Raw genomic sequence first — 144,179 nt, forward strand, 5'->3', positions numbered from 1 at the left:
AGAAAAATAATTATCCGAGAGATAGAGGAGAGGAATTTGGCTCTTCTTATGGAGAACATAGAGTTGAAAATGATGCTAGAGATGGTTGAAGATGAGAAGAGGCACATGAAAATTTAGTTGCAGTATGTGTTAGAAGAACAAGTTGTTGAAAGTTCTACTATTGTGCTTGTAAGAGAAACCTCAAGAATGAAACTAGTATGTGGCCATCGTTCAAATAGTGGTTATGGACCATATGAGGAAGATGATGCATGTGCATTTTGAAAGTTTCTTCAAGAAGCGCACCATATTCTAGTTGATAGGAGTGGGTGGATAGAGCCATCTGCGATATCATTGTCATCATCATCAGAAGATGAAAATATGAATGGAAAGTTTAAGGAGGTAATTAGCATTTCAAGTACAATTCCTTTTGCTTATGTGCATGAAAACTCTTTTGCAGTGTTTGAGAAACATACTAAAGGCATAGGTATGAATATGCTTTCCAATATGGGTTATGAACGTGGAGGCCTCAGCATAAATGGCCAAGATATTACCAATCCAATCATGGTTGAGGAGAGACCGAAGTATCAGGGATTGGGATATGGTCGAAAGGAGTTTGGAGAATTCTCTAAATGACTTGAGGTACATCAACCATCTGAGGATGACATGTCACCACCCTATGAAAATGTTCATTAATCTCCCAAGCGAGATGAATGCTTGAAGGGACCTTGCATGGAATCATCCAATCAACTCCATCAAAGATACAACCCTAGAGCCGTATAATTCTCATGGGTGTTTTCCAATGCATGGTAATTTTGACTATTTGTGGAATAAGTACCCTTGCACTTTTTGTGTTGCATTTGACCATTTTATGGTTGTATGTAAGCAACGTATGACACTTTTTAAAAGAATGGATCAGATTCTAGGCATATAGCATAATGATTCTTTTTCACATGAGATGACAATTTACTCTACAAGCAAGAGAAAGTTCTTTTGTACCCATTGCAAGATGCATGGGCATGGCACTTAACGATGTTGGAAGTTACATCCAGAGATCCGTTCAAAGAAAGGAAAAGTGATTGTGCAACATAATGGAAGGGAAACAAGAGGTTGCAAAGAGGACTCACAAAAATCCTAAGCAACCTTCAAGGCAAAGATGGTGCAAAAAAAGAAACCATAAGCCTAGGATAGGCAAAGTTTGGGTAAAATTATTTTGTTAAAGTTGCTTTGAAAATTTTGTAATTACTTGTTGTTGTTTACCTGTTTAGGTACTTTTTTAAAGTGAAAAATCATGGTTGTTATGTTCAACAAGTATGTGTTTTCCATTTATGTATGTATTGGCTTGTTTACAAGTCCACATGTTCAAGGACTTTTGTGAATGTACAAGATTATTGTTCAAATATTGTCTACAAGTTTGTCATGTACTCACTAATTTAAGTATTCAATATGAAACATGTGTGAATATAATATTTTTTTCAAGATTGTACAAGATGACTATGTTTTGTAGGCAAGACCAATTGTATCATTGAAAATTTTGTAGCAGCATACTTTTTATGCACAAGCTCAGTTTGAAGACGTTAAAGCAAATTTATGTTTCTTATGAATTCCAAGATGGAGTCAAGTTTGTCTTCAACAGTTTAACTTCAATATGAAGTGCTTTTGAGCTATGTAAAGATGAGATTAAAGAGAATATTTAGATTCCACTCATCAGTATTTTGTTCCTGCATCAATGATAAGAATGTTGGCTCAATTATTAATAGGATAGTAGGTCTTCACAAAGAAGATAGGTGAAGTGCCTTGATTGGAGCTCGAAGGGAACCAATTGAAAAGTAAGCATTTTAGATTTAATTTTTGGTTGCTTTTGAGTTTCAGCCTCATTATATTGACTATGGAAGTAAACTTTTGGAGACCAAAAGTTTCAAGTGGGGAGGTGTGATCATGTGATCAAATTTTTGCTCAAAAATGAAAGTGCACACGAATACTTTAAATTGGTATCAAGTCAAAGTGCTCATCGTTTTGAATCCAACGACATTCATTTCACCTCAATCCGACACCATATGCTCAAGTTATCACGTGTTGACTGTTTGGCCCAATAACTAAAATTTAGGTAGGTTTGCTGAATGGGTAGTTGACTGGGTTGACCGTACGATGAGTCAATAGAGTGACTGTGTAGGGTACGAGCCAATGAAAGTTTTCCGAGTGCCATCCTCCATTTGTTTATTGTGGGTGCATTTGATTGGTTCGTGTTGGTTTTATGTGGACCAATAATTAGGTGCCACATGGCCTAATCATGGGCTGCGGCGTAGCACTCTGGGGTTAATTAAAATTTTGGTATGGGTTTGAATAAGGTCCGAGGGATTGGAACCCTCGGCCTCCCACAGCAAACAAAGCACTTCACCAATAGGCCACATGGTAGTTATTAACATGCCATAGACTGAACTATTATATAAAGTTTAAGTTTGATGCTTTTGGAGAGAAGGGTTGGGCTACCAGCCCCATCCCCCAGTCATATTTAGTGCCACATTCCCATGACACAATGGTGGAGAGGGGATCGAGAACTTTAGCTCGACTCCCAGTCATGACGCTAATCACATGACCCCAACGTTCACCAGAAGTCTCGAAGGTGGAGGAGCACTCGGTAATAGCCCTAGGTCTTGGGCATATGCTCTGCTAAGAGATGGTGTTGAAGGCACTTGCCGAGGCATTAAGGTAGGGGGCTAGCCCTAGGTACTATGGACCATGAACGTGACTTTGGCACCAACATTTAAGGGCCCGGTGGGAAGGGCGAGTGGTTAGCCTGACCCTTGTACCCATGGCACCCACATGACCATGTGTCCATGTTTTAAGGGTTAGGCCGACGGGGGCGGGTGTTAAGGCTTAGCCCACAGCTTTATGTGGCTTATGCAACCACATTTTTCGAACTTAAGGGTTATTGGAAAATTTAAAGTTCCAAAAAATTGTACTAGCAGAGGGAAAATTTGTCACTCGATTAGCAAAAAATTAGGGCAGATTTGTAGGATAGTTAGACTGTTGGTCCAATTTGTAGGACAGTTAATAGTAAAACTCATATGAGAGCTTGGGGAGTCATATATTTCTCCACTTTTGGCCAAATTGAACTCAGAAAGAGTCCACTTAGGGGTTTTTTGATTTTATAAATCCAATGGTGATCTCTAATTTTTTATTTGAGCACATCTAAGTAGCCTTTTTGTAGGTTTGAGACCAAGGGTGTATGGATCAATGAGGGTTTGGAAGTAGTTCTGGAAGGTGCTTGAGCATGGAGAAGGCCTTGTACAATTTATCTCACCTTCATAAGTCTACTGCAGTAATTGTTACTTGTAAGTTCAACTCAAGTTTATTTTTATCATTATTTTATGTTGAGGGACGTTTTTTTTATGTGCTTCAATGTAGAATTGAAGTGTTCACATTCTCATTTTAGCTCATTTCAGTTGGAGTATGGAATATTTGTAGGAGATGATATGTGTTGCTTCTGTATGTGAGATTTATTTGTAGGATAACATTACCTTTTAAGGGTAATTACACATGTTCCCATCAGTAAACATTTATGTACTTCCTTTTTCTACTGAATATATGAGTTGTCTAGCTATGTTGGCAGACTTGGAGGTGTAGCCCAAGAGGGGTGAACTCCATCAACAAATATTTTGTTATGATCTTCATTATGCCTGTATGACTTATGTGCTATTACGTTTCTTATGTTAATTTTACATGTGAATACTAACTCATGACTTGAAGAGACACTGGAAATACATGTTTTGTATCAAGACCCATTTTACCTTGCAAACCATCAAATCGGTCCTATTTTTATTTGGTTTGATTGTGGAGAAAAGGAAAGTGAACACCTCTTGAATTTTTTAGATCAATCAACCACTTAAAAATGAATCATTTACCACCTAAAATCAACATTTCCTTATCGAAACAACGGCATAACAAAACTTACCTCCAAGTGTGACACTTAGGATACACTTTGTGACGAGAGTGATAACACTATTGTGACAATGCACGAAACTTCAACAATGAGTCAAATACATGTGTATATGATAAATAGGACCCATTGGTACCAAATTTTCCTCTTTCAAGTAACCATAACTCCTCTTTTACAACTTGTGACACTTATGGTTCATTTTGTGACGTAAGTAACAGAACTAGTGAAGCAGTGCTCAAGAGTTTGGGAATGTGTCCAATGCATGTATTTACAATAGTGCAGGAGAATTCATCATAACTATCCTCCAAGAATGTACAAATGGATCCCTTTCATCGGATGCAACATTTCCCTAACCCAAAAGAGGGCACTTGTGATAGTAAGGAAACATGAAAGTGACACTTGCAAAAGATAAAGATATTAAAGGTGATACATACTATAGTAAATAATAAACAAAGGAGCCACATGTAGAAGTAAAGGCAAGCATAAATGATAGTTGCAAAAGTGAAAGCAACACTAATAAAAAACAAAGTTCACAAATGTGATAGTTGAGAAATCTCACTTGAGAGACAATATGATCGCAACCAACATTGAGGGAACTCTCAATATTTGTATTGCACACTAACTATCAAAAAGGCTTGTGCAATCATTTTCTACAGGAACTTTTTAATCATTACCCTCAAATATTGCGGAAGCACTGTCAGCAAGTATTTTACAGTGCTTGACTTTCTAAGGTGCATATTGACTGTCGATCTTGTTTGAAATAGATGTGCTTGTCAATGCATCGAAAGCTAGACATGTGTAAGAAATTGATTTTTATAGTTACAAATCATCAATGACTACGAAGTGACTATGACGAGTCAAATAATGATAGATCATAGGATCACAAGTAGGCTCCAAAATTCAAGGGTAAACAAAATATTGGAGGGTTTTTGTCACATCGAAAAAAATTGGAAACACATTGGTAGAACTCCAACTTCTCTATTTAGGTCTTACCTTTAAGTGAAAGGTCTCAGTCCTTCAAGAAGTATTGACTCACCATGTGGATTGATATGGATTTGCCATTTATCCTAGTTAATGATATAGTCTCTTCTATTCCTTGCTCAACTTCAAACACATCAACATAAGACTACCAAGATTTTAAATGCATTCCATGGTGTTTCTCTGCTACTAGCAAGGCTAGACAGTACCTCGATGGAGTCACCTCAAGGAGACACATGCATCACTTCACTGCTAGCAGGCCTGTTTGGTACCCCAATGAAGTTGGTTGCTTCACCTCTCTGTGCAAGAAGCCTTTCTCTTCTTCACCCTTTATTTTATTTTCTTAAAGATATGACTAAAGAATTTATTTAATATTTGTAACACGAGTGCAAGAGGGATCCTAACTTATTGATAGTAGAAAAGGTTGCTCCTTTTCCAAGGGATTTGAAAGATAACCGAAGTTATATACTCGTTTTAAAGTTTTTCTCCTTTTCCTTCTCTAGTCAATTGACTCGACATGTCGAATCACTATTTAAGTATAATACTGAGTCAGAATGAAGATACCTAATAGAGATATAGGCTTCAAATTTCAACAAAATCCTTTTCATCTAGAATAAATCATATTTTCAGTTCAAACATCATCGACTTTAAAGATATGTAAACCCGAGATAGAGAAGAGGATAACATATGAACCAAGCATTGTTCATCATCCCAAGCCTTTCTTCTGACCCAAGAAAGAGAATTTTCATGCAGAGTCGTATTAAATAGAGGCAAGAAAGACAAGACAAGGAATATCAGGAAAACAAAAGCGAAAGCAAAGCAAAAGTTGGACTGCAAAGCAACATGGTAGACAAAAAAGCAAACAAACCAAATGCAAGGAATAATGCAAGGTAAAATTCAAAGGCATGGAATGAAACTAGAGATATAATGCACCTAAACCTACTCCTAACATAACGGGTTAGAAGGTCAGGGCTAAGTGTAATGGAATTTCTAATGTAGCCACTGTAACTTCTCCTGACCTAGAACCACAAAGATACAAGCAAGTAAAAGAAATATAAGGAATTGTGCAAGAGTAATGATAACAAATTGAAAAGCTTACACAATCAATTGAAGGTCTTGCTTACCAATAGAAAGATGTGACATACTAACTGGTTTGACCTAGTTTGTAACTTTACCTCATTGATTGAAATATCGATCATACACACATTGAGGGTTGCTCACAAAAATACATTCATTCATGTTTTGAGTTTTTGCAAACATCAGGAAAGATCGAAACATATTATTTGTGATGGAGCTTGTTGTTGGGAAACTAATTTTTCATTCTTATTATCACTTTTTAACATCTATTTCATCCATTTCCACCATTCTTTTATCACATCATTTATCATAATTTATCATATAATTCCATTTTATAATTATTTATGCTCTTGTGGATAAGTAATATTGGTTCTACTTTATTTTTAGCAAACTGAATATTATTATGTATGATTTTGCCAATTATGGTTTATTAGTGAATTTCTTATAACATCACTCATGATTTTAGCCTCCAAGATCTCTTCCATATTGCAAATTTGATCTTCAACTCATAGTCAAATATTCCAACTCAGAAATTTGTTGGGATAAAAAGTGATAGTTTTGTGTTGGACTTTTCGAGCAAATGAAGCTGAATCTTGAAAAATTCGAGACAATATTTTTGTGCAAAACATACCAAATTAGTCTTTGTATGAACATTTTTCCAAAATTCAGTCTACATTGAGAGAAACACATGGTTCTTTGAAGGTGATTTTCTCAAATTTGTTGTTGTGGCCATTTTCCAAATTCTTCCAATTGCAATACCAGATTCGACTAGTTCCAACTGAATTATGATGGAGAGATATTTCAGATGTTATCTTGTTTATTGAAATTTTATAATCAATCCAAAATTGTAAAGGGAAGTCACTTTTTAATCAATTTAGTTGTAATTTCCATTTTCTCTCTGTGTATTTAAATGAAAAAAACGATAACAGAAAAAAGATGAATAATTGTTGAATTTGTGGCAAAGCTAAGAACTTCATTCTGGTGTAATTATTTCTTTGAGATATTTTAATGAAGGAAGCTATCTATTGAGTTTTGCATCTATTATTTGTAATCTGATCAAAATTATTTTTCAAGGCAGAACTAACAGTTGGGCAGTTGGGCCGACTACCTTGGACACGGTTTTGCCTTGAACATATAAGTAGTTTAGTTGTGCGTTTGTTTCTTGGAATTTAAATTGTTGAAAATTTCCTTTTTTTAAAGTAATTTGTTGGCTGCCACATTTTCCAGATTTTTTGTTTCCTGCATTTTCTATATTTCTATTAATATACTGCTCTAGTTTAGCCTTTGAATTATGTTGGGTGCAATAAGTTAAATTTCCAATTCAGCAAGGTGTGGTTTAATTTAGTATTGATTGAAGTCATGTGATTAGTATAAATTCTTTTCTTGTCATTTACTTTCTTCTTTTTAAATTTAACATTGTTATTCAAAGCTTACATTTTATTTCTTGTTTAATGAGCTTCATAGTGTAGAACACATTCATCTAGAACTAGTGTTTTTTTTTTTTTTATCAAGTAAGAGTAGGACCTTCTATTAAACTTAGCCAAATATACAAAATTTACAAGAAGCCACACCCGCTCTGTGAGAGTTCAACAGTCAGCAGGGCAGGCCGAACCAAACCATTCACCCAAAACCAAGAGAAACCTAAACAGGAAAATCGGGGAGAACCGCCAAACAATTAAGGCACAAGGCCATCTGGTAGTGCTGTCGTGCAACAAATGAGCCTAGAATTCCTTGGAGGACTAGTCCATCAAACTGGAGGTCACAAAAGGCCACAAATGACTCGCCGTGGGTCCACAAGAGGTCCCACCACAAGCCAAGCTTAAAACTGTCAAACGGACTCGACGGAAATTAAAAGCATAACACTCTAATATTTTTTTGGGTCCGACCAACTAGCACAAACAAATCGCCACCGTTGATCAACTAACTAAGATCCAATGGTCTTCATGAATATCAGAAGGACAAGAAGCGAGAGAGTTAACTGCCCGATGAGGGTGGTTTTTTCTCTCCTCGCTCCGCTACATGTTTCACGAAGAGTGGAATCAGAGCCAAACTCATAAAAACTAGAAACCATTTAGACCCCACCCTATATACCGCTTGTGGTATTGGAACGATTGATTTGCAGAAAAAACAAACACATCCTTTCGCCATGTGTTGTCCTTCAATTCCATCCAACGGGCAGTTATTGAGCCAATCTTGTCCACCTAGATTCTCTATCAAACACCACCTGAGCCATATGAAGAAGGACACTTCATCCTGTGGAGCATGATTGTTCAGAGGTATTTGTTTCAGTTGGATGTATACCCCAAGAAGTTTGTACACCCCTCCATGCGGGGGGGACTTGTCCCCCCGGCTGGGGGGTCCGGGGGCCAGCGGTCCCCCGACGGGGGCTTGGGGGCAGCGCCCCCAAAGCTAAAAACAAATGTAAAATTGCCTTGTAAAAGTATAGTAATTTCTAGTCAATCTGGGCCGTTCATTAGGCGGATGATCTGACGGTAGAACTTATGTTTAGTTTAGGGTTTTTTGCCCTAGAAGGCAACCCCTCTCTTTGTATGAGGGTATTGTATTTGAGATGTGTATTCTGTGAGCGAGAAATAGAGACGTGAGACTGTGAGAGAAAACAGAGGATATCACAACGGATTTGCTGTAGGTTGTGTCTCTTCATTTTGCTGGATAATAGAAAGGAAGGATTGGCTGTTCGGGGTGGACGTAGCCCAAACTGGGTGAACCACGTATATCTGTGTCTCTCTTGTTTTGTGCGTTTTCTGTGTTTATATTTCTGCAATATTTTGTGTGTTCCATTGCTCTGTAATATATAATTTTCTAACAACTGGTATTAGAGTCGAAGGTCTATTTGGCTGGTAAACTCGCAAGAAAGAAGGGTTCCTGGTTCGAGTGGGAGCAATGTCGGAAGATGGTAAGTTTAGGGTCGAGAAATTTAACGACCAAAACTTCTCGCTATTGAAGATGCAGATGGAAGATTATCTGTATCAGAAAGATCTATACCTACCATTGGGCGGAAAAACAAAGATGCCGACGGGTATGAAAGACGACGAATGGAACCTTCTCGATAGAAAGGCACTTGGAACAATACGGTTGTGCCTTTCTGCATCAGTCGCCTTCAACATTTCGAAGGAAACCACGACAGAGGGTTTGATGCAGACGTTGTCGAAACTATATGAAAAACCCTCGGCCTCAAACAAGGTATTTCTTTGAAACGGTTATTTAATATGAATATGTCGGAAGGTGGATCTGTTGCAAACCATTTAAATGATTTTAATACAGTTACAAGTCAGTTAAGTTCTGTAGGGGTAAACTTTGATGATGAAGTTAGAGCTCTGTTATTCTTGTGCTCATTACCAGAAAGTTGGAATGGTTTGGTAATGGCCATTAGTAACTCCGTTTCTGGATCTAGTACTTTAAAGTTTGATGATGTTGTCGGTGCTATCCTTAGCGAGGAAATGCGACGGAAAAGCTCTGGTGAGACATCGAGAAATGGTTTGAGTGCAGAGTCTAGAGGAAGAAAAATGGAAAGAGGAAAGAGCTTAGGATATCGCAGTAAATCAAGGAAAGGCAGATCCAAGTCCAGATCGGGGATAGTGTGTTGGAAATGTGGAAAGAAAGGACACCTAAAGAAAGACTGTAGATCTCGGAAGGGAAAAGAAGGAGATGCACAACAAGAAAACAATCATGAAGCAAATGTGACAGGTGAGGTGTTACAAGATGCTTTGATTCTTTCTTTCGAAAATATTACTGATTCCTGGGTGGTAGATTCAGGGGCTTCATTCCATGCCACACCTGATAAGAAATACTTTCATGACTATGTTCAAGGAGATTTTGGACAAGTTCGTCTGGGTGATGATAAACCCTGTAAAATCATTGGAATGGGTAAGGTTCTTGTAAAACAACAGAATGGAAACCAATGGCTATTAAAGGAGGTAAGGCATGTTCCAGATCTAAAGAAAAATCTGATTTCAACAGGGCAGTTAGGCGGTGAAGGTTGTGTGACAAATTTCACAGATAAAGCTTGGAAGGTCACCAAAGGAGCCCTGGTAATAGCAAAAGGCGAAAAGGTTGGTACATTGTATTTATGCAATGGTATTTCTAACTCTGTTAATGCTTTAACTTCCAAAGAAGCAGATGCAGCATTATGGCATCATAGGCTCGGACACATGAGTGAAAAGGGGATGAAGATTCTTCACTCAAGCAATTTGTTGCCGGGTTTGAAGAATGTTGATTTGGACTTCTGTGAGAATTGCATTTATGGAAAACAGAAGAGAGTCAGATTTCTCGGAGTTGGGAAAGAAAAGAAGAATGAAAAATTAGAGCTTGTGCATACAGATGTATGGGGACCTGCTCAGGTATCATCTCTCGGTGGCTCTCGTTATTATGTTACTTTTATTGATGATGCAACTAGAAAAACTTGGATTTATTGTATTAAGAATAAATATGATGTATTTGATACTTTCAAGAAATGGAAAGCTTTGGTTGAGATTGAGACAGGAAAGAAATTGAAGTGTCTTAGATCAGACAATGGAGGTGAATATTGCAGCAAAGAGTTTGATAGGTACTGTTCAGAGCATGGAATTCGCAAAGAGAAGACAGTTCCAAGAACACCACAAGAAAATGGTGTATCAGAAAGGATGAACAGAACAATCATGGAGCGTGCAAGGTGCATGAGATTGCATGCAGGATTGCCTTTACAGTTTTGGGCAGATGTTGTAGATACTGTTGTTTATCTAATAAACAAAGGGCCTTCAAGTTCCTTGGATGGTGGTGTTCCAGAGGAAGCATGGATAGGTAAAAAGGTAAACTACTCCTTTTTAAAGCCTTTTGGTTGTGAGGCCTTTGTCCATATTGATAAAGAAAATAGAACAAAGCTTGAGGCAAATTCAAAGAAATGTACCTTTATTGGATATGGTGTTAATGATTTTGGTTATCGCTTATATGATTATGAAAATCACAAAATCATTAGGAGCAGAGATGTAATATTCAATGAAAAGGTCTTGTATAAGAATCAGTTGCAGGAAAAGAAACAAGAAAAAGAAAACAAGGAATACGCGGTTCTTGATGAAATCACTGAAAAGGTAATGGTGCCTGAAAATAATAATAATCAACAACAACAACCACCACAGCAGCAACATGCATCCCAAACACCTGAAAGTGGTGTTAGAAGATCTACCAGGATAAGTAGACCCCCTAAACGATACTCTCCTTCATTATATTATTTATTGTTGACTGATTCTGGTGAACCCGAATGTTATGAAGAAGCAATGCAGGTTGAAAGCAGGAAGAAGTGGGAGGTAGCCATGGAAGAAGAGATGGACTCCTTAATGCATAACCAGACTTGGGATTTAGTCAGGTTTCCTGCAGGAAAAACTACATTGAAGAATAAATGGGTTTACAAGCTGAAGGAAGAAGATGGAGGAAAACAGAGGTACAAAGCTAGACTTGTGGTGAAGGGGTTTGCACAGAAGAAAGGTATTGATTTTGATGAAATATTTTCTCCTGTTGTCAAAATGACTTCAATCAGAACTATTTTAAGTCTTGTAGTAGCTGAAGATTTGCATCTTGAGCAGTTAGATGTAAAGACAGCCTTTCTCCATGGAGATTTGGAGGAAGAGATATATATGCAGTAGCCACAAGGATATGAGGTGAAAGGGAAGGAGAAACTAGTGTGCAGGTTGAAGAAGAGCTTGTATGGCTTAAAACAAGCTCCAAGGCAGTGGTATCTAAAATTTGACAAGTTTATGTCTGAACAAGGTTATACTAGATGTCACTCTGATCATTGTGTTTATCTGAAAAAGAAAAATGATGGCAGCTATATTATATTTTTATTGTATGTGGATGACATGCTTGTTGCAGGATCTGACATGCAGGAAATAAATGTACTCAAAAGAAAATTGGCAAATTCATTTGCAATGAAGGATTTGGGAGCTGCAAAACAAATCCTTGGTATGAGAATAACTAGAGACAGGAAAAATCGCAAATTAACATTGTCTCAGAATGAGTACATACAAAAGGTGTTGAAAAGATTTAATATGCAAAATGCAAAACCAGTTAGTACACCTTTTGCTAGCCATTTCAAACTTAGCAAGGAAATGTGCCCAAAGACCCAAGAAGACATGGATTATATGTCTAAAGTTCCATATGCATCAGCAGTTGGAAGCTTAATGTATGCAATGGTCTGCACAAGGCCTGATATTGCACATGTAGTGGGAGTTGTAAGCAGGTACATGAACAATCCAAGAAAGGAACATTGGATGGCATGAAATGGATTCTCAGATATTTGAAAGGTACCACAAATCAAGCATTATGCTTTGGTGGTTCAAACATTTCTCTACATGGATATGTTGATGCAGATATGGCAGGTGACAGAGATAATAGGAGGAGCACTACAAGATATGTATTTATTGTTGGAGGAACTGCTATCAGTTGGGTTTCAAAAATCCAAAGTGTTGTTGCACTTTCAACAACAGAAGCAGAGTATGTTGCTGCTACAGAGGTTAGTAAAGAAATGATTTGGTTATAAAGGTTTATGGGTGAATTGGGTAAGGAGCATGATATGGGCACGTTATACAGTGATAGTCAAAGTGCCATTCATCTTGCAAAGAACTCAGCATTTCATTCTAGAACTAAACACATATAGCTCAAGTACCATTTCATACGATCAGTGTTGGAAGATGGAGAGTTGAAGTTGGAAAAGATACACACTAGCCACAATCCTGCAGATATGCTAACAAAAGTTGTAACCAGGGAGAAACTGAGAATATGCTTAGTTTCAATTGGTCTTCAAGGATGACAATGAAGATGAGAAACAGCCAGGTCCAAAGAGGAGTCATTGTCCAGCAAATGAAGTAGCGATGGAGTTTCTACAATCATTCTCCAAGTGGGAGATTGTTGTGTGTGGAGCATGATTGTTCAGAGGTCTTTGTTTCAGCCGGATGTATACCCCAGGAATTTTGTACACCCCTCCACGCGGGGGGGACTTGTCCCCTGGCTGGGGGGTCCGGGGGCCAGCGGTCCCCCTGCGGGGGCTCGGGGACAGCGCCCCCGAAGCTAAAAACAAATGTAAAATTGCCTTGTAAAAGTATAGTAATTTCTAGTCAATTTGGGCCGTTCATTAGGCGGATGATCTGACGGTAGAACTTATGTTTAGTTTAGGGTTTTTTGCCCTAGAAGGCAACCCCTCTCTTTGTATGAGGGTATTGTATTTGAGATGTGTATTCTGTGAGCGAGAAATAGAGAGGTGAGACTGTGAGAGAAAACATAGGATATTACAGCGGATTTGCTATAGGTTGTGTCTCTTCATTTTGCTGGATAATAGAAAGGAAGGATTGGCTGTTCGGGGTGGACGTAGCCCAAACTGGGTGAACCACGTATATCTGTGTCTCTCTTGTTTTATGCGTTTTCTGTGTTTATATTTCTGCAATATTTTGTGTGTTCCATTGCTCCGTAATATATAATTTTCTAACACTTTCATCATTCAATCAACAGGATTCCAGATTTTGGAAAATAGTTGAACCAAGGCGGGTTAGACTGTATGGGCTTCTCCATCCTCCCGCCAGTCTTCTGGGTCCCTTTGATCCATCCTGTTAGTCCATAGTTCCATATCCTGGGTTCCTGACAGAGATAGTCCTCCCGTAACTTGCCTTGGGGTAATGAATCCCAAGCATACCTAGAATCCCTGTCCCTATTGGTGACTCCTTCATTCGCCAATCTATCCACTAACATATTAGCTTTCCTTTTCACATGAGCAAATATGATAGTTTTAAGGGTTCGTAGGTGAGAGTAGATGTGGTAAAAAACCTGCAAAAGCTTCCAGTGCTTCGACACTTTATTTGGAGAGGTTCCATTGCTAATTTTCTTAGTCGCTCTAATAATTAATTCTGAATCCGCTTCAATTATAACATTGTGTGAACTTGAATCCACTAAGATTTCCAAGCATTGCTTTAATACCATGAGCTTAGCCATGCTATTAGTGGCCTTCCCCAAGTGGCCATGGAAGATTTTCTGTATTTGTCCCTGATCATCTCTTATGGCACCCCCAAATCCTACTAATCCTGGGTTGCCCTTAGTTGCTCCATCAATATTAACCTTTAAGAAACCATAAGGAGGGGGCTTCCAAATGTTAACACCTTTGTTTATTAGGCTCACTGCCTTTATTATTCCCAGAGGACTGATAGACTGGAGACCCAAGTGAAGTATAATTCTCTCCTCTTGGGGCAGAGGAGGATCTTTAGGAAGGGTCCTCAACAAGCTTCTTACTGTGTCTTTGAGCTGCCTTAGAATTTGCTCAATTATGTGTTGGGGCATGCTTGTTTTGTTTTTGAAGATCCGACTATTGCGCTCTTTCCACACATTCCAGATGACAAAACCTGGAACCAGAATCTAGGCTTTATTAACTATCTCATTCCCTGAGAAGTTTTTCCTCCAGTTCTTCAGAGTGTTGGATATGCTGAGACTATCTCTATTAGTTTGTCTAAAAATGGAGGCCACCCAGTCCCACATCTTTGAAGTGAAAGGACAGAGGTTGAGAAGGTGTTAAATCGTCTCGACATGAGCGCCACATAGGTAACATTTGGAAGGACCAATGAAGCCTTTCTTAAGGAGATTCTCCCAAGTTAAGATCTTCCTTTGATGCACTAGCCAGATGAATAACTTTATTTTCATCCAATGTGGACTTTGCCAAAGTTTCTTCCAGACTTGATCAGGATTCACAAAGTTAAATCCTGTGACTTCCTGTTTAGCCTCTTTGAGGTTAAAGTTACCTTCGGTGTTCTTTCCCCATCTTAATTGATCCGTTGAGGAAGAAACTAGAATCCTTCTATGCTCTAGCTCCTGGGTGAGAGCTTCTGCCTTGGTCTTTAGCGGGTTTTCATCACTGTATCCTAGATCCTTCCACTTCCTCCATTTTCCATTATTCCTTCCCTGGTCCCATAAGTCTTTTACCAAAACCATACCTTTGTTATTTGTGTCAGTTTTGAGAGCTGCAAGTTCATCCCTATAAAGGTTGGGTTCCTATTGCTAGTTGTCCTCCCAAAATTGAGAAAGGTCCCCTGCTCAAATTTCCCAAAAACAATGTTGTTGAAAAATAATTTTATTATCACAGGTAAGGTTCCAAATATGGGAGCCCCTGATTTGCCCTGACATTCTAATGTGATCTTTCTCCTGCCAGTACTTGGTATACTTTTGTTGCCAAAGCTTTGCCCAGGGGGCATTCAGTTCCTTAATCCATCTCCACCAAAGCTTGGCTCCCAAAACTCTGCTGAGGGTCTCAGGATCATGAAGCCCCAATCCACCATGGCTCTTGGGCTTGCAGAGCTTGTCCCAGGCTACTAAAGCCCACTTCTTTTTCTCTTCCCCTTTGCCCAACAGAAAGTCTCTTTGTATGCTTCTTATATGCTGCTTAATACCTTTCGGAGTAGGAAGAGATGAAAACATGAAAATGAGAATGGCCTGCAAGACCGTCTGTGTAAGCACAAGGCGTCCTGCCAAATTTAGTGACCTACATGTCCATTTTCTGACCTTGTCCTAAAGTTTATTTAATATTGGCTCCCACACTTTCTTGCTTAGAGGTTTTTCAGTAAGAGGAATGCCAAGATATTTGGAAGGTAGTTGTTCCCTTTAAAATCCAAGAATTCTGGTAATGTTTCTCTGAATAGAAATATTAGTTAAAGAAAAAAACTTTGGACTTGTTAAGGCTTACCTCTGTGCCTGCTTCCATAGCAAAGTCATTTAAGATGTTTTTGATTGCTCTGGCTTCCCTGACTGTGGGTATGCTCTGCAACATTATATCATCCACAAATTGTTCATGAGTGTTTGCCTCTCCATCCGTGGTAAGTTTGATACCCTAAATTCATCCTTCAGCATTTTCATTTTGATCGCTCTACCTAGCCCTTCCATCATGGGGATGAAGAGGAATGGTGAGAGCAGATCTACTTGTCTGAGCCCTTTGGAGGGTGTGAAGGTCCTTGATGGAGATACATTAAGCAGTATGGAAAAACTGGTCGTGGTAACTAATGCCATGACCCATCTTACCCAATTCTGGTCAAAACCATAGGCTTTTAGAATTACTCTTATGTAAGACCAACTCAATTTGTCATAGGCTTTCGCCAGGTCCAACTGAATGATCATACCAGCTTGTTTGTTGCTTTTGAGAGAGTGTAGCACCTCATGAGGTTGGATGATATTGTTGAGGATTTGTCTTCCCTCCACATAGCCTATTTTCTCCTCTGAAATGAGAGAGGGTAGAAGTGGTTTGAGTCGATTGGCTATCACTTTGGAGATAATTTTATACATCACATTACATAAGGCTATGGGCCGAAAACCATCCGGAGTCATGGCATTTTCCTACTTTGGGATAAGAGCTATGAAGGATGCATTTAGAGCCTTCAGTACCTTTTTGGATCTTCTTAAGTCTTCCACAACCTCGAGGATATCATGTTTGATAGTTTCCCAACAGGCTTTGAAGAAGTCTACATTGAATCCATCCGGGCCTGGTGCTTTTCCATTCTGCATTTCATTAATCACTTCACTGACCTCCTCTTCCGATACTGGCCTATTGAGATTGTGGTTGTCCTCTCTGGTAACCATCTGAGGGATATACTGAGTGAACTGGTCAGTGAACCTAGATCTGTTCTCCAGTGGCTCCTTTGCAATATTGCAGAAGTGTTCTACAAGGACCAATTCCATATCATTGTGAGAGACAAGCTCAATACCTTGAGAATATTTGATCTTTGTGATTCTATTGTGTGCCCTGTGAGCCATAGTGGATTTATGGAAGAATTTTGTGTTTCTTTCTCCCTCTCTAATCCATTGTATCCTTGATTTCTGCCTCCAAAAAATTTCTTCTTGTAAGCATCGATCCTCCCATTCTTCCTACAGAGAGTCAGTTAGTTTTTGCCGCTCTTCAGTGAAGCCATTTGTGATGTTGATCTGATTGATCTCCTGGAGCTTTTGTTCATTTTCTCTTTTGGCTTTGAAGATATCTCCAAATTCCTTTTTGTTCCAAGCTTTAAGACAAGATTTGATATGTTTAAGTTTCTGCTAGAGCATGTACATTTTTGTGCCCTGAATATTCAACTCCTCTCTCCACCATTTATCAATGTTATTAGTGAATTTAGGGTGTGAGAGCCAGGCATTTTCAAACCTGAAAGGTCTGTTTCTCGGTGTGCCCATAAAGGTGGCTTCCAGCTGTATAGGCCAGTGATCCGATCCTCCAAAGGGCAGAATGGAGGCTGTCATGGCGGGTCCTGTGAGAAGGAGGTCCTCTGAAATAATAAATCTATCAAGTTTGGAAGAAACTTGAGAAGCCCCTCCCCTTTTGTTGTTCCAAGTGAAGGTTCCATTAATTGTTTCAGTATCCACTAGACCCATGTTCATAATGAAGTTCTGGAAGGCCATGGAGTCTCTACCTAGCTGTCTAGTGCCTCCTTTTTTTTTGAAAGAGATCTTATCATATTGAAATCTCCTGCAATGATCCAGGGCAAAATGGGATGTCTTGCTCTTAGATCCTCCAGGGAGGTGAGAAGCTTGAGTTTGTCTACTTGCTTTTGAGGTCCTGTTGAAGCCCTGAAAATCGGGTCGACAACAAGGGGGATACCTGCCCGGTCCGGACCTTGGTTGGCAGCTCCTTATCCGTTTGGTATAGCGGGTCCGACTGGGGATAATGGGACGAGTTTCCCAATCTAAGGGTGTGTGTGTGCAGAATTGGATGTTGCTGATCTAAGAATACTTAAAGCTGATCTAATTCAAACTTTTAAACTAACTCTATGCTATTGTAATCTAATGAAAAACAACACATCTAATCTATGCTAACCCGGGGTGTATTTCTTCTATTATGCAATCTAAAGAGATTTCAAATAATAACTGGTAATAAAGATCATTCAGCTATTATAAGAACAGAAATCAATTAAGATGAACCATTTTACATAAAAAGTTAGGCAAAACAGTTGTGAACAGTATATCTCATAATAAGTTATTCATATATCAGGCATAAATAAATGGCTCCACCATGCAAAAGTGCCAAATGGTAACTCACACATTCATGCAATAACATATAAACAACTAAAAACTGTATATCACTTTAAGAATATAAGCAGAAATGGTCAAGAGATAAAAGTACCATTTATGACTGATCCTACTCATAAACTTCAAGCAACAATGATTTATCTCTACTTGTTCTAATATCTACTAAGAGTACAGAAGTGCAACATCAGTAGTAGACATTAAAATGAAAACATTAATAAACCTCGATCCATCCATTCATCAAAACCTCCTCTGAGGGTGCAGAAGTGCATGTTCTGAGGACAAGTTTTTGACAAATTTCTGGACCCTTCTCTAAATGCATGAGAAGGGTTAAAATACTACCTCCTAATTCTAATAATAGTTTATTTACAAAATTTAGGATGCGGTTTTCAAATGACCGTCCTTTTTCTAATCTAATTTTTTAAGAAAAAACAACATTCTAAATAAAGCTACTTCTGAATCTGATCTTTAAAGCTGCAAGTGTTCATCATGGGCTTGAGGATAGTCGGCTGGCTGACTTCTGCTTTGAGCTGGGCTGAGAAAATAGAATCTATGAGAGCTGGCACCACTTTCTCGGCTGCATTTACGATACATTTCACCGTCATCCACTGACTATGCGGCTTCACCAAGTATGCCCAGTAACACTCCCAATTTAACCTGTTTAGTGCTTGGATCGCTTTTCCCTTTTCCTGCGCCTTCTGCTTCCATTCTGCTTCCAGTCGTAGTTTATTTGGTAGATACCCCGGGGTGGTCTCTGCGATTAAATTTGCTCTGTGCAAATTCTCATTTACACAGTCGATAAGAATGCTTGCTTGCGTGGCCGCTGTTTCCGCTGCTTGTTCCGCCTCCCTGATCTGATCGTCCCACTTGTTGAAGAGAAGCTCTTTATGATTCTCGTTTATTCTGGGTGCACTTGCTCTTTTTCCCTCGTCTTCATCCTGCCAAGCCAAGTACTCCGTCACTCGTTTGTCAATCTGATCATAGTCAGCTCGCAAGTCTACCACTTGATTGGTGATTTTATCACTCAGTTCGCAATAATGACTCCACTGTGATATCTTCCGTCCCAACTCTTCCTGTTGCTACAGTAGTTGTTCATTTAAGCCAATAGACTCTGAAATAAATTCTGTAAGCTTAGGCTCATCTTTATGCATTTCTTGTAAAATTTGTAATTGTTTTCCTTTCTCATCTAGACTTCTTTGATAGCCTATCTGCATCTACTGAAAGTCTTCCTGCAACTTCTCGAGTTGTTTGTGAACTTCAATATTAGCATTGGCTTGTTGCAATTGTCATTGTAGTAGCTGTATTTGATCTTCTTGTTCTTTCAACAGTTGCTGAACTTCCGATGCCTTGTCAATAGTTGCAAAAGCATATGCTCCTGCGATCTGAGACAATTTAGTGAGATTTTCAGTTGGGTTATTGTTGGGGTCTTTCCATAAGACGTCCAATTGTTCAGCATCTTATGACAGTGTATTTTCTAGTTTTCTTTTCTTTCTCTGTCTTCTTACAACTACTTTATGTTGGGGACTATAGAACATGTCCAGTGGGGGAATTTCTTCTACATTAAGTAGAAGCTCAGAAGATGGAGCGATAGGAATGTGCTCCGTTTCTATGACACTGTTGACTATGGTCGAAACCACTTCTTGGGCTACCTGTGTATTGATCACAGGTGTTCTTGGGGCTTGCCCTTCAAGACTGATCAGCTCGTTGAAGGTTTCCCATTCTTTGTCTAATTCTGTCGTGACGGGTGGTGCTTCAATGACGAGAGGGGGGACATCTCTTGGTGGGGAGGCGATAACCTGCTGTTGCGACATTGCACTTGACTGAGCCGTGTCCTTAGTTGTTTCTTCGTTCTTTCCTTGGTCGCTTCCATACCCTTTAGAATGTTCAGGTACTCCTTGCGCAGTGTTAGATTTAGATATGGAAGTGCTTGAGTTCCCACTGAGGCTAACACTTGGAGTTGGTTCTCTGGCAGACAGTCACAGCTTTTCTAGAGGAACACTGGCTAGTCTTCTTTCCCTGTATACCATGAATCTTTGGAGGTCATCTGGAGACAATTTCAACTGATCTTCCCGCAAAATTTTGTGGAGTGAGATTTTATTCTGAAATAAATCGTCAAATAAATCCTTCTTTCCAACGAATACTTTTATCTTGACGTTCATTGTGAAATCTTGGGCAACTTCATTTGGGTCAAATGGCATTGCCGGGAATTTAAATAATTGTAGACATGTCACATTCTCCACTTCGGTGAAGGCGTGACCTATATCGAACAAGGAAAAGGTGCCACAAGCTATAGGAAACTAAGGCCATATGGCCTTCTTTTTGTCTTTTAGGTCTTTAGTTAGGCCGCCTTCTGAACAGGTTTGATATGCAATTTCTCGAGCCAGCAGTTTGTCAGAAATATACAAGGGTAGGACATGAGGAGGGACGGTGCTTCCAAATACTCTAATATAGGTGAACCATTCTTCCCCGAACCATCTTGCGATGGGGATGATATCTATCTGTGCCTCAGGTGAGCACCTCGGGGGGTCTTCATCATACATCACTCTATACAAGGGCAAGATAAGCCCGTGACAAATCTGGTAGAAATGTGGAATGAATTGTGAATCCCATAATATCTTATGATAAACATGGATGGGTAATGGGTCCTGGGTTGTCCATTTCCAACCCATAATGGGAAATTTAGACACATAACAAATAGAATCCATAACATATGCGGATAGATAAAAAGGAGGATAGATCCTTTGAGACAAGGATCTTTTAGACCGATAATTGATAATAGCCGTGTATAAATTATCAGAAAAGATCTTGGCCCCATCCATAATATTGGCATTTGTGGCAGCATCTATTAATGGTAACCATTCAGATGAAAACTTATTGATATCTGGCATCCCAAATAATCTACAAATCATGGCCGCAACAAAACAATACTGAGAGGTGAGGGAACCAGTGCTGTACATACCGTTTTTGTCTTTCTTGAGCGTTTCCTCTTTTCTGGACCAATCTTTGGTGGTCTCTGATAGGTTTGGGTTCTCCACCACAAATTTCTTAATGAATTGTGCATTGTAAGTCGCCTGCAGTTCAGGAAGATGATACATAAGCTTTAAATCTTGTGCAGCGAATGATCCGATGAGCCCATGTCCTTGAATCTTGAATTGTCTATTGTTCATCTCTGCATTGTCAAGTATCCACTTGATCATATCCATATATGGTAGAATTTTGGGCCTTGCTGCTATCCGATGAAGAAATGAGCATGCTAGCTCTTCTAAGGACGCTTCGGAATAGCGTTGTGAGCTCGCGACAGCAGTAACCTTCATTATTCTGGGATTCTCTTCTTCAAGCAGTCTGTACATGCTTTCCCACGTCAATATCCCTGCATCTCTGTTACAGGTTGTCTGTATACAAAGGCGCCATTTCCTTCGTCTTTTCCTTCGCCTCAGAGCCCTGAGCTTTATTTTTCTTTCCCATTTCTTCCTGCGTATGGCTTTGAATCGTATTTCGTTCTCCGTTCCTGCATCTCACAAGTGAAATGGAAATGACTGATCAAGAAAGGTGATGGGAGAGTTTTAAATGCAGCAGATATATCAAATATGCCACCTTACGTGAAGTAATTCTTTACAAAAGCACGCGTCTACATTTCATTTAATAGCTGACAACTAATTCCTTTACTATCATTAAAAGCGCATGATCTTGAGTCAGATGATGGAAAGTGGCTTTTCTTGAATAGCGTGCCCGAATAATTCGTGATGAAGTGATTTTATGATTTGCTTACGCAACATCGCAGATCGCGCAAACACACGAATATAACATCGCAGCATTGGTCTGGCTTAATATCGCAACCATCATTTTATCGCGATATCGCAACATCGCAGATCGCAAAAGTTTTATGCTTGCCAAATCTTGTCAACACATTTTCTGCGATATGCGATCTTGCGATCGGTGTTATCGCAGATCGGTAAATCTTGAAGTTTTTCCCTTATGAGTATTACTTTATTGCGATGCGATATATTGCTTAGCATGAGATTCTTGTACATACCGAGATTATACTCAAATGGAAGTGTTTTCCTATCACTTTATGTAACGCCGCTTTAAAGATTTTTTCCTTATCATAGACTTAGGTTTTAAAATATTCAAAAGATCTTCCTAAGCTTACGATGGTAACCTTATTTTGAAGAAAGGAAACTCTTTCTTTTCCTAAATTTTTTACTAAGGGTCCCCATTCATTTAGTATTTTGGACAACACTTAAATGAAAAAGGGGGGTTGTTGCTGGCCACAACAGGTCCATAAACATTTGTAATCGTGTATATCTCCTTATCCCCTATAGGTTGACATATCAAGGAGAGAAGCATCCAGGATTCCAAATTTCTGTGGATCCCACAAAGTGAGGATCCCCCCCGCCGAGTTATTTTCCTTAACCTCTAAATACTCATATTTGAATAACCACTTATTATGAATATTTCTTATCTTATCCATCGAACATTTTGTCTCCTGAATAAAAACCATGTCTGGTTTTTCTTCTTTCATTCTGTTACTAAGATTTCTTTGTTTCCTTCTATTCCCTATGCCTCTAATGTTCCAGGTTGTGAGCTTCATTAAGAAAGGTTAGTAAAGGAATAATTGGTAAGATATTTCATCTTACCTAATTTGATCGATGGTTTTCCACATTCGTTCAGTAGTTAATTTTGTCTCTTTCTTCCTCTTTTCCTACCTGAGTTCTTTGGAGATTGTGCCTATGTATTCTCCATCATCTTGACCCCACTTGGCTCATGGCTTTCATGATTTCTTTAACTCCATATCCCTTCACTTGTGACATCCATAGAAAGATTTTTTGTACTCTGTCATAGTCCTCTTTTAGCAGGGAGTGCAATCCTATGTTATTTCCTTGTTCAATAAATTTCTCTAGATCTAAATTTTCCCTATCCAGAATCTCCTGTAGCTCATGGTCCTCTGTTCCCACTTCACTTGGAGTCATCTCCTGGTCCCTACTGATCTCCATCAAGCTTGGTAGATCATCCTTTTTCTGGTTGTTTACTGTGATATCCTCCATGTCATCTACCTTATCCTACTCCTTTGTTACGTTCTCCATGTCCTGGACTGTTTCCTTGTTCCCCTCTTCTTCCTCTAAGATCTTGAAGCTATTGTGTCTTGTATGTCTGTCCTCATTTACCTTCTTGTGTGGACGCTTTCCCCCTTTCCCTTTGCTCCCGACCTTGGTGAAACCCTCGTGATCTCTCTCCACAGTGGTTTTCTGGTTACCTTCCCTATTGATTGTGGGGTAGTCTCTATATAGATGCCCATGTTCATGGCATTTGCAGCACCTAAATGGTATGTGCTCATAGTCCACAGTCTGCACCCATTCTTCATCATATACTTCTAAAATTATCGCTTCCGAAAGGGCTCTAGATAGATCCATTTCCACACATATTCGGGCAAAGGAGGTATACCTTCCTTTCAGAGTTGCCTCTGAGATCTTTAGAAAATGCCCTAGCTTGTTGCCTATGGTTTTCAAAGATTCTGGTAGCCAATAATCTAGAGGAAGGGAGTATATTCTGATCCAAACCGGTACTGATGTGAACGTTTCACGTTCTAGGACAAAGCTCATCATCCATGGCCGAATGTAGAGTCCTGCCGCAGCATAGAAATAGGGCCCCCCTTCAAACACTCTATCTTTGTCCTTTAGGCTTGTGAACACTACTGTGAAAAAGCCCTTAGAACCCAGATGCAAATGTATTTCTCCCTTTGGCTTACAATGGATCCTTATTCGGACATGTAATGCCCTCTCCATCGGCCATAACCCCATGAACTTGCATATGATTGCATATTCCATCATATGATCCCTATGTGCTTGTATCGCTAGGTCGCTCAATACGACCTGGGGAATAATGCCTGACTTGGGTTTGCAGACCCTAGTTGTCCTTATGGAACCTAGTCTTTCACTATTGCCTCCATTATCCGTTTCTTTGCTAGTTTCCTATTGATTCCCTTCTTGATCCTGATATCTGCTTCTTCCAGATGTCCCCTAACTTCGTGCTTCTGAAATCTTCTCCAGAGGTTTTTTGAAATGCTTCTTTCCCGCGTCCTTACTTCCTTCTGTGACTGCTCGACTATAGGAGGGAGTAGCACTCCCCTCTATACTCCCTACCATGGTACCCTAAATCCAAAACCCTATCTTCAACTCCAACCCTAGCTTCTCCCTTCAACTTCCTCTTCGCCTCTTCTCAAGACTTGGATGTATTAAATCAAGAACCATCTAGAACTAGTGTTAGTTATTGGTAGTTTTTTGCATATATTTTGTAGACTCATTTGAAACAAAAATACTTTCCTCAGGTTGATAATTAATGTCAAGGTGATTAGATAAATAAATTTATCCATCAAACAATAACTATTACTTCAAAACGAGATCTCTAGCCCCAAAACCCCCAAAAAACATACCCAAAAACAAAAAGTGTGTATGTCAAAACGATGTTTTTTTTAAGGTAAATTTTCAACATTTTTCTAAATGGAAATAAAAGCAAATTTTATTTTTTGCAAAAAAGATGAAAAAAACACCCTCAAAACAAAAAGCCTTGATGTGGGAACAAAACAAATCAGGTTACAATTTTGAAACTTTTTAGCAATGGAATTAAAGATAAAATATCAAGACTTTGAAAAACCTTAAAATCCCAAGAATTGTCGTACATGATGTTAAAGATAAAATATCATGTCTCAAAGCCTTATAATTCCAAATATTTCCATCCATATTGTTAAAGATAAAATATCTTGACTCTAAAAAACCCTAAAATTGTAATTTTTTTCAACCAAAACATTAAATATAAAATATCATAACTCATAAAAACCTTAAGATTTTGACAAAATTTCAACCATGGAATTAAAAACCTTAAGTTTTTAACATATTTCAACCATGAAATTATGGACAAATTATATGACTAAAACTATTTTTAAAAATGAACACATAATTGAAAGATTCATTATTCCAAGATTAATTTTTATTTTAAAGGCTAATAGTATAACTCTTCAAATCTTAGCCTAAGACAACTTATCCCATTGCAAAAAAAAAACTAAAAAAAAAACCATCAAAATGAAGTGTCCCTTTTTAATGAGGCATTAAAATTTCAACATTTTTAAAACTATCTTATACCAAATGATAACAATAAGCAATATCATGGAAATATCATTGTATAATTTAAAAATTTAACATTAATTTGCAATACTTTTTTACTTTTAATCAAAATATCAACTTTGGTAGATTGAATATAAAATAAATTATTTTTGTAATTCATTGTTTCATTGTGGATATTCTAAACAAATGGATTCTTCATAATTAAAACATATAATCCAACAAACACAGAAACGACTCATAACTTCATGTAAGATCATATGGAAGTCAAAATATGTACTTCAATTTACCATGCAAACATCATTTACATGAAATGTCTTCGACATTTATTCAAAATCACTTATAGGTTCTGGCACACAATCAAAATCTACATCTTCAAATGAATGACTGGATGTAGATGAAGATGACCCATATTCTTCTCTTTCATCAAATAGTGCCCCATCTAAGTCAACATCCATGCCCACCATTTCAGGTTTCAAAAGTCCTCTAGATCTATGACTAGATTCAACATACTCTCATCTCAACATTGTTTCTTCTGGTAGAAACTTCTTGAAAATCTCTATGGTCCTAAAGTGAAGAGTTCCTTTCTTTGTTAAATTGAATTCATAAACAAGTATGTCAACATCCTTCAATTTTAAGAGCTCTGTGCGGCAACGATTTATGTTTCTACCCTTTCTTTTTCTCTTTCTACCAATTTGTTTATCAATTACCATCTCTAGTTTGTACACACCATTGTATGGGTGGGTATTTGCGGAATAGCAATGTACTTCAATAATTGTAATATCTTCATTTTATTTAATGACATTTATAACCTTGGAAATCCAAAATGGATATCTATGTGGATCTCCATATGCTAACACAACTATCATCCAACCCTCTTTAACATATTGCACATAACTCCTATAAAGGTCTTTGATGGCTTCACGTTGTGCATGTGATCTTCTAGAACCAAAAGATATTTCTCTTTCCTCTACCTAGGAAGAATTAATAAGACCTTGATATTGTTGTTGTTCAACAATGTCTCTTTCCTCATGTTTATTTGGAATTTTTTGTGGCCAAATAAATGGAGTCTTCAAAAGTATATCTTCATTTCTTGATCTTGAAATGATATCACTTTGATTATTGAAAAAAGACTCCCACCAAACTGAATCAGCAACAACAAAATACGCATATGTATCTCTAATAGATATGTTAATTTCTTCCAAGCATTCAAAATAATTTATCTCTCTCTTATGCCTTCATGCATTATGGAGTTCAACAAATGATTGTAATAACAATATCTTTGATTCAAATATTGAATGATCTGGAATGAACTTCAAATATGCTAAACCTCATGATGACCCCAATTCTGCAGTAGTTGAATACTTATTGCCCCATATAAGTGTTTTCATATCAATCTTTTTGATACGAAATTGATGTTAGAAGCTAATGTCATTAACTTTTTAAATGTATTTCTCCTCACCATGAAATCCCATAATAAACCTTCGCATGTCAATAGTTTCTTCCAACACATGAAAAGAAGGCTTTGGAATGTGTGATTTCTTAATACATTAATTAATGATGGAAGGCTCCCAACATTCTTCCTCCTCAATGTTGTTGAAAAAAGACTGAACATATGATCAATATGGTCATGAGTGTGTCCAACAAGAAGGAAACCAACCATTACATTTTGTAAAAACTCCCAATTCAACAAACATGTTTAGATATCCAAAAAAAAACTTGATTTTTGTTTTCACGACTTGCGTTGTCTAATTGCATATACAAAACTTCAAGAATATTACCAGACCAATGATAAACCACATCATGGATTATGTTTATGGTTACATTTGCATCATTATGAATATTTAGAATTGTGAAGTAAACCCTTGGCAACATCTTCCCATTAAAGACCATACAACCAACTAAGTGAAACAGAATAAAATTTTCCTCCTGTAAATATTTTGGTGTGCAAACAAAATATGGTAGAAGTGTTTTCTTTTGGTCCATACCATCTATTATCAAGCCTAAATATTTGTTTGGATTATCATAACACTTCTCTCGATGCTTATACAATTTTTTCCTTTTACTTGTTTGTTGATTGCAATGCTCTTGAAGTGCTTTAACAATGGAATCCGCACATAGAATAAAAGAAACCTATTAATAAATATATTTTCATAGTTTATAACTATCCAATTTTTAAAAATAATGTTATTAATGCATACCTCTTTCTGCCCCTTTACATTTATCCATTTTTTATTTAAGAGAAACACATGTACTGTAAACCCCCATCCTTGTCTTCTTAGGAGTATGAACATTGTTGAATTCGTTCTTCCATATCCTTGTAGGATATGAATATGTAATAAAATTACCATCTCCTTTAACATCTTCTACATATTCTTTGTATAAGTTGTATATTTCTCGTCTTGAGAAATTATTTGGAATATGTATTTTTTCTGTATTTGGCATACACTCTCCATGATTTGAAAAGAAGTCTTTCATCCATGACATTGCGGTATTTGCTAATGGCCCAAACTCACGTGGCATATTTTTCCAATCTTGCTTGGATTATTGAAAAATAAAAATTACCAATTGAATGCAACATTTTGAAAGCCTTTCTACATAGCAATACATTCCCAATATGATAATCATAACCTGCTAGTGTAGATTGCATGCAACCCACTAAATATTATTTTTTCACGCTTTTATTCATTGACCAAAATATTTTCCTTTTTTCCAAAGAAAACTTGAAATCCATATGTTTCAAGCAATCATTTCGACAACATTCACTTGAAATTGGATCATTGATATGACTTCTTCTTGTGAGATATTATGTCCTAATCCTTGTATAACTGAAATATTTTGGATTGATATGAAAAAGTCTACTTCTACTCCTAGATACAATATTTTCTTGAAATGTCTCCATCATTCATTATCCTCTGCAAAAGCATTTTCATCATCATTAGGAGGAATATTATCCTCACTATGATCATTCTGAACATAGTTTGGAAATTCATCACCATCATTGCCTAGAAAATATTCATTACCATCCTCACTTGAAGGAAATTCTTCACTACTATCATCTGTACTTTGGAAACCCTCACTCAGACAAAATTCTTCACCATCTTCATCTGTGCTTTTGAAATCCTCCCTTGGAGGATTCAGTTCGTCATCACCATGAATTCCTTCGAAACATTCACTTAGAGAAAATGCATCATTCACATCTATGCCTCTAAAATTATCATTTGCAAGAATCTCTTCATCCTCCCCTTCATAATTGGTGATCTTATAATCCTTAGGAACAGGACTAAGTGGAAAATATGACTCTCCATTTATAGTCAAATTATAATTTGTAGGAAATTCTTCATCCTCCCCTTCATCAGTGGTGCTGTCATAATCCTTAGGATTAGTACTAAGTGGAAAATTTGAATTTATATTTAATGGAAATTATTCATCCTCCCCATCATCAGTGGTTCTCTCATAATCCTTAGGATTAGGACTAAGTGGAAAACTTAAATCTCTATTTTCTAGAAATTCTTCATCCTCCCCCTCCCCTTCCTACGGGGTGCTCTCATAATCCTTATGATTAGGACTAAGTGGAAAATTTGACTCTGGAAATTCTTCATTCTCCCCCCCCCCCCCCCCCCCCCCCATTCATTAGTGGCACTCTCATAGTCCTTAGGATTAAGATTAAGTGGAAAATTTGACTCTCTATTTACTAGAAATTATTCATCTTGCCCTTCGTCCATATTGCTCTCATAATCCTTAGGATCAATACTAAGTGGAAAAATTGACTCTCTATTTACAAGAAATTCTTTTTGTTGCCCTTCATCAATGTTTCTCTCATAATCCTTAGGATTACGACCAAGTGGAAAATTTGACACTCTATTCATAGTGAAATAATTCTTGTTATATTCATCAACATGAATAGAGTTGCTATGTGACGAAGATGTTGATGCTGCTAAAAGAAAGACTTCAGTATCAGAAGAATCCATAAATTTCAAACAGAAAATGTTGAATGATACAAATGCACTCTCTCCCAATGATACAAACACACTCTCTCCCAATGACAATTTATAGCTTAGAGATTGAAAAATTACATCTAAAGTTTCCTCCAATTTGTTTGTCAAAAAAATTCCTTTCAAAGCCCCCCCCCAAAAACTTTTGCCGAAAACTTTCCCTCCAAATATTTCATTTGAAATATTTCCCTCCAAAATTTTCATCTAAACTTTATTTGAAAACATTTTACTAAACTTTTGGTCTTGATAAATTTCGCCCTACTTTCTATTCAAATATCCACAGAAATTTCCCTTTAATGAATTCCTTTGAAATTAAAATAATTTTTTTATTTAAATTATTTAATCCCACGTTCGAGAAATGCTAAAGCAATCCCACAATCTTCGCTATATAATAACATTCATTGTTTCTATTCATCACATCGCATCAAGACTTCGGGGTTTTGTTAAAAATCTTACAACAATTTTGTGTTGGAAATAACACTGAGGGGGGGGGGGGGGGGTGAATCAGTATTATCAAGTCAAATAATTTTTCATTTCCAAACTTAGATATACGCTACTTCAGATATGGAAACCAACATATACACGCAACTGTGACTGCAACAACTAGTGTATAACCAGTAAACTTAAGATTTAATTAATCCATTTGATCTTTAATCAGAGCATCAGAACTTTCATTAACCATAAGAATAGTAAACAGGTGCAGTAAACAGAACAGATCATCACACATATGAACACAAGATATAAGGTGGAAACCCAATGTGGGTGAAAACCACCTACTACAATGCTTCTCTATCTTCTTTTAATAAGAAACTTCTTTTTACAATATTTTTGTATTGGTGCAGTCTTATACCAGTACACAGGCTTCTACCTGCAGAAGGCTACAACCTTCTCTCGTTCTCTAGCTTCTCGTGGAAGGGATCTGAAACCCCTTAGCTCTTGTACTAGTTGATGTACTAGTACGTAGGTGCTGACCTACAGAAGACTACAACATTCTCTTTTCTTCCAGGGACCGCATTTCATAAATTTTCATACTGGATCCATAAGTAACATCAATCAAACATCAAATATATCTGCATCAACCAATCCCCTTTGCACCAACCAAAACTGAATCAAACAATCACTTCTCTGAATGTTGTAACCAAAATACAGTAATAGTAACCAGACACCAATCCTAAACCTAGAATACTGCAGCAATAAACAGAAGTAGCTAAAACATATTTTATGAGATGTATGCTACTTCAAGATGAAGAACCTATGTGCATACGCTTCTGTATTACGGCAAACTAGAATATACATTGTTTTGAATTACTAAACCAGCGTGTATACGTGCCCTTGCTATGCCAAACCTGCGTACAGATCTATAAAAGACAATTTTCCCTTTTCAAATATTCAGACATCAGTTATACCCAAATTATCAGATTTATAGATCAAGTCATACACAAAATGTAACAGATCAAAATCACACAAAGATACTACTATTCAAGCCTTAAGATCTTGACCCATCAATAGAACTTATCCTTCTTCTAGCGCTCAGGTTCCTCCTTGATTTAGATCCAGCTATGCACCATAACCTAATGACCAGTATTCTAGATCTTGCTCTTCATAAGATATTCAATCCTTCAGTGACTGCCTTTGCCTAATGATCTCCTTCCCCTTTTATAGTCTTAGGCCTTGCTCAATACCATGGTCCAAAACCACTTAGAACCAATACCTGGGTCCAAATACCTGGGTTCAACACTTCGGACGCAATACCATGGTCCAAAACCATAGGTCCAAATACCGGGGACTAAATACCATGGACTAAAAATAAGTTTTCCCACATGTACGCACTTTTCCTTGCAAGAAAGTGCGTGCATATGCATACGCGCCTTTTGATTGGTGATCTCGCATGTATACGCGGCTTGGTTAAGAGGAAACTGTATATATCTCTTTTTCCTTCATTCTGAGAGCCTGAACTGTGATCTGTCATCTGAGTGAGTTGCGATCAAGGACAACACCTGTGTCATAGTGCCAAACCTGTGTCATAATGCCAACAATCTCCCCCTTTGGACTTGATGGCAACCCCAAGTCACTCTCCCCCTTTGTCATCAAGGGCAAAGGGTTATGCTCCCCCTGAGTACATGCTGAAATCTCTGCTCTGCAGTGCTATCCATGCTCCCCCTGATTGTAGGCAGGGTCTGTAAAAGGATGTTATACAAGAAGGAACATGACTCTATACATCATAAATGACCTCCTATCACCAAAGACTCATACATACATCCATCTCCCAACCAAGTGGGGATATACCAATATTGACTCATCCACCCAACCAAGTGGGGATACACCAAAATTTTACACATGATAAGACAAAAACATTACATCATCCATCCTAGGCATAGTGGGGAAACAAGATAGGTTGTTACATGACCTTGATAATAAGAGAAATATATGACATAGAGACCAAATATCTAAGACAATACTATGATATTTATCAGCAACTATCATCAGCAACATTTGTTAATCATCATCCAGACCAACAACCATGATCTCCCTCTGCACCTGTTCCACCTGAATAAAAAACAATTGAAGTAGTACCAAGATCTTCTAAGATAATGCCAATAATGCGTTATTAGAAGTAAATGCTCCCCCTAAACCTGTGCCAGATTGTCCCATATCAGACTCTTTTAATCCTCAGTCTGGCCCACTGATTTTCTTTAAACCAACATATACATGACTGTACCTACAGAACCAAGCGTATGTATGTGGATGCTCTTCATGAAACTCGCGTACACCCACTTTTCTTTGAAACAGATAAGTGTCAACAACAAGATGATGCATCAATTACTCCCATCTTCTGTCTAAGGTATTCAAATGTCTCCCTGGGCAGTGGTATGGTGAATATATCAACAACCTGTTCCTTGGAGGGAACATACTCCAATTTGACCTTTTGTTCAAGCACTTGTTCCTGGAGAAAATGATATTTGATAGGTATGTGCTTGGTCTTTGAATGCATGACTAGATTCTTTGAAATAATGATTGTACTTGTATTATCATATAAAATGGAGATAGGTGGAGTATAAGTGATTTGAAAGTCTTGCAATGTTTACATCATCCAAAGGAGTTGTGTGCGGCAAGATGCAACAGCCACATATTCTGCTTCAGCTGTAGATAATGCAATTGAACTTTGTTTCTTGCTGAACCAAGATACTAATCTGAAACCCATAAAGAATGCACCACCACTAGTGTTTTTTCTGTCATCCACGTTTCCTACCTAATCTACATTTGTGTATGCATGAAGTGTGAGATCTGTATCTCTAGGATACCATGAGCCATATTTTTGTGTTCCTTGAAGATATTTGAAAATCCTTTTAACCACCTGAAGGTGTGCTTCTTTTGGATTTGCCTGGAATCTTCCAACTATTCCTACTGCATGCATGATGTCTGGTCAGGTACCTGTCAGATAGAGCAGACTACCAATCATGGATCTATATGATGTACTGCTATTGATTCATCATTTGTGTTGAGGCCACATCATATTACCATAGGGGTACATACTGGTTTCAAATCTTCCCAGCCATATTTCTTCAAGATCTACTTGAGGTACTTGGTTTGTGATAGAAAGATACCGTCTTTGTTTTGTTGGACTTGTAAGCCAACAAAATATGTGAGCTCACCAAGTAGGGACATTTCAAATTCATTCTGCATCACCAAGGCAAAGTTTTGACTCATGGCTTCTTCATTGCTACCAAAGATGATATCATCAACATACACAAAAAGTATTAGCAATTTATCATTGTCAATTTTTATATATAGATTGCTATCTGTTGATCCTTTTGAAAAACCTTGTTGATGGAGGTATTTATCCAGACGATAATACCAAGCCCTTGGAGCCTGTTTAAGACCATAGAGAGCCTTTCTGAGTCTGCATACAATTTTTGGATCATTTCCAAGGATGAATCCATTTGGTTGCTCAATATACACTTCTTCTTTTAAGTCTCCATTTAGAAAGGCGGATTTCACATCCATTTGATATACTTTGAACTTCTGAAAGCTAGACAGAGCAAGGAACATTCTTATGGCTTCAAGTCTAGCAACCGGTGCAAAATTTTCTTCAAAGTCTATACCTTCGTGTTGAACATACCCTTTACAAACAAGTCTGGCCTTGTTTCTAAGAACATCTCCATTTTCGTTCAGCTTGTTTTTGAATATCCATTTGGTCCCTATGACATTCTTATCATTAGGTCTAGGAACCAATTCCAAAGTGTTATTCTTTTCAATCTGCTCAAGTTCTTCATTCATGGCCTTGACCCAGCGTTCATCTTTGCATGCTTCACTTACATTTCGTGGTTCAACGGAGGAGAGCAATGTTAGATAGCTTGAAGCTTCTATTATAGTTCTTCTTGTTTGAACATTTGCCTCTTTCTGCCCCAAAATTTGAGTCTCTGGATGATTCTTCTATACGTACCTGGATGGAGTCTTTTCTTCTACCCTTATCTGTTCTTCTGGTGCCTCATAGGTTTCTTCTTCATCATTAGTTTGATTTGAAGTTGAAGGATAGTCCTCTTCATCTTCAAAATCTTCAGTTTTTATCTGCTTTGGATTGTCACCTGCTTCATCAACCACTACATCAATACTTTCAACAATTTTTCCAAGTATTTTATTGTAACACTTATATCCTTTACTTCGAGAAGAGTAACTAAGGAGAATGCCTTCATCTGCTCTAGGTTCAAACTTGCCAAGATTTTCATCAGTCCTTTTGATGTAACATTTGCTTCCAAAAACTTTGAAGTATTTTACCGTAGGGGTCTTACCATACCAAAGTTCATGAGGAGTTTGAGTGTTTTTTACCGGAATGTTTGTTTTGTTGAGAATAGTAACGGTAGTAAATGCTGCTTCACTCTAGAAGGTTGCGGGAGTTCCAGATTCATCAAGCATGGCACGAGCCATTTGTTGAACCGTTTTGTTCATCCTTTCTACTACTCCATTTTGCTGAGGAGTTCTTGCAGTAGAGAATTCCCTTCTTATTCCATGTTCTTCACAAAAGTCAAAAAATTCATCCAAGGTAAATTCCCCTCCTCGATCAAACCTGAGGCATTTGATTCTGCAATCTGATTCATTTCCAATCAAGGCTTTGAAAGCTTTGAACTTTTCGAAAACTTCATATTTATGCTTCAGAAGTCCTATCCAACACATCCTGGAAAAGTCGTCAACGAACAATATAAAGTATTATTCTCCTCAAGGTGAATTTTTCCTTGATGGACCACATAAATCAGTATGGACAAGTTCAAGTGGCTTACTAGCTGATCCTTCCTTCTCAGGGAAATTAGTTCTGGTTTGCTTACCAAACTGACATGATTTGCATATTGTATTGTCTAGAATTCTGATGTCAGGGTGATCACGAACTGCCTTATATTTGCATGCTTTCCTTATCTGAGAGAAGCTTAGATGCCCCAATCTTCTATGCCATAGCCAGTGTTCATCATTCTTGCTTAGATAGCATTGTTTTTGTCCTCCCTTGAGTATGTATAGATTATTTGGAGTTCTTATGCCTTTGATCACTGTTTCTCCTGTATCAAGCTCACGAAAATTACATCCATTTGATCGGAATATTACCTCATTTCCTTGATCACACATTTGGCTAACACTTAATAGATTATGCTTTAAGCCATCAACATACATAACATTTCCAGCTTTGACTTTTTCTTTCAAAAGAACAGAACCTTTACCTTTTATGAGAGTAGGGGTGTCATTTCCAAATGAGACCTTCCTTTCCTTTTCTAAGGCACTATATGACTGAAGTTTTCTTTATCACGTGTCATATGTTTTGAGCATCCACTGTCGATGTACCATTGATTTTCTTGTCCTTTTGCATATAAGGCTATACCACATCTTTCTGGTTGCGGTTCTTTCTTTCTGCTTGTTTTGGGACCTAATGAAGGTTACTCCTTGTGAGATGTTTTCCAAAACTTACTCCTACATTCAGAATCTTCATGACCAAAGTTGTTACAAATAGAGCATTCTATTTCATTTTCAAGAGCAGAAAAGTTATTGTAAGTCCTCTTCATGATCCCAGTCACGCTCCTTTGATTTCGTGCTTCTCAAGTCATGATGGTCTTGTAGGCAACACATTGAGCAACTTTGTGTCCAAAGTTATGACATGAAAAACATTGGCCATTAAAGAAGTTCCTGTGATTATCAAATCTACTGTCTAGGTGATTTTAGTTTCCATAGATATTCATTCTTGAGGCAAATTGAGAATGATTTACCTGCGGTTGGTTGTAGTTTTTGTTCATCCTTGAAGTAGATTGACCCTGATTTACTTGGTGATCTCTGTTCATCCTTGAAGTAGATTGACCCTGATTTACTTGGTGATCTCTGTTCATCCTTGAAGTAGATTGACCCTGATTTACTTGGTGATCTTTGTTCATCCTTGAAGTAGATTGACCCTGATTTACCTAGTGATCTGCTTTATGCCTTTGCTGATGATTGTCAACCTATTCACTTCTCCTTGTTGCCTCAAGATAACTTTTGGAGGTGGATGGCTTCTGTGCTTGAGATTCTTCTTCAGTATATCCAATACCTGTCTTAATTAGAGGAGATCATTGTACTTTGATAATCTCATCTAAAGTTTCAGATCCTTTAGCTAATCTAAGATTAAGAGCTTTTGTTTTCTCAATATCTTTTCTAAGTCCCACAATTTCACATTCTAACTTTTCATTATGTTTTTCTCATTCAGCAAGTTGGAATGTCAGAGTATCTATGATCATACTCTTTTCTTCTAAACAGATTTTAAGTTTAGAAATTTCTTCATAGAGATCATCTTCATCTATAACATCCAAGAAATCATCGTCTTCAAAAGCCATCAAAAGTCTATAATCATTACCATGTTCGTCTTCATCACTATTTGAAAGCCCATCGCTGTCTTCATGTGTATAATAGCTCTTCCTACTTACATTTTGTTTTCTGTTCCATTTAGCTAGTTCCTTACCTTTATCAAGCTTATCTTTATGAGGACATTTGGCTGCATAGTGACCGACTCTCCCACAAGCAAAGCATTTGAAAGGTAGCTTGCCTCTGAATCTTCCAGAGCCTCGTTGAAGGTTCTTGACAAAGTTTGATTCTTCCTCTCCTTCTGACGTATTTTCTAACTCATTGTATTCTCCTTTTGAAGTTTTTAATGCGGCTTCTCTGATGTCTAATGGACCCCCTTTTCTCATTTCGAAAGCAGTTAGGATTCTGTGTAGCTATGACATGGTAATACTCTGAAGATTTTGCTTTTCTTCTATGGCAAAAACTTTTGATTCAAACTTAGAAGACAAAGAGCTTAAAACCTTTTCAACTAAAGTAACTTCTTTTATCTCTTCACCCAAGTTTTTCATGTGATTAACAATCTCATCTATACATAAGAAATAATTAGCCACACTTTCATCATTGTGCATTCTGAGAGTTTCATATTGAATTCTGAGATATTTTAGTTTTGCACATTTTACCTGGTCGTCTCCTTCATATCTTAGAATGATCTTGTCCCATATCTCTTTGGTGGTTTTGTGCTGCATAACCTTGACAAATTATGATTGAGATAGACTCCCCAATAGAGTATTGACAGCCTTTGCATTTGTTTCATACTGCTTTTTACCAGCTGTATCTGTAGGAGTTGCTGATGGGAATGTGTATCCTCCTTCCACGATATCCCAAACTTCTACACCAAGAGATTGAAGATAGGTTGTGGTTCTTACCTTCCAATAGGCGAAGTTGCTCCCATCAAAGATTGGTGGCGTGATGGGTGCCTCCCTTTCGTAGTTGCTCATGATGATAGATCTTTCTTCAAGCGATCAAGCTTATTTTGAAGGACCTGCTCTGATACCAATTGTTGGAAATAATACTGAGAGGGGGGGGGTGAATCAGTATTATCAACTCAAATAATATTTCATTTCCAAACTTACATATATGCTACTTCAGATATGGAAACCAGCATATACACGCAACTATGACTATAGAAACTAGCGTATAACCTGTAAACTTAAGATTTAATTAATCCATTTGATATTTAATCAGTGCATCAGAAATTTCATTAACCATAAGAAGTAAACAGGTGCAGTAAACAGAACAGATCATCACACATATGAACACAAGATATAAGGTGGAAACCCAATGTGGGTGAAAACCACCTGTTGTAATGCTTCTCTATCTTCTTTTAATAAGAAACTTCATTTTACAATATTTCTGTACTGGTGCAGTCTTATACCAATACGTAGGCTTCTACCTACAGAAGGCTACAACCTTCTCTCCTTCTCCAACTTCTCCTAGAAGGGAGCTACAACCCCTTAGCTCTTGTATTAGCTGATGTACTAGTACGTAGGTGCTAACCTACAAAAGGCTACAACCTTCTCTTTTCTTCCAAGGACCACGTTTCATAAATTTTCATATTGGATCCATAAGTAACATCAATCAAACATCAAATATATCTGCATCAACCAATCCCCTTTGCACCAACCAAAACTGAATCAAACAATCACTTCTCTGAATGTTATAACCAAAATACAGTAATAGTAACTAGACACCAATCCTAAACCCAGAATACTGCAACAATAAACAGAAGTAGCTAAAACATATTTTACAAGACGTACGCTAATTCAAGATGAAGAACATGCATGCATACACTTCTATATTACAGCAAACCAGTGTATACGCTGTTTTGAATTACTGAACCAGCGTGTATACGCACCCTTGCTGTGCCGAACCTGCGTATAGATCTACAAAAGACAATTTTCCCTTTTCAAATATTCAGACATCAGTTACACCCAGATTATCGGATTTATAGATCAAGTCATGCGCCAAATGTAGCAGATCAAAATCACACAAAGATACTAATATTCAAACCTTAAGATCTTAACCCATCAATAGAACTTATCCTTCTTATAGCACTCAGGTTCCTCCTTGATTCAGATCCAGCTATGCACCATAACCCAATGACCATTATTCTAGATCTTAATTTTCATAAGATATTCAATCCTTCATTGAATGCCTTTGCCTAATGATCTCCTTCCCCTTTTATAGTCTTAGGCCTTGCTCAATACCATGGTCCAAAACCACTTAGAACCAATACCTGGGTTCAACACTTCGGACACGATACCATGGTCCAAAACCATAGGTCCAAATACTAGGGACTAAATACCATGGACTAAAAACAAGTTTTCCCTCATGTATGCACTTTTCCTTGCAAGAAAGAGCATGCATACGCATACACGCCTTTTGATCGGTGATCCCGTGTGTATACGTGGCTTGGTTAAGAGGAAGCTGTGTATATCTCTTCTTCCTTCATTCTGAGAGCCTGAACTGTGATCTGTCATCTGAGTGAGTTTCCATCAAGGACAACACCTGTGTCATAGTGCCAAACCTGTGTCATAATGCCAACATTTTGTGGAGGAGTTGCATTGTCATCGATAACACTTTGAACAAGAGTTTTTTGCATCTCAAAGGTTATTTTTCCTTATATTTTGACCATTTAAAGAGGAATTTGGAGAAAATAAGTTGTTTTATGGTTTTTATGCTCGAAAACTATATTTTTTTACTATTTTTCATTTTTTTCGAAGATTTTTTTGCAATATCATATTTTACAGGAAAACTCACATAAAAAACTTTGTTTTTTTATATATTTTTATCATGAATAAGATGGGAAAAAAACTCAAATTTGTAGGATTTGAGGAGAAAAAAATGAAAATTTATATATTTTTAAGGCTTTGAAATGAAAAAACTGGTGTTTAATTTATTTTTGGATTTTTTTTTTTAATTTGTCTTGGGGAATCTGAATTCGTTGATTCGAAGTTTATGAAATTTTTTAAACAAGGTAGATCTAGGTGTAAATCCCACTGAGTTCAATGGTTTATAACAAGGAAAATAGGTCCTAAACCCCTAGAGGTTCACTAGTAATTACATGTCACGTGGGCCACTGAGTTCCTCAACGAAAAAAAATAAAAGACATAAATAAATAAATAAAGAAGAAGAAGGAAAAATATATTCCCTTAAAGAAAGTTACATTTATTGATTTTTTTTCAAAAATGAAAATAATGCAAAACAAAAAAACATATATTTTTAAGGCTTTGAAATGAAAAAACTGGTGTTTAATTTATTTTTGGATTTTTTTTTTTAATTTGTCTTGGGGAATCTGAATTCGTTGATTCAAAGTTTATGAAATTTTTTAAACAAGGTAGATCTAGGTGTAAATCCCATTGAGTTCATTGGTTTAGAACAAGGAAAATAGGTCCTAAACCCCTAGAGGTTCACTAGTAATTACATGTTAGGTGGGTCACTGAGTTCCTCAATGAAAAAAAATAAAATACATAAATAAATAAATAAAGAAGAAGGAAAAATATATTCCCTTAAAAAAAGTTACATTTATTGATTTTTTTTCAAAAATGAAAATAATGCAAAACAAAAAAACACACACACAGATATATATATATATATATATATAGAGAGAGAGAGAGAGAGAGAGAGAGAGAGAGAGATAATTTGTTTTTTTTAAAACAATATATAACTTTTTTTTTAAACTAATTTTTTTCTTTTTTTTTTTAAATTTAAATTTAATTTAATTTTTTAAAATCTTGGGGGCCAAGGGTCATGGGATGGCCTGCCTGAGCTTGATAGGCTTACCCGTGGGACTTCGGCTCCCCATTCGGTTGAGGGGTCAATTCCGGGAATCGACCCCTCGACCCAACGAGGGAACGAAGGTCCGCGGGCGAGCCTGCATGGACCCAACAAGGGGCTGAAGGCCCACGATAGGGCAGGCTTGCACAAGCCCAGCAAGCCCGCCCACAGGTTGAAGGCCCCAAATTTTTTGAAAAAAAGAATTATTTTTTGTTAAAAAGTTTTTTTTTAAAATTTAAATTGATATTTTTTTTAATATAAATAAATTATAAATATTTTGTTTTAAAATAAAAATGGTTTTTTAATTAAAATAATAATAATAATTTTTATTGTTTTATTTTTAAATTTAAATTAGTGTTGTTTTTAAATTTATATTGTTTGAAAAAAATTATATTGTTAAAATAAAAATAAAAAAATCTTTAATTAAGATATGTGTCATTTTAATTAACTAATGTATCTATATCTATATCTATATCTATATCTATATCTATATCTATATCTATATCTATATCTATATCTATATCTATATCTATATCTATATCTATATATATATATATATATATATATATATATATATATATATATATATATATATATATATATATATCAGGAAGATGGTATTAAAGAAAGTCTCTGTGAATGTTTCTAGACCAAGGGCAATAATTACACCATCTAAAGTTATAGTTGGATGCTCTATGAATACTTTTGAACATAATTGAACTAAGAAACATCATAAAAGTCAAGCAACTAGCCCGTCAAATATATTCAAGATTATTTCAGAATGGAGGAATGTACGAGAAATAAATAAAACAAATTTTACATGGCATGTTAAAGATAGTGAAAACGATGAAGGTATACATATCTATCTATATTGTGGTATGATTAACTATGGTGAACCATATGAGGTGATGGGCAGAGTACGAGACATGTTTGGTGCTGAATGCATACACTATTTATGTTCTTACAAAATTGTCCCTGACACATGAAAAGGTTAGATATTGTCTCTCAAAGGTCAAGTATGACATATATGAATAATCTACAAAGTTGTGTGAAGAAATCACCACCAACATTGCAAATAACATTGTAAGTATGCTTATTTATATTTATGTGTTATGCATTATTGTAAGTTAATTTTTTTATAAATTATTGATAATTGACATATTATACTTTGTTTAATAGGATTTTGCTGAGAGTTTTTCAATGATGTTGGAGGGTATTTATAATATAGAGTCAAATATTATGAATGTGATGAGTAGTTTCCAAATAGAGATAGAAGAAAAAGGAGAAAGAAGCAAAGAGAAATAACTCGTGACTGCAATAGTACATACACTAAGTCATCAAAGAATCATTAAGGTGGCTCAATCTAGTAAAGGTAAACATGTTGCTTTTGTAGATGTGGAAGATGAAGCTGAAGCTAAAAAATATGTTACCATTTGTGAGGAGGAGATTAGAATTGTCATTCAAAAGGAGAAAAGAAATAAAATGGCAAAAAGAAAAATGGCCATGGATGTCTCTCTTCCAGTTGATGATGAGGATATTGTTGGCATTATGATACAGGTGTTGTCCTTGATGGAAAATCACTCAAAGGTATGATACAGGTGTTTTCCTTGGTGGAAACTCACTCAGATGACAGATCATAATGCAGCAGGTCAAGAGAAAGGTATATGCAGGTTCACATCGATGAAAGTGCATATACACGCAGGTTAGCAGAACAAAAAGCGCATATATGTACATACACAGGTTCACAGAAGGAAAGTTGCATACATGTTGGAAAACTAAGTTTTGGTCCGTGTTATTGGTCCATGGTATTTGGTCCGAAGTATTGACCCTAGGTATTGGTCCAAGGTATTGGTCCTACATGGTTTTGGACCATGGTATTGAGAGAGGCCTAAACCTGTATAAGGAGAAGATCATTAGGCCAAGAGGTGAAAGTGTGTAAGTGATGAATATCTGATGAAGTGTGAGATCTGGTATGCTGGTTATGGGTTTGTGATGCTTGGCTCGATCTGAATCAAGGAGGCTCCTATGCGGTTGATAAAGGTTGATGGACCGAGATCTTGAAGATGAAAATGCATTATCATTATATGGTATGATCATGAATAGATCTGAATACTGATGCATGTTTTATCCTTTATATCTTGTGGTCTGGGTATATCTGAAGTTGGAAATTGCAACGAAGGTATAAGTAATTATTTTTAGATCTGTATGCGGGTTCTCTCTAGTGAAAGTGCGTATACATGCTCGTTTGACACAATCAAATATCGTATACATTATGACATTTGATATTTCAGGTTGTTGTTGGCTCTAGTGGTTGTTGTAGAGTTCTGGGCTCTGGTCTGTGTTCTGGTGACTGTGTTTTGATGATAGCGTTTCAGTGATTCAGTTGGTGGGTGATTCAAAATTAATGATTGTATTGTAGTAGTGATTGCTTTGTATCTATGGATCCAGTCTGAAAATTTATGAAACATGGTCCCTGTAAGAAAAGAGAAGGTTGTAGCCTTCTGTAGGTCAGCACCTATGTACTAGTACAAAAGCTAGGGGGTTGTAGATCCCTTCCAGGAGAAGCTGGAGAACGAGAGAAGGTTGTAGCCTTCTGCAGGTAGAATCTTGCATACTAGTATATAACTGCACCAGTACAAAAATATTGTAAAAAGAAGTTTCTTATTAAAATAAGATAGAGACGAATTGCAGCAGGTGGTTTTCACTCACATTGGGTTTCCACCTTATATCATGGTGTTCATGTGTGCTTCTTATGTGTGATGATCTGTTCTGTTTTTACTGCACCTGTTTACTGTTCATATGGTTAATAATGTTCTGATGCACTCATTGAAGATCAACTAACTGAATCATAAGTTTACTGGATATACACTAGTTGCATTAAACAAAGTTGTGTATATACATGGGTATCCTTAACTGAAGTAGCGTATATGAATCTGAGTATGAAAATGAAAATGTGTTTGATTTGATAATATTGATTCAACCCCCCCCCCCCGCCCCCCTCTCAGTATTATTTCCAACAATTGGTATCAGAGCAAGTCCTTCAGAAGAAGCTTGATCGCTTGAAGGAAGATCCATTAGGATGAGTAATCACGAAAGAGAGGGATCCATTAGACCACCAATCTTCGAAGGGAGCAATTTTGTCTACTGGAAGATAACAACTACAACATATTTACAATCGCATGGGACAGATGTTTGGGGAATCGTGGAAGGAGGATATACATATTGATGAGCCCCAAAAATGTACAATTATTTGGGCTCATTCAACCTCCTAATTTGGCTTAGTCTACCATTCTCATTTGTTTATTGCATGTTTTTGATTATTTTTATGTTAATAGAGTGAATTTGGTTAGTCACTATGCCAACAAGTCTAATGGGTGCTTTGTGTAGCCTTTTTGGTCAACTTGGAGATAAAATTGAAGGTCTTAATGAGCACTTGGCAGCCAAATTCGTGGGAGAACAAGCTAGAGGATTTGTAGGAAGGTGTCCCCCTCATTTATGGGCCCTTACCTCGAATTCTCCACCATCAGCTCAGAGTTCAAGGGCCACCGAATCAATCAGCTCAAGGGCAGCCAAGCAAGTCAAGTTGGACTGCTGATTAACTACAAGTCTTGGGCAGCCAAGTCCCTAACTTTTAGGAGGACTGTTGGGTCCTCAAATTGTATAAATAAGAAGGCTTGGGGCCTCATTTTGGTTAGCTAGGGGGTAGTCATTTTGTAACTAGTTAGTCATTTCGTTTTAGCCATTAGTCAGCTAGTTTGTAGTTCGATTTTTATGCAATAGAGTAGCTTTGCTTTCAGCTCATGTTCAAGCTCTCCTTGTGGACAGTTTTGATGTAACTTTTCATTTCTTGATTAATAAAGATGGATCCAGCTTTGCACCAGCTCTAAATCGTTCTTGGGAGGCTGTAGTTCTTGGGGTTGGGCCCATCTCAAGCGTCCAGTACCTCCCTTGTTTATCTTTATGTGTTTGTTGCGTTCTTGAAATAAAATCTTCTCTTTAGACTTAATTCGTGCTTTGTTACTTAGGTTTCTTTTGATGGTTCAAGTAGCTTTTCATGTTTATAATAGATTGGTAGGAGTTTGTTATGCATGTAGACCTTTTGGCATGTTCTTGCTCACGTGATATATATGGTTCTCTTTGCAAGCAAAGCTGCTGTTTATTCATTTCATTGATAGTTGGATTGAGTTAGCTAGGACTTGGTTTGTTTGCAAGAATTCATTGATTTGTTTGAATAAGCATTGTGCAGGGAATCTTCATCACCCCCTCGTTCATTTGAGCCTCGTTCAGATCAGCTCCTCCATCACCAAGTCTATTCCCTCATCTCCCATCTTCTCTTTTGCCAAGTAACCTTACCTTCTTCCCCATTGTTGTCTCAACCACCTTCAAGCCAAGTCAGCTTTCCACATCACCTCACCACTCCATCCATCAGTTCCTAGGTCACTTCAGACCCCCATCCTACCTCCATAACCATCCATGCATCTTCCATCAACCATCCATCCTCAAACATCCCATTTCAGAACATCCTGTAGAAGAATTGCAGACCTTCCTGTAGAAACCCCTGCGTTTCCTGTAGAATCCCCTGCAGACATCCTGTAGGAGGCCACTCACTCGGTTGCTGAGCCTCTGAACGTGAGGAACCTCTATGGACTGATGCTAAGGATCTCTGGGGACCTCTCCTAGCCTCCCCAACCTTTCCCACGCTTTCCTTCCTTCCGCATCACATCTGCACAACCAAACCCTAATAAGCACAAAATCACAATCACTCCATCCACTTAAAAAAAAAATACAAAAACATGTCTTTTAAGATTCAAGTAGATTAGATTCATGCATTTTCACTTATTAGAAGTAATGGCATCATTGGTAGAAGTTTCCTTCACATTCTTTGCATCATAGAGGTTAGACTAGTTAAATTAGGGTTTCCTAGGGTTTCCATGTTTTGATTTGCTTTCAGTTCATTTTTGCCAAGTAGATTAGTCTTCTTTGAGCTAGCTTTCATCCATCATTTAACAATTTTCTTCTGAGAGCCTATAGAAGTTGGCTTGAGCCCTAGCGGACTTGTGCCAGCTGACCAAGTGACAGCTGCGACAAGAGCTAGTACCTGTGCATACATCACCGTCGCTTCCAAGTTTGTACGAACTACCGGGTTGATAAAATTAAGAGACAGGAAGCCCCAGGAGTTGTAGCATTATTGCTACAATACTGGAGCTCACCACATATCCATCAGCAACTCCTACAGATACAGCAGAAAGAAAGCAATATGAACTCAAAGCTAAGGTTCTTACTATCTTATTAGGAAGTTTGTCACAATTAGAATTTGTCAAGGTCATGCAGTTCAAATCAGCCAAATAAATATGGGACAAAATCATTCTAAGCTATGAAGGAGATGATCAGGTAAAATTTGCTAAGCTTCAAACTCTCAGAATACGGTATGAAACTCTTAAGATGCATAGTAATGAAAGCATATCTAATTACCTCCTACGTATATATGAGATTGTCAATTGTATGAGAAATCTGGTTGAAGAAATTAAGGAAGTTTCTTAGTTGAGAAAGTTTTGATATCCTTGTCTGCTAAATTTGAATCTAAAGTATCTGCCATAGAAGAAAAGTAGGATCTACAGAAAATCACTATGACGCAGCTTCACGGAATCTTAACTGCTTTTGAGATGAGAAAAGGAGGACCATCAGATATGAGAGAAGCCGCATTCGAAGTATCAGCAAATGGAAAGGAAAAACTCAATGAATTAGGATACATTTTAGAAGAAGAAGATGAGGTAAATTTTGTCAAGAATCTTGAACGAGGATCTGGAAGGTTCAAAGGTAAGCTACCTTTCAAATGCTTTTCATGTAGTAGAGTTGGTCACTACGCTGCTAGATGCCCTCGTAACAAAGGAAAGATGTCTGAAGAAGGTAATAGAAGTTATTATACTCATGATAAAATTAATGACTTATCCAATAGTGATGAAGACGTTAGACTTCTCATGGCATATGAAAATAAGGAAGTAGAAACAGAAAAATACCAGATTTAAAGAACAACCGGAGATAGTAACCAGAGTAAGGGAGCAGTTGTAGGATGTAGTAAAAGATCAGAGCATAACAATTCAGAGACTTGAATCTAAGATCCTCTCTCTAAAATAAGATCTTAAAGAATCAAAGAAGTAGAATAAAGAAGCTCTTGATGAACAAGAACATGAAGTGCTCGAATTAAGGCAACAAGTGGAAGAAGGAAGAAAAGTTGAAGAAAACATAAGGAAGCATTATCTGGAAAAGGAAGAACAACATCAGGTTGAGGAGAATATCTTAAAAGGTAAATTAGAAGAAAAGGATAAACTGTTACGATTTCAAGACAGTACTATGATTTTGGATGATATTCTTAGTAGTCAAAGATCCCCTGCTATCAAAACTGGTCTTGGTTTTTATGAAACTGTCGAAGATTAATCTAGATCACAAGGTGAGGAAAGGAATTTTAATGCAAAATATGAAATGATCAACGAAGAGATAAGTGGTCAACCCCAGCAACAATCAAGGAAATAAATTCTTCAAAGAAGATCTTTTCCTCCTATGGAAGTGATAGTCGGTGATTTCCTCAAATGAATAATGTTGAATGTTATGTATGTCATAACTTTGGACATATTAAAGCTAGATGCAAAAGCAAAATGGGTCAATATCATCATGATCCAGGTACTTCAAGGGATATTTTTTTGCTTGCAATATGTTTGGTCACAAATCCATTGACTGCTATAGGAGGAATATGAAATATGTAAGATGTTATGCATGTAACAAGTTTGGACATAAAGCAAGGGAATGCAGGAACAAAATTCGAACTCCAAAGCAAGAGGATCATACATCATCATAATTCCAAATATTGAAAAAGACAGAATTAGAGACAGAAGGATGTGGCATAACTCAGTTAGCTGACATAATAGACATAAGGGAAACTGAAAGTGTAGACCTTCAGTATTCCAATTTGCATATGCAGATATTATGAAGATAATTCATGTATATACGCGAGTTATAAGCTGCATAGTCGCGTATATGGATCTCTGAAGAAAAAGTAGCAAAACATACTCAGGAAATGATTTGGTCATGGTATATGATGATTAACATAGACGCAGGGGGAGAATATGCTTCGAATAATGCATTGTTGGCATTATGGTTAGAAGTCCTTGGTGATGATGCTTATTGACACATCTTGGTACTGATTGTTGATTGACGAAGAGAATGAATTGCAGGTTACAGGTCTGGATGCTAGTGACAGATGCTTATGGTATAGATCATATGGTGTATGATAGTTTCTGATAACTATCATGGTCGTGTTTAGGTCCTTGGTCTTTGGGAGTCATATGATGTATTTTGTTACCCAACTATGCATGGGATGGATGATGTAATGTTTCTTGTTTTTGAGTCATGTATAAACATTTGGTATATCCCCACTTGGTTGGGTGGATGAGTACAAATGGTGTATTCCCACTTAGTTGGGAGATTGATGTATATATAGATTCATGTTATGTGTTTGTAGACCTTACATGTGCTCAGAGGGAGCATGGAAGGATTGGTGCATCTTGGCATATACAAAGGGGGAGCTCAATCAGAGATTTCAGCAGGTACTCAGGGGGAGTATGTACAGCAGAAGATATACCAAGGGAGAGAACTTCTTGGTCTACCCTTTTCCCTTGATGTCAAAGGGGGAGAGTGACTTGGTGTGGTGGTTGCCATCAAGTCCAAAGGGGGATATTGTTGGCATTATGATACAGGTGTTGTCCTTGATGGCAACTCACTCAGAGGTATGATATAGGTGTTGTCCTTAGTGGCAAATCACTCAGATGACAGATCATAGTGCAGCAGGTCAAGATAAAGGTATACGCAGGTTCACCTCGATGAAAGTGTGTATACACGTGGGTTAGCAGAACAAAAAGCGCATATACGTACATACGTAGGTTCATAGAACGAAAGTCATGTACATGTTTGAAAACTAAGTTTTGGTCCGTGGTATTTGGTCTGTGGTATTTGGTCCATGGTATTGGTCCATGGTATTTGGTCTGAAGTGTTGACCTCAGGTACTGGGTCCAAGGTATTGGTCCTACATGGTTTTGGACCATGGTATTGAGAGAGGCCTAAACCTATATAAGGAGAAGATAATTAGGCCAAGAGGTCCAAGTGTGTAAGTGATGAATATCTGATGAAGTGTGAGATCTAGTATGCTAGTTATGGGTTTGTGATGCTTGGCTCGATCTGAATCAAGGAGGCTCCTATGCGGTTGATAAAGGTTGATGGACCAATATCTTGAAGACTAAAATGCATTATCATTATATGGTATGATCATGAATAGATTTGAATACTGACACATGTTTATCCTTTATATCTTGTGGTCTGGGTATATCTGAAGTTGGAAATTGCAGCGAAGGTATAAGTAATTATTTTTAGATCTGTATGCGGGTTCTATCTGGTGAAAGTTCATATACACACTGGTTTGACATAGTCAAATAGTGTATACATTATGAGATTTGATATTCTAGGTTGTTGCTGGTTCTAATGATTGAGTTTTGGGCTCTGGTCTGTGTTCTAGTGACTGTGTTTTGATAACAGGGTTTCAGTGATTCAGTTGTTGGGTGATTCAAAATTAATGATTGTATTGTAGTAGTGATTTCTTTGTATCTATGGATCCAGACTGAAAATTTATGAAACGTGGTCTCTGGAAGAAAAGAGAAGGTTGTAGCCTTCTGTAGGTCAGCACCTATGTACTAGTACATCCGCTAGTACAAAAGCTAGGGGGTTGTAGCTCCCTCCCAGGAGAAGCTGGAGAACGAAAGAAGGTTGTAGCCTTCTGCAGGCAAAAGCATGCGTACTGGTATAAGACTGCACCAGTACATAAATATTGTAAAAATAAGTTTCTTATTAAAAGAAGCTAGAGACGAATTGCAGCAGGTGGCTTTCACTCACATTGGGTTTCCACCTTATATCATGGTGTTCATGTGTGCTTCTTATGTATGATGATCTATTCTATTTTTACTACACCTGTTTACTATTCATATGGTTAATAATGTTCTGATGCACTCATTGAAGATCAACTAACTGAATCATAAGTTTACTGGATATACGCTAGTTGCATTAGACACAGTTGTGTATATACGTAGGTATCCTTAACTGAAGTAGCGTATATGAATCTGAGTATGAAAATGAAAAAGTGTTTGATTTGCTAATACTGATTCAACCACCCCCCCCCCCCCCCCTCAGTATTATTTCCAATAGATATTGTTTATCTAGAAGAAAATATGTTAATCGGTAACAAAAAGAAATCAAAAGTTGCTCAATCTGTAAAAATCATGGGCAACAATGAAGATCAGAGTGAAATCTCTAAAGGAAGTAGGCAAGTCACAACACCAAGTGCTAATTTAGAGGATGGCATTATTAAAACAAAACAAAATGTCATTCAAGATCACTTGGTGAAGAATAAATTATTTAATGGTGGCAAAACATTCCAGCTTAGTGTCATCCAATTCTATAGGCCAAATGAAGGACAATCTGAATATCAAATTAGAAAGGCACATCACCTACATGTCCATAAGTTGAAAACATTGTTAAGGTATAATCCATATGCACATGTGGTGGATTATGTGGTTCTTTTTTTATCCAAATAAAGTTCCCAACAAAGAGGATTTGAGAGGACACAATGTTTTGAATAAAAAAATGATGTAATTGGAGGGAACCATTCAGTAGAGGCTAGAAGACAATTGATCAAGGAATATGCAAATAACTCTCTTTTTGAAACTAAGATGCATAAATTATTGCCATGGGATCATAATACAAAGAATTAATACAGAATGTCTAGGAATTTCATCCAAATGGTCAGATTTATTCATAATGAATTTGAAGAAAAATGTGGTGGGGATAAGATAAAATTCAATCTAAGCTTTCAGAAGGAATGTTATATGGAAATAGGTTATCAAATTGAGGATAAAATCAATTAAAAAGGTGGAAAAGTAAATTCATATTTATTCAGAGGCATGGATAACATTTTCAAGTTGGAATTTATAACTGGGGAGATATGGGACTTGATTGATGAGATTTTCAACATGTGGGAGTCTAAATATTGCCATAAAAAATTAAAAGGTTAAAAAGTCTCAACCCATAATATGTAACAACAGTAAGATAGGTCCTAAAATCAAGCAACTTCCAGATGATATGGCTATCACACCTTGGAGAATAATGTAAGGAGTGAAGAATGACAAACTAATCAAATCAATACTATATCATGTGAAGTTAGGTGAATTATCAATGGACGAAATGTGTTAAAAATTTAAAAAGTATGTTTGTTGAATTATTTCTACTTTTTCTTGGATTATAATTTTATTTTAAATATAAGATATTACTATTGGTGGTATTTGTTATACATATCACTATATTAATCATTTTTACTTTATTTATTTAGTCATAACATTTATATGAAAATACAAGAATATATAGTTAAAATGTTGAATGAAGAGAGTTGGGATGATGTTGTACACAACTACCCAGAATCAAGTTCTACAGCAACACTTAAATATTTTTATCTTGCATTCAAAAAGGTATGTTGATTTATACAGTAACTTTATTCATATGTAAATTATTTTTATTTTATCACTTATACATATACTTGTTTATTTCATTAAAGATGTCAAAGGACGCATATGGAGTACCAAATACTTTAAGTTTTAGGGTCCTATAATATAGGAATCTTAGTCATGATAGTCTTGTATCCAGGGTCAAATTTGTAAATATTAGTCATGATGACCTGACTATTATTGTTTAATGAGGTCTAGGTTTAGATTAAGTGCCATGTAAAGGTTTCTACTTTGCTAAGAGTCCAATGTCTAAATTCATGTGTTTTCCTTACTAAAAGGTAATCATAGGAAGTCTTTTGTCACCTTGAAAAGATTACAAAAATCATGTTATATAAATCCTTAGTTATTATGAGTTAGTCACCATCCTTAGTCATTATAGGTGGTTTACCTAACGCTAGAGGCTATGCCTACATCAATACAATCATGAGATGATTTAGGCACATATTTGGAGGCTTTTGGAGTCATTTTGAATGTCATTTCAATGACAACTCATGATCTCAGCGGGAAATAACGTTCTAAAGGATAATCATTCCCTTTTCCCAAGGCACTGTGTTTTTAGAAGGCATTGTGCATTTCATGATTCCCTATTCTTATCACAATCAACACAATCATTTCCACTCCAGGTCATTCTGCATGTCTATTTGAACCTTCATCTCCATTCCACAACACTCAACTCTTTAACATTTCATCATAGGCTCTGGTTTGCTCGATTTGTTTGCTGCGAAAGGTAGGAAAGGGCATTGCAAATTCACACTGTACTTCTACTCTCGCATGTCGATGGTCAAACCTTCCTCGCAGGTGCAAATACATGTCTATATTTGTTTCTCAATTTTGAATTAACTCTTACATTACACGTATAATCTAGGAGAAACCATAAAAATCCTGCAAGAATGATAAATTAACCATCGTTTCTCTTCTGAAAGAGCTGTGTTTTTTCTTTTGTGTTGTGTTTTATCCTAATTCATTGTGATTCCACACAGTGTATTATATTTCTCATTTATTGTTGTCATTTCACTTTTTCTCTAAGTGAACCTTTACGTACAATAGGTGTCTTGGGTTTAAAACTAAATCAAATTTTCTTCCCTTAAGTGCCTATGCTTGAAATTGTTTGAAAAGTCAATTACCTTCAATGTTTTGTTTCTGGTTTTTGCACTGTGACTGTCTCTTTTAAATTCTCTATCAACAGTTGTGAAATTACAAGTCCTGTAGGGTTTCCTTGAGAATTTTTGCATTGTTTAAGTTTTGTGAAATTTCTTGTTGTCCCTTAAGGAATCATCAGAGGTTTTTAGTATCACAACACCTCCATTAATACACAAAACCAATTGCACATAACCCTAAAACTATTCATTGTTGCAAAATAAATATCATGTCAACTCTAGAAAACAAGAAGCACAAGAGAGGTGCCATTGTGCAATTTGAGCCACAAGATGTCACAACCATCAATGCAGATCCATCCATCAGAATGGCTTTTGAGCAAGTAGGGTGTATGAGGTTTTGTGAAAGGGTTCAGGGGTATCATCTATAGGTGACAAAGGAGTTTGCTAGGCATTTTGATGGTTTGCAATAAAATGTGGGAACACTAACTTTTCCAGTCTTTTCTCAATCAATAGTTGAGGCTACTGAGATCCCTTTGAATGGACAAGAGTGTTTCAAAGGTATGGGGTTTAATTTGGCTGATTTCAAAGAATTTCTCAAACGAAAATACTGGAAAGGATATGGTTATATTTTTCTAAGAAGCCATCTACAATACCATCATAGTAAACTATTGGAAGTGATTCAAAGTTACTTCACATGTGAAGGGAGGTTCAATAAAGTGTTTCACTATCACATTAGGATCTTAATGCATTTTACTAGCAAGAAGCCTTTGAATATTCCTTATTTTTTTTAGGAGTCTATGTAAGATGGCAATTAGAATTCAAGAAAAAGGAAATCACATGGAAGCCAATTTATTTCATTTTTCATTAACTAAAAGCTCTAGCATGACTCATGAAGAAAAGGAAGAAATGCAACGTGATATATCAAAATTACGATACCAAGTGAAACAAATTTCACTCTCACAAAAACTAGAGAAGCTAAGATGGATGGTTTAAAGGAAGGTGTGGAAGCTAAAACGAATGGCGTTGAAGCTAAGATAAATGGAATGGAAGATAATATGGATGGCATGGAAGCTAAGATGGATGGTTTAGAAGTAAACATTGAATATTTGAAGAAAGACATAGAAGGTTTGAAAGGAGGTTTGGCAAAGTTGCTATAATAAATGCTTCCTAATGGTGAAAAGGTAGTAGAGGAAACTCATAATGAGAATAAAAGAAATGTTAGTCATGATTTCATAGACTCTAACATTGGATTGAAGACCCACCATGTTCCAAATATCGATATGCGGAAGTTTGATGGCAAGGATCCCATAACATGGATACTACAGATGGAGCAATATTTCAATCTCCATAATGTGCAAAACACACAAAAGGTACGCATTGCAACTTTATATTTGGAACCCAATCACTTTGTATGGTATCAATGGCTTTTCTCTCGTAAAAAAATTGTCACTTGGGCAATTTTTATGGATGAAATGATTGCACATTATGAGGACACAAAAAGAAACACGTTTTTAGCCAATTTATAAATCTAAAACAAAAGGGTTCAATGGAGGAGCACATTGAGGACTTCCAAAAATTGAATATAAGGGTAAAATATATTCCAGAGGATCATAGGATTGATGCTTTCCTTTGGGAACTTGATTCATTGGAGAAGGTATGATAACATTGAACATGAGGTTCGGCCTTGGGAACCCAATTCATTAGAGAAGGCATTCAGGTTGGCAAGAAAAATTGAAAGCAAAATTATGGCAACACAAAACCCTACCAATCACAACTAAAAATATAGAATTATTGTTTCTCGTGGCCTTCCACAAACTACAAGGTTGAAACCACAACAATTGGAATAAAAACGAGAAAAAGGGCTTTGTTAAAGTTGTGATAGAAAATACACTAAAGGTCATAAGTTGGCTGAGAAGAAATTATTTTACATATATTTTGAAGAGGAAGAAGAAAAGGAACAAGAAACATCAAAAGAAGAGGATACACTCTAGGAACAAACCCTAGAGAAAGAAGAAATGAATCCAACCATATCTTGTAATGAATTGGCCATAATTACCACTCCTCAAACTATCAAGATAGAAGGACATATCAAGAATAAAAAGGTAATAGTGTTGATTGATTCAAGCAGTACCCATAATTTTATTCATTGTAAGACAACGAAGGAATTGAATTGCTTCCTATACCCAGCACCAGAGTGTCAAGTGATGGTTGCAAATGGAGGAACCATAAATTTCTCTGGAAAGTTCCATATTATCAAGCTATCCATGGGAGAATATGTGTTGAATAGTCCAATGCTTTCCATTCCAATGGGCGGTGTTGATGTTGTACTAGGAGTCCAATGGCTACAATCTTTGGGTATGATAGATTTTAATTTTAAAGAACTTTTCTTGAATTTTTTTTAGAAGGAAATGAATTAGAATTAAGGGGTATCATAGGGAAACCAAGAAAGTTAATCATCTATAACGACATGACAAATCTTCTAAAGAAAGAACAACGTGGCGTAATTGCACAATTATGTTCGCTAGAGGTCCCCACATCGAAATCATCTATTTCCCCAGATCTCCAAAAATTCTTGGACAATCATTCCAAGTTATTTAAGACCCCCAAATTTCTCCCACCTATTCATGATCATGATCATGCTATTCATTTGATTCCAAGAAGTGTTCCTCCAAACATCAGGCCTTAAATATATTCCTGTGCCCAAAAGAGTGAAACTGAACATATGGTTGCAAAAATGCTAGAGGCTAGTATGATTCAACCTAGTTAAAGTTCATACTATGCTCCAGTGATATTAGTGCACAAGAAGGATGGATCATAGCGCATATGTCTTGATTACAGGGAGCTCAACAAGCCCACTATTAAAGATAAATTTCCCATTTATGTCATTGATGAATTATTGGATGAATTGCATGGGGAAATTTACTTCACCAAGTTGGACCTTTGTTCAGGATATCATCAAATCATAATGAATACTGAAGAAATTCTGAAAACAACATTTAGAACTCATGACTGTCATTATGAATTTTTGGTCATGCATTTTGGCCTTACTAATGCACCTTCTACATTTCAAGGTTTGATGAATTCCATTTTCAAACCCTTCCTTAGAAAATTTATGTTATTATTTTTTGATAATATACTAATCTATAACAAGTCTTGGAAGGATCATGTTCAACATGTTGATAGAGTGCTCAAACTATTGGAGGAGAAACAGTTATATGCAAAAATATCCAAATATTTCTTTGGATTACAAGAGGTGGAATATTTGGGTCATATTGCATCTCATGAACGTGTTAAGGTATACCCTAGAAAAATTAAAGCCATTATGGAATGGAAAATCCCCACATCAATAAAGATTTTGTGAGGATTTATCGAGTTGAGACGGTATTATCACAAGTTTGTTCGGAATTATGGGAGAATAAAAGCACCTCTAAAAACATTACTGAAAAAATATGCATTTTCTTTGTTATGAAACCAGATCACAAAAAGATAGAAAATATAGATCAACGCCTTAGAAATAAGCCTCTTTGAGGGGGCAACCTCCTTTACATTACACAAATGAACAATTCTTAGATGAATTAAATGACAAGGCCTCCTTTCTATATATAGGAGTCTAAGGGATCATAATATAATCAGAGCTGACATAACAATAATAATGTAAGGTTACAATAATAACAATAGTGGGCTTATATGGGGCATAATAATAATAATATGGGGACTACATGGGCACAAAAATATAATAAGGGGGTTTCACTAATAACAATAAGGGGTTACACTAGTAGTATAGGGACCTAACAAACCCCTCTCCTTCAAAAAGTGTTGTCCTCAATGCTTGAGTAGTTCTTTATGCTTCTGTATAAAATTCTTGTCCTCCCATGTGGAATCTTTAGTGGGTAAGTTCTTCCACCTGATGGGATACTCTGAAATTGATTGATTTCATAGCTGTCAGGTTCTTATTTCTGTGACTGCTCCAGGTTCCAATATGATTTTTCCTTCCTCAAGTTCTGGCAATATTGTTTGAACTGGTAACTTCTCAAACTTTTGCATGAGTGGTCACATTGTTATCGGGAAATCTAGTGTCCACTTAGAGCTGCTAGTCCCACTAAGACTGGTAGTTGTCCTAGAAACAAACAAACTAAAACTACTTTCGTTTTCCTTTATGATAAGTAGATAAGAGTGGAATGAAGGACACCAACTTCAGTCTTGCGCTTGGTTCCTTACTCGGTTCCTCTCCCTTCTAACAGATCCTTGTCGCTTCTCTTTCGTCTACCTAGCTTCAAAGAGCACCTGTGGAATCAAAGCAGCATAATACTATCGAAGAACAGAGATCTACAATCATAAACAATATAGGACCAGATGTATATTGACCACACAAATGCATATATCATCAAACATACAAGAATGTGGAGGAAAACTTGAATAGCTTTATTAATATCAAAGAATAACAACGAGGATTACAACCAATTGTTCTGACCCAGCATCATCCTCCAGCATGAAAGCTCTTCTTTCACCTCATGAAAATCTTAGATCACCCAACATTATGATGTTCCAACAAGAAACCAATAGCACTTCCTTACAAGATACAAAATTCCAGCCTCCGGATCTCTGGGATGAGGGATCCATATATAGATGTTTGCAGGGGGGTGAGTCAGCTGCTAGGTTTGTGATTAGTGTCCTCTCTTTGATAGTTCTTGATTCCACTTGGAGATTGATGATCTCTTACTCATCCCTGTGTGAATTCAGAGAGGCAAGTGTCATAGGAGAAGTTTCTAGAAGATTCCATGTCGATCCACTTTGCAAACTGTCTCTGCCATTTTTCCACTCTCGCTCATTGCACCCTACAGAAGGGCTACTCAGTATGCATCGCACCTTTTACTCTAGGTAGGTGGGATGCATCACACCTTCTACACTGGGCAGTCTGTATGGTCCAGGGTTGACCAGTTCTGAGTAGTTGTCTGTGGAGAACTTCTGGGAGATGATGTAATTAGTTGACCTTGTTCCTTTAGGGTATTAAACAACACTTTTAGGGACTTAGGAGCCCTTGGTTTATGGACATGTATGATTGGGGTTGCAGTGCCCAAAAATGTCTGTAATGGTTGCCCCCTAAAGCATGAGGCCGTTAATCTTTTGATGTCGGGCGAAATGCTTTATCATGAGGATCCGAAGTTTTTTCGAGCTGGAAGGCGACCTATAATAAGATACAATACAATACATTATATTCGTAATATTTTCATGATCTGGCTGAGGCAGGAATTCCCATGCTTAGCTTTATAAATTCATTTTCATGTACATAATACAGACGACTGTCTGTGTGCAGACTGATGATTCTGGTAGAGCCATCATCCCTTGATTCGGATGATAATGATGTACATTTGATGTCTTTATTTTCCTAAATATATCGTAGCCCAAATGGATGAAACTAGATCCAGGGTCTTCAAACTCGTCCAATCCTTACTCGGAGTACAAGTCGATCCACGTGAAAAATGTTCTGGAGTTGAACATGGAAAGACATCGCCTGATTACCAGCCAATGATGTAAGTTGTTAACAGGCACGAGAGGAATCACCGATAATGATGATGACCCTCAAGGTACGACAGTACAATTCATGTGGTGTGAAAAAGGGACTTGGCGTCGAACACCATGTAAAATATTTCGGTCGAAGGCCATTGATGTAAACCTATTGCCGGAAGTGAGAAACTTGCCATTGAGGCATGCAAGCTTCAAAGTACTGAAAGGGTTGTTCTTAGGTCAACTTCTTTGCTAATGAGCTGATGTCAACAAGAAGTGACCCTTCGTAGGAGGGCCTTAATGAATCCCATGTCTATGACACGGAACGGAGCAAATGATTTGTTGGAGGTGAAAATGATCTGATGATAAAGTTCAGGGTGGCGGTCATGTGAATGTATTGCAGCGGATGAGACACAAGTGAATTCTCTGAGCGACTTCTCTTGAACATACCAGCGACACTGACATGGATTGGTAGCGTTAACCCCAAATATGGATGGTGCGGTGGACCAATAGTGATATGACTGGTGAACGGAACAACCCAACCTGACTCGGATGCGGAGTGAAAGTGTCATGTTCAAGAGCGACCTTGCTACCAACAAAGTTTCTTCAAGTTTTCTTCCCATTTTTTCCCCAGTCATTGCTGACTAGTACCTCTTTATTTTTGTCAAGCTTGAGGAGGATAACATATGCTTGTTCTAAAATTTTCCCTTCGGGAAAACCCGTCGCTATATTTTAACGAGCCTAGCGACAGTGAAACTCGTTCTTGTCTGTATGGACAAGTTTTTCACTATTCGGTTTTAACGAGTTTAACGACAAAGATAACTCGGTCCTTTTCATTTTTAGAGAGTCTGAAAATGGACGTAAAGGAAACTCCAATAATCATTTTTCGTCATATAATCCCTTAAGTCTGAAAAAGTATAAAATAATATGAAAGGGATGAATTTTCGGTAATTTTAACGAGCCGAACAAAACAAGCGCTCGATCTTTTTGTGTAATAATCCCTCAGGTCCAAAAAGATTAAAATCTAGAGGAGGGATAACACTTCCGGTCGCTTTAACGAGCTGGAGAGGCCAATCGCTCGACAATCTTTTCATATTTTACGAGTCAGGTGAAAAGAGCTTAAAGGAGACTCATTTTTTTAGGAACGAGTGATAATTTCGGGTAGCAGCTGATTCCAGGTAAGGTTTGGAATTTTCCAATCACGGCAGTGTCACAAGGATGGCTAACTATATCACTTTTTGCAGCTGTTCCTCAAAAGGGGTAAACAATCAAATGGGGGGTGAATGATCGGCCAAAACAGAATGGAGTTGATGATGAGAACACGACCAAGGCATAAAAGCTAATTATAATGCATTCACAATGGTTATTTACCGGAAATCGGTTCATTTTTTAATGAGCTTAAACTCTGGGAGAAACATTTGCTCATTTCTTATGTTTAATTTTTAAAGAGCTTGAACTCCACATAAAAATGGCTTGTTCTAGTCATATGATAAGGATGTCTCATTGATAGATGCTATTTTTTATGGAGCTTGCACCTTTCAAAGCTTTGCCCCGGATCCTTTCGTTATGCAAGCTAGGAGTGACCAATCCTACGAGTTTAAAGGGGTAGAGGACCTACAAATTTTAAAAATAAATGATCACTCTTCACTTGCATGCAAAAAGGTTTGCATGCCCCCAGGTATAGTGAAAAATTTCCAGGTTACTATATAGAAGTTCTTGCATTTGCGAGATAGTTTCCATCCACACCGCAGACAGAAACACTCCCTGGCTTAGTCCATCTAGACAAGGGTGGTTCTAAATCCCAACCTCCTAACCTTGATGAAGGAACCTTATTCCAGTCTAATCCCATTTTCCTTAACGGACGGGTGTGTCAGACTAGTCATTTTCTTCCGCAGGAACCTACTCTATACCTAGAGTTTTCCTACCAGAGCAGGCCAGGGTGCATGCCCCTGGGGATTCAGTCATGTCCTCCCGAATCACTCGCGCTCATCAGGTGGACGGAATGGAGATTGATGAGACATTATTTGCGTGAAAAGACCATTTATGGATGGTATTTGACTATTTGCTATGTGTGAGCCGGGGAACAACAGCTGGTCTATGAGCTTGACCATTCTGCCTTCATGTAGAAAACACATTACTCTAAGAGTGAGGAGATGATGGCTCCAATGCAATAAATATAGTCACGCCTAAGGAGTAGATTATAAACTAGTGGTCCTTGGACTACCATTACGTTCATGTGAACGGTTTTCCTTCTCAATGTTATCGGCACATTGGGAAGGATCCCTAACGGTTGACTGGTTCCTATGTCAAAGCCTATCAGATTTCTCATCTCAAGCAGAAGCGATGGCAAACCAAGCGCTTTCCAAGTAGTCGAGGAAAGGATACTCACAGAAGCCCCTTCATCTATGATAGTACTGGCCATGACCATTCTGTATATTTGTTCAATGATTCGGAATGGTACACTAGCCGGTAAACGAGGTCTGCCTAGAAGATTCCAGTCGAAGGAAACGACTAGGTTGCTCGGAGGTGGGACCAAATAAACGGCTAGGTATGACTCTAACGAGCTTCCTTCCTACGGTAAAGGAATGGGGAGATTGCCCCTATGTTCATCTGAGTCTGTGTTTACGAAAAGAATTTGAACGGTGTTATTCTCATTCTCTTCGTTGACTGTATCATCCAAAGACGGACCTTCTGAAGGCAAGACCGGGTCGACCACCGCCTCGACCTTTTGACTTTCGTCTGGTGTGGATTCAGAGGGCTTATCTTTAATGATAGATGCTTCGACTGACCACAATGACGTGTCAGTTGGATTTTCAACTAGTGATGGACTCGGCAAGAGTTTTTTGTATCCAGGAGGGAGCCGTAATGGTGAAACCGGACGGTCATCTAAAACTCTTTTAGCTTCATCTAGGAAGGGACAACGGTGGACGACGTGATCGCCTTCACACAGCTTACAAGGAAATTTACATTTCCTTTTCTATCTAGATACTTCGCTTTCACTAGTTGACGGTGTACTTTCAACATGATCATCAGAGGTTGACGACACCGGATTGTGCAAACGAGGAGACCAGTCCCTTAAGATCCGAGGGATGCAAGGACAATCTTGGTGATAGTGGTCTCGTTTGCAAACGACACATGGAGGTTTAGGCTTAGATGGTGCAGTGTGTGGATTTTCACTAGACGGTGCATGGTTGTCCCCTTTCGCTTTTGGCTCCTTTTTCTTCTTTTCCTTCTTCTCCTTCCGCTTCTTCTTCTTCTCAGTCACTTGATCTTTAGCTTTACCAGCTTCATCAAGCGAAGAAGAAGGAGGGGAGGGAGAAACGGACGAAGTGGAAGGTTGGGGCGTAACTCTAGCATCATCTAGTTGCTGACTTGATTTTTCAGGAATCACGGTGTTCTAAACGACAGAGGTCGAGAAGAGCCATACGAGCAAGCCGATTGTCAATCCTGGAAGTGACAATGTGGCCATATGGGGTGCACCAACATCTCCCCAAGAGGAGAAGGGACTAGGATTTCCTCCAAGGGGAAATCCTTGGTTGGTGGACTCCATTTTTCTCAACCTAAGACCAACGCGGGAAAGGTGATGTTATTCCGATTAAAATAAATTTTAGACACTTTGACAAAACTTGTTTTTTCAATTTTTAAGAGTCGAGAAAAAACAAAAGATGACTCTAGTCGCCTTCAATTTTTAATGAGCTTGAAGTGACAAGTGCTCAGATGGACCTTTTCCTTTAAGGAGTCTAAAAAGGAACAAAAGAGACTGCTCTGGAAATCTAGACAGACGGATTACCAAACCAATCGCAAAACTGCAGAATACTTTTTACAGTACGGTAGTCAATCTTCCCGAATGTTGTGTTCAGTTTATTGCGATCGATAAGGCAGCAGACACAGCTTCCTATGGATAGAGGATATAGCCTATTATGGTCTCCCAATATATACTCGACGATACGTGGGAGCACAAGTCCGTACTGGCACTTGTCGTCTCAAAGAGGAGGAATCACCCAACCAACAATGAGAGCGATAGTTACCAGGCTTTACGACGCCAGAATATGTCTCTAGCCTAGACTTCTAGATGTTGTGCGTTAGGTTCCAAAGCATTTTTAGGTTCATTAAATTTATTTTACAGTTGATCTTTCTTAAGAAATTTGCCTTTCAATTTCACCGCATGATGTAGATATACAATTCCTAAAATTCAATATAAGATGATAAACAATCGTTTGATCTTCTTTTTGCAATGAAAATCCTAGCTACTAGAGAAAGAGAGATGACATTCTTTCAACATAGAGCATAGAGCACACACTAGATGCACTGTCCTAAATCAAACCAACAAGCAGTCTAAATGCAAATGCACATGCATGTATTTGTTTTCAGCCTTCTTAATGTGTTACTGACAAGAAGAAAGCTAAGTACAAATATGAATTATCTTTTCAAAGCGACAGTACTAACAAGTTTTTCTTCAAAAACGAAAGGACGATAATGGCGACACTTTGCTATTTTGAATTAAAAACTGCTTTCGACACTTGAAAAACTACTAATTCAGATCAAATACAAGAGTAACTATATAATAAACCATCAAGAACAATAGAATTCTTTTCTTTGACTGAAAATGACACTTACGACACTTCCAAACCAAGAAACGATAGTTCGGTTATGCTACTACTTAGTAAAAGAGAACTGAAAATGGCAGAAAATACACAAAAACATTCACAGTTCTTTGCACAATAGAGGCTGGAATTTTGTATCTTGTAAGGAAGTGTTGTTGGTTTCTTGTTGGAACATCATAGTGTTGGGTGATCTAAGCTTTTCATGAGGTGAAAGAAGGGCTTTCATGCTGGAGGATGACGCTGGGTCAGAACAATTGGTTGTAATCCTCTTTGCTATTCTTTGATATTAATAAAGCTATTCAAGTTTTCCTCCACATTCTTGTATATTTGATGATATATGCATTTGTGTGGTCAATATATATCTAGTCCTATATTGTTTATGATTGTAGATCTTTGTTCTTCGATAGTATTATGCTGCTTTGATTCCACAGGTCCTCTTTGAAGCTGGGTAGACGAAAGAGAAGCAGCAAGGATCTATCAGAAGGGAGAGGAACCGAGCAAGGAAGCAAGCGCAAGACTGAGGTTGGTGTCCTTCATTCCACTCTTATCTACTTATCATAAAGGAAAATTAAAGTAGTTTTAGTTTGTTTGTTTCTAGGACAGCTACCAGTCTTAGTGGGACTAGTAGCTCCGAGTGGACACTAGATTTCCCGATAAAAAAATGGCGACTCCGCTGGGGAAATCTACATTAAAATATAGCGACGGGTTTGCCCGAAGGGAAAACTGTAGAACAAGCATATGTTATCCTTCTCAAGCTTGAGAAAAATAAAGAGGTATTGGTCAGCAATGACTGGGGAAAAATTGGGAAGAAAACTTGAAGAAACTTTGTTGTTAGCAAGGTCGCTCTTGAACATGACACTTTCACTCCGCATCCGAGTCGGGTTGGGTTGTTCCGTTCACCGATCATATCACCATTGGTCCACCACACCATCCATATTTGGGGTAACACTACCAATCCATGTGTTAACACTCGGGTTGTTCCCTTTGACTCCCAAGGGAATATGGCCGAGGTAACCACTAACCAATCTTTTGGCCACAGGTCCTAGCCTACTTGTAACCAGAGAGGGCTCTCTCTTTCTGATTTAACTTTGTTTTGATGATGTTTTAGGTTAGCTATGATGCACAAGGTTTTGTTTTAAATTTGCTGGATGATGATTTCAGTCAGAACAGGTATATTTTACAGGGTGATCTAGTCCATTGGTCATGGAGTCCATGATGTTTAATTGCTTGATATGTCTGTCTTGAAACACCGGTGATGCTATAGAGCTAGATAAGTGTCTATGGAACAATTCTTTAAATCTGTAATTGGATGGGATGGAAGCAGGGCGTGAAAGGCAACTAAGGATCTTTCAGTAAGCTGATATGGGGAACAGTGGGAACATTACTTAGGAGCATTGAAGAATTCCTTAATAACATTCATATTTATAGAACCAATACGAACATGAGCAATTAAGAATTCATGTACATGATTAATTCTGAAGAAATCGTATTCAACAATGGAGATTGAGCACAGGGTTAATCAAACATTTCCTATACTATTCTTTTTCTCTATTGTTAGACTAGTGAAACATGCATATGATTTAAGCAGACATAAGAAGACAAAACATAGTTTAGGAAAACTTATTGTTCCATTAGACAGCACAAGAATTCTGTAACAGCACGCAGAGCATCATTGAGACATCAAGCATTCAGGAGATAATGAACTTTTCCAGCCTTTTGCATTAGATCATCTGAAAATATACAATATATTGTCTCAGAGAGAAAATCACCAACCCCAAATACGTTGCAAGGGGAGGTATATATACAAAATTTAGATACAGAAATATCTAGCTGATGAATTAATGGCTCATAAATACTGTGCCAACTCCTGGAGAATTGCAGCTGAGAGAATAAATGCTGTAATAACTGCTTAGTGTATCAACTGTCCAAAATTGTCAGAGAATTTTGACTTTGTGACCCAATGAGTCGGCTGGAGCCGTTTTTCCCAAAATCTACGCGTTTCCTTTGTCTTGGCTTGCTGTCATGGTATTTACGCTGAGTCACTTCTTTTATCCGCCTTGCTTGCTGTCCTGATTCTGTTTTTGACTTTGGTTGAGCTGAAGCTGACTAGGACAGGCCATACCGAGATTACTGAGGCAAAATTTGCAGCATTGCCTGCCACCAATCTTCCTTGGACAGTTGGTGTCTTCGTATCTTTATCAAGGTTTCATCTACCTTTGTATACCTGTAAAAATTTGGTGGGACCTCAAATAAGTGATTAATCTCATGCTCAATGTAGAATAGATTTTCAAGCTTGTCATAGAGGCTCTGCCCTGATGGAGGTCCTATTTCTTTAGAGGTACTAGCGGATGCTGTGATTTGATTTTCAATAAAATTTGTCATCCTAGTGGCATATTGCTCACAGCTGAGCAGTCTTCCTGTGCCGATAAATAGGCTGGGCAATCCTTTGTCTTGAAATGCTCCCATTTTAAGCTTGTATTCATCCACCTCATCCTGCATTTCATGGCATTTTCTCTCCACAGTTTGCACAAAGTTTCTGAGGGTCAGCACCTTTTTAACTGTGAGGACAACATATGTTCTGTTGATAATGTTCAGGGCTGCCATCTCCTCCTTGGTCTGATTGTTGAGAAAATGTATCATCCTGTTGGCCTGCTCAGGCCTATTCCCTAGTGATGTTCTGGCCTTCTGGCTTTCAACTTGTGCTTGGCCTATTAATTCCATCTTTTCATGCACTGTTTTGATTGACTTCCACTGTCTGGTAAGGGAGTGGTCAATCCGGGCCCATAGGATCCTTTTTATTTCAACTAGAGTCTTCTCTAAACTCAGCTTCTTTTCCAAGGCATTTATTTTGTCTTTTAGGGCCTTAATCTCTCTGGTCTGCTCTGCTACTGTCATCTTGGATTTGTCATACTTAGCTTCGAGCTCTGCCAATTTCTCCTTGGCTTGTTTGATCTCTGTCGCCTGAAGCTCCAGCTCTTTGATAACTTTTGTCAATTCATCCATGTTTAAGCTAGACTTAGGAACTGTTGTTGTTGCTACTGCCGCATCTGTTGTTGGTGTAGCCGTTGCAGGGGTCGCTGCTGCCTTTGTAGTTGTGGCAGTGGTTGGGGCAGTCTGAGGAGGTTGGGAGGTTGATTCTCCCTGTTTGTCTTGGAGTGCCCTTTCTAGCTCCCTTTCCAAATCAATCACTTTTTGGTTCAACTGCATTATTAGATCTAATTGATCCTCAGATTCCTTTTCTTTTTGCAATTCTGCTGTTTGAGGGTGCTCAGTAGGAAGAAATTTCAGTCTCTTCTTCAATGCAGCAATATCATCCTCTTTCTTTTTCATAAGGGCCCTCACACCCTTAGGATCCTTAGGATCATATCCTAAGTCCACAATGATTTCCTCCAGTGTTTTCATCCTATTGTCCTTGGCCGTGGAGGACATTCTCTCCAAATCTAGCTGAGTGTTGGTGTTCTTCAGAGATTATTTTAATTCATGGGCCATTGTGGCCCTGTCTACCAGTGTGGCATAGACCATTTCCCCTGTTTGCTTATGCAGCTCTATCTGATCCATGGGGTGAATGTCTTTTGCCATGACTTCTAACTTTGTTTTGACAAAATCTGCAGCTGAGTGAGGCTGCGGTATCTTGGGTTTAAAATAGCTAAGGATTATCTTTTCCTCTTGGATATCATATACTGACATCAGCCTCTCTTGTTTAGTCGGTGTTGCCTTGAGAAATTTTTTGTATACCTGCACTCTTAACATCTCATTTTGTGCCTTAATTTCTTTGAAGGAGGCCTTGGTGCTGGATGGCTTCTTGCTCTGCTGAGTGGAGGAGGACACCTCCATGCCAAGCTGTACTCCTTGCTCTTGTTGAAAAGAGCTTGTGGCTGTCTGCTGGCTGTCTTCTCTTTCTTTCCTTGGGCTCTCAAGGATCTCCTCGCTGATTTCTTCTATGACCGGAGAATCAACCCTTTGTCTTTTGGCTTCAGGTTTCTGAGCGGATCCACTAGCAGGTGTGGACTCCTCTCGGTCGCGTTTCTTTCCCCTTTCCTCATGTGCAGGGTCTGTAAGGCAGGCACTGTTGGTGCCTCTGTTTGCGGTGGAGGAGTTTGCTCTTGCTGCTGCCCAATTGAGGAGGCAGGCTTTTCTGTCACTACTTCTTTTCCTGCACCCATTATTCCCTTGCCTTTTTCTATACCTGATGCTGATGTAGATGGCCCTTGGGTGACTGGTGCGATTGCAGCAGTGGAGGTACCTTCTCCAATTGGATGCGGCTGTTTGAAAGTTACATGCTGCACAAAATCTAAGTCAAGAGTTTTTTCTAAATCCTTGACATTTCTTTCCATTATTTCTTCTTGAGTTAATTCCTCAATTAATGTGCCTTGCAACCATTCATCTTTGTTGGAATACTGCTCAATTTGTGGAATTTTACAGTGCTCATACCCTAGCAGCCTGTATTTGACTATTCTAGCACTGATGAAGCCTTCGGGTCATAAGGGACCCACCAGAAGCTTCTCTTTAGTTTGTATTTATCTCTGAGAATTTGGTCAGCCTCTTGCCAGCCCTCTTTCTTATTCATGATAAAGGGGCCCATATGGTCTCTGAACTTGAGATGGGCTTTCTTCTTGGCACTATGAAAGTGGGTGAGGTCAGAGTTAATGAGTTGCCTATAGTATTCCAAGGCGAACATTCTCATCAGTACATATCTTGGGAGCCTATATGGACAGAGCTCACAGCCATAGATTCTGATGACTGTATGGTGTTGGTATAGGTACCAATCACCTATTTTATAGTTCTTGGATAGCTGCAAAGTTTTCTGGATTTCAAATGACAGTCTGGGAGGAGGGGATCTCATCAATAGGCAAGAGACCGGGTAAACAAATTGGTCAATAAATTCACAGTAAGAATATGGTGAATCTTGGACTTGGTGGAAAACTGATGACCAGAAGATAACAGACCTCCTCTCTCCCATAGAATCCAGTTTCTTGATGGGGCATTGAAAAACCTCAGACTGATAATACATGAACAAGTGGTAGATATATGATGAATATTTGAACACACCCTCCCTATCCACTTTCAAGAGCTGGTCATGTATTTTGTTGGCTATAAACTTGGAAAAGTTATATTTGTAAGCAGGAGGCTGGCCTGGGCTGTAAGAAGCTAATAATACCAACACTGTCTCATCAATGTGCTCACTGGTTTTGTAGCCCAACACATAGGAGATCATGTGAACTAGGAGCTTGCCCACATCAGTGAAATGGGCATACAAGAAAGGAGGTGGCCCTGTAGGCTGGCGGTCTGCCCTCATGAATGTCTTGGTGACCTTCTCAATGTCAGCAGTGCAAAGTTTGGTGCCTGCATCCAGTAAATAGTTCATGGAGAAGGGAAACAGCAGCTGAGTTTGCTTGAATTTGAGCATTTGGTTGATGGAGTCAGGATTGATGTGGAAGAGTATGCTCCCAGATGGAGACTTGACAGTTCTCTGAGTTGGATCATAATTCTCAGCACATAAGCGGATGATTTCTGGAAAAATATTAACAGATGGAAGGAAATAGTAAGGCAGATTGGACTCCCATATCCCATATGTGTCATTTTTGCTCAAATAGCTGTCTCTCAATTGGCGAAAGGTCTGTAAATGGTTCCTCTCAGCCACAAGGTCTTGAATGAGGTAATCTCTATCAGCAAGAGGCATGGCCTCAAGCTCCTTGTTTGGTGGATTCATAGGAGTGACACTGAGAGCTGATGGTGTAGCCATTGGAAAGCTTTCAGGTGTTTGACTATAGAGTGTGGCTTCTTGGTGTAACAGTTTGAATATGATAGCTTGTAAGGCTTTAGAGGTGAGGTGGCAGACTAAATGCAGATGGGGCCAGATTTGCCTTTTGGAAGGAGCAACTTGGAGGAGTAGACTTAACTCTGGTTTCTTCTGGTGAATTCTCAGGAATTATGGACAGTGAGGGCAAATTGCAGAGGAGAGCAGGATTATAATCTGGTGAAATGAAGTCTTTAAATCATACACTCGGCAAAAGGGAACAATGCCGGGAAGGCGTGAGAGTTTAGCGTGTGTTTAAGCCCAAAACAACTGTGTAATAGTGAAACTTGAATACAGGGTGCTTTAGATCTTTGAAGGCTACTCATTAACAGGTGAACATTATTAATTTAGGAGTTCTTTAGGCAATTTCAGTGGAAAATTTGCAGAGAATGGGAAGAACACGGCAAACGGGTTGGTTTTGGCAAAATACCTGGATAAATTAGCGCCGAGAGCTGCCGGGTTGATCGACGGGCGAAGAATGTTGTTGAATTTGCAGGTGGCGGCGTCCAAATCGTTTGAATTCGAAATATGGAGGCAGTTTGGCATAAACGAGCAGAACAACGCTCTCAAATTTTCAATGAAAATGACCCAAAACGGTCCATTTCCGTGCTTTTAATGATAAATTTGGCGCATATGGCTTTTTGGCGCTTTCCTGCGATGACGTCAACATGATGTCATCAGCGGGCCCCGGGTACGGACGGTGACATGGATGCTGACAGGGATGCCAGCGTGGCGGGACACGGTGGAGGCATGCGGCGGTGGCAAGACAACGTGGAGGGTGACGTGGCGCAGTGGCGGGGGCCTCGGGCGTGACATCACAGTGACGAGGGGCTGACATAATGGGGGGTGGCGGTTTGCGGGAGGCGGTTTCCGGTTTCCCCGCACCGCCTTTGGGGGAAGGTGGTTTCGGGGAGGAGGGCTCCGAACAACCCCGACTGCCGACACGTGGCCTGTGTACGGAGGCAAAACCGCCCGCTCCCCGTAGGTTAAAGGTCGGCACATCCACTGCCCAGATTACCCGCCCACCGTTGGATCAGGCGCGGCGGGAGATCGACGGTTGGCGGGCGCTCCGACGCGGCGTGCAAGTTTGTGGCGGGACCCGCCCGATATTTAATTAATATTGAATGGCGCGGGCTCAAAAACTTTAGCTTTGGTGGGTTTTATGGGGTTCAAATGGATAAGGGTTAATGCGACGGGGTTTCATAAAAATATTTAAACATTGGGTTTTTGTCTTTAAGGGGTTTCCATTTTGCAAGGGTTTTTTAGGTGAATGGGGGTTTAGTTATAGGTTATTAATCTTAACCAGGGGTTAGATTAATTCCAGGGTAAGGGTTGACTATAGTCCCAGATGGACTAATGTCTCCCATGACAATGTTACTTAGCTATAATGCTAAGGGGGGGGAATATTTACATATTTTTTGGGTTTTTGCATAAAAATGCTATAATAGTAGGGGGAGGGGGCACTTAGGGAGCTATATAGTAAGTTTATAAATTAATATGGATTTGGGATGTGAAAGAGGAACAGAGAGCTAAGTTTAAGGAGTAAACTTAGATTTAGAAGCAGATGAGAGTGAGAGATGATTTTACACAAGAAATGTGGCTTCTTTTTGGAGAAGAAGGTCACAACTTGACATGAATTTCACAAATGAGAAATGCAAGGAGAATTGTTTAGGCAGATTCTACAGTCCTCTAGGGGATGTTAGTAAGAAAGCTTTTGAAGGGAATGAGGGATGTTAGACATGCTTGATGGTTTTCCACATAGATCATTGTTCTTGCCTTTCTCCTATTGGTGAGACCAAATATGATTTTCCATATATCATGTGTTTAGATCTTGTTTCTGCAACCTCCAACTGCCTACCCTGCCTAATATGCCTAACATTCTTTCTTCTCTTTGATGGGTGCACTTAGTCTTGCAAATCCTGATAAGCCTCTTTTCCTTTTGGTACCCTCCTATCTAAATCTACCCTTATGTCTTCCAAGGGCCCAGATTAAGAAGTTGGGCTCCTTCCTTTCTCTATCCAACTATTCATCTGCCAAGCTTGAACTGTTTGAGCAGGTACTCTCTCTCTAGTCTAGAACAGGCAATTTAAAACGTGGCATGGCCCAGCTTGAACTGTTGGACCATCCATCAAGATAGCAATGGCATTTTGGTTAGCCACTTCCATGGTCTTTATTTGGGGTTAATTTCATTTATTTTTCTTTTGACCAGTTCATTTTCTTGCCTTTTAATTATTCTTTTAAGGCATACCCTCTTTACATTTTTTAACTGTCTGTTTTTTTAACAAAAATGGAACCTTTGTATCATGGAAGATGAACATTTTTCGCACTTCCACTGTCAATCATGAAAACTGAAAACCTATTGGTATAGGAGGCTATCAGTGGCTCCACTTGGGGATGGCTTTTCGAGGTGAAAAGTCAAGAACAGCAGGTCAGATGGCCTTATTTGTCCATTCTTGCTGCAGTCTGAATTTTCCTTTTGTTGGAGACCATTGATCTGAATTCCAGACATTTGTATGAAATATCCTGCAAGCTGATTTGCTGTGAAATCACAGCTCTGTTTTTTGCCTGTTTCTCTGAGTTTTCCTCATCACCTTGATAGTTCCCAAGTGTTTTCTCTTGCTTTCCAATGATAGGACCAAAACATATATCAAAAAATGGTGCAGCACCCTGATCTTTCTCAAAATCTGCTCCACTTGGTGCTTTATTTATCTGCTGTAAATGAAAATACTGAAAATACAAATATTTATGTAGAAGATATGACTGTGCAGTGTTTCATCAAAGGAGGTCAAAATAATGCTTGAGCATCCTCCCATTGACTGGGCCTTCCTCAGTGTTTGAGCCATCCAAACTCTTTAGAAAATAGGTGTTATTACCTTGTACAGCATAAATGACATAAGGTCCCTTCCATAAGAAATCAAATTTACCATGTTTTCCTTTGTCCTCCCTCCTGGAATCCCATCTCAGCACTTTGTTTCCTATAAATAAGTCTTCAGCTTTGGTTCTTTTGTCAAATACTCTTTTGAGCTTTTCTTGCAGTACTTGGGTTCTTTGATAGACTTCCTATCTTGTTTGTTGTAGGTGAATTGTCTGATTGATTCTTCTTTGAATGTGTTAGGGTCCCACCCTAACCCCCTTATTTATGTCATGGGATCACGTCATAGTCAAGAGTCAATTAAGCCCATATTAATATTTGTAAGTGGTTAACCCGCAATTAATGACGGGACCACAGTTAGTTGCAAATGGGCCGTAGTATTAGATAGATGGTATTAATAAAACCCACGGTATTGGCCCGTGGTATTGCATGTATGAGTCATATATAAAGGATAGAGACTCCCTGCGAGGAGCATTGTGTCTTATTTTTGTAGTCGAGCTCTGCTCTATTGGAGGTTGCCCCCTCGAAGAGGCAAGTGAACATTACTCTCTGAATAATAAAATCATTGCTATTCTGTGTTCTGGGTATCTTTTCTTCGCATATTCTGTATTTGGGTATCATTTTGCAGGTTAAGAGCATAACAAGTAGTATCAGAGCACTTTCCAGGGCCGATGGGATCTCCAATTCTTAGCAAAAAAAAAAAATTATTTTTATTTTTTTTTCGGCTAGAGACGTGTTCCGGTGCCTTTAAACCACGGGATTTATCGTTGAGCGCATAAACCTGCGGATTTGGGGAGGCATGCATGCAGGAAATACAAGAGGTGGTCACGTCTGTTGGACTCCCTTGTAACCCCTATGGGTACCCCTTCGAGTAGTAGCGCATTCGACAGAACCGCGCACGAACTATCTTCCACATACCCTTTGGGTATATCGGAAGCCCCCTAGGCTCCCTTGAAATCTCACCATAGATAAACCATCAGCCGTCTTGTGGCTACAGTACACCGAGAACAACACTCGGAAAGATTACTCGCCCGCACGATAGGGAAGTCAGGTTGTACGGCTAAGGGTACGGTCGATCATCCTTAGTTAGAGCCCTGAAACATTGGGTCGAGTACTACTGCCAGACCCTTATGTATATTGCGATCTGTAGCACCTGACACTCCTCACGACCATAGTTTCCTTTTCTATCGGGGGATCACACATCATCTATTCCCGATCCGCATGTGCAAAGAGGTGCAGCAGCAGCAGACATCAGTCCCGCAGATCCATCAGATCCGCCGCAACAGTTGTTTCGCCATTTAGATCTCTCAGAGCCACCAGATCGGAGTTGTTGTGAAGGATTCCTATACCGGGGTATACTTTTCGCAGGACTTTTGGCAGCATTGACATTTTGAGGATTTGGCGACTGCAGTATTGATCAGGAAGGAGTAAAACTCCGTTAGGAGTTTTCAAAAAAAAAAAAAAAAGTCTGAGATCTTCCGGGGTGCTTATTGGTGATCTAGCCCATCAAAATCAGGACGACGAGCTGAGCAAGGTGGTACCATTCAATTTATTAGTAAAAATTTTAAGGCGGTCCCAATTTTTCATCAGGTTGGTGTATGGTAGAAACTAGAGCTCAAGCGATGGCCAATGAAAGGATGGAAAAACTGGAAGAAACTGTGAACTCCATCCAAACTGAGATTCATGGACTAAGTCTCCAGATACAGCAATTACTCCCGAAGGGCAAGGAGCAAGCCCACGAGGAGGCGTATAATGGACATGAATACAATGAGGGTGAGTCTAGCCACTCTCCTCACGTCTGGCACACCCATCCACCACCCAGTTAGCGACCTCCCAAGTTGGATGTGCATAAATTTGACAGTTCTCACCCGTCCGCATGGCTAGCACAAATGGAGCAGTATTTCAAATTGAATCATATCCCAGAGGATGCGACTAAGCTTATGCTGGGGAGCATGTACTTGGACAATGAACGGTGGCAATGGCGGGAATGGCATCAGCATTGCAATGGACCTTTTAGGACTTGGACTCAATTTACCAAAGCTCTTCGAGATCGCTTTGAACAGGAAGACTCTTTTTTGGGTCATCTCACTAAGCTCCGACAAACTGGTACAGTGGATGAATATATTACCGCTTTTTAAGCCTTAGCCTTCTGCACTAGGGGTCTCACAGATGAGTTCTACATGGAATGTTTTATCAGTGGTCTTAAAGAAGCCATCAAAGCTCAAGTTCTACTTCACCACCCTCCCACATGGACGGAGGCTTGCCAGGTAGCTCGTAAGGTGGAACATGCATTAGCAGCCCAATACAGTCGCCCAAATTTCCCCGCTAAAGGTCGTCCCCCACAGGCTCACAACACGACTCAAACACTTAAGGTCCAAAAGGTGTCACCTGCGGAAATGGCCGAAAGAAGGAAGCAAGGACTATGTTACTACTGTGATGAAAAATACTCCCCAGGTCATAAATGCAAGGAGCCCAAATTTTTTCAAATAGATGCCACTGACTACAGCTCAACAGAGGAAGATCCACCACTTGAGGAACATGAGGCGCTAGAAGAAGACAACCCAAAGGAGAATGTCTCTGACGAACCAGTCATTTCACTGCATGCGTTGGTAGGGATTTCTTCCCCTCAAACTCTCAAAATCCGGGGTTTTCTTAAACATCGCCCAGTAGTAGTCTTGATTGATAGTGGAAGTACCCATAATTTCATCCATCAAAAAATCGCAGAAGCAACGCATTGTTTTGTACGAGCAGTTTCTAACTTCCAAGTCCAAATTGCGGATGGGGGCACAATGAAATGTGAAGGCCGCTGTGAAAATGTCAAACTTCAAATGGGGGATTATCAGTTGAAAACCCACATGTTTGCCATACACATGGGGGGTTGCGACATTGTCCTCGGTGCTGAATGGCTCCGCACTCTTGGGCCAATCACAATGGATTTCCAGGAGTTATATATGAGCTTTAAGCAGAACAACTCCACGCATACCCTTCGTGGACTCCAGGCAGGAGCCCCTCTATCATCAGCTCGCATAGGATGGAAAAATTGTTAAAAAAGGGCCATCATGGAGTAGTAGCTCAATTTAATGCCATCCAGGTAGTCAAAACCATGTCTCTGCCAATTCATCATGAGATGCAATAGATTTTAAATAACCATCGGACGGTCTTTGACAAGCTTCATGAGCTTCCACCCTCGCGAGGGGAACATGATCATAGCATCACCTTGGTTCCAGGGGCCCAACCCCCAAATGTGCAGCCATACAGATATCCATTCACCCAAAAGAATGAAATAGAAAAAATCATCAAGGAACTGTTGGAAGCAGGTGTCATTCGTCCCATCATTAGTCCTTATTCATCCCCAGTAGTCATGGTGCTCAAGAAAGATGGGGAGTGGCGGATGTGTCCCGACTTTAGGGCCCTCAATAAGTTGACAGTTAAAGATAAATTTCCCATCCCAGTGGTTGACGATTTGCTGGACGAACTCAATGGGGCTCAATTCTTCACTAAGTTGGATCTTCGCTCAGGCTACCACCAAATTCGCATGAAGGAAGTCGACATTCCCAAGACGGCTTTCAAAACTCATGAAGGCCATTATGAGTTCCTGGTCATGCCATTTGGTCTTTGTAATGCCCCCTCTACTTTTCAGAGCCTTATGAATCACATTCTCAAACCATATCTCAGAAAATTTGTCCTTGTCTTCTTCGATGACATCCTCATCTATAGTGGCACTTGGGCGGCACATCTTCAACATGTAGATATACTCTTGCAACTGCTCCGCAAGCATAAATTATTTGTCAAGATGTCCAAGTGTTCGTTTGGCATGGAAGAAGTTGAGTATTTGGGCCACATTGTGGGGCGTGAAGGTGTCAAGGTGGACCCCAAAAAGATCTAGGCAATGCAAGAATGGCCTCAACCTAAGACCTTGAAGAGCTTGAGAGGATTTTTGGGTCTCACAGGCTATTATCGTAAATTTGTCCGCAACTATGGCCGCATAGCGAAGCCCCTCACTCAACTCCTAAAGAAAAATTCCTTCTTCTGGAACGAGGAAGCACAACAGGCATTTACCACTCTCAAAAACGCCATGTGTTCCACTCCAGTCTTAGCACTACCTGACTTCACCAAATCCTTTGTCATTGAATGTGATGCTTCGGGTACAGGTATTGGGGCGGTCTTAATGCAGGAAGGGCGACCGTTGGCCTTCACAAGCCAACAACTTAGTGGGAGGAATCTGGGCCAATCTACCTACGAGAAGGAAATGATGGCCATCTTACATGCAGTCGAGACCTGGCGACCTTACTTATTGGGGCGACGTTTCCAAATCTGCACAGATCATCATAGTCTTAAATATTTTTTGGAGCAACGCCTATCCTCCCCACAACAAAATAAATGGTTAGCCAAAATGTTGGGATATGATTATGAGATCATTTACAAGAAAGGGAAAGACAATAGTGTAGCAGATGCATTATCTCGCCAATTTGAGGAGGAAAGTACTCTTCTCGCAATTTCCCTCCCCATTCCAGACTGGATTGAAGAGGCTCGCAAGGAATGGTTTTCACACCCCGGGCTCTCCCAACTCATTTCTCAATTGCAGGTAGATCCTAATTCCACCAAGGGCTACTCGTGGCAGAATGATATTCTTCGCTACAAGGACAGAGTCGTAATCTCACCAACATTCACCCTCAAAAGTCGCATTTTGGCAGAATTGCACTCATCTCCCATTGCAAGACATTCGGGCTTTCAGAAGACGTATGCTCGCACCAGAAGATCATTTTTTTGGACAGGCATGAAAAATGACATCCTTACCTTCGTAGCATAATTTGATTTCTGTCAACGCCACAAAGGGGAAACCGTCAACACACCAGGCACATTGCAACCATTGCCCATTCTGGCATCAATTTGGATGGAGGTTTCTATGGATTTCATTACAGGTCTTCCAAAGTCAGGGAACAAGTCAGTCATCATGGTGGTTGTGGACCGACTGTCGAAGTATGCTCATTTCTGCACCCTACCCCACCCGTTTACACCAACTTTGGTTGCTCAATCTTTCATGGATCAGATCTTCAAATTGCATGGCATGCCCACTTCTATTGTGTCCAACCGCGACCCGATCTTCACCAGTAATTTTTGGCAGGAACTCTTCAGAATACAAGGAACTCAACTCAAACTCAGTACTTCATATCATCCGCAAACAGATGGTCAAACCGAAGCCGTCAACAAATGTCTAGAAACCTACCTTAGGTGTTTCACTTCAGAAAAGCAACACCTTTGGGTACAGTGGTTACCTCTGGCTGAATGGTGGTATAACACCAACTATCATGCCACCACCAAAATGACTCCCTATGAAGCAGTATATGGTCAACTTCCGCCTTCCCCTACTTCTTATCTCAAGGGGTGCTCCAAAGTACAAGCAGTGGATCAACTCCTACAACACCGCACAACCATGCTCGCCCATCTTAGAGAGAATCTTCATCAAGCTCAGAACCACATGAAGCAACAGGTCGACCAGCATCGCTCAGAGCACCAATTTCAAGAAGGGGATCGGGTCTTTTTGAGGCTGCAACCATATAAGCAAACATCACTCAAAGACAAGGGTTGTCAAAAGCTCTCTCCAAAATTCTACGGACCATACCAAGTACTTCAGCGCATTGGAGAAGTGGCTTACAAGTTGGCTTTGCCACCTACGGCAAAAATCCATCCAGTTTTCCATGTATCGTGCCTCAAGAAAGTGATTGGGAACAATTGCAGAGTTCAAACCAGTCTACCTGAATTTGACGAAGAAGGGTCAATCTGGCTTCAACCCGAACAGGTTCTAGACACGCGAGACAAGCACCTGCGCGGCCGCATGATTAAGGAAGTCCTCGTCAAATGGAAAGGCACCTCTCCGGAAGATGCAACTTGGGAACCAGCCACTATTCTTCAGCAGTTTCCGCAGCTTCAGCCTTGAGGACAAGGCTAGTCTTAAGGGGGAGGGCATGTTAGGGTCCCACCCTAACCCCCTTATTTATGTCATGGGATCACGTCATAGTCAAGGGTCAATAAAGCCATATTAATATTTGTAAGTGGTTAACCCGCAATTAATGACGGGACCACAGTTAGTTGCAAATGGGCCGTAGTATTAGATAGATGGTATTAATAAAACCCACGGTATTGGCCCGTGGTATTGCATGTATGAGTCATATATAAAGGATAGAGACTCCCCGCGAGGAGCATTGTGTCTTATTTTTGTAGTCGAGCTCTACTCTATTGGAGGTTGCCCCCTCGAAGAGGCAAGTGAACATTACTCTTTGAATAATAAAATCATTGCTATTCTGTGTTTTGGGTATCTTTTCTTCGCATATTCTATATTTGGGTATCATTTTACAGGTTAAGAGCATAACAGAATGTCATTTGGCTCAGCTTTTATTTCCTGTAGTAACTTGATTACAAGGATCCCCAAAGATGAAGGAAATCTTGCTTCCATTCCATAAACTAGTTCATATGCACTTGTGCCAATGGATCTCTTGGTGGTCAGTCTGTCTGCCCACAGTGCATTCACCAACTTCTTATGCCAATTCTTTTTGTTCTCCTCCAAGACCTTGTTGATGATGTTGATAAGACTTTTGTTCGAAGACTCAGCCAGACCGTTGCCTTGAGGATAATGGGCAGTGGAATGTCCCAAGGTCATATGATATTTGCGGCAAAAGTTGATCATTTTTTTGGACTTGAAAGCAGCGGCATTGTCTGTGATAATTTTGTCTGGACAGCCAAACCTGGACAAGATGTTGGTTTCTAGAAATTGTATAATAATGGAGTCATTGGCCTGCCTACAAGGGATGGCTTCTATCCATTTGGTAAAATAGTCTGTAGCAGTCAGAATCCACCTATGCTGGCCAGAGGATGGAGGGTGAATTTCACCAATAAAGTCTAAACCCCATTGCTAGAATGGTCTCTCAGTTGAAACAGGTTTGAGTGGTAAAGGCAGTAGCTTTCTCTTGCCTTCAAAAATTTGGCATTTGTGACAAGACATTACAAATTTTCTCACATCAGTAAACAAGGAAGGCCAATAAAATCCAACCCTTAGGATTTTATCAGTTGTGGACTTCCAGTATAAGTGTCCTCCACAGTCACCTGCATGAAATTCTTTGAGGACATTGTCAGTTTCATCCAATGTTAGGCAATTAAGTAAGATTCCTTCGTGATTTCTCCAAAACAAAACATTGTCTATGATACAAAACTTTGATGCTTTCATTTTCAAGAACCTTTTCTTGGTTCTGGACAACCCTGGAGGAGCTTGCAGGTTTAACAATACAAAACATATATCAGCATACCAGGGAGATTGCATAAAGGCTTGGTTGATCTGTGGAGTCGCCATCTCCTATTCGTTGTCCAGTTCATTAATATCAAGGGCTTGGAAATTGGTTTCAGTCATCAGCTTGGCTAGACCTTGTCCTTTTATTAGTTTGGTAGGCTTGATTTCGATGTCATATTCTAAGATATTGGAAATCCATTTGCCCCTTTTGCCTTCAATTCCTTCTTGGGTTAGAATGTCCTTGACCACTGCATTAGGGACATAGGCAATTATATGAGAGTACAGGATATAGATTCTAAAGTCTTTGATGGCTTTTACCAATGCATAGGCTTGCTTTTCCATGATCTGATATTTCAAGGGAGCATCTCTAAGGGCCCTACTGAAAAATGCAATGGGTTTTTCACATCCTTGGTCATCTTTTTGTAATAGAACAACAACAATTGTATGCTCGGATGAAAAAGAAAAAATGATGAAATCTCTATCAAACCTAGGGCTTGTTAGGACTGGTGTGTTTGTCAATGCTCTTTTGATATCCTCAAAGGCATGTTTAGCTTCTATGGTCCATTTGACCTTGGAATCCTTCTTCAACATATTGTTCAACAGTCTTATGAGCTCAGCCAAATTAGGGATGAATCTTCTCAAGAAATTAATCTTACCTAAAAAACCTTGCAGCTCTTTGATATTTCTTGGATGGGGAACCTGAAGGATAGCTTGAATTCTGTCCGGATCAATCCTAATACCATCTCTTGAGATTATGTGCCCTAAGAGTTTACCTTCCTCCAGGCCGAACAATGATTTCTTTGGATTCAAAGATATGCCATATTTTCTGCAAATTAAGAAAATTTGCCTCAAATGTCCTAAGTGTTCTTGATCTGATTTTGAAAAGCTGGTAAGATCATCGAGATAAACAACTAGGAAATCATGGAGTTCTTTGGCAAAGGCAATATCCATTTCTCTTCGGAATGTGGCCCCTGCATTTTTAAGCCCAAAAGGCATTTTGACATATTTGAAAGTTCCCCAAGGTGTTGTAAATGCAGTTTTGTCTTGATCATCCGGGTGTACTAAAATCTGATTGAATCCAAAGAATCCATCTAATAATGAGATCCTAGAGGCTCCCACTAACCTTTGTAGGATATGATCCATTTTTGGTAAGGGGTAATGGTCTTTGAGAGAGACTTTGTTCAAATTCCTTAGGTCAACACACAGTCTGATCTCTCCCGTATTTTTCCTAGTAGGCACTAGGTTTGAAATCCACTCTGAGAACCTAATTGGAGCAATGATTCCTGCTTCATACATATGTTTAACTTCTTTTTCGATGAGGGGAAGGAGGACCGGATTCACTCTCCTGAGCTTCTGTTTAAAAGGTTTTTGGTTTTCTTTCAACGATATTGTGTGTTGGATGACTGTGGTATCATAGGACTTGAGGTCCTCGTAACTCCAAGCGAAAATATCTTGGAATTCTTTGAACAGTTCAATGTATTTCAACTTCTGATCAGCTGGTAATGCCTTGGATAATTTTATAATTTTAGGATTGTCTGTGGTTCCAATGTTACAGTCTTCAATTTCAGCATTTAGAGGTTGCATTGTTGGTTTTCTTGAGATATCATTTGAATCAAACAAGTCCTCTAAAGGGGTTAAACCTGTGGGCAGAAAATTGTCCTTTAGATCAATTACTTCGGCCTCTGTTTCAGTTGTTTCATCAAAATCTGTTTGCTTCAGCTCCTGTACATTTTCGTTGTTAAAGGTGGTAGTATGCAAAACCAGATTTGTTGTTTCAGCTGATACATTTTGTGTAATTGTGTATGCCTGTGGTTGATCATCTCTAGTGCTAGTATCAATGTTTATGCCGGAAACTTCTTCCTTTAAAGTGAGGAAGTTATTTATCTGTGTGTCACTCTCGAAGACTTGCCAATTCTTGATGTTATCCGGGACTGCAGGTTTGTCAAGCGGAAAGAGTCGATTGTGCGGACACAACCAACCTCCCTAGGAGCCTAAGACTCTCTAGTGACAAACAAGACAAACAAGAGAAATCCTTCTCTAAACATGCATTTACTATATAAGAAATCAAGTGTTTAGATCCTACTTGTAATCCAACGCTGTTGTAGCAGTCCAACTCCACTAATCCGGATAAGCTCCTCCTTCACTTTGAAACCTGCATCCACTAACAATCAAACGATTAAATAGCACTTGATAATCTCATAAAATAAAACATATTTAACACATAGACCAAGGAGTACATGAAACAACTCATAAATAACAAGTTATTGAGAAGAATGGACTCATTTGCATTAATAGGTAACAAAAGGAACAAATACAACCTGAGCCTTGGTGTTGTGCAAGTCCCTCCCAGGGTCCATCAAGAGTTCTCCTTTACTTTGACAAAGCTCACCCACTTCCAAATAGAACAAGCAAAGATTGCAATCTCTCCTCACAAGCTTCTAAATGGGAGTCCTAATTCCTGCAGCATCTACCCTTAGAAATGTATAGCTTCCAACCTCTCCTCCTTCTGGCCCAATGCCTGTATTTATAGTGCTCAAGAGGAAGTTAATCAGGTCCACCATCAATGGGATAATCCCCTCTTTGGATGGGATAGCTCCCTTATTGATTGGATAAGTTCCTCTTTGGTAGGAGTGCATGAACCATCTGGAGGCGCTCAATACACGTCGAACAACCTTCTAGAATGCTCTAGAAATGACCACAAGTAACTTTTTAAAGATGAAACTTGCGCATTTTAACCTTTACAGGGGGACGCACCTGCCCCTTTACATACAGAGCGTCCAAAGACGCAGCTTTTGTGAACATTGGGTGCGTACCCGCAGGTAAGGTTGAGAGAACCTGCGTACCCAGAGATAAATACATTTATAAAGACTTTCTCTCTTTTTGGAGTTTGACATGGAGAGCAGAGGCATAAGACTTGCCTAAGAGGATAGCATGACTGTTGATAGAGCCATACTAACTGTAAATAGTCATGGTGACATTTTTTAGTGTAACAGATTGCCCCCTAAAGTGCGAAGCCTGTAATAGATTAGGGTTTTGTATTATCTAGGAAGGGTGAAGCGCTTTATCATTTCAAGGATTATCTCGTGGAGAGCCTGGTCAGAACCTGCAATTTTCAACACAAAATACATGTATAAGATTATATCATCACTGAGGTAGGCATTCCCATACTCAGATCAAAACTTTAACTAACAGACTAACTACTCTGATATAGGAATGATCTCGCAGTACATCATAATCATAGAATTTTGTAGACACAGTATGGGCGCAGCCATCTGTTTATGATTAGTCTACTTAGATAATGAATACAAAACTCCTCGCAGCCTGGATGGTGGAAACTAGATCCAGGGTCTTCATTTCTACTTCCCGAATTGGTACGATTCTAGCCATGCGAATAAATGAGTTGATGTCGAACATGGTAGAAACCACTTGATTACCAGTCGATGATGAAAACTGTTAACAAGCGTGAGAGAGACCACCAGTAATGTCAATGGTTCTCAAAGTACCCAGTACAATCCATGAGATGTGACTGAATGAGTTGATGTCGAACATTTCACGGAATCCTTCGATCGGAAGTCAATGATGTAAACTGACGTCAAAGGCGAGAAACCTGCCATTGATGCATGCAGACTTCAAGGTACTGACGATTTCTAAGTCATCTCTCTAGATAATGTGCTGATGTCGATAGAAAGTGACCCGTTGCAGGCAAGCCCACAACACGAAATCATTGTTCAAGTTGAAGAAATGTTGCTGTAAGGACTGACTCAGGGATGGTCAAATGGATGACAATTATTTTGCAGATGAAAGTTTTGCTTGCAGACCTCTTGAACACATAACGACACGACAGATGGCTTGGTGATGAATAACTCAAAGTTAATCCCCGGAACCCGGCTGAAGACTTTCAAAGTGGTTTGATCAACTGTGAGGTAAAAGATTTCCCAACCCAAGTGAATGAAAAGTGTCGTGTCCAAGAGTGGTAATAAAGTTTCTTCTGAGACAAAAGATAACAAATAGGCTCATTCTTCTCTCTTTTCCCCCACCATTTCTGGCAAGTACCTCTTTATTTTTAACAAGCTTGAGGAGGATAACATATGCTTGATTATAAGCTCATCCTTCGGATGAGTCCAACCTAGTTTTGATTCGAACCCTAGGAAGGAGTGGTTTGTTCCTGTTTTTAATTGAACAGGTCCTTTACTATGAAATGTTTAACGAGCCCAGTATAGGAGAAACTCGGCGTTTTTCAATTTTAGAGAGTCTGAAAAACTTAAGAAGACTCCAAGTTGAACTTTTTCGTAGATTTGTGTCCCTCAAGCCCGAAAAAGTATAAAATAATACCTGGGGGAACCGCTTGATCTTGCGACCAAGGAGTACTTTCATAATTAGTGCCACTGACCTAAAAAGTAAAAAGCGATCAAAGACACGTCGTTTTATTTCCGTATCGATTTTGAAACGACAAAAACCCGGCAATCTTTTCCTGATTTTACGGTCAGAAAAGAGCTATAAGGGGACCATCTTTTAATTCCGTTTTAACGAGTGTAAAAGAAACGCTCGGCAATCTTTTCATATTTTAGGAGTCAGAAAAGGGCTTAAAAGATGACTCTTATATTTTGGTTCATGAAAAATGACAATTTTCCCTCTAAATCCCTTTGTCCTGCACAAAAACGACACATTACTCATACCTGTTTAAGATAGGTAAAAATACATTGAAAAATATCCTTCCATGGTGAAAAATGAACAAACCTAGCATTCATTCATCCAAAAAACCTATAAAAAGACTTTTTACCATGTCATTTTTACCATTTTACTGTTGAGGTTGAAAAAAGGGCTTTTGGCAAGAAACTTCCCGTGGTCGCTGCGGAGAATCCGACCGTCAAAATCGAACGCCGTCTCTTCCAGGTATTTCACAACATCCTCCTCTTCAATTTTATCCGATTAAAAGTTTGTTTTAGGTTTTAGTTTTGCTTTTTGGGGGGTTTTGGGTTTCAAAGTTCGCTCTGCAGGGTATGCAGGTGCCCTTAGGGTGACCTGCGTCCCCCGACTTTTTCCCACACAAGAAAAAGGTCGGGGGACGCAGCCCGCCTTCAGGCCAGCTGCGTCTCGACGCTCTGTGTTCTAAACGCTGGGTGCGTCCCCCGCGAAAGGCGGAATTTGAAACCCCAAACTCCACAAACAACCATTTGAATTTTCCCAAATCAATTCTAATCTTTGTTTCTTGGTGTGTAGGGCACTCACCATGTTGGATTGGAGAGAAAGAGAGCACGAGGACGTTGATTTAGCCGCAATTGAACATCAACCTTCCATTGATGCCCTAAAAGCATGCGGACTATATAAATACTGGGCCATACCTGGCATGAGGGCTCAGGTGAGATTCTTGGAATGGCTGGTTGAGAGATGGAACATTCATGAGCAATGCTTTTACATTGGAGGGCACCAGCTCGAGATAGAGCCCTCTGACATATACTTTCTCACTGGCTTGCCAAATAGAGCCGAGCAACTCAATCTAGCCGGGACTAGGCCGGGTAGCCAATCCCTTGCTAGTCTCCGGGCAGATTGGTGCACACCCAATGCACACCATGCGAAAGGCGTAGAAAACAAACACATCTCTCTGCGTGAACTCAAGGTTATAGCTTTCACGGTTACCAGAATTTGCGGTGCAGCCGCTTTACATATTGCCACCGGGTCCCAAATGCGGATGGCAATTGACTGTTTCCAAGGCACCATTTTCAACTGGTGTGATGCTGTGTCGGCCAATATGAAGGGCCAACTGAAGACCTTTGGATATGGGCCTCTAGTTGTGAGCTTTGCCTTAGAGAGAGTTCCGATGCTGATCCCTCAGCAACTCACTGTTGATATCTTGGGTCCTCGGGAGCCAAAGCTGATACGATGGGTTACGGTGATGGCCCGGCATCCTGACGAGGGCGTGGCGGTTGTTCGATTCTCTGATAGTTATTTTCACTGGTTAGAGGACCAGGTTTTTTCGATCCAGGACTTTCCGTATGCTGGAGTAGATTTTCGAGGTGATCCGGACATGGTTCTTCCACAGGGAGAACAATGGGATGACAGAGGTACTTTATTTTTCACAAGTTTTCAAATTATGTTTTTTTTTTGTTTTTTATATATATCGTCTCAAAACTGACAGTAAAAATTTTCAAAATGCAGATGTTGGTCCACAGTGCCCAGCCAACCTCCGGCCTTTTGAGAGGAGACATCCAGTTGCACCGGTACCGGCCCCACAGGACGCGGCTGCAGAGTCACTAGCTGAGTTGGAGCAGGATCTAGAGCGTCTGACGGTGGATATACCTGAGACTACCATAGATGATATTCCTATCAGACTTCAGCGCTATGTAGTCGCAGTCCCTGGACCGTTTAGGAGGTTTTTGTGTAAGGTAGCCCGTGCAGTGGTGTCGTATAGGGAGCACCACCAGTGATTGACTAGTCACTTTTGTAGACACATATGACATTTTTGGCTTTTTGTACTTATCATTTTTGCCGATCATAAGGTGTTTTTCAACCTATGATCGAAGACGATGTATATTTTTTGACACACTCCTATCTATATATATATCACTATTACCGGCTTATCTTGTTTAACATATGTGATGAAATGTTTTTAAATTTACTTGCATGATTATCGTAAATGTCTGTCCAACATTCGAGAAGCAATTTCATCTGCTAATGTATTTAAAGACCTCGGAATATGCTGATATTCAATGTAATCAAATTCACGTTCCAAGAGACGCACTCTCAAAAACAACCTTAATAACACAGGATTTCTAATGGCATATACTCTATTAAGTTGTAATAAAACAAGTTCAGAATCTAACCTCACTATCAAATGTCGAATTCCAAATGAAATAGATTCGGATAATAATTCAACCACTGCACTGTATTCTGCAATGTTGTTTGTTGTTTGACCGAGGCTTACCCCATGCATAGAAACTAACTCGTCAGAGGGCGAATAGATAACCCAAGCTGCGGAAGAGATATTCCGTGTACTACGACAAGCACCATCAGCAAATCCGATGTATGTTTGGAGAGGCGTCGACATCTGCAATATCAAGAGTAAAACCAAGATAAGCCAGAATAACGACGAAAAAACACACTCTCTAAGCTAAGCACACTGACTAACTAACAAACATACTAGCTGAAAGAAAACCTAACCTAACTAAAAATTCTCCATACCCACCATTTAAGCATAATACCTCTTTAGGTAAAGTCCATTTCTGGGTTTACCCAAAGAGTCCCCATCAAAATCTACCAGCTCATAAGCCCCTTTTGCTAGCTTTCGCTTTACAATGTAGGGTCCATGCCACATAGGAACGAATTTTCCAGCACCTAGCTTATCGTTAGCTTGATCATATAATAACACTAGGTCTCCTTCCGAAAAACTTCGAGGAGTCACATTTCTATCATACTGAGCTTTCATTCGCTTCGCGTGAGTTTCGATTGCCAATGCAGCGTCACGTCAAGTCTCATCTAATTTGGCTAAGTACAATAAACGTTTCTCCTCTTCGGAAGTAGCTGGAAGTAATTCGACAGCCATTTGAAGTGATGGGATTTCGCATTCAATGGGTAACACAGCTTCCAAGCCATAAACTAGCTGGAAAGGAGTGAACCCTGTTGAAGTTTTCACTGAGGTTCGGTATGCCCATAGCGCTGAAAATAACATGTTGTGCCAATTCGACCGATGAATACCAATGGTTCGTCGGATCATGATAACCAGAACTTTGTTGATAGACTCAACCAAACCGTTGGCTTGCGGATAATAAGGAGTAGAGCTATCGTGGCGCAAACCAAGCTGGCTTGTGAGCTCAGTCATCATGATGTTTCGAAAATGGCTCCCATGGTCAGTAATGATTGCTTGTGGGACACCAAACCTAGTTATAATATGATTGAATACAAAAACTGCAGCTGTTTTGCCGCTTGCGTCGAATGTAGGCATCGCCTCGGCCCATTTAGTAAAATAATCAACCGCGAGGATGATATACGCATGCCCCCCAGCCGAGTGAGGGTTACAAGTAATAAAATCGATACCCCATTTGGCGAATGGACCAACGGCAATTATAGGGTGGAGAGGAGCAGGTGGTGCACGCATCTTGCGATCAAACACTTGACAGTTGTGGCACTTCCGGACTGCAATGATACAATCTTTGAACATGGAGGGCCAGAAGTAGCCAGCGCACAACACCTTCTGAGTTGTGGCATACCCAGACATATGACCGCCACATGCTCCAGAGTGACAGTCATTCAAAACCCTCTTAGCCTCTTTGTGAGTTAAAAAACGTCGAAAAACTAAGTCTGCCCCCCGGCGATAAAGTGTATCTCCAATAATTTTGTATTGTTGGGATTGAAACCGAATTTTTCGACGTTCCGCCTTTGAAGCTTCAAGCCGAAAGGTTTGGGTTTGGAGATAGATGATTATATCCCCGTACCACGGATCTAAAGTACTGATAAGAAACAAAGATTCATCCGCGATGGACTCCTCTGCCACAGTTTCTGTGTCAGCACGCGGGAAATCACACATCAATTCCGCAAAAACTAAGGATTTCTTAGACTTGGACTTCTCGAACTCCAAGTCGAACTCTTGCAGGATAACGATCCATTTAGAGTACTTGCCCCCTAGCAGTTGTTTTGTCAAAATATAAATCATAGGGTTGCAATCCGAAATAACTGTAGTTTTACGGAGAAGAATGTAGTGACGAAAACGCTGGACAGTTTGAACGGCTGCCAGGGCCAATTTCTTCACATGCGAATATTTTAGCTCAGTGGGGTTTAAAGTCCTACTAAGATAATATATCACATGTTCCGCTCCGAATTCATCTTCTTGAACTAACACCATTCCAATGGTGGAATGCGAAGCTGCGAGGTATAAGAAGTAGTCCTGGTTGTAGTTGGGAGGATGCAACAACGGTGCATGGGTCAACGCGTGTTTAAGTGCATCAAAAGATTGTTGGGCAATCTCATCCCATAAGAATTGAGCGTTCTGTTTCAACAACCGTGTAAAACCTTTAGTGACCTCGGCGTAGTTTGGAATGAATCGGCGTAAAAAGTTTGCTTTCCCTTGCAAACTTTGGAGTTGGCGCAAACTCGAAGGAGGAGGCAATTTGATGATAGCTTCGACCTTCAAGGGATCGACGCGAATGCTGGCTTTTGAAACAACAAATCCCAGCAATCGACCCGTCTCTATACAGAACACACACTTGTGGGGATTCAACCGAATTCGATAATGCCTACACCTCATAAAGATTGCTCGTAAGTGGACAAGGTGATCAGCTCAGTGTAAAGAATGAGCAGGCAAATCATTGAGATACGGTTGCACAATGTGCTTGATGTCATGAAATGCGTAAGACATCGCCCGTTGAAAAGTGGCCCCGGCGTTCTTAAGCCCAAAAGGTAATTTGCAATAAGCAAATGTCCCCCATGGACAAATGAATGTCGTTTTTGGTTGGTCGGCAGGTAGAATATTGATTTGATTATAGCCCGAAAAACCATCCATAAAGGAAAACATTTCGCTTCCGGCACAATCATCAATAATTTGATCGATATAAGGCGTAGGATAGTTGTCTTTTGGACAAGCTCGATTTATATCCCTATAGTCGATACAGATTCTTATTGTTCCTTGTTTCTTGTTGACCAAAACAATATTCGATACCCAATCCGTTAACGGGATCGGATAAATGAAACATGCTTTCAACAGCTTTTTGACTTCTGCTTTAATCGCAGCCGCTTTCCGAGGGTGAATCTGACGCAACCGTTGCTGGACGGGTTTAGCATCCGGGTAGGTCTTTATTTCATGAACAACAATGGCAGGGTCGATTCCCGGCATTTCCTCGTAAGACCAGGCAAACACATCGCGGAATTCTTGGAATAGGGCCTTGTAAGTTTGGATTTCATCTTTTGTACATGCGGCACCTATATGAATGTTTTCCTCAATTCCGGGCTTCACTGAAATATCAATGGGAATAGTGCGAGAAATATTCCCTAAATTCAACTCTGAATCAGAATGTTTCGTTGGATTCTGAGCGTCTTTGACATATTCAGCGGTAAAGATAGATGAAAAATCATTTTCAAAAGCATCATCCTTAGGTAAAAATGAAGATCTGTGATGGAGATCTTCCCATGGTAGATCGTCTACACTCAGGATTTCGCGAAGTTGTTCGTCAGATAACACGACTTCGGGAAACGCTATCCGTTCTAAGGTTGAGGTGAAAAGTGATTCTTCACTGACCACATTCATTTGGTCGATTTGGGTTGAACGCGAGTCGGTAAAAGACACGACGGCTTCATAAGCAATTTCATATGGACTCAAAGGCATAGCATCACCGAATGAGTCTATCTCAGATTCAGATGGGACAATCTAAGGATCATCATAAATAATGTTTTCTGATGTAATCATATGAATTGATGCAAATGAAGGATCTACGCTGATTGGAGGGAGAGGAAAAGTTCCTAGTAAACCGGAATCTTTAACTAAACCTACGCCAATGTCCCTATAAGGGATTGTCGTTTTACCGACATACTGGATACTCTCTGAAGAGGCTGGGTCGGATGAAAAGTATGTCAGCTGATCAATAGTCACGATCTTACCGTTATATGGAAACTTAATTACTCTGAAGACCGATGAAACGACCGCTGTCATAGCATATGACCAACTTCGACCCAAAAGAAGGTTGTAGTTTAGAGGGACATCAACCACCTCCACATCCAGACTAACGGTTTTACCTTCTACCCCTATAGGCAATTCCTGTAGAATACCAAACGGACGGAACCCACGGACATCAAAGGCCTTAAGGATGGTGGGGGATTGGTTCAACGAAGGAGAACCAAGAGATCTCCAACATTGAATCGACATAATACACGTAGAGGCTCCCTCATCAATCACAGTCCGATGAATAGGCCTGTTTTTACTATCACTAGAATTTGGAAAGCCATTTGATGGGGGAGACGCGGTGTACTATTTTCTAGATCGAAGATTATCAGGTTTGGGTCCTGAACATCAACAGCTCCGATAGCCGACAAAAGTAATTTTCGTTGTGCTGGGCATGATTGCAGCACTTCTAAAGCCGACATTGCTGAGGGTGAAACAGCTAAGTCCTCAACGATGTTGTAATTCTGGGCTGCTCTCGCATGTGGATTGAAAGCAGACCTTCGAAGTACACCCTTGGCGGGCGGTTTAATTACTAAGTCCGGGTTAGGTTTTTCGATCTGTAGTGGATCGGAACCAGGAGTTGAGGTTGATGGGTTAGAGTGAGAAGATTATGCTTCCTTACCATCAACAGGATTCTTACTACCATAATCTTGCGATCGAGTCGCAATCCTCACATGAGACATCATCAAAATGGGTTCTTCACTGGCATTCGAGGAAGAACCTATCATCTTATTCTCCTGCTCCGGAAATGGATTTTTTAACACAGCGGGAGTGGGAGAACCTTTGACTATTTTCACAACCTCGGCCCGATGAGGGCAATCTCTCGTAAAATGATCCTCTTCACAAATAAGACAAGGATATCGAGGTTTGCGCTTTTCGTCATTGGTTTCCGACTTTTCCGTTTTCTCCTTTGGAGCCTTGTCTGCTTTAGCCTTCTTCTTTCCTTTCTTCTTTCCACCGTTTTTTCATTTGGCCGTAGATGACTCTACAGCGTGAATATCGGCGGTAAGTTCAGGAGAAGACTCTCCTCTCGGGGAATCAGGCAAAGTGATTATAGGAGTAGTTGAAGCCTTGGAAGACTTCTTCTTGCTCTTTTTATTCACGATACCAATCATACCATCAGCGGCATGAGATCCCGAAGGAGCAGCAGCGATTTGATTCGATTTTGGAAGATCTGGAATCTTCTCGTGTAACGTACCCGACTGAGTATAAACTAAGTCAAGGTATTGCGCCTGAGCAATGACTTGCTCCTCAGTAACTACTCCGGCCTTAGCTACATCTTCAGTAATCTTCGGTAATAATGATTTAACAAACCATTCAGCTAAGATTTGGTCCGGGATAAAAACTTTCACTAACCTTCTTCGACGTCTCCACTCATGAATGTGATCAGAAATATACGTGGACGTCGATTGTTTTAGTGAAGTTAATAACTCCGTACCGTTATCGTATCTGACCGGCAACTGAAAGTGAGTTAGGAACGAGGTAGCTAACTGGCTAAAATTGTAAAAAGAGGCCCGTGGTAACTCAATGTACCACTTGGCCGCGAGACCAATGAGTGTACGCTGGAAAAGACGTAAGCGGATCGAATCATCCGAGATAGAATTTGAAGCACACCAGAGGTGGTAAGTCATCACATGATTGGACGGATCCTCTCCAGACTTACCTTCGAACTTGGGTATATCACTGGGCAACTTATTTGGCATTGGCGGCCAGAACTAAAGATATTGAATTGGATCATTCGTCAGGCGCGTCAAATCTGGTAAATCCAAAGTTGCGATAAATGGTAACTGCCGGTTAGGATCTCTAAAACTCTGGGTCACAAGACCAGTCCCAAGAGGAGGATATCCAGGATAACTAGGAACAGGAGTCGCATTTGGGATATTATATCCTCCTGGAAAACCAGGATTAACCGGACCGTACTGGGGTTGTTGAGGTTGTTGATAAGTGTACCCAGGATACGGTTGATACTGGTAAACTGGCTGTTGGACAGCTTGCCCAGGTTGGTACTGTCCCTGGTACGGTTGGTGAACAAATTGAGGTTGAGTAGTGACAACCGTACTTATACCAGGCTGACATGTAGGCATCTGGACCGTGGTTTGAATCGTAGATCCAGACAACGGTAAAGATGTCTGAGGAGTGGTTACAGAGACGGTAGAAACCGGAGCCGTCGATACTCCAGAATTAAGTATGGTAGATGTGGCGGTAGTTGCAGCAGCCGTTTGAGATGGAGTACTAGGTGCAATTGGCGGCTGAGTAACTACCGAAGTTAGTGAAGTTTGAACATTTGACTGGACAAGTTGTGGTTGCTGGGGTGGACCAGAAACTACGGGTTGTCCAGCTTGAGGTACCAACTGCATACTTGGCTGCAACACCTGTTGACCCTGTGATGGATCCCACACTAACATTCCGGGGTATTGACCCGTAACAGGTTGAGGATACTGAGATCCATAACCGGATTGAGGATAGGATTGATAATTGTAAGGTGCAGTTCCCATACTTGGAACATATGACTGACCTTGAGGCGGTTGATAACCTTGACTCGAGTATTGACCTTGAGGTTGATAACCTTGAGGTAAATACGGATACTGGGGTTGACCTTGACCTTGAGGTTGGTACCCTTGAGGTTGATACCCTTGGGGTTGATACCCTTGGGGTTGCCATCCTTGAGGTTGATATTGATACTGAGGTTGACCCTGGGTTACATATTGAGGCTGGGGTTGACCTTGAGGCATGTATTGCACCATAGGTGCATACTGACCTTGAGGTTGTGTCACACGGAATTGGTCAAGGGTGCGGACACGACTAACCTTCCTAGAAGTCTAAGACATTCTAATGACAAACAAGACAAAATGGAGTGATCTTTCTCTAAATACACCTTTTACAACATGAAAACTACAAGTGTTTAGGCTTACCTTATTCCAAAACGCTGTTGTTGTAGTTTGTCCTTGCCAATCCGGATGAGCTCCTCCTTCAAGTCAATTCCTGCAACCACAAACAATCAAACAATTACCAAGCACTTGTATTTCATATAATAAAACATATATTCAACATGCAGACCAAGGAACACATGAAATAACTCATTAACACAAGCTATTGAGAAAAATAAACCAGTTTGTATTAAATACGAAACAAAGAAACTCTTACAACCTGGCCTTGGTGTTGTGCAAGTTCCTCCCAGGGTCCATCAAGGGTTTTCCTCTACTTTGACAAAGCTCACCCTCTTCCAAGTAAATCAAGTAAAGACAATCTCTCCTCACAAAGGCTCTAATGGAAGACCTAAATCCTGCAGCATTTACCCAAAGAAAATGTATAGCTCCAACCTCCTCTCCCTCTGGCTCAATGTCTTTATTTATAGTTCTGTAAAGAGGTTATTCAGGTCCACTATCAATGGGATCATCCCCCTCTTTGGGTGGTATAGCTCCCTTATTGATGGGATAAGTTCCCTCTTAATAGAGATACATGAACCAACTGGAGGCGCATCCATTTCATCAAACCGACCTCTAGAATGTTCTAGAAGTAACCACAAGTAACTTTTTCAAGATAAAACTCACGCATTTTGCCTTTTACAGAAGGACGCACCTGTCCTTTAACATACAGAGCGTCCATGGACGCAGCTTTTGTGAACATGGTCAGCGTCTTCGCAGGTAAGGCTAGAGAGAACCTGCGACCCCAGAGATAAACATAGTTTTTACAAGACTTTCTCTCTTCTTTGAGTTTGAGATGGATAACAGAGGCATAAACTTGCCTAAGAGGGTAGCATGACTGTTGATTTGAGCCATAATAACTGTAAGTAGTCAAGGTGACATTTTTTAGTGTAACAGGTTGCCCCCCAGACATGATTTGTGTACCTTGAGGTTGCCCCCCAGGCATTAACTGAGGCTGCCCCCCAGGCGGTAATTGGCCACCTTGAGGTTGGGAAACGGGAACTGAACCTGACATCATTTAAATGTCTCCTATACCCAATGGTATATTACCACTGTTTCCAGCTAATAACCCATGATCAACGGGTTGAGGAGATGCCCCCGCAAAGGTACCAGAAAGTGATTGATACCCGGTGGGAACAGAAGGACCGCCGTGTAAGAAAGATTTAGGACTTTGAGTAAACACGGACGACTGACCAGACATATTTACAGGAGTATAAATACCTCCAGGTGGAAAAGGAGTACGAGGTGTAGAAAAACCTACCCCCGAGTTGTCTAAATAATTGGTTAACGAAAGGTACCAAGTAGTACTTCTAGGAGGACTGTAAAAGATGGATTCACGCTCCCTTAGATCAATAGTAAGTTGATCTTCAAGGTTAGAGACGCCTATTTCTTCCTCTGGGGCAAGTTCTTCGATAGCAATCAAACCAGTAGGAAGATTTTCGGTGATAACTCTTTCTATTCTCGGTGAATCTGGAACACTAGAAGTCGGAGTAACAGGTTCGGATATTTCAGGTTCTTCGCCTGTATCACTAGCAGACGAAAAACTACCAACAAGCTCGGAAACTGTAACAGCTTCGGGATTATAACCTGTCTCTAGACTTTGGTAATCTGGATGGGCTACCAAGGAATATTCTCCTTCTTCAGGTGAACCTACTCTACTGCCACTAGGAGGAGTTACAAGGACCTTCAACCCTTCGTACTAACCCGGAACGTCTTCAGGAGATCCACCCCGCGATCTACGGAGTTTCCTCAACAAATCTGTTCCGGTAACAATCTCAGGTGACTTGCCCCGAAGTCTACGGGACTGTCTCGGTAATTCCGCCACAGTTAAAAACTTTAACTACTACACATGAAAACAAAGTAAAATTTCAAATCAAACCACCTAAAGTCTCTAAAGAACCAAACAAATTTGAATCACACGCCTAAAGAATCTAGGGCGTCAAACCAAGCACAAACAATAGCCTTCCAGACCGAAAGCGCTAGTTGGTGATGAAACCCAACATCGCCGGGTTCAGTACAGAAGTGGCGGGTGGAACAGTTACCCCGGCAACCTGCTTAATGAATAGACCGGCACAAGTTCCTCCACTTTAACCGTCTCGAGTGAAGTGAACCCCCCGGAAAATCCAAGTGAGTCTAGCCGACGTCTGCTCCAGGTACAGTGGGATCTTCCCTCCACCGTCACCTCGGTAGAATCCTAAAGATAATGGTCATTAAGGTTACCAACCGCAACAAATGCACCTGGGGGAACAGTCTACACTCCGACAGCACGCAAGGGCAGAGTATAAAGCTCAATCCCCCTTGCTGGCTCCTTGACAATAATCCAAGGTTTATCGACAAGTGACCCCTGGCTCCTCGACAATGGTTAATCCGAGGTTTACCGTTTGTAATACGTGCGTGTCTGGTGTCGTTCCCAACGAGGGGGGATTGATCCCCTCACTGGTTCAGACACGAGCTCGTGCTTCTCCTTTAAGAGGAGCTTTCCTAGAGTACAAATGAGACAATTGGATTTATTCTATCACAAGATAAGCTACTTGTTTGGTTTTGTTGTCTTGGAGAGTTAATTACTCACCTACTCCAAGACACTAGCCTGATCTAAATTGGTGTTTCAGAGCCCTAGTAAATAAAAGTTACTACGTTGATTTTACTTTAAGCGTTAATTTTATGGTTTTTCTTAAAGACAAAAGGTAGCGGAAGTGAAACCAATGGTGTGTAGACTCGACTCAAACCACTACAAAGATGCACCTAAGATGATTTACGCTACTTTTCCTTTTTTCAATGAAATTCCTAACTAAGAGAGTTGAGAGATGCAAATTTTATAGAAAACAACTTTCTTAGTAAAGACAATCAAAGAAACAATTCTCTTTATCTTTCCAAGCATACAAACATGACCACTCTTTACGTGCACGAAAAACTCTTTTTCTTTCAAAACTTTTCAAAGCTACTTGAAACAAAACTTTTCAAAGGAGATGTTTTTGTATTTTCTCTTTTTAATAAAGCATATAAATCTATTTTAACAAAAATCAATCTTAAAAGCTATAAAATCTATGAAAACTTCACTCACAAGCAAATCAAAAAGAAATTTATTCTAAGCAAACCTAATGAGGCAAAAGCCTACAAAGATGATTCTAAGTTGTTTTACTTGACCAAAATCAAATCAAGGACCAGCTAATGCAGAATCAAAAGACTAGTCAAAACAAAACTCAAATCTTCTTGTTCTTTTTGTAAAATGGAATTCAATACTCAATCAACAAGCACTTCGAAATTTGCCAAAGAGACAACTCAATGGTAAGTTGCTCTCACAGGTAGACTTTATGACAGGTCTGACTTCTAAGAATGCTGACAAAACCAGAGAGATCTAAGGCTTGACAACTTCTACTGCCAAAGTCACTACAAGACCTACTCAAAAATCAAACCCTAGGGCTTAAACTTCTATGAAATCCACTAAAACACTCAATGCTATCGAAACAAGTTCAGGTGAAGATCTTTAACAAGAGACTAATGAATTTGGGCAGTAAAAACTGAGAAAAAGCAAAATCTAAGAGAAAAAATGCAAAAAATGGAATTTTTTCAAATTTTAGCAGGGGACGCAGGCAACCCGTTAAAACAGGTGCGGGCCCGCTCTGTGCACACATCGACAGTGCGTCCAGGGACACACTGTGCAATACTCAGAGGGTGCGTCCTACTGGAAAATTCAAGAAAAACTAAAATGAATCTAACCCTAAGCTAACCCGCCCAAAAACAAAGTCACAGAGCCAAAAACCAGAAAAATAAACCAATTTTCTCAGAGCAAAGTTCATACAAAGGAAAAGACTTTCACATCAATGGAGTCCCCAGTGGAGTCGCCAATTTGTCAGGCGGAAAGAGTCGATTGTGCGGACACAACCAACCTCCCTAGGAGCCTAAGACTCTCTAGTGACAAACAAGACAAACAAGAGCAATCCTTCTCTAAACATGCATTTACTATATAAGAAATCAAGTGTTTAGATCCTACCTGTAATCCAACGCTGTTGTAGCAGTCCAGCTCCACTGATTCGGATAAGCTCCTCCTTCACTTTGAAACCTGCATCCACTAACAATCAAACGATTAAATAGCACTTGATAATCTCATAAAATAAAACATATTTAACACATAGACCAAGGAGTACATGAAACAACTCATAAATAACAAGTTATTGAGAAGAATGGACTCATTTGCATTAATAGGTAACAAAAGGAACAAATACAACCTAAGCCTTGGTGTTGTGCAAGTCCCTCCCAGGGTCCATCAAGAGTTCTCCTTTACTTTCACAAAGCTCACCCACTTCCAAATAGAACAAGCAAAGATGGCAATCTCTCCTCACAAGCTTCTAAATGGGAGTCCTAATTCCTGCAGCATCTACCCTTAGAAATGTATAGCTTCCAACCTCTCCTCCTTCTGGCCCAATGCCTGTATTTATAGTGCTCAAGAGGAAGTTAATCAGGTCCACCATCAATGGGATAATCCCCTCTTTGGATGGGATAGCTCCCTTATTGATGGGATAAGTTCCTCTTTGGTAGGAGTGCATGAACCATCTGGAGGCGCTCAATACACGTCAAACAACCTTCTAGAATGCTCTAGAAATGACCACAAGTAGCTTTTTAAAAATGAAACTTGCGCATTTTAACCTTTACAGGGGGACGCACCTGCCCCTTTACATACAGAGCGTCCAAAGACGTAGCATTTGTGAACATTGGGTGCGTACCCGCAGGTAAGGTTGAGAGAACCTGCGTACCCAGAGATAAATACATTTATAAAGACTTTCTCTCTTTTTGGAGTTTGACATGGAGAGCAGAGGCATAAGACTTGCCTAAGAGGATAGCATGACTGTTGATAGAGCCATACTAACTGTAAATAGTCATGGTGACATTTTTTAGTGTAACAAGGTCTATGTTTGATTTCAGCAGTAAAAGTGTGATTGGGTTTGAATGGTAGCTTGCAAGTGCTGGCAAAGGTTGCCAGGCTATGAGCATGTAGATTGAGCTCTCTAGAAATTTTAGTTAACTGGGATTCTGAGAAGGTATCAAGTACTTGCATAGCTGCTTCTTTATAAGCTCTTAACATTAGATCATTTGTGATAAAGTTTCCTTTTATTTGTTGTATGATCAAATTTGAATCTCCTAAGATTGAAACTTTGGTTGCACCTAAATTTTTTATGAGTTTGAGACCTAGCAGAAGGGCTTCATACTCAGCCATATTATTTGTTCATCGAAAATTTAGCCGATATGCATGACCTTCAGCTCTATAATTCTGCATATTGTGGATCCAGACTCCTGCTCCAGCTCCTAACTTGTTTACAGAGCCATCAAATTCTAAGTACCACAAGGTTTCATGATCAAGATTTGGATTGAGATCTTTAGAAAGTTGGATCATGGGCAGATTGGTTTCTTGCAAATTACTTGATACATCATGCTCCTTTGTTATATCAGTTATACCTAAAGTGCTTTGGTCTTGGGAGGCCGATTGTTCATTCAATTCCTCTGCCTCCGCTGCCATTAATAGTTCAGAATAAGCCTTGCTGCAGATGTCAGCATTGTAGAGAATAAATGAATCCACGTCAGAGTGTATTGAATAGATTGGGAAGTTTTGGGGCTTCTCTTGACTGCTTACCACATATTTCATTAATTTTTCGCGGTATAATCTCTTTGGTTGTCCAAAGACTGAAATGGTAGCATAGGACATGTCTAATTGCAAATATCCTTGGAGTTTGGCCCCCCAGGATCTGGACAAGAGCATACCATACTTAGGAGGTATGTCAGCTACTACTACATCCATCAAAATTGTTTTGGTTAGGTATTGGACCAGGGAGACACATAAATCTTTAATCAAGCCTAAGCACCTGGCTTGGCTTGAATAAAATGAGAATAGATCTTTATAAGGTCTTGTGATGTCTAAGTCGAGTTTTTCCATTACAGATTTGGGCATTAAGTTGTGTGAGGCCCCGGAATCAAACATTGCATTGTGTAGAACCTTATCATGAATGTTTAAATTGACATAGAAGGGTGGAACCCCTCCATTTTCTGTTTTTCCGTTAATCTCAGGACCAAACAGTAACTCAGGTTGATCATCTAGGATATTCACAGCGTCTTTATTGTCTGATATTTGGAGTGACCTATTAATCTGCTGTCTGTACACTTGATGTTTGGCCAATTCAGAAAGAGGGACCGATATCTTTATCTTACTTATTTCTGTTTCCAAGTTAAAGGGTTTTTCCATTTGAATTTTGGCATTAAGTGCATCAGATTTTTCCTTTTTAGCTGGGTTTTCAGTAGTCCTTTCTTCATGGTTGGTATGATTTTGAGTGAAATTGGTACCATATTTATTTTCAAGGATGGTATTTGACCTTACCTTTAAAGGATGGGGTGGGGCTGGCTGGTTTTCAGAGGGCTGTTGTTATGAGATATCCTCCACAGTGACTTCTGTGGTATGTGGGTTTGAGTTGCCAGCGGATTCTGGAAGAACAGTCTTGTCATTCGTCTTTTTTGGCTGCTTACTGTCCTTTGGTTTAAGAGGTTTAGGTACATCCATAGTTCTACTCCTTAGTTTATACTGTTTATGTACCTCATATACTCCTACATCATAACCTTCCCTAAAATCAAAAGATTCTCCTGACTTAGTTTGAAATCGATTGCAATTATAATCCTCTTGATCTTCTTGTGTTAAAAAGACCTGATGTTCACTGTCTAAACCCATTAGGTTGATGTGAGGCTCCTCAGTTGGTTCGCTAGATGTTGAGGCCTCAGCATAATTTTCTTGGAAAGGAGGTCTAATGTGCTGGTCAAGATCAGTCCTTCCAACATTTGGATTTTGATTCTTTCTAAAATTTGGATTTCTAGCAGTGCTTGGTTGACCTTCCCATGATGATTTTATTTCTATGGTTTCTACCCTGTCCCCAAGTCTGTCCATACCTTTGATGATTGCATCTAGCTTTTGCTCAAATGCTGAGGGTTCTTCCTTAAAAGTGGTTCTTCTTTCAGCTCTTTCCCGATTTCTTTTGGCAATCAGATTTGCCTCTACACTTACAGCTATGTTTTGCATGTCTGCCAGGGTCACAGGGGCTCTTTCCCTTAGTTGATATGCCATATCAGCATCAAACCCATCCGGAAATTTGATTAAGGCTAAATCAGGTGGAGGCCTAAGATTTTGAGGAATGGCATCATAAACAGTGTTGAATCTGGTGCAATAATCTAGGACAGTTTCTTGTGGGCCTCTCCTTATGGTGTCATACTCAGATAAAATGTGTAGAGGGTTATTTTTCTTTTCCCATCTGTTCAGGAAGGATTGATAAAGAGCGCCCGAATTAGCTATGGAATTTGCGGCAAGTGCTCTGAACCAAGTTCTTACTTCACCTGTTAGACTTTGGACAAAAATTTTCATTCTCACATCATCATCGTCTATTTCATAATTTTCAAAGTAATCTTGCATCTTCTTGGTATGTTGTAAGGAAATGTATGTACTGGTTCCATCAAAATAAGTGATCTTACTTTGGTAGTCCTGAGGCATAGCCCCAGGATTACCAGGTAGCTGCAGGGGGGCATAACAATTTGCCATATTTGCAGGGATCAATGGGACAACAGGTAGAAGGGGAGCAACTGGAACAACAGGGACAACAATAGCAGTTTGTGTATTGGGTGGAGGTGTGAATAGTATGTTTTGGGAAGTGGATAAGGAAGAGGGGGAAGACTGGGTTATGTGAGGATGAACCGATGGTTTAGCAGGGGTTGGGATATAACTTTGCTGAACTGCCTCAGGGCTGGAATCAGCAAATTCTTCTGGTTCCTTTTGGTTCCTAAGAGTCTTGGGAATCAAATTAGGATTATCGAAAACAGGTGGAGGATTTGGGTCAGGATTTGACCTGGTATGCCTAGTTCTCTTTTTAGGAGCCAGCTTCCGAACTTGTTTTTGGTATTTTTAAGAATATTTTCAGAATTGTCAAGGAACTGCTCAAATTTTGGAACCGCTATCTAAAGCAGACAGCAGTTGAAAAATTCGTTCTGTCCCCAGTGGAGTCGCCAATTATGTTAACACTCAGGTTGTTCCCTTTGACTCCCAAGGGAATACGGCCGAGGTAACCACTAACCAATCTTTTGGCCACAGGTCCTAGCCTACCTGTAACCAGAGAGGGCTCTCTCTTTCTGATTTAACTTTGTTTTGATGATGTTTTAGGCTAGCTATGATGCACAAGGTTTTGTTTTAAATTTGTTGAATGATGATTTCAGTCAGAACAGGTATATTTTACAGGGTGATCTAGTCTATTGGGCATGGAGTCCATGATGTTTAATTGCTTGATATGTCTGTCTTGAAACACCGGTGATGCTATAGAGCCAGATAAGTGTCTATGGAACAATTCTTTAAATCTGTAATTGGATGGGATGGAATCAGGGCGTGAAAGGAAACTAAGGATCTTTCAGTAAGCTGATATGGGGAACAGTGGGAACATTACTTAGGAGCATTGAAGAATTCTTGAATAACATTCATATTTATAGAACCAATACGAACATGAGCAATTAAGAATTCATGTCCATGATTAATTCTGAAGAAAACGTATTCAACAACGGAGATTGAGCACAGGGTGTAATCAAACATTTCCTATACTATTCTTTTTCTCTATTGTTAGACTAGTGAAACATGCATATGATTTAAGCAGACATAAGAAGACAAAACATAGTTTAGGAAAACTTATTGTTCCATTAGACAGCACAGGAATTCTGTAACAGCACGCAGAGCATCATTGAGACATCAAGCATTCAAGAGATAATGAACTTTTCCAGCCTTTTGCATTAGATCATCTGAAAATATACAATATATTGTCTCAGAGAGAAAATCACCAACCCAAAATACGTTGCAAGGGGAGGTATATATAAAAAATTTAGATACAGAAATATCTAGCTGATGAATTAATGGCTCATAAATACTGTGCCAACTCCTGGAGAATTGCAGCTGAGAGAATAAATGTTGTAATAACTGCTTAGTGTATTAGCTGTCCAAAATTGTCAGAGAATTTTGACTTTGTGACCCATTGAGTCGGCTGGAGCTGTTTTGCCCAAAATCTACGTGTTTCCTTTGGCTTGGCTTGCTGTCATGGTATTTACGCTGAGTCACTTCTTTTATCCACCTTGCTTGCTGTCCTGATTCTGTTTTTGACTTTGGTTGAGTTGAAGCTGACTAGGACAGGCCATACTGAGATTACCGAGGCAAAATTTGTAGCATTGCCTGCCACCAATCTTCCTTGGGCAGTTGGTGTCTTCGTATCTTTTTCAAGGTTTCATCTGCCTCTCTATACCTGTAAAAATTTGGTGGGACCTCAAATAAGTGATTAATCTCATGCTCAATGTAGAATAGATTTTCAAGCTTGTCACAGAGGCTCTGCCCTGATGGAGGTCCTGTTTCTTCAGAGGTACTGGCGGATGCTGTGATTTGATTTTCAATAAAATTTGTCATCCTAGTGGCATATTGCTCACAGGTGAGTAGTCTTCATGTGCCGGTCAATAGGCTGGGCAATCCTTTTTCTTAGAATGCTCCCATTTTAAGCTTGTATTCATCCACCTCAGCCTGCATTTCATGACATTTTCTCTCCACAGTTTGCACAAAGTTTCTGAGGGTCAGCACCTTTTTAACTGTGAGGACAGCATCTGTTCTGTTGATAATGTTCAGGGCGGCCAGCTCCTCCTTGGTCTGATTGTTGAGAAAATGTATCATCCTGTTGGCCTGCTCAGGCCTATTCCCTAGTGCTGTTCTGGCCTTCTGGATTTCAACTTGTGCTTGGCCTATTAATTCCATCTGTTCATGCACTGTTTTGATTGACTTCCACTGTCTGGTAAGGGAGTGGACAATCCGGGCCCATAGGATCCTTTTTATTTCAGCCAGAGTCTTCTCTAAACTCATCTTCTTTTCCAAGGCCTTTATTTTGTCTTTTAGGGCCTTAATCTCTCTGGTCTGCTCTGCTACTGTCATCTTGGATTTGTCATACTTAGCTTCGAGCTCTGCCAATTTCTCCTTGGCTTGTTTGATCTCTGTCCCCTGAAGCTCCAGCTCTTTGATAACTTTTGTCAATTCATTCATGTTTAAGCTGGACGCAGGAGCTGTTGTTGTTGCTACTGTCACATCTGTTGTTGCTGTAGCCATTGCAGGGGTCACTGCTGCCTCTGTAGTTGTGGCAGTGGTTGGGGAAGTTTGAGGAGGTTGGGAGGTTGATTCTCCCTGTTTGTCTTGGAGTGCCCTTTATAGCTCCCTTTCCAGATCAATCACTTTTTGGTTCAGCTGCATTATTAGATCCAATTGATCCTCAGATTCCTTTTCTTTTTGCAATTCTGCTGTTTGAGGGTGCTCAGTAGGAAGCAATTTCAGTCTCTTCTTCAATGCAGCAATATCATCCTCTTTCTTTTTCATAAGGGCCCTCACACCCTTAGGATCCTTAGGATCATGTCCTAAGTCCACAATGATGTCCTCCAGTGTTTTGATCCTGTTGTCCTTGGCTGTGGAGGACATTCTCTCCAAATCTAGCTGAGTGTTGGTGTCTTCAGAGATTCTTTTAATTCATGGGCCATTGTGGCCCTATCTACCAGTGTGGCATAGACCATTTCCCCTATTTGCTTATGCAACTCTATCTGATCCATGGGGTGAATGTCTTTTGCCATGACTTCTAACTTTGTTTTGACAAAATCTGCAGCTGAGTGAGGCTGCGGTATCTTGGGTTTAAAATGGCTAAGGATTATCTTTTCCTCTTGGATATCATATACTGACATCAGCCTCTCTTGTTTAGTCGGTGTTGCCTTGAGAAATTGTTTGTATACCTGCACTCTTAACAACTCATTTTGTGCCTTAATTTCTTTGAAGGAGGCCTTGGTGCTGGATGGCTTCTTACTCTGCTGAGTGGAGGAGGACACCTCCATGCCAAGCTGTACTCCTTGCTCTTGTTGAAAAGAGCTTGGCTGTCTGTTGGCTATCTTCTCTTTCTTTCCTTGGGCTCTCAAGGACCTCCTCGCTGATTTCTTCTATGACCGGAGAATCAACCCTTTGTCTTTTGGCTTCAGGTTGCTGAGCGGATCCACTAGCAGGTGTGGACTCCTCTCGGTCACGTTTCTTGCCCCTTTCCTCATGTGCAGGGGTCTGTAAGGCAGGCACTGTTGGTGCCTCTGTTTGTGGTGGAGGAGTTTGCTCTTGCTGCTACCCAATTGAGGAGGCAGGCTTTTCTGTCACTACTTCTTTTCCTGCACCCATTATTCCCTTGCCTTTTTCTGTACTTGATGCTGATGTAGATGGCCCTTGGGTGACTAGTGCGGTTGCAGCAGTGGAGGTACCTTCTCCAATTGGATGCGGCTGTTTGAAAGTTACCTGCTGCACAGAATCTATGTCAAGAGTTTTTTCTAAATCCTTGACATTTCTTTCCATTATTTCTTCTTGAGTTAATTCCTCAATTAATGTGCCTTGCAACCATTCATCTTTGTTGGCATACTGCTCAATTTGTGGAATTTTACAGTGCTCATACCCTAGTAGCCTATATTTGACTCTTCTAGGACTAATGAAGCCTTCAGGGTCATAAGGGACCCACTAGAAGCTTCTCTTTAGTTTGTATTTATCTCTGAGAATTTGGTCAGCCTCTTGCCAGCCCTCTTTCTTATTCATGATAAAGAGGCCCATATGGTCTTTGAACTTGAGATGGGCTTTCTTCTTGGCACTATGAAAGTGGGTGAGGTCAGAGTTAATGAGTTGCCTATAGTATTCCAAGGCGAACATTCTCATCGGTACATATCTTGGGAGCCTATATGGACAGAGCTCACAGCCATAGATTCTGATGACTGTATGGTTTTGGTATAGGTACCAATCACCTATTTTATAGTTCTTGGACAGCTGCAAAGTTTTCTGGATTTCAAATGACAGTCTGGGAGGAGGGGATCTCATCAATAGGCAAGAGACCGGGTAAACAAATTGGTCAATAAATTCATAGTAAGAATATGGTGAATCTTGGACTTGGTGGAAAACTGATGACTAGAAGATAACAGACCTCCTCTCTCCCCTAGAATCCAGTTTCTTGATGGGGCATTGAAAAACCTCAGACTGATAATACATGAACAAGTGGTAGATATATGATGAATATTTGAACACACCCTCCCTATCCACTTTCAAGAGCTGGTCATGTATTTTGTTGGCTATAAACTTGGCAAAGTTATATTTGTAAGCAGGAGACTGGCATGGGCTGTAAGCAGCTAATAATACCAGCACTGTCTCATCAATGTGCTCACTGGTTTTGTAGCCCAACACATAGGAGATCATGTGAACTAGGAGCTTGCCCACATCAGTGAAATGGGCATACAAGAAAGGAGGTGGCCCTGTAGGCTGGCGGTCTACCCTCATGAATGTCTTGGTGACCTTCTCAATGTCAGCAGTGGAAATTTTGGCACCTGCATCCAATAAATAGTTCATGGAGAAGGGAAACAGCAACTGAGTTTGCTTGAAGTTGAGCATTTGGTTGATGGAGTCAGGATTAATGTGGAAGAGTATGCTCCTAGACAGAGACTTGACAGTTCTCTGAGTTGGATCATAATTCTCACCACATAAGCGGATGATTTTTGGAAAAATATTAACAGATGGAAGGAAATAATAAGGTAGATTGGACTCCCATATCCCATATGTGTCATTGTTGCTCAAATAGCTGTCTCTCAATTGGCGAAAGGTCTGTAAATGGTTCCTCTCAGCCACAAGGTCTTGAATGAGGTAATCTCTGTCAGCAAGAGGCATGGCCTCAAGCTCCTTGTTTGGTGGATTCATAGGAGTGACACTGAGAGCTGATGGTGTAGCCATTGGAAAGATTTCAGGTGTTTGACTATAGAGTGTAGCTTCTTGGTGTAACAATTTGAATATGATAGCTTGTAAGGCTTTAGAGGTGAGGTGGCAGACTAAATGCAGATGGGGCAAGATTTGCCTTTTGGAAGGAGCAACTTTGAGGAGTAAACTTAACTCTGGTTTCTTCTGGTGAATTCTCAAGAATCATGGACAGTGAGGGCAAATTGCAAAGGAGAGTAGGATTATAATCTGGTGAAATGAAGTCTTTAAATCATACACTCGGCAAAAGGGAACAATGCCAGGCAGGCATGAGAGTTTAGCGTGCGTTTAAGCCCGAAACAACTATGTAATAGTGAAACTTGAATACAGGGTGCTTTAGATCTTTGAAGGCTTCTCATTAACAGGTGAACATTATTAATTTAGGAGTTCTTTAGGCAATTTCAATGGAAAATTTGCAGAGAATGGGAAGAACATGGCAAACGGGTTGGTTTTGGCAAAATACCTGGATAAATTAGCGCCGAGAGCTACCGCGTTGATCGACGGGCGAAGAATGTCGTTGAATTTGCAGGTGGCTGCGTCCAAATCGTTTGAATTCGAAATATGGAGGCAATTCGGCATAAACAAGCAGAACAACGCTCTCAACTTTTCAATGAAAATGACCCAAAACGGTCCATTTTCTTGCTTTTAACGATAAATTTGGCGCATATGGCTTTTTGGCGCTTTCCTGTGATGACGTCAGCATGACGTCATCAGCGGGCCCCGGGTACGGATGGTGATGTGGATGCTGACAGGGATGCCAGCGTGGTGGGACACAGTGGAGGCATGCGGCGGTGGCAAGAGAACATGGAGGGCGATGTGGCGCAGTGGCAGGGGCCTCAGGCGTGACATCACAGTGACGAGGGGCTGACGTAATGGGGGGTGGCGGTTTGCAGGAGGCGATTTCCGGTTTCCCCACACCGCCTTTGGGGGAAGGTGGTTTCGGGGAGGAGGGCTCCGAACAACCCCGGCTGCCGACACGTGGCCTGTGTATGGGGGCAAAATTGCTCGCTCCCCGGAGGTTAAAGGTCGACACATCCGCTGTGCAGATTACCCGCCCACCGTTGGATCAGGCGCGGCAGGAGATCGATAGTTGGCAGGTGCTCCGACGTGGCGTGCAAGTTTGTGGCGGGACCCGCCCGATATTTAATTAAATTTGAATGGCGCAGGCTCAAAAACTTTAGCTTTGGTGGGTTTTATGGGACTCAAATGGGTAAGGGTTAATGCGACGGGGTTTCACAAAAATATTTAAACATTGGGTTTTTTACTTTAAGGGGTTTCCATTTTGCAAGGGTTTTTTGGTGAATGGGGGTTTAGTTATAGGTTATTAATCTTAACCAGGGGTTAGATTAATTCCAGGGTAAGGGTTGACTGTAGTCCCAGATGAACTAATGTCTCCCATGACAATATTACTTAGCTATAATGCTAAGGGGGGGGAATATTTACATATTTTTTGGGTTTTTGCATAAAAATGCTATAATAGTAGGGGAGGGGGTACTTAGGGAGCTATATAGTAAGTTTAGAAATTAATATGGATTTGGGATGTGAAAGAGGAACAGAGAGCTAAGTTTAAGGAGTAAACTTAGATTTAGAAGCAGATGAGAGTGAGAAATGAATTTAGACAAGAAATGTGGCTTCTTTTCGGAGAAGAAGGTCACAACTTGACATGAATTTCACAAATGAGAAATGCAAGGAGGACTGTTTAGGCAGATCCTACAGTCCTCTAGGGGATGTTAGTAAGAAAGCTTTTGAAGGGAATGAGGGAAGTTAGACATGCTTGATGGTTTGCCACATAGATCATTGTTCTTGCCTTTCTCCTATTGGTGAGACCAGATATGATTTTCCATATATCATGTGTTTAGATCTTGTTTCTGAAACCTCCAATTGCCTACCCTACCTAATATGCCTAACATTCTTTCTTCTCTTTGATGGGTGCACTTAGTCTTGCAAACCCTGATAAACCTCTTTTCTTTTTTCTGCCCTCCTATCTAAATCTACCCTTATGTCTTCCAAGGGCCCAGATTAAGCAGTTGGGCTCCTTCCTTTCTCTATCCAACTAGTCATCTTCCAAGCTTGAACTGTTTGAGCAAGTACTCTCTCTCTAGTCTAGAACAGGCAATTTAAAACATGGCATGGCCCAGCTTGAACTGTTGGACCATCCATCAAGATAGCAGTGGCATTTTCGTTAGCCACTTCCATGGTCTTTATTTGAGGTTCATTTCATTTATTTTTCTTTTGACCAATTCATTTTCTTGCCTTTTGATTATTCTTTTAAGGCATACCCTCTTTACATTTTTTAACTGTCTGTTTCTTTCACAAAAATGGAACCTTTGTCTCATGGAAGATGAACATTTTTGGTACTTCCACTGTCAATCATGAAAAATGAAAACCTATTGGTATAGGAGGCTAACACCATGTCAGTGTCGCTAGTATGTTCAAGAGAAGTCGCTCAGAGAATTCACCTGTGTCTCATCTGTTGCAATACATTCACTCTCCTTTTTTCATGACCACCACCCTGAACTTTGAATCATCAAATCGTTTTCACCTCCACCAAATCTTTTGCTGCGTTCCATGTCGTAGACGTGGGATTCATTAAGGCCCTCCTATGACGGGTCACTTCTTGTCAACATCGGCTCATTATCCAAGAAGTTGACCTAGGAACAACCCTTTCAGTACTTTGAAGCTTGCATGCCTCAATGGCAAGTTTCTCACTTCCGGCGACAGGTTTACATCAATTTCCTTTGACCGAAAGATTTTACGTGGTGTTCGATGCCAAGTCCATTTTTCACACCACGTGAATTGTATTTTCGTACCTTAAGGGTCATCATCATTATCGGTGATTCCTCTCGCGCCTGTTAACAGCTTACATCATTGGCTGGTAATCAGGCAATGTCTTTCCATGTTCGACTCCAGAACATTTTTCACATGGATCAACTTGTACTTTGAGTAAGGATTGGACGAGTTTGAAGACCCCGGATCTAGTTTCATCCATCCGAGCTACAATATATTCAGGAAAATAAAGACATAAAATGTACATCATTACCAAACAGATGATCATCTGAATCAAGGGATGATGGCTCTACCAGAACCATCAGTCTGCACACAGACGGTCATCTATCTTATGTTCTTGAAAATGAATTTATAAAGCTGAGCATGGGAATGCCCGCCTCAGCTAGATCATGAAAATATTATGAAGACAATGTATTGTATTTAATCTTATTACAGGTCGCCTTCCAGCTTGAAAAAACTTCGGATCCTCATGATAAAGCATTTCACCCGACATCAAAAGATTAACGACCTCATGCTTTAGGGGACAACTGTTATAGACATTTTTGGGCACTGCAACCCCAATCATACATGTCCATAAACTAAGGGCTCCTAAGTCCCTAAAAGTGTTGTTTAATACCCTAAAGGAACAAGGTCAACTGATTACATCATCTCCCAGAAGTTATCCACAGAAAACTGCTCAGAACTAGTCAAAACTGGACCATATAGACTGCCCAGTGCAGAAGGTGCAATGCATCCCACCTGCCCAAAGTAAAAGGTGCAATGCATACTGAGTAGCCCTTCTGTAGGGTGCGATGAGCGAGAGTGGACAAATGGTAGAGACAGTTTGCAAAGTGGATCGACATGGAATCTTCTAGAAACTTCTCCTATGACACTTGCCTCTCTGAATTCACCTAGGGATGAGTAAGAGATCATCAATCTCAAAGTGGACTCAAGAACTATCAGAGAGAGGACACTAATCACAAACCCAGTAGCTAACTCACTCCCCTGCAAACATCTATATATGGATCCCTCATCCCAGAGATCCAGAGGCTGGAATTTTGTATCTTGTAAGGAAGTGTTGTTGGTTTCTTGTTGGAACATCATAGTGTTGGGTGATCTAAGCTTTTCATGAGGTGAAAGAAGGGCTTTCATGCTAGAGGATGATGCTGGGTCAAAAAATTGGTTGTAATCCTCTTTGCTATTCTTTGATATTAATAAAGCTATTCAAGTTTTCCTCCACATTCTTGTATGTTTGATGATATATGAATTTATGTGGCCAATATACATCTGGTCCTATATTGTTTATGATAGTAGATCTCTGTTCTTTGATAGTATTATGCTGCTTTGATTCCACAGGTGCTCTTTGAAGCTGGGTAAACGAAAGAGAAGCGGCAAGGATCTGTCAGAAGGGAGAGGAACCGAGCAAGGAACCAAGCGCAAGACTGAGGTTGGTGTCCTTCATTCCACTCTTATCTACTTATCATAAAGGAAAACGAAAGTAGTTTTAGTTTGTTTGTTCCTAGGACAGCTACTAGTCTTAGTGGGACTAGCAGCTCCGAGTGGACACTAGATTTCCCGATCAAGAGAAAAAAAGTAGTTTTAGTTTGTTTGTTTCTAGATTTCCCCAACGGAGTCGCCATTTTGTTATCGGGAAATCTAGTGTCCACTCGGAGCTGCTAGTCCCACTAAGACTGGTAGTTGTCCTAGAATCAAACAAACTAAAACTACTTTTGTTTTCCTTTATGATAAGTATATAAGAGTGGAATGAAGGACACCAACCTCAGTTTGGCTTTACAATGCTAGAATACGTCTCTAGCCTAGACTTCTAGATGTTGTGCATTAGGTTCCAAAGCGTTTTTAGGTTCGTTAAATTTATTTTACAGTTGATCTTTCTTAAGAATTTTTCCTTTCAGGTTCACCGCATGATGTAGATATATAATTCCTAAAATGCAATCTAAGATGATAAACAATCATTTGATCTTATTTTTGCAATGAAAATCCTAGCAACTAGAGAAAGAGAGATGACATTCTTTCAACATAGAGCATAGAGCACACACTAGATGCACTATCCTAAATCAAACCAACAAGCAGTCTAAATGCAAATGCACATGCATGTATTTGCTTTCATCCTTCTTAATGTGTGAATGACAAGAAGAAAGCTAAGTACAAATCTGAATTATATTTTGAAAGCGACATTACTAACAAGTTTTTCTTCAAAAACAAAAGGACAATAATGACGACACTTTGCTATTTTGAATTAAAAACTGCTTTCGACACTTGAAAAACTACTAATTCAGATCAAATACAAGAGTAACTATATAATCGACCATCAAGAACAATAGAATTCTTTTCTTTGACTGGAAATGACACTTGAGGCACTTCCAAATCAAGAAACGACAGTTTGGTTATGCTACTACTTTGTAAAAGAGAACTGAAAATGGCGGAAAATACACAAAAACATTCACAGTTATTTGCACAATAGAGGCGGAATAATGGATAGGAAGGGGGTTTACACAGAGGTATACTGACTACAGACAGCAAAACTCCTGAATAGAGCTGAAAAGAGTGAAAGAAAACCAAAGTCTGGAGGCAAAATTAGCCTTTTCTGATCAGCGCACCTGTAACACAGGGAATTCAGTATGCATCCTACCTACTGCACACGGGAAGTGCGATGCATACTGATATCCTTGAAGAGAGGGTTCGATGGTACAATGCGAGACTTTTGATCCAGTTCTTGATCACAGTTTGTAGCACAGTTCAAGGATTTAGGTCGAGCAAGTGATAATCAGTAAATACAAATCATAGGGGCTGATCTAAAGAGGTTACTAGAGCCACCACTAGGGCAATTAGGATGTTTGCAAATTGATTGTTCAGTTTATAAACAAAACCCGTAGTGGACTGAAGCAGCATTGATCTACTTTGCACTTGCATAACAAATGCAGTTCAAAGGCTAGTTGGCTTAACTTCAGGCTCTGTCTGTAAGTTTATAACACAAACAAGTGTAGACAAGCAAACAAGCTATTCGCTCCCCAGCTACTTATGATTGTTATAGACATTTTTGGGCACTGTAACCCCAATCATACATGTCCATAAACCAAGGGCTCCTAAGTCCCTAAAAGTGTTGTTTAATACCCTAAAGGAACAAGGTCAGCTGATTACATCATCTCCCAGAAGTTCTCCACAGAAACTTTGCTCAGAACTGGTCAAAACTGGACCATACAGACTGCCCAGTGCAGAAGGTGCGATGCATCCCACCTGCCCAGAGTAAAAGGTGCGATGCATACTGAGTAGCCCTTCTGTAGGGTGCGATGAGCGAGAGTGGAAAAATGGCAGAGATAGTTTGCAAAGTGGATCGACATGGAATCTTCTAGAAACGTCTCCTATGACACTTGCCTCTTTGAATTCGCCCAGGGATGAGTAAGAGATCATCAATCTCCAAGTGGAATCAAGAACTATTAGAGAGAGGACACTAATCACAAACCCAACAGCTAACTCACCCCCCTGCAAACATCTATATATGGATCCCTCATCCCAGAGATCCAGAGGCTGGAATTTTGTATCTTGTAAGGAAGTGTTGTTGGTTTCTTGTTGGAACATCATAGTGTTGGGTGATCTAAGCTTTTCATGAGGTGAAAGAAGGGCTTTCATGCTAGAGGATGACGTTGGGTCAAAACAATTGGTTGTAATCCTCTTTGCTATTCTTTGATGTTAATAAAGCTATTCAATTTTTCCTCCACATTCTTGTATGTTTGATGATATATTCATTTGTGTGGTCAATATACATCTGGTCCTATATTGTTTATGATTGTAGATCTCTGTTCTTCAATAGTATTATGCTGCTTTGATTCCATAGTTGCTCTTTGAAGCTGGGTAGACGAAAGAGAAGCGACAAGGATCTGTCAGAAGGGAGAGGAACCGAGCAAGGAACCAAGCGCAAGTCTGAGGTTGGTGTCCTTCATTCCACTCTTATCTACTTATCATAAAGGAAAACGAAAGTAGTTTTAGTTTGTTTGTTTCTAGGACAGCTACCAGTCTTAGTGGGACTAGCAGCTCTGAGTGGACACTAGATTTTGCGACACTTCCAAATCAAGAAACGACAGTTCGGTTATGCTACTACTTTGTAAAAGAGAACTGAAAATGTCGGAAAATACACAAAAACATTCATAGTTCTTTGCAAAATAGAGGCGGAATAATGGATAGGAAGGGGGTTTACACAGAGGTATACTGACTACAGACAGCAAAAATCCTGAATAGAGCTAAAAAGAGTGAAAGAAAACCAAATTCTTGAGGCAAAATTAGCCTTTTTTGACCAGCGCACCTGTAACACAGGGAATTCAGTATTCATCCCACCTACTGCACACAGGAAGTGTGATACATACTGATATCCTTGAAGAGAGCGTGCGATGGTACAGTGCGAGACTTTTGATCCAGTTCTTGATCACAGTTTGCAGCACAGTTTAGGGATTTAGGCCGAGCAAGTGATAATCAGTAAATACAAATCATAGGGGGTGATCTAAATAAGTTACTAGAGCCACCACTAGGGCAATTAGGATGTTTGCAAATCGATTGTTCAGTTTATAAACAAAACCTGGAGATAGACTCAAGCAACATTGATCTACTTTGCACTTGCATAACAAATGCAGTTCGAAGGCTAGCTGGCTTAACTTCAGGCTCCATCTGTAAGTTTATAACACAAACAAATATAGACAAGCAAACAAGCTATTCGCTCCCCAGTGAAGTCACCATTTTGTTATCGGGAAATCTAGTGTCCACTCGAAGATGCTAGTCCCACTGAGACTGGTAGGTGTCCTAGAAACAAACAAACTAAAACTACTTTCGTTTTCCTTTATGATAAGTAGATAAGAGTGGAATGAAGGACACCAACCTCAGTCTTGCGCTTGGTTCCTTGCTCGGTTCCTCTCCCTTCTGCCAGATCCTTGCCGCATCTCTTTCATCTACCCAGCTTCAAAGAGAACCTGTGGAATCAAAGCAACATAATACTATCGAAGAACAGAGATCTACAATCATAAACAATATAGGACCAGATGTATATTGACTACACAAATGCATATATCATCAAACATACAAGAATGTGGAGGAAAACTTGAATAGATTTATTAATATCAAAGAATAGCAAAGAGGATTACAACCAATTATTCTAACCCAGTGTCATCCTCCAGCATGAAAGCCCTTCTTTCACCTCATGAAAAGCTTAGATCACCCAACACTATGATGTTCCAACAAGAAACCAACAGCTCTTCCTTACAAGATACAAAATTCCAGCCTCCGAATCTCTGGGATGAGGGATCCATATATAGATGTTTGCAGGGGGGTGAATCAGCTGTTGGGTTTGTGATTAGTGTCCTCTCTCTGATAGTTCTTGATTCCACTTGGAGATTGATGATCTCTTACTCATCCATGGGCGAATTCAGAGAGTCAAGTGTCATAGGAGAAGTTTCTAGAAGATTCCATGTCGATCCAGTTTGCAAACTGTCTCTGCCATTTGTCCACTCTCGCTCATCGTACCCTACAGAAGGGCTACTCAGTATGCATCGCACCTTTTACTCTGGGTAGGTGGGATGCATCGCACCTTCTGCACTAGGCAGTCTGTATGGTCCAGCCTTGACCAGTTCTGAGCAGTTTTCTATGGAGAACTTCTGGGAGATGATGTAATCAGCTGACCTTGTTCCTTTAGGGTATTAAACAACACTTTTAGGGACTTAGGAGCCCTTGGTTTATGGACATGTATGATTGGGGTTGCAGTGCCCAAAAATGTCTATAACACACACTTCTTCATCCTTCTTCCATTCATCCCTTGCTTCGTTTATCCAATCTAGTTGGATAATAGAAATAGCACAAAACAATGCTTCCACATCCTCATCCTTTCTTGATAGTGCATCTGCAGCAAAATTTTTCTTCCCTTTTTTGTAGATGATCTCAAAGTCATAACCCAACATATTTGTGACCCATTTTTTCTGTTCTTCTAAAGATAATCTTTGTTCTAAAACGTATTTAAGGCTATCATGATCCATTTTTACCTTGAAGTGTCTTCTCATTATGTATGGTTTCCATTTCTTAAGTGCATGTATTATTGCCAACATTTCCTTCTCATAAATAGGTTGCTTGAGATGTAGCCATAAAAATACCCAATTGCCTACATCAAAACTTCTTTCACTGCGATGTTGACCTGCCTGTTGTTTCATTCGATTCTGCACCAAAGTGGTGTTATCCTTTTAAAGTTGGAGAACTTGTTGTTGATACTCGATGTGATATTTCACTACTTGAATATTTTTCTTCTTGATATGTCCTTCTATCTTAAGAGTTTGAGCAGTGGTAATTTATTTCAATGCATTACAAGATATGGTCAGATTCATTTCTTGATACTCGATGTGATCTTTCACTCCTTGAACATTTTTCTTCTTGATATGTCCTTCTATCTTGATAGTTTGAGGAGTGGTAATTCTGGCCAATGCATTACAAGATATGGTCGGATTCATTTCTTCTTTCTCAATATGATCTTTCACTTCTTGAACCTTTTTCTTCTTGATATGTCCTTCTATCTTGAGAGTTTTAGGAGTGGTAATTCTTCCCAATGCTCTACAAGATATGGTCAGATTCATTTCTTCTTTCTTTGGGGTTGGTTCCTGGTGTATATCCTCTTCTTTTCATGTTTCTTGATCATTTTCTTCCTCCTCTTCACAATCAATGTAAAATAATTTCTTCTCAGCACACTTATGACCTTTAATGTATTTGTTATCACAATTGTAACAAAGCCCTTTTTCTCCCTTTTCTTCCAATTGTTGTGGTGTTAACCTTGTAGGTTGTGGAAGGCTAGCAGAAACAACACTTCCATCTTTGTAGTTGTGAGGACTAGAATTCCTTGTTGCCATAATTTTTCTTTCCACTTTTCTTGCCAGCCTAAATGCCTTCTCCAATGAATCAGGTTCCTAAAGATGAACCTCATGTTGAATGTTATCCTTTAAAGTCCCAATGGAGACATCAATCCTCTTCTCCTTTGGAATATCATTTTCCCTTATATTAAATTTTTGAAAGTCCTCAATGTGCTCTTCCATTGAACACTTTTGTTTGAGATTTATCAATTGGCTAAAGAAGGTGTTTCTCTTTGTATCCTCATAATGTGCTATCATTTCCTCCGTGAAAATTGACCATGTAACAAGAGGATTATGAGAACAAATCCCTTTATACCATAAAAATTGATGTGGTTCTAAATATGAATATGCAATATGTACCTTTTGTAACAGTTGCACCTCATGTAAATCAAAATATTTCTCCATCTGTCGTATCCAATTTACCGAATCATTGCCATCAAACTTCCTCATATTTCCTTTTCTTGATTTTAGGAGCTTGATCTTGCAAAAACTGTAACTCTGTAATTTTAGATCTCCAATTTCTGAAATTGTGCCTTGTAGTAGCCCTATGAGTCCTCTTTCTAACCCCGCAAGTCTAATCAAGATTGGATTCTGCAAGGAAGAGTTATGTCAAATCTCCCACAATGACCTTATTATAGACTGGTTCAGTAGAGTGAACTTGTATGAAGTGCCATGTGTCACTGTTTCAAGCTTAGGACCTTAAACCTATACACCGAAAACTACAGTCCGTCCTCTTTCTGTAAATTCTTACGAAATTTCAATCTGATGCTTAGAGTGAAAGTTATGATGCTTTTCCCAAGGTCAAAGGTTTAGGATGTAATTTGGGAGTCTACAAAAACCCTAACTTCCTCAGATCATATATCCAAAAATATAGCGAGAAAAGATTTGAAATTTGGACCCGAAGTTCAAACCGATTTCGTCTCAAATGGATTTTTTTTTAGCTTATGAAACTTAGTAGCAAAAAAGTTATAGTGACAATTCCACAATGGTCTGTTTTAGATGAAATTCTGGAGCTTTCAAAAAACCTAAATTCCTCAGACATATCTCCGCAAATATAGCGAGACAAGATTTGAAATTAGTACCAGAGGTTCAGCGAGATTTTGTCTCAAACGAGTTTTTTTTTTTAGCTTTAAAACGTTGCAGAAAAAGAGTTATAGCGAAAATTCCACGATGACTTGTTTGAAGCAACGAAACCCTAAAATCCAAAGCTCTGATACCAAATGTTATGAAACCAGCTCACAAAAAGGTAGAAAAGATATATCAATGCCTTAGAAATAAGCCTCTTCAAGGGGGTAACCTCCTTTACATTACACAAATGAACAATTCTTAGATGATTCAAATGAGAAGGCCTCCTTTCTATATATAGGAGTTTAAGGGGTCATAATATAATCAGAGCCGACATAACAATAATAATGTAATGTTACAATAATAAAAACAGTGGGCTTCAAGCCCCAAGGGTTAGCTCAGTTGGTCAAAGACCGTGCCTCGCCATCGGGAGGTCACAGGGTCGAATCCACCCGAAGCCCTTGGGGTCAGGTCTTGCAGTAGGCCGAGGGGTGATTTAGCCTAGCTATCGCCCAGATTTTTCCGTGGACGTAGCGATCACTCACTGACCAGGGTGCTCGTGAACCACAGGCAAAAAAAAAAAACAGTGGGCTTCTATGGGGCATAATAATATCAATATGGGGACTACATGGGCACAACAATATAATAAGGGGGTTGTACTAATAACAATAAGGGGTTACACTAGTAGTATAGGGACCTAACATTCTTGGACTCCAGAAGCAACGAAAGCCTTTGACCATCTTAAAGAGGCAATGTGCCAGGCACCAGTCTTAGATACACCAGACTTCACAAAAACCTTTATTGTGGAATGTGATGCCTCAGGACATGGAATTGGTGTTGTTTTAATGCAAGAAGAAAGACCCATTGCTTTTGAAAATCATACAATCAAAGGAAAGTATTTACACAAAGATATTTATGAGAAGGAAATGTTGCCAATACTACATGCACTTAAGAAATGGTAACCTTACCTAATGGGAAGACACTTCAAGGTAAAAATGTATCATTATAGTCTTAAATACTTTTTAGAACAGAGAGTATCTTCAGAAGAGCAACAAAAATGGGTCACAAATATGTTGGGTTATGACTTTGAAATCATCTACAAAAACGGGAAGCAAAATGTTGTTGCAGATGCACTCTGTAGAAAGGATGAGGATCTGGAAGCATTGCTTTGTGCCATTTCTATTATCCAACCAAAATGGATAAATGAAGCAAAGGGATGAATGGAAGAATGACGAAGAAGTGTGGGAACTCATTCAAAATTTGCAGCAAGATCCCAGTACATCTAATACATTTAGCTAGAAAAATGATTCGTTATGGTACAAAGATTGCTTATACCTATACAATAATTCCAAACTCAAACAAAATATTCTTCTAGAATTACACACTTGTCCCTTAGGAGGGCATTTAGGATTTTTAAAAACTCACCACAGGTTAAGAAGGAACTTTTTTGGGATGGCCTTAAATTTGATATTCAAAAGTTTTTGGTGGAATGTTTTGTTTGCCAAAAAAATAAAGTTGAGACAATTAAGAGCCCAGGTCTTTTACAACCATCATCCATTCCAAGTCAACTTTGGGAGGAGGTTTCAATGGATTTTATCACAGGTTTAACCAAGTTCAAAGGAAAGAGTGTCATCACGATGGTAGTTGATAGAATTACCAAGTATGCACACTTTAGTGTATTATCTCATCCATTTAAATCCAGTACAGTTCCTACAGAATTTATGGAAATAATTCAAAAGCTACATAGAAACCCAAAGATTATTGTAAGCGACAGAGATACTACGTCACTGGAAATTTTTGGACATAATTATTTTCTTGTCTCAGTACTTAGTTAGCTCATAGCTCATAGCTCATATTATCATCCTCAATATTATGCGTAAATTTAGATAGTGAACAAATGTTTGGAAGTATATCTTCGTTGCTTTTTATCTTATAAACAAACACAATGGGTCAAATGGTTGCCTTTGGTTGAATGGTGGTATAACACTTCCTTCCTTACAGCAGCGAAAATGACCCCATTTATGGCACTTTATGGATATCATCCACCATCCATCACATCATATTTAAGAGAAAATTCTAAGGTTCAAGCAGTGGAAGATCACATCGAGCATCAAAAAAAAATTCTCCAACTCTTAAAGGATAACCTGACTTTGGCGCAGAATAGAATGAAACAACAGGCAGATCAACATCGCAGCGAGAGAAGTTTTGATGTAGGTGACTCGGTATTTCTACAACTAACACCATACAAACAAATTTCCATCAAGAAATCTAAGAAGGATAAATAATTATCACCAAAGTATTATGGTCCATACAAGGTGTTGGAAAATAATGGTACAATGGTATACAAATTGGAACTTCCTGCATCCTCCCGAGTGCACCCAATTTTCCATGTTTTATGCCTAAAGAAGGTTATAGGTGACAAGATCCTAGTTCAAAAATATTTCCAGAACTTGACGAGGAAGGAAAAATTATATTGGAACCTGAAGCAGTCACTGAAACAAGAAATTGACAGCTACAAAATCGATCAATTTCATAGTATCTCATCAAGTGGAAGAACTTACCCGCTAAAGATTCCACATGGGAGGATGAGAATTTTATACAGAAGCATCCATAAATACTCAAGCATTGAGGAAAATACTTTTTTGAAGGAGAGGGGCATGTTAGGTTCCTATAATACTAGTGTATGTTGGGTTGTGTTATATTCTTTCCACGACTAGCCCACGTAGTTAACCATGGGGTTAGAAGCGGGGCAGAGCCCCCCCTTCATTGCGCCAATTGCATAGAGGGGGGTGGGGGTTCACAGGGGGTTTGAGGGCTACAAGTAACCCCACTCTATGGGGTCCAGGGCAGTGCCCCGGAAAATTTTGTTTTTGGACCCTACATTAGGTTGGGCAGACCTACCTATGGTTTTGTGCACGTTTTTCACACATGGTTTTGGACGCGATGGTTTTCGGTCCATGGTTTTGGAAACGATGTTTTTTAGTCCATGGTATTGGATGCTTCAACATGTATAAATATGTATTGTAACTTTGAAAGGAACATAATGAAAAATCAAGCTGGTAGTCCTAGTTTTGGGATCCTAGGGAAAATCTCTCTGTATATGTGTTTTATGTGTTATGCTCTCGCATTGTTTGTTTTCTGTGCTTTAGAATTTGTATGCAGGTAATTTCTGTACAGGGTTAAAACCTACATTTGGTATCAGATTTTTTTTTCTTCAAGGGGATGCCTTTGGTGCTGAGGGGTTTCGCTCGGGCCTATGGTAGACCCTATTCAGTGGGAGATCTGCGGGACAGATTCGGATAGTGAAAGAAGATGGCGAGCAGTGGAAAGATAGAGATCAAGAAATTTAATGGTCAGAGTTTTGAGTTGTGGAAGCTTAAGATGGAGGATCTGTTGGTGGATAAAGATCAGAGGATTGCGGTAGATCTGGGTACTAAACCAATGGGAGTGTGTGATGAAGAATGGAAGAATTTGGATCGGAAGGGAAAGAGCACAATATGATTGTGTGTCTCAGATTCAATATTTCTGAATGTATCAGGGGAAGCTACAGTGAAGGCTTTGTGGGACAAGTTAGGGACTTTGTACCAATCTAAGTCTCTAGTAAATAAATTGTTCCTACGAAAAAAGTTGTATAACCTGAGGATAAAAGATGGAGACTCGATGACAGGGCATCTGAATGCGTTTAATACTATGGTAAGTTAGCTATCATCTATTGATATCAAAATTTTAGATGAAGATAAGTGCATTAGTTTGTTGTGTTCTCTACCAGATACATGGGATAGTCTAGTTATTGCAATAGGTAGCAATGCTACTACCTTGCAGTTTGATGAAATAGTCTCATCCTTGCTGACGAAGGAGATGAGACGGAAAAATATGGAGAGCTAGAATGGTGATTCCTTGTTTGTACGAGGATAGTCCAGAACAGAAACACAAATAATTCATCAAGTGAGAGATCTAAATCTAGAGGGAGATCTAAATCTCCAGGAAAACCTGTAAAGGTGATGTGCTAGAAATGCGGAAAGGAAGGGCAGTAAAAAAGGGACTGTAAATCGAAAGCTCCTGACAAAGGAAAGGGATATGATGATACTCCATCTACAAAGGAAAAAACCACCTCAAATGAAGGTGGGGATGTGTACTTGGCTTCTTCAAGTACACATGTAGATCATGAGGCATGGTTGACTGACTCAGGTGCATCCTTTCACTTCACTCCCCATAGAGAGTGGTTCTGTGAGTATGAGAAATACGATGGTGGTGATGTCTTCTTAAGGGATGATAGGAAGGCTAGAATCGTTGGTCGTGGAAAAGTAAATTTGAAATTGCAAGGTGGAAGGGTTAGAACACTTCCGGGTGTTCTACATATTCTTGCATTGGCTAGAAATCTAATTATTGTAAGCAAGTTGGATGATGCAGGTGTAAAATAGTGTTCGAGAAGGCTACCTGCAAGATGGTTTGGGGAGCACTTGTATTGGTGCAGGGAGTTCGGATTGGAACTCTGTACACACTGCAAGGTAGCACTGTTGTTGATGGGTGCAATAGTTATGTGGTTCCTAAAAGTGGAGCAGAAAATCTAGTGGTCTTTGGAGAGAAGACCATGTTGTGGCATCAAAGGCTTGGACATATTGGAGAGAAGGGCCTTCGAATACTTCATGGTAAAGGTATGGTAGAAGGTTTGAGTAATAGCTCTCTAGATTTTGATTTCTCTGAAAATTGTGTATATGGGAAGCAGAATTGGGTGTTTTTCCCCTCTGGTGGTAAGAGGGCGGAACAGATATTAGAGCTTGTGCACAATGATGTTTTTGGACCTATGAAGGTTCCATCACTGGGTAATTCTGTGTACTATGTATCATTTATAGATGACTTCTCAAGGAACACATGGATATATTTCCTTAAGAAGAAATTTGAAGTCTTTGACAAGTTTAAATAATTTAAGGCTCTGGTGGAAAACCAGACAGAGAAGAAGATAAAGGTGCAGAGAACAAATAACGGTGGAGAGTTTTGCAGTAAGGAATTTGAAGAATTTTGTAAGAAGTGTGGTATAGCACGACAGAAGACTACTCCATATACACCTCAGTAAAATGGAGTTGTAGAAATAATGAACAAGACATTGATGGAAAGGGACAGAAGCATGCCCAGTGGTGCCAGGTTAGGAAAAGAATTCTGGCAGAGGTGGTGGAGACAACATGTTACCTGGTCAACAAATCACCTTCATCAGCGTTGGAGGATAAGACTCCACAAGAGGTATGGACTGGTAAGAAACCCTCTCTTTCACATCTGAGGGTATTTGGATGTGATGCATATGTACCTGCTCCAAAGGAGAAACGAACCAAGTTGGATAGTAAATCTGAAAAGTGAATCTTTATTGGGTATAAGGATGGTTTAAAGGGTTATAAGCTTTGGAACCTAGTAACAAGAAAGGTTGTGTACAAGCAAGATGTTGTGTTCAGAGAGGTGAAAGCTGTTATTAAACATGAAGTCCAACAAAAGGAACCTGAGAAGATAGAGTTTGAGCTACTCTACTCCTCAAGAACCAGTAGGTTGAAGAATTTCTTGGTGAACTCATTGTTATCAAAATGGTATCGCTGGATCGAAGGTATGCTCCCATGAGCCGAGATCACATTCCAGGTTTTCCAAATAAAATTCCTAAGGTAGATTGGCAAAGTAATTTGCCTACGTTTAAAGATGATGATAGGAAGGATGTTGATTTACACCTGGTTAGATTTCACATACAAATTCGAAAGTTGAAAGTTGATTTTCCTGAAGATTGCTTGATGAAGATATTCGTGGCCACTCTGGAAGGTGAAGCCTGATCTTGGTATGAAATTTTGTTGCTTGCTTGTATTTACTGTTTAAAGGATTTTCATATCGTGTTCTTTGAAAGGTATAAAGAATCTTATCCATCCTTAACTTTAGTTCAGAACCTTTGTAGCCATGTTCATAGTTTTATTGAAAATCTTGAAAATTTTTATGAAGATGATGACTTCATGGACGATGAGATCATGAAGGCTCTGTACGAAAATCCATTTCAGGAGCATAAAGAGAGCTTAGAGGATACTCATCAAGATGCTTAGGAAACTTTGCAGTAGGATCAAGATCTTAGCACAATGGAAAATGATGAAAGAGAAGGTTTTATTTCAGATTTGTCCGAAGAAGAAGACAACATGCAGGAAAGTCAAGTTTCGAATTCAGAATGTGATAAAGTCAAGTCTGCCATTTCAGATCTAGATTCAGATCGTGATGATCAAGAGTACCTTGTTCTGAATCCCATGCAGGAGAGCTCTATTGTTGATATCATTCAGAATGAGGAAGGCAGAGTTATTGACCCAACTGTTCTCATTTCATTAGAACAAAGCCTTCATGAGGAGATTTCAGAAGACCAGGGAATTGAGGACTGTCAGTCGGGTTCTTCATGTTTTGAAATGTTATTTCAAGAAGGCGATCACTGTTTGAGAAAAATAAAACAAAAAGTATTATCTCCTTTGTCTGAAGATGAGATAGATCAACTCCTGAAAGGTCAAGTTATAGCTAAAGCTAATGCAGGTCTGTAGTGTGCACATGGTCAAGAAGGTGTTTGTGAAACTTCTTTCTCTTTTGAAAATGATGAAAGTCTTGACATTAGCTTTATACATCAATGAACAGATAATATTTTCTTTCATAAAGATTAGAAGGTTGTCATGTTTGATAATCTTGAAGATTGTTTTTTGTTTAAGAATGACCTAGACCATGAAATCGAGGAATATGAGCTTGAGAGAGACAATATGCCAGAATTTCGCATGGTCGAGGAATTCACAGCTAACACTCATATGGCAGAAGCTTATCCCTCTCTATGCCTTCCTATCACTTGGCAATCAATTGTTCTTTCAGATCATAATGAAGGGAGTACTTGTGTTTTTTCTGCTAGATCTCAAGACAAGCTAGTGCTTCTGGATTTTCAAGATCCCTTCAGCATTCTTTTGCAAGCATTAGAAAAGATAAATGTTGCCTGGTTCATTATCATAAGCCTTGGTTTCAGTGGTTATTATGAGTTTCCCACATTTACATCGTTCTACCTACTCGAGAAAAGTGAGAGAAAAATTTTAGTATGTAGCCATCTACTGGATTGGTTACATTGGAAGGCTCACTACACATGATTGTACATATTTCATCAGTAGGCGGGTGGTTGTCATCATGATTTGAAGCTCTCAAATCTCGATGGTCTGCTGCCATTTAAAAGCTTTGTAAGTACTTGTTTCAGTTAAGTAAGTCTTGAGTCATATTTTGTTTTCGTTAGTTTTGAGTGTCTAGTTTCAGCTGCTGAATGTCTAGTTTCAGCTTTTGAGTATCTTGTTTCAGTTTGAGTTAGTCTTACTCATTTCAATTATGAGTCTTGAGTCTTGAGTTTCGATGTTTTGTCGTCAAGATATTGGTTTTTGTTTGTCGAAGTTATTGACCGTATAGCCCAATGGACGAAGGCACTGCCTGCTTTCCCAAAGATCTGTAGTTCTTGGCACCTCCAAGGAGCTACCATCCCCATTGGAGCCAATGCTAGTGTCGGTATCTTCATCCCTCTGTCAGAGATCAAATCCTCTTGCTGCATTTCATATTAGGTGTCCCGCCCAGTCATTTTCATTCCATTAGGTGCATGGATCGTCTGACAGTAGTGGCTTTCCTACAGTTTCCCTCATGTCATTTACCTGCTGGTTCATCTCTGTTGATTAAAAAAAAAAATATACAGTCTTCTTTTTATCTTAAAGATTGCAAAGGTAGTCTTTAGGGTTTCATTGTCAATTAGGTCTAGGGTTTCATTAGGGTTTCGTCAAAAAATGTTTCAAAGTGTCCAATAATTACCAGTAGGCCATGAGGAGGTTCCAGCATCAATAAAATTCATCATCAAGTGTTTGAAAATGTGTTTTTCCTCAAAACAGAGTTTTGAGGAAAAAACAAAGTATTTAGCTTTTATTGTGGAAAAGTCATGAAATTTTGTTTTCTTCATTATATATCACTCCATCTGCAACCCTGGTTTCTTTCCTTAGCCCCAGTGGTTCCAACACTTGCAAAACAGGCAAAGCTCAGGTCATTTAGTTTATCACAAAGTTCAAATGAAGTGAAAAAGCCCAAAAAACAGAGATTGAAAATAAAATCATTTGCAAAAAATTATGAAAGTGGGTTTGGCAAAATTAAAATTGAAAAGCTCCATGTATAAATCATTTCTCCAAATGTTTAAAGCCCATTTGCACTCCAAGAGCAAAGAGAAGCAAGGCAAAGCGATTTTGGTGAGCAAGTGACAAGTTTTGGTGAAAATCGCTCCAAGTTGTTCGGCGCGGCGCACTGGGAAGGAGGCGCGGCGCACTCACCAGGCGCGGTGCACTGGGCCTCAGACTTGTGTGTTATTTTGCAAGGGTGCGGCGCATTGGGCTGGATGCGCGGCGCACATAGCTAGAGAGCCCGAAAACTTCCAAAATTCGCTCAAATCTCCAAAAACACACGAATTTGTCTTGTTACAAGTAGGTAGAGCCTCCATCTCTGTTTTTTATCCAATTTTGGTGTTTATGTTATGGTGGTTAGTGAATGGTGAGTGTTCTAGAGGCATGTTGTTCCTAGTTTAGAATCAGTTGGATCAGCTCCTAAACATGTGAGCTCGACCTCTAGAGGTTAGGATGAGCTATGCTTTGTCTATATTATGTGTTTTTTCAGTCATTGGCATGGTTGGACTCTTGAGAAAGTAAGGAGCTTCATTTTACATTCTTATCAGCATTTTGGCTAAGGAATTGAGACTAGGATTTGCAGTACTCTTTGGGATCCCTATGGCTTTTGTTTTGGTACAGTTCTTTCTTATGCATTTGTGAATTTATTCATGTTTTATTTATGTCATTTTCTCTCTTATGTCTTCTCAGCTAAATCAAACAAGAGTGTAAGTAGAATACATTGAAATTGCAGTGCTCTACTTGAAGTTTGCTTTAGTTTTTGATATTTTCCACTGTTTGGAGAGGATCCATGGTTTTTCTTGCCCTCTTCAACTCCTTCTCTGTCTGATCCATCCATCTCACTTGACTTAGATTGCCGAATTTTGTTGCCTACCTTGCCCCATTGAGATCCCTGCAGGACTGTGCCTCATTCCCCGAACCCAAAATCTACCTTCTCATCTGAGCCAACAAATCATCAATTCATTCAATCAACCTCTTGCACACATATACCTAGCCTAGGATCAGTAGTTAAATCAGTCATCTCAAGCCTTTAGTGATTATAATTTGCTGAGATTGACCCAGAGAGAGCCCTCTCCTGACCTGGTAGGGCTAGCTACCAGGCTGAGCGTGGTTTGATGTGGACCTAGAACCTTACCTTTTCAGCCTGAGGTACATCTAGGATCTAACACATACCATTCAAAGACAAAGCACATTGATTTTCAGTATCACTTTGTGATGGATATGATAGAAGGCAAAATGGTGTTGCTGGTAAAGGTGGACACTTTGAAGAATACTGGAGATGCAATGACAAAATCTGTGAGCTCTGAGAAGTTCTCTTGGTGTAGAGAAAAAATGGGCATTGCAGGGTTTCATAAATGACTAAGCTCTCTTGTGGCCCCCTGTGGAAAGAAAACAACAAGTAGGAGAATGTTGGGTTATGTTATATTATTTCCACGACTAGCACACGTAGTTAACCAGGGGGTTAAAAGGGGGGCGGAGCCCCCCCTTCATTACGCCGATTTCATAGTTGGGGGGGGGGGGGAGGGGGGTCACAGGGGGTTTGAGGGCTATAGGTAACCCCACTCTATGGGGTCCAGGGCAGCACCCCAGAAAATTTTGTTTTTGGACCCTATATTAGGTTGGGTGGACCTACCTATGCTTTTGTGCATGTTTTTCGCACATGGTTTTGGACGCGATGGTTTTTGGTCCATGGTTTTGGATGCAATGGTTTTCAGTCCATGGTATTAGATGCTTCGGCATGTATAAATATGTATTGTAACATTGAAAGGAACATAATGAAAACTCAAGCTGGTAGTCCCAGTTTTGGGATCCAGGGGAAAATCTTTGTGTATATGTGTTTTATGTGTTATGCTCGCATTGTTTATTTTCTGTGCTTTAGAATTTGTATGCAGGTAATTTCTATACAGGGTTAAAACCTATACTGTATTCTCTTATTATTATTTTCATTGTAATCCCTTATTGTTATTGTTGTGCCCATGTTGTCCCCATATTGTTATTATTGTGCCCCATAAAAGCCCACTATTGTTATTGTTGTACCCTTACATTATTATTGTTATGTCAGCTCTGATGATATTGTGACCCCTTAGACTCCTATATATAGACAGGATGTCTTGTCATTTGAATCATCCAATAATTGGTCATTTGTGTAATGTAAAGGAGGTTTCCCCCTCGAAGAGGTTGATTTTGAAGTCCTTTATCTATCTTTTCTTCTATTTTGTGAGTTGTTTGCATAAAAAGTAATCTAAGTGAGAAATCCCTCTCCAAGGTCAAAATGGTTGGATTCTGACCTAGAAGTGTTTTTTGGTTACGTCTGTATTCTCTCTCCTCAACCTAGGGAAATTTATAGATTGCTAACGTTCTGGCACCATTGCCGGGGAACGAAAGGTTCTATCTTCCCCAGGAAATATCATCAAAGTTTCATATATGATTAATTATGGTGAATAGTGATCAAACACAAGAAGGTTGTGCATTATTCACTGGGAAACTGCATCATTAATGAGATCTAGAATTCAAAGTACCACTGGCGACTCCATTGTTCAAAGCTTGATTCTCAATCCAGAAGGTATGCTCCTTTAAAACGAGATCAAATTCCAGGTTTTTTGAACCGTATGCCTCATATAGATTGGCAATCATATTTGCCAAAATTCAAAGATGAAAAAGGAAATCATGTTTCCTTTCATTTTATCAAATTTCAATGCACATACATAGGTTAGGAGTTGATTTTCAAGAGGATTGTTTAATGAGGGTGTGTATGGAAACTTTAGAAGAAAAAGCACGGCCTTGGTATGAAGGATTGTCTCTTGCTAGCATTTATTCCCTTAAATATTTCTACAAAGTGTTCTGTAAGAACTATAAAGGAAATTACTCTTCTATAATGTTGGTTAAAACCTTCTGTGGATATTTTGATGGTCTTCTACAGAATTTGGGAATTTATATTAATGATAAGGATTTGATGAATAATGAAATCAAGGAAACCCTATCTGAACTATCTTCTCATTAGGAAAGAATAATAGTAGGAGCTAGTTGCCATGACACTGAGGAAAATCTTAAGTGGAATACAATTTCTCCTTTGATTATAGATCATACTTTTTATGTTCAAATTCATACTATTGTCGTTGAAAATGATGAAGAAGCTCTAAAGTCCTCTGAATATTTAAAGAATCAAAATAGTGATTTGGATAATTCATCATATTTTGGAATTCTCCAATCTTTTCTTGAGTCATCTACTCAAATAAACAGTCAGATTAGATTCAATGAAGAGTTGATACCTGCATATGACAATTGTGATTTAGAGCTTAAATATATATATATATATATATTAAAAATAAAATGTTGTTATAGGTCTTTTGGACAGCCAAAGTGAGATTATTTTTGAGTTGAAAAAAGAATAATTTCATCTTTTAGCTCATAAAAAAAAGGTTTACCAAGGCAGATTTATGAAGTTGTATATGATACTTTTCAATCATGAAATATAGGAAGAAAACAAGGACATAGTTGTTCTTTTATATTCCTTTCAAGATCAGGGTGATACTCTTGTTGAAGTACATGAAAGATTGTGTTTATATGATCCTCAAACACATGCCATAGCTATTATTCGAGAATGTACAGAGCTTATCCCTAAGTTGCATGATAAGAGAGATGAAGAATTGCCCCTTTTCTCATTCAAGGATGGTCTTAAGACTGTTGAGTCAAAAACAAAGCAGCTATAAGAAAATCATGTAAAACAAACCTTACTCAATGATCAGCAAACATATAATCATTCCCTTCATGATTTATATGACCCTTTTGGTAGGTTGTTGTAGTCATTAGAACAGGAGAATGTTGTTGTATTTATGGATTATGAAGAGGTTTCCAGTGGAAAGTTTGAGTTTCCATTTTCTGAGTTCATTTTTCTATCTAGAGAATTTGAATGCAAGCTTTAGTTAAGTGGCCATTTTCTTGAATGGTTGCATAGGAAATTTATTATTTATTGATATTACAGTCATTTCAACAGGTTAGAGTGAGTAGGCGTGATGAATAAGCTCAACACTTTGAGTATTATTTTAAGTTTTATTTTGCAGTAGAGCTTTCAATTTTCAGTGTACGTTTAGGTTTCAGATTGAAGAATGGATTTGGTTTAGTTTGAGGATTGAAATAGATTACCAGTTTGGTTTCATTTGCAGTGGTTTCAGCGTAGAGCATGTTGCAGGTTTGGGATCAACCTAATGGTTACGCTACTAGTCTACGATGTTCTTAGAACCTCATAGGGATGATTGCACCCCCATTGGAGCCAATGTGAGGGTCCTATAATATAGGAATCTTAGTCATGATAGTCTTTCTATGTATCTAGGGTCAAATTTGTAAATATTAGTCATGATGACCTAACTATTATTGTTTAAAGATGTCTAAGTTTAGATTAAGTGTCATGTAAAGGTGTCTATTTTTCTAAGAGTCTAATGTCTAAAGTAATGTGTTTTCCTTACTAAAGGGTAATCATAGGAAGTCTTTGGTCACCTTGGAAAGAGTACAAAAATCATGTTATACAAATCCTTAGTTATTATGAGTTAGTCACCATCCTTAGTCATTATAACTGGGTCATCTAAGTCTATAGGTTATGTCTACATCAACGCAATCATGAGATAATTTAGGCACAGATTTGGAGGTTCTTTGGGGTTAGATTGAATGTAATTTCAAGGACAACTAATTACCTCAGTGGGAAATAACAGTCAGAAGGACAGTCTTGCCCTTTTCTTAAAGCGTTTTGTTTTCAGAAGGTGCTCCATGTTTCATGATTCTATTTTCTTATCACGATCAACACTCTCATTTTAGCTACAAGTCATTATGCATGTCTGTTTGAACCTTCATCTTCATTCTACAAAGCTCAGCTCTTCACCATTTCATCGGAGGCTCTAGTTTGCTCGATTTGTTTGTTGCGAAAGGGAGACAGGGTGTTGTGAATTCACACAGTGCTACTATTATCGCATGTCGGCAGTCAAACCTTCCTCACAGGTGCAAATACAGGTCTATCTATTTTCCTCAGTTTTGAATGAACTCTCACATTGCACGTAGAAGCCAACAGAAACTATAAAAATACTGCAAGAACGATAAATTCACCTTCGTTGCTCTTTTGAAAGTGCAGTCTTTTTTCCTTGGCACAATGTTTTTTCCCAATTCATCACGATTCCACACAGTTGGTTATATTCCTCATTTGTCGTTGTCATTTCACTTTTTCTCTGTGTGATCCTCTACATACAGTAGGTGTCTTGCATTTAAAACTAAATCGAAGCTTCTTCCCTTAAGTTCCTATGCTTGAAAGTGTTTGAAAAAACAATTACCTTCAACACTTCATTTCTGGTTTTTGCGCTGACCCCATCTATTTTAAATTCTCCATCAGCAATTGTGAAATTACAAGTTCTGTAGGGTTTTCTTGAGGATGTATGCATTGTTTAAGTTTTTGTGAAATTTATTGTTGTCTCTTAAGGCATCATCAGAGGTTTCTAATATCATAACACCTCCATTAATACACAAAACCAATTGCTCATACCCCTAAAACTATTCACTGTTGCAAAAGAAATATCATGTCAACTCCAAAATACAAGAAGCATAAGGGAGGTGACATTATACGATTTGAGCCACAATATGTCATTTCCATCAACGTAGATCCTACCATCGTAATGTCTTTCGAAAAAATAGGGTGCATGAGGTTTTGTGAATTGATTCAGTTGTATCATCTACAATTGACAAAGGAGTTTGCTAGGAGTTTTGATGGTTTGCAAGAAAAGGTGGGAACACTAAAATTTCCAGTCTCTATTCAACCAACAGTCGAGGCTACTGGGATCCCTTTGAATGGAGAGGAGTGGTTCAAAGGTATGGATTTTAATTTGGCTGATTTCAACGACTTTCTCAAACCAAAACACCGAAAGGATATGGTTCTACTATTCCAGGAAGCCATCTACAAGACCATAATAGTAAACTATTGGAAGTGATTCAAAGGTACTTCACATGTGAAGGGAGGTTCAATAAATTGTATCACTATCACATCAAGCTCTTAATGCATTTTACTAGCAAGAAACCTTTGAATATTCCTTATTATTGGTTTAGAAGTCTATATATTATGGGTGACAGATTTCAAGCAAAAGGAAATCACATTGAAGCCAGTTTGTTTCATTTTTCATTAACTAAATTGTTGGTGATAAAGGAGATTGAGAGGAAGGAGCAATCATGGCAAGAGTTTTTGGTTTCTCAAGCTGGGTAGCACAATATTCAAACATCCAGAGGACCAAGAAATAAACCCCATCAGTTTTGATTAAAGAAGCTTCACCTACAGAAACAAGCTCGGTAAAAAATCCTTTGACTAAAATCAAACCAGTTGACAAGAGAAATGCTAAGAAGCTTCATTTCTCACCTGAAGCAGAAAAAGTGATAGGGGTGACAAGAACAAGAACAACAAATAATATATTTCCTATAGGTCATCCATTTACACTTATTCAAATTGTGGAATCAGAAATTACATAGAAGGAAGCAGGAATTGATAAAGGGACCAGAAATTATAAATTTACAAGACCAATTAGACAAAGCCCATCTGACAATAGCATATTTGTAGCATGAGAATAGGGAACTTAGGAATAAATTATCATAATAAACAATTAAACATAGTGAAGGAGATCCATCAAAGAAAACATTAGCACACACTGACAACGACAAAGGTAAATTGGTCATTGATGTTGAAGAGTTAAAGGAGGAAGTTGAGCAGTCAAGGAGACCTAGAACTATTTCTGCTTCTAAGGTGAAAATGAAAGTAAAGGAGATTGTTTATCTTGAACAAATGATAGTTTTTTATGAGTAGAAAGAATTTGAAAAACTATTGGAACAACATGAAGTAGTTCAACAGTAAGTGGATCATCTTGTAGAAAAGGATCACAGGGATAAGTTGTATTTGTTTAGGTAGTTAGAAGTTGTTGAGCCTGTCTTTGAAAAGGAGAAATAAAAATTGACATGGACCTTTCCTCTACATAGGCAAGTGAAAAGTTTGTACATACAGAATTTGGTGTTAAAAAGAAGGCTCAAATTGGTAAAATAGAAGCTTAATGAGGGCAAGCAATCTGGAATAAAGAGAAAGAGAGGTAAGATGGACATACTTGCAGAGGCTATTAAAAAGGTGAAACTTCAGTAGGAAGGTACCACTCAGCGTCTAAATTTTTCTCTTTTTCTCAGAAATAACTTAATTTTTCTGAATTTTGTAAAACACAGCAAGGACTTGCTCAATTTTGTATAATATTTGGTACTAGTCGGATAATGAAATTTTTAGGTTTTGATTGTCATAAAGGGAGTTATGTGAAGGTTGCAAAATTCACATTGACACTTCAAACACTTTATATCACGAAAAGTCACCATATGTTCATATTTTTTAAGGCACTCTAAAAGGAGACAGTCTTGCTGCGAAAGTGAGGGATAGTCCAAAAGGATGTATGCAAGCACTTTGAAACTTTTTTAAGAGGTTCAATACCATCACAGGGATATTTGAAGCATAGACATTTTCTCCATTTTCATATAGGAAAGTTGCAACCATACAGAACATGGAGGCTACTTCAATTTGTTGTGAAACTGCCCAATGCACTGCAAGTTTGGACAATCAATACCATTTCATTTCAAAATTTAAATTATGTACTTCTAGAAGAAATTAGGAGTAGTTGAATAGGTTTCTAGTAGCATTAAGTCATGAAATTAAAGTTGTTAAACAAATATTCCATTTAGTTAGTGTTTTGAAGATGTATTGATTGATAGTGAAACTACTCCCATTTTTCAATATATGCACTAAAACTTTGATGTATCTAGTTAGAAGTTTCATTTGGTCAATGATTTCGACCACCTAGAGTGGGATATCAAACCTCATGAAGAATATAGACATAGAAAACATGGTAATGGGTTATGTTGGTTGAATTAGAGAAGAACAAATGTTTTGTGCAATGTATTTCTTGAAAATTGTGCGAGTTAATGAATGAAAGTTAGAAGGTGATTTTCAGGGATTCCCATGTCATAATATTGGTGGTTTGTTTTCCTTTGATCTTGTAAGTTGTATCATATGTTTACATTTCTTAAATTTATATCATCTTGCTTGAAAAACCAGATGTTTAATTCAGAATTCATCTTTCATGGTGCTCTAGTTTTTCAAGTTATCAATGTTTTCATCCTAAAGAAACAGTTTAGAATTCATCTATGATATCGATTCTCTATGTGTTTTCTTTCACCTTTATACACTCACCCTCTACAATGATTTAACCTAAATTCCACCACTAAGGCTACCTACCTTGCCCCTGTGAAGATAACCCTTTCTCTCTTCATCATTTCACGGGAAAAAATTAGATTTGACATGACTCCATGCCCAGTGGATTTGTCTCTTTTCTCATCAACATACCTTTGAAAATAAAACTTTATTTAACATTATACCTAACCTTATATCAGATCAATTGAGTAATTGATTTGGAGCTCAAAAATTTGCTCAAAATTAAAAGTTGTTGGATCGGTGTGGAACCTGAGAAACCATGTAGAGCTCATCATTTTGAATCTGGTGCAACTTTTTTCATACTAAACAGACTCTGTATGCTCCCAAAAGCATGTTTTGTTCATTTACCAAAATAAGCGAATTTGGAAAAAAATTTGACAACCCAGTCAGCAGTCTATACTGATGATATGGCAGGCTGACTGGGCATGCTGACTAGACATGGTTGACTGGGCTCCATTTGGCCAATCATGTCTCGCCACTTGTTAGAATATCATTGGCACTGATTTGGGCGATTTTCATTATTGGGTTAATCGCCAACTACAGGTTGCAAGGTGGCCCAACTAGAGGCCACCATGTGGTAGCATGGGGGCCACCAAAAACTTATTAAGACACTAAAATACACCTCATAGGATTCAAAATACAGACCTCATGCCAAAAATTATCCACATATGCCATTGCGCCAAGGGTGGGCCTTGTTAAAAGGACCCACCCAAACCTTATATGAATATTTATTGAGGGTGGATATGGGATGAAGGCTAAGGGCTAGGCCTAGCCCTAGTCACCGTGCCCAAAAGGACCCGGGGCCAGGGCTTAGCTCCAACCCCCCCAACCTTAAATCAATATAGCAAGTGAGCATAGCCCAAGAACCAAGGGTTGATTCGAAGGGGGCTAGACCATAGGGGGAAGCCCCAGGTCACGTGGGGGGTCCATGTGACTAGGAAGGCATACACAAGTGTCGTTGGGAAATTTAATGAGCCCACAAATTGCACCAAGATTGTGCCAGTTTGTTTCTCCGTTCGTGGAAATTAGGGCTAAATTGTAAGGCGGTTAATCGGACTTGGCGAATTTGTCAGTCAACTAGCATCAAAACTTGGGGAAGCTCATAACTTCTCCAGTTTTGATCCAATTGAGGAGTAGAAAGAGGCTAGGCAGGAATTTTTGGGTCTTTTGAATCCAATGGAATAGGTTTTAGAGCCATTGGAGCACTTCTGAATAAACGTTTTGCATGTTTAAGTCTATGGATGCTAGGATCAACCAGTGGGTTGAATCAAATTTTGAAGGCTTTTGAGAATGGAGAGGAACTTGTAAGGGTTTTCTAGCCTTCATGTGTTTTCGGCAATAGCTAAGACATCCATGGTGTAGCCCATCTTTCCCTTTTCACATTATTTCTTTGAGGAAAGTTCTCTCTTAGTATTTCAAGTGAATTGTTATACTTGTTATGCTCATTTTCAAATGGAGTATGGGATCTTGATTTGAGAACCATTTTATTATTGATTGTTTCATGAATGACTGTAGGTTGTCATGTTTTTAGAGTGAGATTTCTTTGCAATTTGAATGTTACATTGCTATACCCTGATGCCTTGCACATTCCTCTACCATCTCCTTCTCATGTGATTCCATTACCTGTTTTTCCTTCTTTGGATGAAGATGAGGATGCAACTTCCAACACTTTTCAATACAATGCCCAGTTATGTTGCAATGAGTGAAAAAAAAAATTGTGATCTTTTCTTGGCACAAATGTCTTTAAACTTGGATGAGAATTTCCCTTCTTGAACTCAATTCCAATTGAAATATTCATCTTCTTGACTAATGCTTTCCTTTTGTGGCACTTAGCTACACAATGGTTAGGTGCATGACAAAAAGTGCACAGAAAAAAATTCCACAACATGTTATTCAAATCATGATGTTGTTTGCAATAATCAAGAGTCTTTCAATAATCAAGACGCTTATACCTCTTATGCTTGTCGTTTGGCTTATGAGCCTGGCAAGGAGAACTTGAATAGTGAGAAGAACTTGTCTTAGTCTCTTCTTAGACTTTCTCATCTCTCTTTGGAGAAGTCTTGCATTTCATGTCCTCCTTTTACTTTAGAAACCAAGCTGGTACCAATTCCGGATGAAAATCCCAACAATTTTCCCCCTCATGTCCTCTCTTATGAGAAAAAGAACAAGATACCCAAGAGCTATCGCTAGAAGACCATTCTTACTTTTCAACATAGCCCAAACCTTCATATTGAGGCCTCTCCTTTGGCTCAATTTGATGGATAATGCCCTGGTTGTTCAATCTAAGCCATCCTCCCTTGTAACCCATCTTGGACAAAAGCATTGTTCCTATGCCTTTTCTGTGCTCCTCAAAGGCATCAGGGTATATCAATTAACATTCAAATTGATCTTTCTTTTCTTCAACGGGGTATACCAGAGATTCAAAGACCTGACAACTTATATCTTTAAATTTGATACCTGAATATGCATAACTTGAAGACATTTGAGAATCATTAAGAATTGAAAGAGTATCCCATCCCATAGATGAAGATTTCAAGCTATAAAAATAAGATTCCTAATCGATACCTTGTAAATCCGAGTCTCCAAAATAGGAAAATATATCTTTTGATGTACTTGGATATCCATCACCACATGTGTTAAAGGAAATAGTGATGTCATGGTGATGGTTGCCCAAACTCTCAACTTGAATGAATAATTTCAAATCATTTGACAAGTTATCAAGATCACAAGATCGACGATTAGCCAGGAATGTAATATTATCATCCTGAAAGAGGGAATAAATATTAAAGATATCTTCAACACATTTATCCTCTGCATATGAAATAGAACTATCTTTCTCTTGATCGTTACTTGAAACAATAGGTTGACTATCATCCTGAGTTGAGTAGGTGGATCAAGTGGATCATGAAACAAGGGATCATGAGACATGGATGGTAGAGGCTGAAGAGTATCCCTTTCGGCAACCAAGTCTATATTTGGATTAGATTCAACACTAGACTTATGCACACTAATATGATCTCAAAAACCCAAGGGATCATCTTTCGCTTTAAGATCCATGACATTTTTGAAATAATCCAAGTTGTCCTCAATAGGATCTATATCTTGGGGAATGTGTGGAGGTTGAATGGATAGATTAACAATTTGATTTTCATATTTCCAAACTTCAACATTTCCACTAGGAGGTTCCCAAATTGCTACTGGAAAAGGAGGAGGACAAGGAACAAAAGGAATAATAGGTTCCTCACAAATTTTGGGTGTCTCATGGTTTTCAAAAGTTGGGGAAGGAGAATGATTCGAGGGTTTGGATTCAAAATATCTCAAGGTGAGTAAGATAAAACTATGAAATTTTCCATTATTATGATTCCAACTCATAAAATATAAGAAAAGATAGGTCAACGACTTCAGAATCTGCCTCTTCGAGGGGGAAACCTCCTTTACATCACACAAATGAACAATTCTTGGATGATTCAAATGACAAAACCTCCTTTCTATATATAGGGTTCTAAGGGGTCACAATATAATCAAAGATGACATAACAATAATAATGTAAGGGCACACCAATAACAATAGTGGGCTTCTATGGGGATAACATGGGCACAACAATAATAATAAGGGGCTACAATGAAAATAATAATAAGGGAATACACTAGTATTATAGGGACCTAACGTGCTCCTCTCCTTCAAAAAATTGTTGTCCTCAATGCTTGAGTAGGTCTGGATGCTTTTGTATAAAATTCTCATCCTCCTATGTGGAATATTCAACGGGTAAGTTCTTCCACTTGATGAGATACTCTCAAATTGATCGATTTCATAGCTGTCGATTTTTTGTTTCAGTGACTGCTTCAGATTCCAATATAATTTTTCCTTCCTCATCAAGTTCTGGAAATAATTTTGAACTAGGAGCTTCTCACCTATAACCTTCTTTAAGCGTGAAACATGGAAAACTGGGTGCACTCGGGAAGATGTACGAAGTTCCAATTTGTATACCATTGCACCATTCTTTTGCAACACCTTGTATAGACCATAATAATTTGGTGATAATTTATTATCCTTCTTAGCTTTCTTGATGGAAATTTGTTTGTATGGTTGTAGTCGTAGAAATACGAGTCACCTACATCAAAACTTCTCTCGCTGCGATGTTGATCTGCCTGTTGTTTCATTCTATTTTGTGCCAAAGTCAGGTTATCCTTTAAGAGTTGGAGAACTTTTTTTTGATGCTCGATGTGATCTTCCACTGCTTGAACCTTAGAATTTTCTCTTAAATATGATGTGATGGATGGTGGATGATATCCATAAAGTGCCATAAATGGGGTCATTTTTTCTGCAGTATGGAAGGAAGTGTTATACCACCATTCAACCAGAGGAAACCACTTGACTCATTGGGTTTGTTTATCAGATACAAACCAACGAAGATATGCTTCCAAACATTTGTTCACTATCTCAGTTTTCTCATCAAATTGGGGATGATAAGGTGAGCTATGAGCCAACTGAGCACCCAAACAAGAAAATATTTTTGTCCAAAATTTTCCAGTGAAAATGTGATCTCTGTCTCTTAAAATAATCTTTGGGTTTCCATGTAGATTTTGAATTGTTTCCATAAATGCAGTAGCAATTTTACAGGCTTTAAATGGATTAGATAATGTGAAAAAGTGTGCATACTTGGTAAGTCTATCTACTACCACCATGGCGAAACTCTTTCCTTCAGACTTGGGTAAACTTGTGATAAAATCCATTGAAACCTCCTCCCATCGTTGACTTGGAATGGATAAAGGTTGTAACAGACTCGGGGTCTTAATCTTCTCAACATTAATTTGTTGGCAAACCAAACATTCCGCCATGAACTTTAGAATACCATATTTGAGGCCATCCAAAAAAACATCCTTCTTAACCTTGTGTTAATTTTTTAAAAATCCTGAGTTCCCTCCTAAGGGAGAGGTGTGCAATTCCATAAGAATCTTTTGTTTGAGTTGAGAATTATTATAGAGGTATAAGTGATCTTTGTACCATAACGGATCATTTTTCCAACTAAATGTATCAGATGTACTGGGATCTTGCTGCAGCTTTTGAATGAGTGCCCACACTTCTTCATCATTCTTCCATTCATCCCTTGCTTCATTTATCCAATTTGGTTGAATAATAGAAATGGCACAAAGAAATGCTTCTGCATCCTCATCCTTTCTTGAGAGTGCATTTGCAACAACATTTTGCTTCCCTTTTTTGTAGACAATTTCAAATTCATATCCCAACATCTTTGTAACCCATTTTTTCTACTCTTCTAAAGATAATCTTTGTTCTAAAAGGTATTTAAGACTATCATAGTCTATTTTTACCTTGAAGTGTCTTCCCATTAGGTAAGGTCACCATTTCTTAAGTGCATGGAGTATTGCCAACATTTCCTTCTCATAAATAGCTTTGTGTAAATGATTTCCTTTGATTGGATGACTTTTGAAAGCAATGTGTCTTGATTCTTGCATTAAAACAACACCAATTCCATTTCCTGAGGCATCACATTCCACAATAAAGATTTTTGTGAAGTCTACGTAGTTAAGACTGGTGCTTGGCACATTGTCTCTTTAAGATGTAGAAAGGCCTTCGTTGCATCTAGAGTCCAAGAAAATGAATCTTTCTTCAGTAATGTTGTTATAGGTGCTGCTATTCTCCCATAATTCTTACAAACTTGTGATAATACTCTGTCAACTTTAGAAATCCTCGCAGATGATTTATGGATGTGGGGATTTTCCATTCCTAAATGGCTTTAATTTTTCTAGGGTCTACCTTAAAACCTTCATGAGATACAATATGATCCAGATATTCCACCTCTTATACTCCAAAGAAACATTTGGAGGCTTTTGCATATAATTGTTTCTCCTCCAATAGTTTGAGCACCCTGTCAACATGTTGAACATGATCCTTCCAAGACTTACTATAGATTAGTATATCATCAAAAAATACTAACATATCTTTTCTAAGGAAGGGTTTGAAAATGGAATTCATCAAACCTTGAAATTTAGAAGATGTATTGGTAAGATAGGTCAACGACTTCAAAATCAACCTCTTAGAGGGGTAAACTTCCTTTGCATTACCCAAATGAACAATTCTTGGATTATTAAAATGAAAAAACCTCCTTTCTATATATAGGGGTCTAAGGAGTCACAATATAATCATAGCCAACATTAATGTAAGAGTGCAACAATAACAATAGTGGGCTTCTATGGGGCACAATAATAACAATATGGGGACAACATGGGCACAACAACAATAATAAGGTACTACAATAACAATAATAATAATGAAATACACTAGTATTGTAGGGACCTAACATCCATGATGAAATCTAAATCAATCACTCCCTTGGGGAATTTATAATAAAGGTGAATAAAAAGATGAAGCAAATCCTCTACATATTCACCAAGATTCATTCTAAGCTAATCAATTCTATCATATACATATTGATAATAATACCTATTAAAGGCTTGATGAAGCTTGAAAGTTTGTTGTTGAAATGAATCAATGAAATAAATTGGTAAAGTCTAACACCATTTCTTAGCATGACCTTCAAGAGTGAGGGTGAATAATTACCAACAACATCTTCACAATCAATTTCATGATATTCACAAATTTTGATAAACAAATATATGTGTTGAGAAATTAATGATTCACCCTTGCCATCAAAATTTAAATTAAACAACTCATCAATTAAATCCATGGGAACTTTAAAATGTGATCTATTAGAAAAACATCTCAAGCTTATTATTTGGGAAAGAGCCATTTGAGAGAAGAAATTTGAAACAGGCTGAACGTGGACGACTTGTCATTTATCCCTCCTTCCAGCACCAAGTATTGACAGTGCTAGATATCCATCAACCAAGGGGTTATCCTCGATGTAAATTCCCAATTAGACCTCACATCATTTTGAGTAGGAGCCCCAACCAGAAATATAACTAGTTTCCATTCTCCTTAGGGATTTTCCTTAGCTACCATTATTAACATAAGTGGTTATACAAAAATTCTTTCAAACAAGGAAGTATGGTAACATAGTGAGGCATACAATTGTGATGTATACAAGGTACTTTCATGACAAGGAGAAAGAGAGCGAGTGCCTAGAAGAAATGCAGTAGTATTATCCTAAAAGAGACGTACAAGAAGATTAGAGGATTATTAGTTAACCGCAAAGTAGTTCACAAGATAACCACAATCATAAAACCAAATACAACATACCTACGACAAGATAAGCACCAAAGCCACCAAAATAGTTCAATTTCATTAGTACATATGAACAAAACGTATACTGCAAACATCTAAAGAATAGTTTGATGACATTCACGAGACATGCATGAAAATGTGTTGGATCATTGAGCTTCATATATTAAGTGGAAGTGCCAAGATATACAAGTAAAATACTACCACACTAGCCCCAATAATGGAACATTAAGTCACCACTTGCTCCTCTAAAGAAATATCTTCTCTCCTATGCCAATTCTAAACAATCCAAGGTGGAAAGTTCAAGTCCCAAAAGTCCATTTGCTTGAGTTATGAGTGTGTATTTATAACAAATGAGGTGACTCTCCACCTCCCATGTGAATATTAACCCTCGTCATGAATCTTGAGCTTATACAATGACTTTTCAAATTCTTACATGACCTTTGAGCTTCTATATGACTTTAGAAATTTCTTGCGACTCTTTATATTCCATGTGGGAACCTTGGCCTTCCACACATTTAAATTTTATCATTTTGGTAAATTACACAATTTCATTCCACAAATGATGTGTCAATACATTATGACACATGTGACTCTTGAGACGACTTTTTTACAATCCATGACTTGGCATTGATGACATGGAACTACATGATGATGTGGCATTACCAAGGTACTCTTATTGTTGCTTTGTTTTCATCTTCATGATGGATCTTGTATGTGCATTTTCTTCATCCTCCAAGGGGCCGATTGATATGGAGTCTTTATGCAATATTGATATCTTATCTTCTATCATAAGCTAGTGTCACTTCATCTTCTTGATTGATAAATTCTTCGTGGTTCAAGCTTCACAAGTGTCTTCTAGCATAGTTTCCTTCTCTTACTCTCCAAGAATCATCATTCCATGTGAAGATATAGTACCTGCAAGTGAAATCCGCTCATGACAAGACAACATTAGTCTGAAAATATCCTAGTCTAATTATCTTCAAGAAATCCATTGAATGATTTGGAATTAGGTTTTGGATTGAGAGGAAGGCTCATGGATTGCGCAGTGCACAGTTCTAGAGACCAAGAGCGAAGTATTGATGCTTAAGACTACAAAATGCACAGTTTTTTAGGCCTAGGTAGGGAGATTGCGCAGTTGAGGAGATCAGTGAGGAAATATTGAGCCTTTGAGACTACGTAGTGCACAATTTAGGAGAGAGATTAGGAAACAATATTTCATAGTTGCATAGTTCAAGGAGATAGAGAGACAACTTGAAGCCTACAACTATGCAATACTCAAAAAGAGGCTGACTGGAAGACTAAATTGCATAATTATGGGGAGAGGGAGGTTAATCTCTAGCACTATGACTATGTAATGGGTAACCCTTAAAGGCAGTCAATTTGTAATGCATAGTCCTAGGAAGTAGGATAGGCTTATTTTGGCTTAATACTATGCAATGTGTAGTTTAGGGAGGTATTTTGGGAAGAGGTTGACCAGAGAAGGATTAGCTGTAGAAAATAACTAAGTGTGGGAGAGTAAGGAGGTGGGACCAAAACATGAATTGAACATGATCACACACTTATAGATGATAAACCACTTGACAAGGAAGCATTTACCACCCACACTCAACATGTCCTTATCAAAACAAACCTAGAATAATACTTACTTCCAAGTGGGACACTTAGGGTACACTTTGCGACGATAATGATGACACTAGTGTGACATTGCATAAAACTTTAGGAATGAGTCAAATACATGTCCATATGATTAATAAGACCCATTGGTACCAAAGTTTCCTCTTGCAAGGAACCACAACTCCTCTTTTACAACGTGTGACACTTATGATCCATTTTGCAACACAAGTGACGACACTGGTGAAACAATGCTCAAGACTTTGGGAATGTGTCCAATTCATGCATTTACAATAGTTCTAGAGAATGAATCAAAACTAACCTTCAAGAATGTACAAATTACTCCCTTTGACCAGATGCGGCACTTCCTTAACCTAATGTTGGAAATAATACTGAGAGGGGGGGGTGAATCAGTATTATCAAACTAATAATTTTTCATTTCCATAATCAGATTTATATACGCTACTTTAGTTAAGGGAACTCGCGTGTACACGCAACTGTGTTTAGAGAAACTAGCATATATCCAACAAACTTATGATTCAGTTAATTCATCATTTATTGATCTTTAATCAGTGCATCAGAACCATATAAACAGTAACTAGGGGTAGTAAAACAGAATAGATCATCACACATAAGGAACGCCAAGATATAAGGTGGAAACCCAATGTGGGTGAAAACTACCTGCTGCAATCGCCTCTGTCTTATTTTAATAATAAGAGAATTCTGTTTACAATTTTTTTACTGGTGCAGTGTTATACCAGTATGTAGGCTTCTACCTGCAGAAGGCTACAACCTTATCTCGTTCTCCAGCTTCTACTAGAAGGGAGCTACAACCCCCTAGCTCTTGTACTAGCTAATATGTTTGCTAGTACGTAGGTGCTGGCCTATAGAAGGCTACAACCTTCTCTTTTCTTCCAGGGACCATGTTTCATAAATTTTCAAACTGGATCCATCAAAAACATCATTCAATCATCAAATATATCTACATCAACCAATCTCCCTTTTGAACCAACCACAACCGAATCAATCAATCACTCTGATCATTCAGAATGCCATCACCAAAATATAGTAACCAAAACCCAAGCAATAACCCAGAACACTACAACAGCAAACAGAAGCAACTGAAACATATTCTATAGGTATATGCTACTTCCATGTGTCGAACCTGCGTGCATACGCGCTTTCCTCAAAGTGAACCAACGTACAAATCTGCAAATCAAATTTATGATGTATACACTGTTTTTGTTTGCATTATGAAACGGGTGTTGTCCTTGATGGAAACTCTCTCAGATGAAAGATCACAGTACAATAGGTAAATAGCAAAGAATGAAGAAATAAAGGTATACGCAGGATCACCACTGACCAAGTTGCGTATACACGTAGGTTCACTATATACAAAGTCGCGTATACATACACACGCACTTTCATAAGAGGAAAAGCACGTATACCTTGGAAAGCTAAGTTTTGGTCCATGGTATTTGCTCCGTGGTATTTTGATCCATGGTATTGGTCCAAGGTATTTGGTTCGAAGTGTTGAGCCCAGGTATTTGGTCCAAGGTATTGGTTCTAAGTGATTTTGGTCCATGGCATTGAGTAAGGCCTAAGACTATAAAAGGAGGAGAAGATCATTAGGCTAAGGAGTGCAAGTGATGAATATCTGATGGAGTGTGAGATCTAGTATGCAGATTATGGGTATGTGATGCTTCTCTAAGGATGCACCTATGTGGCGAATGAAATTTGATGGACCGGGATCATGAAGACTAAAATGCATTATCATTATATGGTATGATCATGATTAGTTTAGATCTGAATATTGACCCATATCTTGTCCTTTATATCTGATGATCTGGGTATATCTGAAGTAGTAAATTGCAGCGAAGGTATAAGTAAATATTTTCATATCTGTAACCTGGTTCCCTTTGGTGAAAGGGCGTATGCACGCTAGTTTGACATAGCCAAGTAGCGTATACATTATGAGATTTGATATTTGAGGTTGTTGTTGGTTCAAGTGGTTGTTGTAGAGTTTTGGGTTCTACTCTTTGTTTTGGTGACTGTGTTTTGTTGACAGGGTTTCAATGATTCAGTTGTTGGGTGATTCATAGATTGATGATGCGGATATAGTTGATGGTTGTATTGCAGTGGTGATTGATTTTTTTCTTTGATGTTATTGATGGATGCAGTCTGAAAATTTATGAAACGTGGCCCCTAGAAGAAAAGATAAGGTCGTATCTTTCTATAGGCCAGCGCCTATGTACTAGTAAATATATCGGCTAGTACAAAAGCTAGGGGGTTGTAGCTCCCTTCTAGTAGAAGTTGGAAAACGAGAGAAGGTTGTAACCTTCTACAGGTGGGTGCCTACATACTGCTATGATTCTGTGCCAGTACAAGATTGTAAACAGGTTTTTCTTATATTAAAGAAAACAGTAGCAGGTGGTTTTTGTCCCGCATTGGGTTTCCACCTTATATCATGGTGTTCATGTGTGTCTCTTATGTGTGATGATCTATTTTGTTTTTACTGCACCTAGTTACTATTTATATGGTTAATGATGTTCTGATGCACTAATTAAAGATCAACATAAGATGAATTAATTGAATCATAAGTTTGCTGGATATATGCTAGTTGCATTAAACACAGTTGTGTGTACACGCAGGTTCCCTTAACTGAAGTAGCATATATGAATTTGATTATGGAAATGAAAAGTTATTGATTTGCTAATACTGATTCACCCCCCCCCCCCGCCCTCTTAGTATTATTTCCAACAATTGGTATCAGAGCAGGTCCTTCAGAAGAAGCTAGATCACTTGAAGCAAGATCCATCAGCATGAGTAATCAAGAAAGAGAGGGATCCATCAGACCACCAATCTTCGATGGGAGAAATTTTGTTTACTGGAAGATAAGAACCACAACCTATCTACAATTGCTTGGAACGAATATTTGGGAAATCGTGGAAGGAGGATATACATTTACATTAGCAATTCCTACAGATACGGTAGGTAGAAAGCAATATGAAACCAATGCCAAAGTTGTTACTATTTTATTGGGAAGTTTGTCAAAATCAGAGTTTGTCATAGTCATTCAGCTCAAATCAACCAAAGAAATATGGGACAAAATAATTCTGAGCTACGAAGGAGACTCTCAGGTAAAACGTGCTAAGCTTCAAACTCTCATAATACAGTATGAAACTCTTAATATGCATATTGATGAAAGCATAGCTAGTTACTTCCTACATATAGATGAGGTTGTCAATTTCATGAAGAATCTGGGTGAAGAAATTAAGGAAGTTGCCTTAGTTGAGAAAGTTTTGAGATCCTTGTCTGCTAAATTTGAACCCAAAGTGTCTTCCATAGAAGAAAAGCAAGATCTAGAGAATATCACTATGACGCAACTTCACGGAATCTTAACTTCTTTTGAAATGAGAAAAGGAGGACCATCAAATATGAGAGAAACCACATTTAAAGTATCAACAAAGGGAAAATAAAAACTCAATGAATCAGGATATATTTTAAAAGAAGAATATGAGCTAAACTTTGTCAAGAAGCTTCAACGAGGATCTGGAAGGTTCAAGGTAAGCTACCTTTCAAACATTTTTCTTGTGATAGAGTTGGTCATTACGCTGCTAGATGCCCTCATAACAAAGGAAAGTTGTTTGAAGAAGGTAATAGAAGTTATTATACTCATGATAATAGTGATGGCTTGTCCAATAGTGATGAATATAATCAAGAAATTAAACTTCTCATGGCATATGAAAATAATGTCTATTTCAGTCATATATAAACATTTGGTATATCCCCACTTGGTTGGGTGGATGAGTCAAAATGGTGTATCCCCACTTGGTTGGGAGATTGATGTATGTATGAGTCATTAGTCATAGGAAGGTCATACTCAATTAGTTGAGTTGTAGAGTCATGTTATTTCTTTGAAAAATATTTTTGCCGACTCTGCATGTGCTCAGGGGGAGCATGGACAGATTGGTACATCTTAGCATGTACAAAAGGGGAGCTCAATCAAAGATTTGAGCAAGTACTCAGGGGGAGTATGGACAACACAATGTATATCAAAGGGAGAGAATATCTTGGTCTGCCCTTTGCCCCTGATGTCAAATGGGGAGAGTGACTTGGTGTGGTTGTTGCCATCAAGTCCAAAGGGGGAGATTGTTGGCATTATGACACAATATGAAACAGGTGTTGTCCTTGATGTCAACTCTCTCAGATGAAAGATCACAGTATAGTAGGTAAATAGCAAAGAATGAAGAAAAAAACGTATATGCAGGTTCACCATTGGCCAAGTCGTGTATGCACACAGGT

This window comes from Pinus tabuliformis, chromosome 5_2 (genome assembly GCF_031772625.1).
Source record: "Pinus tabuliformis cultivar Carrire ecotype Pingquan chromosome 5_2, CPIR1, whole genome shotgun sequence".
NCBI classification, from domain to species: domain Eukaryota; kingdom Viridiplantae; phylum Streptophyta; class Pinopsida; order Pinales; family Pinaceae; genus Pinus; species Pinus tabuliformis.